Raw genomic sequence first — 144,179 nt, 5'->3', positions numbered from 1 at the left:
ACAAAAGGATTTCCAAGAAATAAAAATATATATAAAAAAATCATCACAAAATCCAAACATGCTACAAGAAAGTAGAAATAATGCCATCTAAAAATCACCAAAAACCAAGCAAGCCTAAAACCAAGAAATTAAAAAGAAAAACTCCCATTTGCCCGTAATAGCTCCTAATCTTATTTGCATTAGACTTGAGCTTTAAATCTTTGGGGTTGACTTTAATAACGGTACCATTGACATCAAAATTAAGCCCTACCCTGATCTTATCCCTCTTAGTTTTGAACATAAGAATCTTGTACCTCACTGAAGTAGCCAAATCCACCCTGAAAGACGTCGTCGTCGACCCATTTCCTGCAGGAATCGCCTGGACAACCACTTTCCGGTCAATATTTGGAATGGTAAAATTCTTTGTAGCCTTCTTTTTATGCCCCTGATAAAACTTTGGTATAGTAAAATTCCCAATAAAGTGGGACCTATTTGGACTGTCGAAAAATGTAACGTTTATAGGATCATAGTACACACCCTTGTCTTTGTTGGTGTTTTTAAACCTAAGTTCAAACTCAAGGGTTGTAAGGTTTGAGGTTTGGTTAAGAGGAATATAAAATTTTCTAAGTAGACAATCAGGTGATGAAGTACGTAAGCTGAGCCACATAAAAAGCGATGTCAGCCCTAAAGTGAATATGAAGCTACAACAGCACCTACAACAGCCACCTCCACCGGTATCCGGCATGACGAGGTGGTTTTCCGGTGAGGCTGAAAAGGGTTTAAAGGAACGATGGAGGAGATCAAGAAGAAGGAGAGATTGTTTAGTTTGCGTAAAGAGAATAATTAAAGCTGTGGTCTCTGGTTTTTTCTCCTTTATAAAGGAGAAGCAGGGGTTGATGGGACACAGTGCACGTTGTAGCTTTCTGTTGGTTTAGAGATGTGATAAAGGTACATGCAGGTCGTTTTGGTTTTATATCTTGGCCAATGCGATCTTAGGTTAGTGAGAGAAATGAAGAAGCTTGACTATATTGGCCAATGAGGTTGTAGGGCAGTGAGAGGAGTACATGAATGGCAGGTGTGTCGATCATTGCTCTTTGCCAGTATAAAATCACAGGTACCTTTTGATTGGTCATCACCTCAGGCCCTACCTGGCGTCTTACATCAAGTAGCCAATAGTATTAATTGACTATTAATATTTTTCACATCGGAATACAAGGTCTTCTGATTAGTCAGAATTAAATATTTATTAACTCATAAAATATATTAGATAATTACACCTAACATCCTGTTTTCGAAAGAAAATATAGTTTTTTTTATAAAGTTAAAAGTGATCATCTAAATTAGAAGAAACTTCACCATTGCATATATTAAATATAAATATACATAGTTTTCTCATGATTCTCTTTCTCTCTGTCACTCTTTTGAAATACGCGTCATTTATTAAAAAATATTAATTACGGTATAGAAATACAGTCCAACCTGTATTTTTAAAAAAATTTATTTTTTTATTTAAAATTTATTTTTTTATTATTTTTAAATCATTTTAATATATTAATATAAAAAATAATATTTTAAAAAAATATATATAAAAATGTATTTTTTTATAGCATTGGATTCTAATTAACTTGATAACCAAGAAATTGAATCTTTCCACAAATATTTTAGATATATGTCAATGGATGTTGTTATGGAAATAATAAGAACTTCCAGTTTAATAAGTTGGGGTTACTGTTCCAAAGCTATAAACACGAACGAGGAGGATGAAGACCGTCCAGGCTTGCGACCGAGGAAGCAGCTCATAAAAATGTCTTCTGCGCACCAGCTAGCGAGCCCTGCATGCTAAGAGGATGCCAAGACTAGAGGGTCAATTAATTCTTGGCTTGAATCCCTTCTTTGTCGACTGGGAACCACACATTTGGCAATGATTGCCAGGCGGCAAATCACTCTTGGCTTTTTTCTTCATCTTGCTTGTGGCTTGAACGCAGGGGGAAGAGATGGCGACTTAATCCGTGGTTGGCTTCTGTCTGCCAAAGCTTTGCTTGCATTATTGCTCTCCTTCTCTCACTTTTTTTTTCTTTTTCCTGGAGAAGCAGTTTGTGGATATATTTTAGTCTTATTAGCTCTGTAGTGTGTAGCATAGAAACTGTCTTGTTTGACGATTTCCGTTCTCTTGCAATTCAACATGGCATTGTTTATTTCATTTGCTCGAGGTTTTCCGGCCACAGTCCCTGTCTGCACCCATTCCCGTGCCGTGGAGGAGTACTCAGTTGGCGCGTGTTTATACTTGAGGAACACACGGTCTTCTTCTCTTTTCTTTTCTTATTTTTAGTTATCAATGACACTTCAGCCATTTAAATTATATAATAATAAACATGTAAGTAAAGATTAACTTTTATTTTGACATCGAAAGATGTGATATAAAATGTAATGAACTTACTTAAGATTTTTTTTTATTTAATTTATCCCTATTTAAAATGGATCAACATGTTTTGATTTACATAATAAAGTAATGAAAATCATGTGCCATTTCAAAATATAGACACCTGAGGTGGAACTTATGTTATTTTTTGTTGTTAAATATTATTGTTAAATATGACTTGATTTAATAGATTGACTCGAGATTTAAAATCAAACTTCAACTATTTTTTAATTGAATTTGATAAATTTTTTTAAAAAATATTAAAAATTATTAATTTTTTAGTTTGAATCAAGACACATTTCACTGTAAATTAGAACCGTGAAATAATGCTTTGGTATTTTTACCTTTAAAAAAATCCATAAACTTTGTTAACAAGGGCAAAATAGTCTTTATCATATATGATTTATTGGTTATTTCTAAAATTATTTGGAAAATTCATGGTGGTGTTTAGAGAAATTTTTATCTTTTTATTATGGTTTTGTTTTTGTTATATTTATGTTCATTCAGGAGCTATGTAAATCATCAGGTTTAAATAGTGTAATCTTTGATTAAAAAAATAATTAGAAAGAAAATTATTATGATTAGGGGCGAAAGTCCTTTATAAATTAGATTAAAAAATTTAGACAAAATAAAATAATAAATCATTAAGCAGAAAAGTACAAATGATCGGATAGGGGACAAAAAATAACATCTGAGACAATTAATGATGGCATTGTTGTAAATAAGTAAAAAAAACTTCACCTTCTCTTTGTAATGAGGCTGACAACCATGAATGACGAGGAAGAGTTCAAAATTTCTCTCATTTCTTTAGTTTCTCTCGATATTACGGGTTTGGGGTGTGATTTCAAATAAATTCTACAAAGGGAACCAATCTAAATTAGAAAACCTTAGAGAGATGAAATAGTGTAGATTAAATAATGTAATCCTCAATAATAAAAATAAAAATAAATAGGAAAATTATTATAATTAGAGATGAAAGTTGCTAGTAAATAAGTTTTATGTGTTTGGCATTGGTTTTTAAAATTATTTTTGAAAAAATTTAAATTTTTATCTTTAAATTAATACGTTTTTGATATTTTTAAATCATTTTAATGTGCTGATCTCAAGAATAATTTTTTAAAAATAAAAAAATATTATTAATATATATTTCTAAGTAAAAAATACTTTAAAAAATTTCCATACTATTAATTTGAAGAATAATATTTAGTTTTTTAAAAAATATATTTTTACACTTCCAACACGCTCTAAAATTTTCATACTATTAATTTGGAGAATAATATTTGGTTTTAAAAGAAAAATATCCAAATTAAACATTCGACAAGGCCATAAATAAAAATATAATAGGTAATGGGTCTTCATCTCCAGAAGGAATGGGCTAAACGTAGCCCATTTCAATTGGAGGAAGTCCTACAGCTGGGCTATTATACTCTATACTTACACTGTAGCTTAGATTGTTCCCTCGAGCCCATGTTGTTTTATTCCTGGACTGTCCCCCTTGGTGTTCTTTTTTTTTTTTTGGTTTTTTCCTTGTGTCAATTGTCCACTTTCGTTGTCCAGGACTTACACCAGCACTAAAGCCCAGGATTTCAGTTCAGTTATCTTGAAAAATATTAAGTACCGTCTATTTATTTATTGGAAATTTTGATAAAGTAAATTTCAGGAAAATGAATTATTTTCTGATGTTTGGTAGTGCAATGAAAAATAAATTGAAAAACATTTTTCAGTGTTTGGTTATGTCATGGAAAATGAGCTGGAAAATAACTTATTAATGTTTTATTTTTCTCAAGTTTATTAAAATAACGAGGAAGAAATCTTACAAATTAAAAAGTTGAATAAGAATGAAATTGAAAAAAAATATTTCATAAATTATCTCAAAAAATAAATAATAATAAAAATAATAGAGATCAAATCTAAAAAATAAAAAAAGATGAAGAAATTAATATAATAATAATTAACATTTCATAAATTATTTCAAATAAAATAAGTAACAATCAAAAGAATAAGGATCAAATTTGATAGATAAAAAATTTCAATAAAAAATTGATAAAGAAAAAGCAAATAACAATTATAAAAATGAGGACCAAAGTTAATATAAAAATTAAATTTTAAGAGATGAAATTGAAAAATACATATTCAAAACAAAATATATATAGCAATCAAAAGTTTTTATGATCAAATTTGATATAATCAACAAATAATATGACATTTCTAAATTTTTCACAACTTCTGGAAAGTGTTTTCCGCCTAAATTTTCTAGGAAAATACTTTTCTGGAAACTAGGCCAAATTTTTCTTTGACTGGAAAGTGTTTTCCGTTGACCAACGTTTTTAATGGCAAACAAACACAGGAAAGTTTGGAAAGTAGTTTTCTAGAAATTATTTTTCGAGAAACAAACATGGCCTAAAACTAGTTGAGTTTATGTATGAATAATATTTTTTATTTATAATTCTTAGTCCTTAGTAATTTCATGCTTAACGTTTAGTTATTATTTTAAAATAAAAAAAGATAAATTAAGAGGGATGTGTACCTTATTTTGAAATGATAAAACCATTTTAAAAATAAATTTATTTCATATACTAGCTAGATTGCCTGCATTATATTACTGCTATTCATAAAAAAAATTATCAATGAACTGTAGTAAGAAAACAATATCTTTTAACATTGAAGCAAGTAATAAGTTTTGTTGATTCTAAATAAAATTTATCCTTTTCACTTAATGATATAAAGTTTGACATAATTAGAACATAAAATACAAAGATCAAACCCAACAATAAAAATATTAACACAAAAGTCCTATGATTCTACAAATGAAAATGAATAAACGCTTCTAATTTTGTTTTTATTTTAAAAAAAATGAGGGAAAAAATGTAGCTCTTCTAGCTACTGCATTAACATGTATTTTATTATAAATCTAGCAATCATTGCAGATCCATCGGTTTTTTTTTAATTTAATCATTTTATTTTTAATTTTTTTTTAAATTTTTCTTTTTAAATTTTTATAGTTTTTAATTTTATTTTTCAAATTCAATTTATACTTTTTTTTTCCCATAAGTGAACTTCGAATGATTTGTAAATTGCCTCCCGGTGTCACATAATACTAAAATGTACAAGACAACACCATATTATCGTTGCATAGGACATGAAGCAGGTAATCAAAACATCTGCTCAGAAAATAAAAGGGATTATTTTCAGTTTAGTTTGGTTTTTATTAAAAAAAATAACTAAATTAAAATTTTTTAATTAACTCTTTAGTTTTTTTACTTATCTCTACCAAAAGCTATTGGAAGGTTGTCATGAAGGCTAAATCCCCTATATAAGTCTATTTTTAGGTTTGGGTCAAATATACCTTCCGATTTCAATTTTTGTTACAAATAGGCCGAAAATCATGTGAGACACCACCTCGGGCCCCACAAATATGCCAAGGCTATCAATTTCAAGTTGAGAGTGGGTTCCGGCCTTGGCGCACAACTTCTTGTCATTTTGTTAATCCTACCACAAGGATTCAATTGAGAATTTTAAATTGTTTAGGGACAAAATAGATTATTTGGAGGCATTGATACTACCTCAATAATTGAGGATATATTTGAAGTTTTATCTTTTGGTTTTGAATGACTCTTAATTAGTGTCATAACTCATTTCTAGGTTATTTTTTAAATTCTTTTTATTTTTAAAAATAAAAATAAATAAATAAAATAAAAGCTGACAACATGGAGAAAGCAAGTCAATGAGAATTCCAAAAGATATATGAAAGTCAAGTTGTAATTTTAAAGAAAATTTATAGCCTAATTATACCACATTATACTTAAAATTAAAAAAACATTGCAGAATTTAATCGGTTAAATGGTTAAATTAAATGGTTATTGGACGAATCAACATAAAAAATTAATTTAGGGTTTTTTTATTAGTTTAAAACTCTTTTATTAATTTGCATCTTTGTTTAGGATATTTTTCATTTTATATAAGCAACCTTGAAGAGTTGTAATATTTAGTTTTGATTAGAGAAAATATTGAATAATAAAAATTCAAATTAGCATTCTTATGGTTGAGATCCTTTTAACCAGAATTCTTTTTCTTTGTGTTTACCATGTTTCTTATGTTTTTTTTTTTTTGTATTAATTGGTATCAAAATTTAATGATTTCTAGTAATTAAATAATTTGTGTTATTGATTAATCATGATTAAAAAAGATTAAAAAATATAATATGCTCTTGTACGAGGAGATGAGGAGGTAACTTTTTAATTGATACGAGTATAATGAAGATTTAGAATTTCAGATAAAACTCTCAAAGCTCTCAAGGAAAACTTGCAGTTAGAGGAGTTTATTAGAGTCTTTTTGCAAAAATTCTTTTTCTTTGTGATTCCTATTTTTCTAGTATTGTTTCGGTTTGTGTCGCTTACCCTTACTTTTACTCTCAAACAAAGATAACAGAAACCATCAGCAAGTAGATTGCCAGTGGTGATACAGTGGTAGTGCTTTCTTTACGGGGCCTTAAGAGTTAAGCTGACGACGACATTAGTCTATACTAAGTCAGCAATAGAAAACTTTCCCACAAGACAAATGCAAGTAAGTCCAATATAGCTTTTTTTTATAAAAGCAGAATTTATTTCTAAAGCACAAACAGAGCAGGGATCGAGACCCTTCTTAACCATTTTCATTCAGAAATTAGCCACCGAGCCTCCAGCGAGGTTGACGTTTCAGAAGCCTGGTTCTTTGGGCTTAGGCAATGCACTGATCTCTCCACCTAACGTCAAAACCACAGAAGCCATGCTCGGCTTATCCTCAGGATGCTGTTGCATGCATGCATTAAGAGGCTAATTTGGATACATCTCATGACTTCTGATAGATTCCATGATTTTTCTGGCAATTCATCAACTAATTCTAATTCTTATCGCACTCAAATTACTAAATACCTCCGTTACTTATGTTCAAATGGATCAAACTCAGAAGTAAGGGGAAGAATTGTTGAGTGCAGTTGTGAGGTAAATATTCAACAATGAAAAGAAATGGAAAAAAGAAATGTTTATATATCTATATGATCTAATAGTTAGAGATAGTGTCATCTTAACACTTAAACCCTCGTATGCGTAGGCCCAATACGTACATGGAGGTTCCATGCTTCTCCCTAAACACAGGAATTAAGCTCTCTAACAAAAAAGTTACTTCAAATGCAAAATTCAATTTAGTCGGTTAAACATAAAAGAACATGAAAAGGCAACCTAATTGAAGAATGCCGAACTCTTTTCTCGGGCCAGTATCAGTTGAAATTAATGATAATTATCCAAGAAGTACAAAAGCTTGCAGTAGATTTCACCTAAAGCCCTTTTCACATCTCAAAAGTATTGCAATCTTATCCAAGTTCGTTAATTCGTTCGGGACAAATCAAATGGAAGGATAACACAAACCAAGTAGATAGATAGTGTCGACAGACAAGTTTCAAATTGCAGCTCCGGTCGTGTTTGTGGATTGTTGATTGTGGACTTCATTATGTTAAATAACGGTACTTACGATTATCATCATCCATGAGTTTATCGATGATTCTTCACAAGCTTTAATACATGTGTTGTAATAGTTTTGCTAAATATGTACTGTGATAGCATCTCCAACATGTAAAATTCATGTAAACAACATTTTAACAGCAACTACAAGAGAATGATGTTTCAACTGTAGCTTGAGTTATTAGAACACCCAGAACATGATATTTTACATTTTTTTAGCACAAAACGATGTTGTTTTCTCAAAAAATTTAAGTGGTTTTTTCAAAACCTGTTTTCTCTTTAGTCCTTGGAGTTAGAGGTTGTGCAAAATGGTCCCTGAACTTCATTTGTGTTAGGATAGGTTCCAAAATGTGAAGGGCGGATAGGGAACGCAGGAGATAGAGAGGAGGGTTCCAACATTATATTTAATATTAAATATCAACAAATATGGACCTGAATATATTCATTAAACATGTTCTACCAAATTTCCCCATAAAAGACGTGTTACACATGCAATCTCAAAGATAAATCTGTCTCGACAAGGACGGTAATGGCCATACAACCTATTTTCGGCAGCGTCACACCTGGAGCGATTGCAGTGCAGACTTGGGAAACATGAATTTTGAATTGGAAAACGAGACACAGAAAGGTCATTGTTCGATGTTGATAGATAGCAACAGATTACCTTCATTTCTTCCTAGTGGCCCACCATCTATTAGAATCTCAGGATTTAAGGATGTCGTAAAGAAATGAAGTTGATGATTTTTTTTATAGATGAAGAAGACCGACAGTTAACAAGGATTCATTGCTGTCCCAAGGCAGCGAAATTTTCTTTGCATTCGTAAAGGCTGGTGAAATTAGATTCTCTGAAACTTGGACAATCGTTTTTGAACTTCTTCGCTTACAAGTGACAGCTGAAAGGTAAATGTTATATTAGGCTATAGCAAGGAAGCGTTTTTTCATTTTATTTTATTTAAAATTAATATTTTTTTAAAATATATTATTTTAATATATTTTCAAATAAAAAATATTTTAAAAAATAATTATAACTACAGCCGCTGAACCAGCCGGATTACAAGGGCGTTGGAGTCAAGGGTAGTGAGTCTAGTCTTGAATGCGTCAAAGTGGTTGTTACATGTCTGCTCACCACTGTTGCCTCAATGCTTCCGTACAGGAGAGCTGCAGTAGCCTTGTCATCCTTAAAAAAAAAAGAAAAAAAAAGGGACAGTTCTCTCACATTAGGTTGTGTTGGGCTATTTATTTAAAATAAAAAAGATAAAAATAGTTAAGATAAAGAGGAAGTGTTCTGTATGATTTTTGCTTTAAAGTATTATAAATTTATTTCAAAACTGTTTTAAAAATATTTTTGCTTTATATTTCTATTTTTATTCATCTAATCAAACATGTTTGGTCTTTTCTATAATTATCCTTTATATATTAAAACACTAATCAAATATAACTAAGTTTCTCGTGATTCCTCGTCGTGATCCAAATATTTATGAAATTGTTATAATATAGAATATGCATGATGTGAGAAAGTTTATAAATTTTGTTTAATATTTTGAACCACTAATTGTATTTCTGATGTTCTGATTCCTGCTATCATAAGAGAAGAGAAAAGAAATAAAGATCATAGCGATTTGCTCACGCAAACAAATACGACTTGTCCACTTCTATGTTATTTTCACCCTTGTAGATTGGAAAACATACCTGTATTCCATCTGTTACAGAAAGCAAAATAGTTCAAAGTTTTCCCAGTTGCTAATGGACACTCTTTCTTCAATGCTAATTATTATTGCGAATCTACTCCTTCTATTCTCTAGATTCTGTAATACAGCTAATACCCTTACTTTGTCTCAATCTATTCGTGATGGAGGGACAAGAACCTTAGTTTCGAAAGATGGAAGTTTTGAGCTCGGTTTCTTCAGTCCTGGAAGTTCCAGGAACCGTTATGTCGGAATATGGTACAAGAACATCCCGGTTAGAACTGTTGTTTGGGTTGCAAACAGAAACAACCCAATCAATGATTCCTCTGGCTTCTTGATGTTAGACAACACAGGAAATCTTGTACTTGTCAGCAACAACAATAGTACTGTTGTTTGGTCATCAAACTCAAAGAAAGCAGCGCAGAGTGCAATGGGAGAACTCCTGGATTCTGGGAATCTGGTCTTAAGAGATGAGAAAGACGACAATTCTGGAATCTATTTGTGGCAGAGTTTTGATTATCCATCTGATACGTTGCTTCCAGGAATGAAGCTTGGATGGGACTTACGGATTGGACTTGATCGGCGGCTATCAGCATGGAAGAGCCCTGATGATCCATCTTCTGGAGATTTTACTTGGGGAACACAACTACAGAGTAATCCTGAGTTAGTTATGTGGAAGGGGTCCAAGAAGTACTATAGAAGTGGTCCATGGAATGGTATCGGGTTCAGTGGTGGGCTGGCGTTAAGGATTAATCCAGTTTTTTATTTTGATTTTGTCGACGACGGGGAGGAGGTTTATTACACATACAACCTCAAAAATAAATCTTTAATCACGAGGATAGTTATGAACCAAACTACCTATTTTCGGCAGCGTTACACCTGGAATGAAATCAATCAGACATGGGTACTCTATGCAACTGTGCCGAGAGATTACTGTGACACTTACAATCTTTGTGGTGCCTATGGAAATTGCATCATGAGCCAGTCGCCAGTTTGTCAATGTTTAGAAAAATTCACGCCTAGATCACCTGAGAGTTGGAATTCAATGGACTGGTCTAAAGGGTGTGTACGAAATAAGCCACTAGATTGCCAGAAGGGAGATGAATTCGTTAAATATGTTGGTTTGAAATTGCCAGATGCTACAAATTCTTGGGTAAACAAAACTATGAATCTCAAGGAATGCAGGTCAAAATGCTTACAAAACTGTTCTTGTATGGCATATACAGCTACAAATATTAAGGAACGCAGTGGCTGTGCTATTTGGTTTGGCGATCTGATAGATATTAGACAGTTTTCAGCTGCAGGGCAGGAAATATACATTCGCATGAATGCTTCAGAATCAAGTGAGTGCTTATCCTTAGTCTTAGTTAATCCATGAGTATATAGATTATTATTTAATCATCATTTTGTAGCTTCTCTAATTTTTTAGCTGTATTGTAACTGTATTTCTTTCTTTCTTTCCTCTTTCTTATCGACCATGAAGAGGCAAAAGCTGCATCTAAGATACAGATGGCAGTGGGAATTGCACTATCTATTTCCGTGGTCTGTGGGATGCTTTTGGTCGCCTATTACATCTTCAAAAGAAAGGCAAAACTCATAGGTAAAGTTACACTGATTGCTTTCAGTAAATGAGCTTTTGGTCTGCGGGATGCTTTTGGTCGCCTATCTTGTTTTTTGCGAGTTTAATAGAAAGGAACAGCTTTTTAGCTGGCTTTGAGCTTATCGTTGGTTAGAATTTGGAGAAGCCGAGAAGGTTCAATGGATTTACAATTAGAACAACTGAAATAACTACATGATTTAGCCTTGATTAGATAGTAGCATTCAGGAAAATTACAGAGTGAAGTTCAGTATTGCCTCCGTTTTGTAATCATTGTCTCTACTGCGATATATCTTTGATCTGAACATTCAAAATCTTAGCTCATTATTCATTTCTCCTCGTTTATCATGTATGTGATTCCCATTTTCTACTGTCTGAGAAAACAGGAGGCAACAGAGTAGAAAATGATCAGATAGATAGTGGACCAAAGGAAGACTTGGAGCTACCCCTATTCCAGTTCACTACAATAGCCAAAGCCACCAACGGCTTTTCATTCCACAACAAGCTAGGAGAAGGTGGTTTTGGACCTGTGTACAAGGTAAATTTCTCAATTTCGAGTGAAATAGCTAAAAGAAAAACGAAGCACCTCATTTTATGTAGAAGATAGGTCGGTCCAACATTCTCAAATTGAAGCAAATGACTATTTTAACTTCGCCCCGTTTTATTGAGATAAGCGTTAGTATTTTGGGATGCATTTTCTAGGGTACTCTAGAAGATGGCCAAGAAATAGCAGCAAAAACGCTATCAAGGAGTTCTGGACAAGGATTAAATGAGTTCAAAAATGAAGTTATACTGATTACAAAGCTTCAGCACCGAAATCTTGTAAAACTTCTTGGCTGTTGCATTCAAGGAGAAGAGAAAATTCTGGTTTATGAATACATGCCCAACAAAAGCCTCGATTCCTTCATTTTCGGTACTTTTCTCAACCAGACAAGCCTTGTTATCCTATCGTTACGTATGTCTTTGATTTGTTATACAATCAAGCTTGTTTCTAAGTGTTTAAGTGGCATGTTGCACTCACAAACACTTACAGATCAAACAAGAGGCAAACTGTTAGACTGGTCCAAGCGTTTCAGCATTATATGTGGTATTGCTAGGGGGCTTCTATATCTTCATCAGGATTCCAGAATGAGGATTGTACACAGGGATCTTAAAGCAAGCAACGTTTTACTTGATAAGGATATGAACCCAAAAATCTCTGATTTTGGTTTGGCCAGAATGTTTGGTGGAGACCAGACGGAAGGAAACACAACCAGAGTTGTTGGGACTTAGTAAGCACTTACCTGCCATACTTTATTATTTTTATTTTATATTTTGTTAACAAAGCACATAATTTGTTTGCTGTAGAGTCAAACATAAGAAATCTGTTTTTGAGCCAGATGCAATACTAGTATACTTACATTTATGTGTTTGTGTTTAAATGACATTCGGCAGTGGTTATATGGCTCCTGAATATGCTACTGATGGGCTCTTCTCAGTGAAGTCTGATGTTTTTAGCTTTGGAATCTTAATGCTTGAGATAATAAGTGGAAAGAAGAGTAGAGGATTTTGTCATCCAGACCATAGCCTAAGCCTTATTGGACATGTAAGTGTCAAGGTTTCAATTTCTTACTAGCGTGTACTGAACTAGTGGATGACGGAAAGTTCCTTTTCATTTCTAGGCATGGAGATTGTGGAAAGATGGAAAACCTTTGGGCTTAATTGAGGCGTTTCCAGGAGAGTCATGCAATTTATCAGAAGTGATCATGAGATGCATAAACATTAGTCTCTTGTGTGTGCAGCAGCATCCTGATGATAGGCCAAGCATGGCCACTGTGGTTTGGATGCTAGGAGGTGAGAATACACTGCCTCAGCCAAAGGAACCAGGCTTTTTTAAGGGTAGCAGTCCGTTCGTACCATCTTCTTCCTCAAAAAATATTGAATTATTTTCGAACAATGAAATTACTACCTCACTCTTGTATCCTCGGTAGTTGATTGTGCTGGATGAAATATTCACAATTTTTGACTTGTTCCTCCACTCGCAAAAGTCATTAAACCTATTAAAAGGTATATTGAGTTTTCAGATGTATAAGTTGTTCCATTAATTAAATTGCTTAAAGGAGAGAGATAAGAGAAGAAAAATTACAAATTTAATTTTTAACGTGGTTCGATAAGTTTATATCCACACTTCAAGTACCAACCGTACTTGAATATTATATTATTTTACTATTCCAAGTGAAAGATATAATGTTCTTGATGAATCCACACCAAACAATTACACCATTTGAAGATATTTCATCTTCAAGATTTTTTTCTTGGTGACAATACCTCATCAATGCCAAGAGTTTATCCAAACTCTCAAGTGTTTACAATTATGATTTGTTTACAACAAAATTCATTCTCTAAAATAGTAGATTGTACAATTGAAAACTATAATCTATATAGCTCACTCAATAGCACTTAGGATGATTAAAGGTGTATAAGTGTAATGAGTGTGAGATTTTATACTCTTATGCTAGAATATAAAAAGTTAATTTAACACAACTTAAAGTATGTTAGGATTGATGATTTCTAGTTGGTTGTTATTTTAGAATAACTTCTATATCATGTATGTTCAGAAATCTCACGAGAGTTACACACACACACACACACATGTTTCCAAAAAAAACTAGTCGTTTATAGTCATTGGAATGTCTCTGATAGCTATAACAGTCGATCAGTTAAATGAACATATCATTCAGTCAAAATGACCATATCATTCAGTCGACCGGTTCCTGCAAAATTCTCAAGAGTTCATCACAGATGAATAGCGGTCGACTAGTTCAGCTTAAAAACCAGTTTTAGCACTTTCAAACCTGGTAAAACTTGAATATATTAAATGTATATCAATCCTATTTATGTATGCAATGTGAAGTGTGTGAGTTCATGTTAGTTTGTTATTGTGTAAGATATAAAGATTTAACAATAAGCTCTAAAATGAATCTTTAATACCTAAGTCTTCACTTGTTTTGCATCTTGGACTTGTTAATAGATATAGTTTAAAGGTTTTGATGGGTTTCTAATTGGTAGTTTGTTTGATTTACTCTTATAAATAAATTTGACATTTTAAATTTAGTACGGGCTTGTATGCCCAGATAAATTCTTAAAGGAAGGGTCCATGAAGATGCCTTGACAAGGTTCACTTATCCTGGAAGGCGAAAGGATTCTCCACAACTCGTATATTATGATGAAAAATACTCCCGATTAAAATTGATGAATATATAAAATAATTCTTAAATTTTTCTAGTTAACTCCTGGTATTTAAATATCATCTTACTTATAGCTCCAACACTTATATTAGGATGTTGACCATTAACTTTCATGAATTAAAATTTTTAGAGTTATTGAAATATTGACCAAAATCTTTTAGAATTTTACAAACCTGATGTAAAATCCATGCAATATCTTTTTAAAAATATGCCAAAGTATTTTCAATTTTTTAAATTAAAAAAGGCTCAAATAATTTTAAGGATTTTTTGCCATTTGCAAGAAAAAAAGGTATTATTTTATAGTTTTGCTTACAATTTTTATCGTGTTTTATTTGACAAAAACCCATTATTTGAAATAAAACACCCTAAAACAAGCCTAAGGGGTGTTTGCCAAATACAACTTAAAAAAAAAAAAACTTTAGCAAAAACATTGCTAGCCAAACAAAGCCTTAGCCATGGAATCAATTTTGACCCAACCAGGATAACCAAAAATCTTTGGTTTGACCATAAACCAAACTAAAACACATGGGTTTAACCTGAAAATAAGAAGAAATAAAAAACAAACCAAACCTAAAAAAGATTAAACTTGTTAAAAACTCAAAAAATTTAGGAAAAATGGATCAAAACCCAGAAAAAACAAAGAATACAAATGAACATTCGAAGTGATTCTAGCAGCACAAACTCTAAACCAGACCATATTTCATGAAATAAAAGGAAACATAAAGGTTGTAAATCTTACAAGGATAAATAATCAAGCAACAATTATCACTCAATAATCCCAATTTGACCAAAAATGTTTATATACCAAAAACAAAATCCTTGGATTAAAACTCATAAAAACAGTTATTGATGCATTAAGACCCTAGATTATTCTCTAATGATGTTATGCGAAAGTGAAGATGCAAAGAAATAAAATAAAATAGGTAAAAAAACTTCTAGCTAAAGCAATATTCTTGGGAAGAACATGAAGAACATCAACCTAGATTTTGCCTAGAAATGCATTAGCCTACTGCCAAACCCAGAAATGCATACCAAGCCTCCAAACTGAATATTTTTTGTTCACACAAACCACATTGTCATATTCATATGCATTTGAATCAAAATAAATAACAAAAAATAACAAATCATGAAAAACATGCATGAAATCCCATTTTTCAAAACTTGCAAATAAAAACAGCAAGCTGATCCATGCAATTTGGATTCAAATTTGATTTTCAAAACATTACCAAAGCCTTATAAACCCAGGATTAATTAATAGCATGACTTATCAATGCATTAACTAAACTAACAAAACTAAGAAAACAAGCATTGTTGCATCAAAAACTAACTTAACTAAAAGGCTTTTATTACATCAAAAAAATCAAACCCATCCTAAAATGCTTAAAAGAATAACATCAAACCATAAAATAAAAAATTACAAAAAAGAAGAAGAAAAGAAACAAGCATATCCCTACTTTTCAAGCATTCCAAGCATATTTCCATACTTGTAAATATAAATACAAACCAAATGACAATCAGAATCAACTTACACAGGCCACATGGACTCCATTTTTAGGTTAAGAAATATACCTTCAAACCATTAGAATAGTTATCGCCCTTCTTTTTTTTCCTTTATAAGGTTTTGTTTCCACAAACTAGCTTCCCTTTGAAAAATGAAAAAACCCTATGCTAGGCTTGTCAACCTTTATAACTTGGGTACTTTCTCAGTATTTCTCACCTTTTTTCCTCCTCTCTTCAGCTCGAGTTTTTAAAGGTATTTATAGGTTTTTTCTAGAGTTTTTGATGGATTTCATCAAAGATTGATTAAAATTGAGCCCTTTGATCAAAATGAGAGAGTTCTAAATAAAATTTCACAGCTGGAACCTCTATCATTCAATGTTTTTTACAATGGTGATTTATGCTTATATGGTTTTCCTTCATTTGAAGACAAAAGCATGCATTATTTACCTTCTGATCTTAAAGGAATGATTTATAGCCTTTAATAAAAACCCTTAAAGAGCTTTAAAGTGTGAACACACAAAAAGATTAGGTGGTTTTGCACTAATAGATATCTCAGTTAGGGCTGATCGTGTTGGCTATTTTTATGCTTCGTTGGAGCAATTCTAACGTCCTTATCATTGAAGACCACTTGAAGTTGGTAAAAGGGGTGACATCTTTTATTTGGATCCAACCTTGCTCAATTTAGAGATCTATAGCTCCATATTCACTTGCTTGAAAGTGCCAACTTAATCATCCTGTAATTTGAAAATTAAGTTATGGTTGATCAGTGACAAAATGTTGGGCTTTTCTATGGAAGAATTTGGATGTAAACGTCCAATTTCATATAAATGGGATTGCAGAGGGGATGTTCCTCTTTCATTTGCAAAAAATCACATGCCATGTAGAGGTTAAGAACTTCACAACGAGCTCTTGAAATGTGCTAACCTAATCATTGTGAACTGTGAAAGAAAAAGATGAGCAAATGCTAAATGACACGTCGTCTAGGTTAAACTCTAAAATTTAGGGTTTTTAATTTAGGATTTGACAAAGTTTCAATTTAATCTCTATTCTTCTAATTGAGGCACATGCACCCTTAATTGACCTAAAAATTTTAATTACATGCAATTTAACCCCCACCAGACTCAAATATCAGCCTCAAAGTTTAACGTCATTTTCATTTTCATTCTTGGTTTATGATTTGTTCAATTGGACTACTAATTAATCATCAAACTTTTAATTTCTTCAATTTTCCCCTTGATTTGGTCAATTTTAACCTTTAAAATCTTGTGCCTTTTACGATTTCATCCTTGGTTTTGAAGTTTTTCAATCAAACCTTTAATTAGCTATCAAACTTTAATTTTTCATAATTAAACCCCTGATTTGACTAATTAAACTTTACAAAGTCTAATTTTAGTCCCCAAACTTCAATTTCTTCCAATTAACACCCGAATTGACTCTAAAAATTTGCTTTTCCTTGCAATTAAGTCCTTAATAAAATTTATTAAGCCTTCTAAAATTCTCATTAAGTCTTTTCTCATCCAAATTTGTATATCTTTACCCCAAATACAAATCTTTTTGCCCAATAGCAGTTGTGATCATCCAGGGCTTTGACTTATGATGTATCAAGGAAACATAATTTTCTGATGAATACAACTTTAATGTAGACTATTAATAATTTTCTAGTTTATGAAAAGGTTTCTGGTTGGAACACGCACGACAAACTAGCATATCTATACTGTGTAGAAAATAACAAAACATTCATGCTAACAAACAATAGGAAAGCATCTTTTTTCGACTGTCAACTATGGTTCTTGCTAACATATTACAGGTTAAAAAAAAACATAAAGGACTTATTTGTTGGCAAAGTTAAAATGGATGTTGCACCACCACTTCTTTTTGGTAAAGAATTGTATAACATGGTGTCGGAATATAGTGACATTGTGTTTGGTTTTCAATCCAATAAGCATAAGTTTCTTGGTTATGGTTTGACCCATAATTGGATAAAACAAAGTATTTTTTAAGAGTTTCTTTATTGAAAGGCCAATCTCTTCCACCATAACCCTAATGTCATGCACATAGAAAATAATGTGTTTGAGAATATTTTCAACATGGTTATAGACATAAAAGGGATGACAAAGGACAACATCAGGGTTAGAATGAATATAGCTTTGTTTTGTCACTGTAAAAATATAAAGTTAGCTTATATTGGGTCACAGATCACAAAGCCCAAAACCAACTTCGCCTTAGATAAGAATACACAGTTACTTGTCTACTAATGGCTTAAAAATCTGTGTTTTCCTGATGGACATGCTTCAAACATATCAAGGTTAATGAATTTTGAGGATTGCAAATTGTATGGAATGAAGAGTTATAACTGCCACATGTTTATGCAAATACTCATTCCATTAGCGTACCGAGATTTATTGTTAAAGGGGATATGAGATGCACTCACAGAAATCATTCACTTCTTTAGAGATATATGCTCCAACAAATTGTAGAAACAACACATGAAGAGGCTTGAAACGAATATTGTCCAGATAATATGCAATCTTGAGATGATATTCCCTCCATCTTTTTTTTACTCAATAAAACATCTACCCATGCCTTTACTATTTGAGGCAAAAGTTGGAGGCCCGGTCCAATATATATGAATATATGCATTTGAGAGATTAGGATTTACACATACATCATAATTAAAATTTTATTGTCTTTCTTTGTATATTTCAAAACATTCATTTAATTATGTGATGGGAAGATATTTGTCAAAAATAGAATTCAGACAATCATATAATTATATGTTATTTAATTGTAATGAACGGGGATCTTTTATTTACTAAGTATACTATTTAACATGTTGTTATTTTTTAACAATTTATCTATTATAATATCATAAACTAATACATTATTGAATTTCTCGCAGGCAACATCATTAATATTTACTATTGCAAAACTCTCAGCTGACTGAATCCTAGATCTTTTGATTATAAGATGGAAAAACTTTCACTTGGTTTAAAACACATGTAAGTACTATTTAATTATTTTTATCTCTCGAGATACTTAATTTCCTTTCACATTTCATGTTAACTATTCATGGTTATACTTCATGTACCAGGTTTATCAATCGGGAGGGAATGTTAATGTTACTTTGTCTTTACTAAGTCTTAGTCATAAAAATAAGATGAAGTGCTACAAAAGGTATTTTGTCAATGAACATGTGCTTTATACTGAAGAATATAGGTAGGGTAGAAAGACATATAACAATGGGGTTTATGTTAAAGGATCGACTTTTAATGAGTTTGAAGTTGACTACTATAAGAAGTTAGAAGAGGTTATTAAATTGCAATATCATAACAAGCAGACTAGAGTATTTTTATTCAAATGCTATTTATATGACACCACTGACAAAGAAATCAAAGTAGATCCCCATCATAGGTTGGTCGAAATTAATTTAAAGGCTAAACTCCGTAATGTCAATGATGTTTTTGTTTTCTTTAATCAATTCCAACAAGTTTCTTACACATACAATCCTTCCTTTAGAAAGGATCGTTCAAAAACTAATTAGTTATCCATAGTGAAAACCAAACTCATGGGTCGTGTTAAGGTTATTCAAGATGACAATAATGAATTAATTGTGGGAGATGATGTCTTTCAACTTAATGAGTTAGTTGATCCATATTAAGTTGCTTTGTCTAATGACTTAGAAAAAATATAAATTTTCACATTACTGAGAATATTTTTATTGATTTTGACATCAAAGAGTTGAATCTTGAGCTCTTACAAACATAAACAAGTCAATGAAGATGATAGCGATGAAATCAACATGCAAGATTGCAATGGAGATGAGGATAAGTCAACTAACGAAGAAAATTATAATTCTGATTAATTTGCACAGCACGAATGTGTAATGCCATAACCTATAATGTAATATTTATGGATGAAATTCACTTCAATGTAAAGAAAATGATGTTAATTTATTATTGAATGACAAAGAAATATTTATTTTATTATTATGATGTGAACTCGTGTTATTGTGTTGTGTGTGTGTGTGTGTTTTTTTTTTTTATGAATTTAAGTATTTGTAGGATGGATAAATAGGGAATACATATACAATTTGTCATCAAACACTATTTTGTTATCAAACACATTACATACAAGTATACCGATGGAATGTGTTCGTCTCTATATTCTAGAGACCATGAAAATTGTTCCTCTTCGCCAATTTGAATTTACAAACGGAATCACCAATGACAATATTAAAAATAATAATATTAAATATTTTGTCGGTAATCCTGTCAGTAAAAACTAAAATAAAAGACTTGAACCATGAGAGATCAGGGCTTTATCTTCTTCTCTTTTATTCTCTCACACACCCGTTTATCTCTCTTTCTCTTCTCTCCTCTCTCTCCTTCAAACCCAAGATCAAGCATTCTCTTTTCTTCTCATTCTAAGGTATGTTGTCTTTCTTCTTTCTTCTTTTTTTTAGGTTTATAACAATGCCTTTTCTTTTTCTTTTCTTTTCTTTTCTTTTCTTTTTTCATTTTTTTAATTAAGAGTCGAAATCAAGCACGCCTTAAGGTAAGATTTTTTCATTTCTTTTTCTTTTTTGTGTTTTTTTTGCATTATTTATTTATTTTTTTGCATTATTTTTGTTCAATTTTGTGTTCTTAATAATTTTATGAATTAATAAATGACATGAATTTTAGTTGTTATTGGTATAATTTTTTCATTATTTTTTGAATTTTAGTTATTTTTTTCAAATTTATTGTTCAATTTCAATTAAATGTGTAGGAATAATTTTAGAATATTTTTTTAAATTTAGGATTAAAAATATTATCACTTAGAAATAATTGTGTTGAATTTTAGTTGCTATTGTGATAATTTTTGCATTATTTTGATGAATTTTAGCTGTTTTAGTTTTCAATTATGTTGTTCAATTTCAATTAAATGTGTAGGATTGGTTTTAATTAATATTTTTAATTTTTGTAAATTTATAATAATTTGTTGTAAATTTATAATTAAAAATATTATCATGTAGAAAATGAAAATTTTCTATGAAATTAAATTATGGTAAATTGTTAGAAGAAATTGAATAAAGTCAACTGATTTGTGGCATATATGTTGTGTATTTGCAAGTTTTATAATTTTGGGTAGTTTCCTGTATAGGGGAGATGCTGGCGATTTTTTTATAAATAGAAATTGTTTAATTTCTTTATCCTTTAATTTGTGTAGATGCTCAGGAGAAAGTTTATTGCGCATTACGAGGGCAGGATCGCTGCTAGTTTTTCTAGTAGCAATGCCGACAACCATGAGTCATTAGGTGCCAACCAAGAACATGCACTTGAAACATGGACATTTACTTATGATGCTGGCTCGTCGAGTGCAATGTTGCAACATTAAAGTGGGGTCGCTTTGCAATGGGATTCATTTACCTGCAAGTACGAGGTCTAATGGAAGGATGACCTTTCAATGTAAGTTTGTTTTATTTTCATTTAACGAATGCAATTTCATTTAACAAATACAAACATTAAGTTTCTAAAACAGTAACATCGGTCTTTAAATCGTCGATGAAAATTTCATTGTTTCAATGGAGCTAGGTTTCCAAAATCTTGAATGGAAACTGCAGGTCGATACATGGTTTTCAAGGTTTAAGGTTATTATTAACTTAAATATTTTTATGTTAATTTGGATTGTTTATTGAAATTATTGAAATTTTTCTTTTATAAATTTTTATTTCAAGAGAAAATTTGAATGGGAGAGAGCTAATGATAATGCTATGAGGATAGTTTGAGAGAATCACGCTACAAATAGGTGAGATCAAATTCAAGATTTTTTTTTATTCCAATTATTGAAATTTTATTTTTCATTTACTAATAGATAATAGGTTGTGTGATTTTTAGTATGAGGCACAAACCCCACCTCAAAAATAAAATATACAAAAGAAATAGAGCTTCTAAACTAGAATGATATGGTGGTGTGGAAGTATTTCAGACCATCGTACATCTCAAAGGCTATATGGGTGAAATACATTCACCATGTGACGTCAGTGCGTTTCACTATACAGTCATAGTCTGGTACGAATTACTAGAACCAACATGTTCACGGTTCTGTTACCATGAACACCAACAACTTTGTTTTGTTCATTTCGGATGCGAAGCAGATTGCAGGATTTTTTTTATTGCATTTATTTTTTTATTAGTTGTTTTTTATAAATATATTTAGCTGACAATATTTTTTTTATTGCAGACTACGATTCTTATACGCGAGTCAGGCTTGATAGAGCTTTTTATTGAAACGCATATGTAAAGTGATTACTGCCAAAAAAGAGTGTAACAATTTGTTGATAGCCGAGCTCAACACTTTGTGGTATGTTGGTTTTCAATCATTTTTTTCTAAGTTATAATTTCATTGAATTTGATGAATTAATTTTTTTTCTTTCCAAGATATATATAACAATCGATTGAATGAGAGATACAGGGACGATCCTTCAACCCATTCGAATATCGATCCAGATTTATGGTTAGAGGCGGGATCATTCGATGGGCCCTATAGAAATTAAGTGTGTAGACTCTCTAACACTAGGACCGAGAACTTGTGGATGACCCATAGTACTTCAATAGTTGGATGCCCATACTCGATTCCAAGTGTTCAAACTTTGGAGTTCATAGCAATGTTAGACCAACGGGTACCAGATCGGATGACCAATCTTAATGATAAATATGATTGACTCACTGCTGATTATGAATAACTCCACTGATTGATAATAGAGATGAGATCACAGATGAGTGGTTCATGTGCACCTTTTAATTGGCCCTGCGATCCTGGCGAGGACCAGCCTCCTCCTCATCCTCCTCCAGCGCTGCCTCTATTTTAGATTTATTTTATTTGAACATATAAATATTTAAATTTGTAATAAATATTTGATTTTTATACTAATTTATTTAAAAATTATAAAAAATTTTATTTTAATTATTTTTCTACTTTTGTTCAATATATATTTTTTAAAAATATATTTTTAAAATATTACTGACAAGACTATCAATAGAATTAGATTGTCAGTATATTCCAAAGAGTTGAAAAATAATTACTGCAAATACCTCTATTACTGATGGGGTTACCGACAGAACTATTCCGTTGGTATATTCTATAGAGTTGGAAAAGAATTATTGCAAATTTCACTGACATTGTTAACACTCCGACATAATTACAAATGGTATTTTGTCGATGCTATGTTATATTTACCGATGAAATAAAACATGTATTTTTTTGACATCCTTTATCCGTCTGTAAATCTATCAGTATATTTATTACAGATGGATTTACTGATAGTCCATAAATTACCAATGAGAATTTTTCTAACAAACTATTTATGTTCGTGCATATTTTTTTTTGACATGTTTTATTTTTCTGTAAATCTATTGATATATTTATTACAAATAAATTTACCGATAGTCTATAAATAACCAACAATAATTTTTATTTGTCTGTAAATTTATTGGTATATTTATTACAGATAAATTTACCGATAATCTATAAATAACAAACAATAATTTTTTTGACAAACTATTATATTCATGATTTTGTCGGTAATATATATCTCGATGAACTACTAATATAAATACCAACAAAAAGTCATGCATGTTCCCTTGATGGACTTTTCTCAAACCAATAGTCATTGCTCTTGATCAAGTAGAATGTGTATTTTTCCTTTGGAAGGGTTGAGTGAGGTTGGTGTTTTTTCTTTTCAGGTTTCCTGGATGCTACAAGTTTCATTTTCCCTTCAATAGACGACGGGAGCTGTCTTGGCGGGTTGCAATCTGTAAGTTATGGACAAATGTCAACCACTTTTGGGGTCAAGGTTGTCTCTTCGGTACGGTGATAAGCAGACAAACATTGCAGATGTGGTGGCCACACCACCGTATGCCTACCCTAGCCTGGCCTGGCCTAGCCTAGCCTTGCAGTGGTACACCTCTATTTCTTGCAGGGCATCGAGTTCGACGAAGAAAATTTACTATTGTCCAACCAACATGATTGAGGACTGGATGTATACTGAGGTTACATGACCTTTTATGGTGAAAAGTTATTTAAAGTATTTTTTATTTATAAATATATTAAAAAAATATTTTTTATTAAAAAATTTATTTTTAATATTAATATATTAAAATGATTTAAAAATACAAAATAAAATAAATTTAAAATAAATTAATTATTTTTAAAAATATTTTTAAAATATAAAAAGACATAGTTTCTAATTATGATTCTCGCACCTGTTTCAAGACTCTATAAAACAAAAAACAATTATAAATAATGTCTCCAAAGTATATAGACTGTTTTTTTTCCAAAACAATTTCTTGCCAATTTTATTTTCAAACTTTTAGATTATTTTTAATTAAATACTTTCATCCAAATAGATTGTATTTCTTATTTTGAGGCAAAATGGTGTCATTTTTTAAGGAACTTAATGTATTTAATTTAATAAAATTAATTAAGAGAAGTTCTTGATTGAGAAGTAAAAATAAATTATAGTAAAATTGATATAAGAAATAATTTAGAGGAAAAATTGACACAATCCAATATTGTGAGGCTATATTTGAGGTTTGTCCAATAAAAAAATAAAAATAAAAGAAGCACATATATAGTTTGCAAACCCTGACACTAATTTTCTTTTGGTGTAAAAAAAATGAAAAGGTGCGTAGTTTAATTTTAATTGCATTGATATAGTCATATATTTTTAGCAAAATAATTAGTTAGTCTCTCTTGTTTAAGAATCTCAATACCGAGTCCCTATATTTTTATTTTCTTTGCTATTTTAGTTCCTTCATTAAGCGTTTATTAATAAACTCAGATAAAAAAACATAGAATAGACACAGCTGGAATCCTCTCTTTCCCTCTAAAAACCCACTAAACACCTGCATTAACCCTTAAAACAACAAAAAATCAAACTTACTAGAGGTCTATAAACATTATTAGATGTTTTTTTTTAAATCAACAATTCTCTTTAACGTCACTACCACCTCCACCCTAACTTTATTTCTAGTCCTACAAGTAAGATAAACATATTGTATTACTATAATTTTTTTAATTGAAATAAAATAATTGTTTAGGTTGAATTTAAAATTTATGATAAATTTAAAGTTTTTGAATTAATATGAAATTAGTTAAGAATATCATCAATTAATATTGAATTGATATAGTTGAACATGAAAATAAGTTAAATTAATTATAAAATGATAGTTTCAATTAATTAATTATGTGTTGCGTTTAATTGATATTAAGTTGTCATATTAGAGATTTTATGTGTATTGTTAGAATTAATTAATAATATAATTAATTATGCTTGATGATTTCATGGATGAGAACATACATATGGTAAAATTATAATGAATTAAATGTTTTATTAAATTATTAATAAGTTGATGAATTTGATATTTTTCTTAATCGTAATACTAATGACCAGTGGTTAAATATTTGGCACATTAAACTTGATACCCTTGAAAAAAGGTTACATAACATCCTTAAACTATTCTATTTCACCCAAACTTTTCATACTATGTTGTTAATTCACCGTTTATTTGTATTTTTTTTGTGGTAATTTCCCAATATATCCTATACATAATCTCCCATTCATATGTTTGATGTAAAATTATTTTGCTTGTAATTAATAGTAAATTGATTGACCTATTTTTATGAGGTCAAATGCAGGTGATCTACGAGATTTGTTTAGCCTGTCGGGCTAGATCCTAGTATATAACCTGTCGGGCTAGATCCTAGAAGGACTTGCGAGTTGTGAGTGAAAACATGTAACCACCAAACCCCAGGTACGAGACACCCTTGAAATCACGTTGCCTGATCTTGTGTTGGAGTTAGGCCAAAATGGTAGGGAAATTGTGCTCTTCTGTGCAAGGAAGAAATCAAACCATATGTGAAACATAAGACATATGCACAACTTGTGGACAAAATTCATCAGTAGTCATCTTTAATTGAATGACGTCTCGCTTTTGAAGCTGTCTTCAAGATAAGGAACTGTACTTGAATATGGGGATAAACGCAGTTGTCTGTTGGTGTCTTCCAAAGTATTCATTTCCTGGAAAATCATCATTTGCGGGATTAATTTATACAAAATCATAGTAAGAGGTTTGATGCATGATAAATTGCAGGTTTGTATCCTTTATAAATCTCTGGTTTCCTTACTTTTCTTTGAAGGTGCTTGGTAAATTGCCTCAACTTAAAAAATTATAAATAAATCAGTACTTTCCCTCATTTCTTAACCTTAGAAATTACTAATCTCTAATGTTTAAACAATAAAATCAATTTGTTTCAAAACTAATTATTCCGGTAAGTTTATTGGGATGAACTCGATCCAAGTATTTGGTGCGTTCAGATTTTACAAGTAGATTTGTTTTATAATTAATGCCACCAACGTGCCAAATATCATAGTTAAAATCTCATTATTCTCAAATCATTAGTCATTAAGTATCATGTTACCCCAAGCTTGAGCTTGATTGGTGTTCTGGAAATATTTAAGAGAGCATACAAGGCTAAGAACCCCATGTTTTTATACCAAAGTCTGACATATTTTATCATGGCTAACTCAAAGAGCGAAGGACTAGCTAGTCCAAAGCTTAGGGAAAATCCCACTTCCTACTTCAAGTAAAAAAGAAAGAAGACTTGCTGTGCCATGTTGACATGTTCTATAATTTCAAACAAAAGAAAGCAAAAACATTTGATCGATGTAATTTAGAAATGGAAATTACCAATTAAGTTGCAGTTCAAATAATCGAAACAGTACGAAGAGGGAACTTTGATTTAACTAGTTATTCTATCTTGAAATTTTCCAGCACACACAGGGGCTCATGTTCACAGAAGAAACCTTGAGACCCCAACTTTATCACCAGTAGCTTTAAGATCCCTTTGAATCTGCATCATAAACTCTCTGAATGTGAACTCCTTATACTTTGATGGCTTGATGCTACTCTCTATCACAGTCTCATAAGTGGGGCAATAGAAAAATGCCAAAGAAAACCTTTCAACTTGTTGGGGGGCAAGCACCCGATGCTTGATGCTTTTGTAAACATCATTGCTCAATACCTGAATTTTAATAAACACAAACATGAATTAAAAGGGAATACCAGAGGGTATAAAGGAAAAATTAATTACTTTAATACCCAAGGCTAACTATAGTATATTTTCTTGATATCTAGGATAGTAGGGTGATTATGGCCAAGTCTGCTCCATTCTTTTTGATTTACTAGGTTTAAATTTTAAAATTATAGTCAACAAGATCATCCACCCTTGATTTTTATTTTTTATTTCACTTGGGAATTATTGATTTCGCCTTCAAATTAATCTCAAGCTTATTTATATACAGCTAGCTCGTAGGTGCAAGTTTATACATACAGAACATACCTGGAATAAGTCACCAATATTAATCACTAGAGCTTCTGGATTAGGTTTAACGTTAATCCATCTTCCATTTTTCAATAGTTGCAATCCTCCAATCTGATCTTGATTTAGTACAGTGAGGAAACTACTATCGGTATGAGGTATCAAGCCAAAGACCTCAGAAGAGAATGGACATGGCGGATATCTGTTCATTCGAAGATAACTAGTTTCTTCTGGACAATTCTCTTCAAAGAAAGTGGATGAAACTCCCAGATTCTCAGCCAGAATTTCTGCCACGCCTTTAGCTAATGCGTTAGCTGTTGTTGTGAAAGCTTCAATGCTTGCACTGGAAAGATGGAGTGGTGTTAAAAAGATTAGATACGAGTTCATAATACATATGTATAACCAAATATATGTGCATAATCAAGTTAAAGGACGATATACACTAGGAGGCTCTGCCCTCCATATCAATGTACTTAAGTTTGCCTTGAAATGGAGAAATGAAAATTGAAACACCTTTTGGTCATCAATTATTGGGCTATGTTTGCAAGATGTGTGATGGTGATTTCTGTCTCAAAAACCGCAGTATAGCCAGAGAAGAAAGGTAAAAATTCTATATCTCGAGTGCTTTTCTTACAAAATATTATTTTCCAATATTCACATGGGACTCGTAATAACTAATGTGGAACCTCTAATAGATTCGATCATACGAGCTTACTAGCAAAAATAAATATAATTTTTAATTTGATAATTTTAGAGTATGTAAGTTTCTTTCTTTCAACTATACATTATAAAAAATTATTTTTAAAAAATAAGTTTCTATTTCAGTTAACATTATGTTTTTTTAACACACACACTCAACATACAGAATCTTAATTCAAGTTTAAAGATAAATTAACTTAAAAATATTAAATGATGAAACTAAAAAAAATATCAATTAAAAAAATAGACAAAAAAAACTTAGAATCAACTGCATTAATCATTCAAATCTACAACATGGATCATGTAACTGAAATAACCATAAAAAAAACAAAGCACAATAAATTATGGAGTCCAGTCTCCAATAAACCAGATGTTGAAATATAAAATTAGGAGAAAAAATATAGATTTTGGTTTTTTTTAAAAAAAAGATAGAAAAACACAATTCATATAACAAAACAAACAGAATAAAACTCAATCTTAACTGGAATTCGGTTGAAAAATCCATAATAAAGTAAGATTCAGAACAAGATAAAATTTATTTTTGATTATTTTGTTTTTTAAAATGATATAAAATATCAGTTATTCTCAGCATAACGTAATGGAATTAACATCCTTGTATACAACAAAATGATTAAGATTTGAGATTTCCATCCAAATATACTAGTTAAAGCCCAAAAGAAAGTGAGATATTGAGATTTAGAGATAAGATATATAGGACTACCCTCTTTTTTGTGGCAAAACTAGAGAGAAATAACTGAGAGGAGGGACAACGTGAAAAACCTGAAAGGTCAAAATGAAAATAAAGAAAGGAGATAAGTTCACAATTATAATAAGTGAACTTTTTATAGGGACTTAATTGGGAAAATAATAAACACAAGGATGAGATCAAATAAATAAAACAGCACGAAAACATATAAAGGGATACAGAGAAAAGAAGACAAACGTGTATAGAAGCTGCATTTAAGCTGAAAAATTAACACAGCAACAAAATAAAATTGAGGAAGAAAATTAACGCAGGCGAAGTAAAAAGCACAGCTTGTCCACAATAGAAAACAGCAGGAGCATAGAAGAAATGATTGAACAAATGGGGCAAGCAAATGTTTGGCAGTTAGGTGGTAAGGAAACATCGACCATGCATGGATAAAAACATACGAGCTTGACATGACCTAGATAAGCTTTGGAAAGGAAATCTATGGTTATTTATGTCTCTATTTGTCTTAATTATGTAGAATCTCCAACATATGAGACCCTTGTGGACAATCTCTTTTTGTAACATTCGAAGGCCTTGTAAGATTGACACCAAGCTGCCGGGACCCCTGATTTACTTATGTTAAACCAGTTCTTTCAGAACTATATAAGTACTAGATGCACATGGTCATTATAGTAGGCAATTGGATAGTTCATTTTTACTTAATCACACTAGCTGAGGTGATTAGCAAACTATTGGATGAACCTTGAATTTGTGACTGCATTCAAAGAACATCAAGATTGAAGAATTAATTGATTTTAATTAGGTCAGGCCTCCTTAATTAACTATATTTTAGCTGTATATGGTTTATTGTTCCCTTCCACACACACACAGAGACGCATATATTTTGATAAGTCAATAGACTAAAAAAACACCAATTTTGGAGACCAAATTGGAGGAAAGATAGAAACAAGAGTAAAGCTGCCACAAATTAATGGCAGCGAGTGAAAAAAGAGCAAACAACAAAACAGACTAACCGAAGAGATGTAACCTTGGAACAAAACATGAGGTTCATGACAGAGCTCATGAGGGGTGCGGAAGCAATGATTAATAAGAGCTCTATATATTTGTTTCTTTAATTTCATAAAGCAATATGCATGTACTTTGCAAATCTCTAGCTAGAACATTAACTTGTAGACACATGAGATTCATTTGATAAACTGAACTTCTTTAAATTGCATATAGGATTTCATAGTTGAGAATTTGATATAAAAAGAAAAGTGTTCTACTGTCCTATCCCAGAAGCATTTGATCATTGTTTATTTCACAGAATGTTCATAATTAGTTTTTAATTAGCCTACATATATCATTTAGCTACAATAGGAAATTTGACAGTTACCTGAGACTCTTGTATGCATCACCGATCCTTGAAATATCAGTGAGAGGTACGTGGAAGGCTTCTGACCATGCGAGCTGCCTCAAACAAGTGGCTCTAGGGTTTCCCCATCTGTAACTATTTGCAGACAAATTCAGAATGTTGTCTTCAGCCTTTTTTCTGAACGGATGTTGGAAAGCCTTCCTTTGCTCGTATTGAAGGCTCTTCAACATCTCTTGTGGAATCCCATGATTGACAACTTGAAGGAATCCCCATTCACTTGCAGCCTGCTTTATCTCCTTTACACATTGCTCTCTCTCCGAGTATTCAAGTTTCAAACGCTGAAGATCTATGAGAGGCAGCTCACACTCATCATTAGCATTCATTAGACTATCATCCTTGTCTTTTGATACTATGGTATAATCGTTGAAGAGGGATCTGTATTTCTCTTGAAATGGAGGATCCATTTTTATGAAGGGAGAGATGGGACGGATGAGGTAAAGGAAAGAATGTGATCCTTGTCAAAATTGAAGATATGAGATGTGTAATCCATCAGTATAAATAGAGCAAGAAAACTTGGGAGTGCAGTATAGTACAAACTTGGTAATGGCATGCAACCGCTTATGGCAACCTGCGGTGTTCGCACACATTGGCTGTACCCTGTTGTGCAACCAGACCTATTCATAGTCTAGAATCGATGCCCTTTGATATTTAGACCGATCAATTAAGAAATAATACATCTGTTTTTTGGGAAGAAATATAAATCATTTCGAAAAGAAAGGAAACTGTTTCGGATATGGAAGGTGCATTGTAGAAAATTCTTTTCATCCAGCAATATATATTTGTGAATATATACCACAATCCAATCTGGATTCAAGTCTCAGTATTTATTTTGAATTCAACTATGTAAATTAGATAAAAGAAAAAAAAATTAAGTGTTTATATCTTTGTGTTTTTCTCATGTGTTAAATAAAACAATCATTTCCATTTATTTTGAATTTTATAGTTTAATTTTAATAAATATAACAAAAAATATTATGAGAGAATCTCAATCATATCTCTTTGAATGTTCTTCACCCCTCTTTCCTTGTTACTTATTGATGAGAATTATACATATGGGTCATGGATCAGATTCACTTTTCTATACCCACTACATACCTGTATATGTACAAGACAGCAAGATCATTCATCTGTGCATCTATTTAAAAAGAAAGAAAATCCATCTAAAAGGAGAAATTAATACAATTTATTTTGTCATCCAATTCTGAAATTTACTCCACCCTTATCTCGAAATAGGGAGAGACCTGATCTTGGTCAATTGTTATTAAATTCATATTAAATATTTTGATTTAATTAGAAATCTAGTGTTAACCTGACGATCTGATTTATCCGAATTAATATCAAAAACCGGATTTTCAAGAGATTTAATTAAAAAAATTAAAAAACACTTAGTCAAATTTAATTGGTTGAATCACTAAAATCTTATTTGTTTATGAAATGCATCCCATGAAATACCTTTTAAACAAATATACTCTTGATTATATTTTAAAAAAAAATAAAAAAAAATATAGCTTATAGAGTTTCAACTTGTTACCCTCCTCCATCTACCTAAAACTATGCACCTAGCTAGTACACTATCATACAAGAAGTTTTTCCATTTGAGTTAACCTTTTTTTTTTTTATTTGAACTAAAAAAAAAGTTAAAGGAGAGACCAAATTTACTTAACATATCAAGGGATGCACACTATTAACTAGTTGTACGCCCTCACTTGTGCAAGTCGTTTATTTAGTTTTTATTATGATTTTTATTTTTTATAACATGGTTAATACTTAGTTAAGATTGAGAAATAGTTTTTTTTATATAATTATTATTTCATTTAAAAGTTTAAATTGTTTAAATTATTAGATTAAGATAATTTTTTGATATATTTAAATATAATTAAATTATTTCATATTATATTTTCGCATTAATTAGCCATCTAGTTGTTACTGGTAAACCTTTTTGAGAATTTTAGCAGTGAAATACTATCTTTTTTTATCTCCCTTGGTTTAATTTGCTATAGCTCTTCATTTCGTGACTGTTGTTATAATTTGGTATGGATTTCTTTTTCTTCTTTTTTTGTTTTTGTTTTTTGGCAGTAATGTGGAAGACTATTTTCAATATATATTATTTTATACAGTGTCATAGAAATTAACAGACAGTTAAAATAATGTGAGAGATTTTGTATACTAATCTTTTTTTGTTGGCATCCACTATTTTGTGCCTTTTAGATTTTTTTATGAATGTGATTAAATTTATAAAATGTAGAATGTTTCATTTATTATTGATATAGAAAATATATATTGTTTTAAGTTTATCACATTTTTTTTTCATAATCCAATTTTTTCTTTTTTCCCTCGCTAACAATTTTTTTAATTATCAAATTTCTTTATTGCGCTACCAGGATTTTTAGATTTATCAACAAAATTTTTTATTAGTATTTATACTCACGGTCTATTGGCAAGAAACTTGCCGACGTGATCATGGACGAAAATAATCCATCGGAAAAACTTTGTCGATGATTTGTGGTCTATTGATGAGTCCGGTAGTAATAATTTTACAGATGGATACATTGACGGACAAAGCGCACAAAAAAAAACTTTACCCGCTTCATTATGTCGATACTTCCATCGCTGAATATAACATATCACCAACAGAAAAATTATATTTCATTCCATCAGTGACTTTTTTTGTCCTTCGATATGTCCAACGGTGAATTTGAAATGTAATTGTGAAATAAAACGTCTGTTATTTCATCGGTGAGTAAACAGTGGTAGTGATATTTGCAATAATTATTTTCTAACTCTTAGAATATATCGACGGACTATCTTCATTGGTAACACCATCAGTAATAATTTAAAAATCTATTAAACATAAACATAAACATAAAATAAATTAAAAAATAAATTAATACAAAATTTAAACATTTATTACAAATTTAAACATTTGAAAGTTTAAATACAATTAATCTAGAATATAGGCGCTGAAGGCGGAGGAGGAGGAGGAGGAGAAGGGTCTTTGCCTGGACCGTGGAGAGAATATGAGGGAGCACAACACTACTCATTTGTAATCTCATCTTCAATACCAATTGACGGAGTTTGGCCGTCTCAACACTAAGTCATTCATAATCAGCAACAAGACGAGTCGTCCGATCTTTAACTCACTGGTCTAAAATAACATTGAACTTTGGAGTTTCAGTACTTGGAATTGATTGCAAGCATCCAATTATAAAAGCAATATCAGTTGTTTGTAAGTTCTCGATCGTAGTGTTAGGGAGTTCGTACACCCGATTTTTATTAGGCCCAATTGAACGATCCTGCTTTCAACCACAACTCTGGATCGATATCTAGATGGGTTGAAGGATAATTCTCATATCTCTCCTTCAACTGACTATTATATGTATCTTAAAAAGAAAAAAAATAATAACTTAAGAAAAAAATAATTGAAAACCAATATATCACAAAGTGCTGAGTTTGACTATCAATGAACTGCTACACCCTTTTTTGGTGGTTATCAATCCACACATGCAATTTAAAAAAAAAAAGATCCATTGGACTTGGTTCGCATTCAAGAACTATATCCTGCAAGAGAAAATTGTTGTTAGTTAAATATATCTATAAAAAAACAAAAATAAAAAAATGGATGTAATTAAAAGTGAATCTTATCATCCATTTTGTATGTGAAACGAAAGGAATAGAGTCATCGATGAGAGTGGTAACAAAACTAACAACATACCAATTTTGGTTCTCCACACTAGAGTGTGATCGTTGCACAAAACTATCAGATGTCACGTGCTAAATATATTTCATCAATATAGCCTCTAAGACGTACTGAGGTCTAAAATCCTTCCTAACCACCACCTTCTTTTAGCTTGGAAGCTCTCTTTCTTTCACATATTTTTTGTTTGCGCCTCATACCAAAAATCATGCAACCTATATTGTACAAATAAATTATCTGTTAGTAAATGCATAATAAAATTGAATAAAAGGATTAAATTTTTTTATCTTGATTTCAATCTTACATAGTGGCAGCGTGATTCTCTCAAACCCTTATTGCAATAGCGTTGTCAGTTCTATCTCATTCAAATTTTTCCTTTTAGTTAAGATTTGTACAAGAAAATTTTCATTAATAAGTTAATAAACTAAATAAATTAACATAATAAAAAATATTTAAGTTAATACTAACCTTAAACCTTTTGAACCATGCATCAATCATAGGTTTCCATTCAAGATGTTTAGAAACCTAACTCCATTAAAACAATGAAAATTACATCGACGATTTCATCACCAACGTTATGGTTCTTGCAGCCTCAATGTTTGTAAATCTAAAATTGCATTTGTTAATTGAACTTAATTTTTCAAAAATTAGTAACATGTTAATGTGAATGGAAAATAAATTTACATTGAAATATCTTTCTTCTACTAAGATTGGTACTTCCGGGTAAATGGATCATGTTGTAAAAGGGCGCCCATTGACATAGCGGTATCGCACTAGACAAGTTTGCATCGTGAGTGGATACATGTGTCTCATGTGCCTGTTTTTGGTCAGTACCTAATGACTCATGGTCGTCAGAAGCGTTGCTAAATGAACTAGCAATGATCATGTCTGTATGACGTGCTATTGACTTTTTTCTAAGCGTCTACATAAATTAAAGAATTATGGTACTGTGAACCATTCATGTTTAAAATAAAATAAAAAATCAACAGCACCTCCCCTAAATGGAAGACTACCCATAATTTTAAAACCTGTAAATACACAACAATTTAAATTGGATTTACACAAACTAGTTTATTTTATTTCAATCTATGTCAATTGAATAATTTTAATTATATTAATTTAATCAAATTTTCAATTTACGTTTCTATGGCTATTTGCATAATGATAATAGCAAGCTAATATAAACACATTAAAGGATTTTTAGTATCAATATTTCACGCTAAAAACTATTTATTTATCCTAACTATTATCTTAGCTATTTTCACATTAAAAATTAAAAAAAATTCAACAATCTATATACAATCATTAAATAACAAAAGATTAAAAAAATCAGAAAATTCCACCAATCAATATAAAATCATCAAAGAATAGAAGAATTTTTTAAAAAATTAAACAAATTCCATCAATTTATGTACAATCATTAACAAACATAAAAACAAATTAAAAATAAAAATTTCCCATAACATTTATGCAATTATTTATAAAATAAAAATTAAAAAAAAAATGACATCAACATTCATATAATTATTTATAACATAAAAATAAAAAATAAAAAATTTTCGTTAACATTTATACAATTATTAATAACAAAAAATAACAAATTCTCAATAACATTTATACAATTATTAATAACAAAAAAATATATAAAAAAACCATAAAAAAAATATCTTACCTTAATGTTGAGTTTTCCTAAGCCTGGGAAAAGGAAAGAAATTTGAACACCTCATTAAATAAATAGAGAAGAAAAGGAAAAAAGAGAGAGAGAAGAAGATATTCTTGTGTGTGAAGAAGAAGCGAAAAGAAGATAATGAGTTAGGGATAGAAGGGGAGAGAGAAGAGAAAGAAAGATGAAGATTTAGAAGGAGGAGAGAAGAAGCTGTAGAGGAAGAGAGATGAAGAGAATTGTGCATGTCTGTTTTGATTTTAGTGATTATGGTATTTTAATTTGGGATTTTTTTACCGATGATTTTACCAACATACAATTAAATATTAATATTGTTTTCATCGGTATATTTGTCTGTAAAGTCTAATTTAAACTTTCAATTTAATCAAAATTTTTCAAAAACCCGCCAACTATCACTATCTACCTTTTTCATTCTTCGATGATTTTGTATATACTGATAAGTAATAAATAGTGCAAGTGAGATGTTAGCAGTACCTTAGCTCATGAGAAAATACCAACGTACATTAACCGTTGGTGATTCCATATGTATTGAACAGTAATAAACAGTGCAAATAAGAAATGAACAATACTTTAGCGCTCTCGGGAAAATACTGGCGTACGTTAATCATTGGTGATTCCATATATATTGAACAATAATAAACAATGCAAGTGAAAAGTGAACAACACCTTAGTTTTCATAAAAATATCGACGGACCATTAATTGTTGTATGTATTAAACACAATGAACAGCGTCAGTAAGAAAGGAATAATTCCAATACTCTTTGAAATATATCGATGGACTTAATCCATCAGTGTATTTGTTTGTATTTTACAGCTTTATTGGTATTTTCATCGGTGCAAAACAATTTCTATTGTCAGATTGTATTTGTATTTTTTATGTATCCATCCTATAAATACTTAAAATCATAGCAACATACACAGCATAATAACATCAGTTTTGTTTGTAATAATAAAATCACATAAAATAAATGTTTCATTGTGATTTAATAATAAATAAATGTCTTTTTCATTACATTAAAGTTTATTTCATCTAGAAATATTACATTACAGTATATGGCATTACACATTCAAGTTGTGCAAATTAATCAAAATTGTTTTCTTCTTTAATTTCATCATTATCATATCCATCGCAATCTTTTACGTTGATTTTGTCACTATTATCATCTTCATCGACTTGTGTATGCCCGCTAGTTCTCAAAACATCACTTAAGTCTTCAATGTCAATATCAACAAAATTACTCTCAGTGTCGTGAAAATTTGAATTTTTTTTCTAAGTCATTAGACAAAACAACTCGATAAGGATCAACTAATTCATCAAATTGAAAGACATCATCTCCCACGGTTAATTCAGTGTTGTTATCCTGAAAAACCTAGACATGACCTTTTGGTTTGGTTTTCACTATGGATAACCAATCAACTCTTGAGCGATCCTTTCTAAAGAAAGTATTGTATATGTAATAAACTTGCTGGCATTGCTTGGTGAAAACAAAGACATCATTGACTTTGCGGAGTTTAGCCTTTATATTAATTTTGACCAAACCATGATGGAGATCTACTTTGATTCCTCTGTCAGTGGTATCATATCAATAACATTTAAATAAAAAAAATTATATTCTGCTCGCTATGATATTGCAATTCAATAACCTCTTTTAACTTCTCATAGTAGTTAACTTCAAAATTATTAAAAGTCAATCTCTTAATACAAACCTCACTATTGTATCTCTTTCTACCCTAACCATACTCTTCAGTACAAAACACATGTTCATTGATAAAATACTTGTTATAGTACTTCACCTTTTTTTCAAGACCCAGTTTTAGTAAATTCAATGTAAAACTAGCATTCCTACTCAATTGATAAACCTGGTATATGAATTACATCTCTATTATAGTTAATGAGAAATGTATAATGAAATTAAGTATGCTGAGAGATAAGAATAATTAAAGAATCTTTACATGTGTTCTAAATCATGTGGAAAATTGTTCAACATGTAATCGACAGATTTGAGATTCAGTCAGTTGTGAGTTTTGGGACAATAAAAATTAACAATGTTGCCTACGAAGAATTCAGCAATCTATCAATTTATGATAGTATAAGAGATAAATTGTTAGAAAGTAACAACATATAGAGTATAATACTTACTGAATAAAAGGTCTCAGTTCATTGCAGTTAAATAACATATAATTATATGCTTATCTGAATTCTATTTCTTTCAAATATCTTCTCCTCACAATATTTGTTGGTACGGGTCGTTGGAATGGGAGAATATTGATAAGTTCTCACTCGAAGGCACTTCTTCACCTTTGTCATGCCCTTTCACGTCCATAATTATTTTTAAAATATTTTTAAACACGTTCTTTTCAATATGCATGACATAAAGATTATAGCAGAGGATATTGGTCTTCCAACAAGAAAGCTCCTAGAAAATACTTTATTTTACCCAATTGTGGGTCAAACCAAAACCAAAAAACTTCTACTTACCAGATTAAAAATAAAACACAATGTCATCATACTTTAACACCACGTCCTATAATTTTTCACCCGATAATAATAGTTATACAACATTCCTTTTAAATCTGCCAACAAAAAGATCATTTCTATTCTTATTGTACTTGTGATCTATTGACAAGAACTATATATAAAAATAAATAAATAAAAAAGAATAAGGAATGTCATTTGTTAATGTGAAGGCCTTGTTATTTTCTATACAATATGGACATGCTAGTTTTTCATGCGTGCTCCAACCAGAAACCATTTCATACGTAGGATAATCATTGATTGTCCACATCAAAGTTGTCTTCATTTAGAAATTTTGTTTCCTTAATACATCATATGTCAAAGTCTCGGATGACCACAACTGCTTCAACTTATCAATCAACGGACGAAGACAAACATCTATATTTTGACTAGGACTATTAGGATCGAGTATAACTATAGAAAAAAAATATGAACTTCAACCTTATACATATCTATGGTGGCAAGTTGTAAACCGTGAGTATCACCGGCCAATAAGAATAAGAAGCAGCAAATGGCTCAAATGAATTGAATTTGTTTGAACATAACCTAAGATGCATGCTCCTTGATTCTACTGAAAACTGAGGATGTACCATATTAAAATATTTTTCCCTTTAGGTAAAATTTTTTCACTAATTCAATAATTTTGTGGTAACTGGCCTTACTTAACCCATGATTCGACTTAAAGGTGAACACATGTGCAACGGTTGATAATTTACTGTGATTTATGTACTCATCCTATAATGATTCGTCGAAATCTTTCAATATATATATATATATATATATATATATATATATATATATATATATATATAAACATGGTCGTGTCTGCATTAGGTTCTTCATCTACTATTGGACATTGATTGACATAACCCTAATTCATTATCATCGCATCCATAACAATATTCTTATTGTCATCTACAACTTCATGCATATTGCTAGAACTAGAAGTTGACTCAACCATCATTTCTGTTATAGTCTCGTAAGGGACATGTGGTTTTTCATGTGCAAACCAACACAAATATCTCTATATAAACCTTTTTTTTTATAGAAGATGCATCGTTACAACATCCAGATCGAGAAACTTTTTATTTTTACACCTCTTACATGGACATCTAATATTATCTCCATTAAGATTTCTCGGATTAGATAGTGCATAATTAATAAAACCCTAAATCCCATTATAATAATCCATCTTATGCAACGTTTTGGGTGAATCTCAATACATTCATAAACAATCATCCATTACTTATGTCAAACCTATATAGAATATTAATGACAACATGTATTAATTAATTACGTAAACTAAAAAAATAACAGAATATTGGTTTAACTCAAACTTATTCAAATTATTTTAATAGTGCAACTAATTCATTATCAATTATCTACATGAATTCAAATTTCTATACATTTACCGAAAATTTCAACTCAATAATAAAATTGCCAAAATATAAAACGGACTCATTAAATAAGTCATTATTTATTTAATCATAAAACACTTAAGTCACAAATTCAAATTGAATTGTATCAATTTACAAACAAATACATTTTACAAAATATCAAACAAACCCTAACATGTACAAATCATATATTCATTCAATAAATTTTTATGGGAAAAAAAACTATAAAACAAGTAAACACCTAAATTAACAAAATACATATAGTATAAAAATATGCAAGAAAAAAATAACATTTTAAAATTAATTTCAAATAAAAAAAAGGATATGTAGTTATGCTTACTGAAAGTGGAAAATTCTCAATAAAATTTGAATCAGAATAGAAATGCTGACAAACTTAGTGTTGGGGGTGGCTGGATTTGTGATGGGAAGTTGATTTGTGATAAAATTGAAGGGGATGTTTTGTTTGTTTCAAACAAAATAGAGGAAGAATAATAAATGGGGAAGGGAAAGAGAAAAGTCATTCATCACATCATAAATTAAATATTAAAGATAGATTTACCGATGGATTTAATTGACAGATTTAAATCTATTAATAAATTTATTTATAAAAATAACATATCATCATACTTCTTAAAAAAAAAATTTCACTCTTTCTATTTTCATTGTAATTGGTTAAATGACATAAAAGATCCATCTCACATTGTACCTTTTGTTTTATTTGAGACTTAATATGATCAGTTAATATTCAAGTTCGCTACAAACAAGGCTATTTTAACATGTCATAATTAACCGTATCTCTTTTTTTTTTTTTTGAAATGCAACAATTTTACTATTGCATATTAATTGATTGATTTGTCATTGTGTGAAATGCAAGAATTTTGTTATTGTGAATTGATTGATAAATTAATAAGAACAGGTTCAAATTAGCTCCACACACCTAGCCTACTGGGGAGCTATTAATGTATCTAAAGTTTTGTTCTCATCGAATCCATTATATATATATATATATATAGACAGACACACACACAGAGATAGAGAGATACACACCTAGAAAAACTATAAACAATTTCGCACATGCTTTTGTACGGTATTAACCATTACTTCTATAATAATAATTTATCTTTGTCTTTATAAATCGTATATCAATATTGTTACAATTTTTTAGCATTTGGTAAGATTAATTAACCGGGTAAAGAAAGAAAAAGGTAAATAAAATGTAATGAATCTAATTGTTTTTTTTATTAACATGGATGTTCGGATCAGCTTATGCGTACCTCGATTAATCTTACAGGTCCTAAAGTTAACGACTATGTAAACCTCCAGTGACCTTGAGGTTTGTAAGATTTAAATTGATAACTTTTAGGGAGCAAATATAGAGTTTGACCAGTTGAATTGCATCCCTCAGTGTTATAATAAATCTAATTTTAGTTACACTAGTAATAACTTCATTTATAGTGCAGATGATATTCAAATATAAATAAATACACATCACTAATTTGAATGCTTTGTTCTATCATGTTTCTTTATGTTTCCTTTTCTTTCATTTATAAAATAATTATTTTATTTTAAACAATCATTTAATTTTTAACTTTTCAGGATCATTTTCTAAATAATTATCTTTTGATTAATACACTTGATTATTATAATACACACACACTATGTGTTTTCCGAATGAATTTTCCCAGGCTAATGAACTTATAAGTTAACAAGAGTGTTTCGGTCAGCCAGTGTCAATCCTATGGTACAAGCTAGATAGATCTTAATTTGTAGAGTTCGGTTATCTTTACACTTAATATGGTTAGCTAGTTTCTTGTCATTGCGCTTCGTATATGTATTATTAAATTATATATTTAATATTAAAAATATAAAAATCATGTATGTTTCTTATGATAATTTTTAAAAAATAATCTTTGAAAAGATTTATATAATTTTAAAACAATATCCTTATATCATGTTGTTATCAGAAGTTTTTAATGTCATTTTCTTTTAAAAAGTAATATATATATATATATATATATATATAAAAGAGCGATCTTCAACTTTTCTTGCAACTCACTTAAATAATTGTTTCAATTGGAAAAAAAAATCTATCGTGTCCTTTTTATTTAAAAGTGAAGTTAGTTTGATTTTATCATCATAAAATCAAATATAAAAGTTAAAATATGGTAAATCATAACCTAAAATCTTTATTTTTTATATTTTTATTTTGATTTCTCTTATATTATGTAATGTTTATAATTAAAAACTCTCAAAGAATCGAAAGAAAATATAAAATCTTTTATTTAAAATCCAATAACTTTTAACACTACAATGTTAGCATTATAGTCTTTACATATCCTTTTATTTTTTTTTAAAAAAAAACAATTGATTTTTTATTACCTCTGTCATCTCATACGCATTGAAAGTCTATTCATGTCTCCTGGGACTCTGGAAGACTACAGATGGTTCCAGGATAGGTGTCAAGAAATTAATTGTTGATGTATTTAGGAGGGTATATGTCAAATTATGGCATTGAGTTCATGATGTTCGTTAATTTTAAGTGACGATAGATTTCAATTTCGTACGATTGTTTTCTGTTGCTCTTTTGGCTGCAGCAACGACTAGAGTAGGTGCATTATCCTTGTCAAGCCTAATCCTCGATTGGTAGGAGGTAGAGACGTCGGAGTACCATACACATGTTTGCCCACCTGACATTCAAGTGGGGTTGTCTGCCGCCGGCATGGCTAGCAGCTTGTGGCTATGGAGGACAAAAATATGAACCAACTTCAAGGGTCACCACTGTCTCTAGGTCATCACCTAAACGTGTACCTCCTCCTATCCTAAACAAGCTTTTGATTTGATACCACGTAGGAAAATGATACCATGAGTTACGTAGAGTAGTCTCCCTCTGATTCTTCCACACCTGGTTTAATTGATCCCTTTCAAATCCAATCGTATAGTACTGGCTGGTCCTGGCTGTATGCACGCATTTGGTTTTCATTGTGTTTTTGAAATTTTGTTAGAGATTATTTTTTAAAGTATTTTTAAAAAATATATATATATTAAATTAATATTTATTTTATTTATTAATATTTATTTTTAATATCAGTATATTAAAATTAACCAAAAATATAAAAAAATATTGATTTAAAGCTAAAGTAAATTTAAAAATTCTCAAAAAAAGCATTCTAATTTCTAAAATACCACGAAACAATAAACACTTCCTTAGTTCCAAACTCCTACAGTTTCAAGGGTCATGGTGTCCACGCACTACTATTTGTTAATTTCTTACTGATTTAAAGTATTTTCCTTTCAATTATTTTTATTAGGGGAGATGGATAAGGGGAAGAATAAATTGAGTAAAGTAAAAAAAGGATGTGAAGTGAAGTGGTGGATATATTGATTTATCATCCATTTAGGGAAAAAGATTGAAGATTAAAAAGATGGAAGGATAAGAGTCCATCTAAGTATACACACACACACGTATAGCCGTAAGAAAAAAAAATTATTGTGAGTTAAAAAACAAATTCGTGAGTAAAAAACATTATAAAGGGATGGAAAAAAAACACAGCTAATGTGATAAAAAAAAATTAATGTTATAAAATTTCTTAAAAAAATATCAAAAAGTATTTAATTAAACAACGGGAAGAAAAACATAGGGATCCAATAAAATCTAAAAACAATAATCATGAAAGGTTGTATAAAAAAAACATTCACTAATATATAAAAAAAAGCTAAGATTTCATAAGAAAAAAAATTGGTATTTAATAAAAAAAAATTCAAATCATTTTGCCATCAATCTATTTGAATGGACCAAAGTGTTAATTAAAAAAAACAAAATAAGTAAGAAAATAAAACAGGTCAAACGCATATTTGGGCTTGTGTGTCTAGCTAACACGTGTCTCTTTATTTTTTATATATTAAAGGGTGGACAACGTGTTATTTACCATTTATAAAAAATAAAATTGAAAATACGCTATCTATTGATGACTGGAGGGTCGTCAAAAAATTATGAAAGGTGTATCTTATGCTTAAAATTTTATTTTTCAATTTATTTTTATCTAAAACATTTAAAAATATTCTAGAGATCTTGATAAATCTATTTATAGTCTCAAGTAACCCTAAAATCTATTCAAAAATAAAAAACCAACTTAAATAAAAAACAACTTTTTGAGGCTTGATATGTCATATTAAGCGATGAAAATACTAAAAAATACTACAGTAGAATTTCTATAATCAAATAAAACTCTTTAACACCATATTAATCTATATTACAAGGAAGACTCTCTCTCTCTCTCTTCAATCCAATGACTGTCTCTCCCCTCTCTCAACTAGAAAAAAAATTGAACCAAAGTTAACTTTATAAAAGATGGAAGAGTAGAAATTTTATCATTTAAAAAGTAGTAGAAACAAAGTAAACTTTGCACAACAGTTTTGAAACTATCATTTATTTTTATTTTTGTCTTTTTTCACCGTAGTCTTCGGTATTTAAATCTTGACTTTCTTAATAAAATTACTTAAATTACCATCAATTTAGTACTACAAGGATGAAATTAAAAAGGTTTAGAAAAAAAATAAAAAAGAAGCATAGCATTGTTGCAATCCACAACTCTCTATACCTGGTATTACAAAGCGTTATACTATACTAAAAAAGCACCGCATCCCTTTTAATTTTTGTTAACTGGGACGTCTGCTGAGGCTCTGAATTACATAAAAATCCAAGCCATTTATGGGGACCAAGTGAGAGCGATATTGTACTCGTGTGTATTTATATAAAACAAAACCACACACGAACAGAAGTAGGTGCACCTTCTAGCGACGTTGCCACCGGGATGAATACACCACATGTGGATGAACAGCAACATGTTCCCTTTTTAACCTGAGGAGACCACCAATATTAACCTGTCTTCAAGATACCTGTACTTGAAATGTTTTAATCCTGGACTTAATAACCAGCATGGAAACATGGTTGTACATTTTTCACAAGAGAAACCTGGACAGCCCAATTTTGTCTCCAGTAGCTCGAACATCCTTCTGGATTTGCTGCCTATACTCTCTGAAACTGAACTTTCTATACCTACCTGGCTTGATTCTGCTCTCTATTACAGCATCATAAGAGGGACAGTAGAAATATGCAATGAAAATCTTTCGACCTCTTGCGGAGCCGCCGCTCTGTGTTCAATGCTTCTGGAAATATCATTGCTAAATGCATGCATTTCATTGTCTCATGAACATGAGAATTAACAATATATATTTTGATTTTTCTTAGATATTTAATTTCCATTTACACTATTTAGATTAAGCATCATCGTCTGGAATAAGTCACCAATGCTGATTGGATAGCTTTATGTATACTGGTATATATGGATTTAATGCGAAGTTCGAATGAGATAAAAAAATTCGGTCTAATCCTTTATGTGTTAGGCCTGCTGGCAGCTGGGTGAAGCCTTGGACAGGTTCTCTAAAATTGAATGTCGACGGCTCCTCTTTGGGGAAACCTGGTCGGGCAGTTATTGGAGGGGTTTTGAGAGATTCCAACGAGCTCTTCAAGTGTGTTTTCTCTAACCCAATTGGTATTAAGGAAGGAAAGCTTTGGAATTAAGTGCCTCCTCTCCGGCGACTCAGGTGGGTCGGATTACGTGACTGAACCTAATTTGCGCTATTTCATTAAACTGCCCCCGCATTCTTCATGGCTTAGCAATGTCCAAACCCATCCAATGAACTACATTTTCTTAACTCGGGTGCGCTCATATTACAAGGGAAGGCAATGTCGTTACTGATTCATTAGCAAAAGACAGCCTGAACAGATCAGATGACATAGTTGCTTAGTTCTGATGCAAGTTAGGTTTAATCTTAGTTGTTTTTAGGCTTTCTTTGTCCTGACTTTTGTGTAATTTACCACTCTTTTGATGGCTTTCTTGTTTCCATAATGCATTGTTATCGATTTTTATCAAGATATATATATATATATAATTCATGAAGCAAACATCATAACATCAGTAGGGTTTTGATGTAGGGCTGCATTGACAAGACAGAAATTGATGGTGCTATTAAATCATCAGGATAACGCCAAAGATCTCTAATTATGTTCATTGCAATGACTTTAAAGTTCATGGTTCAAGGCTAGCAGCTAGAGATTTCAAAGATATATAGGAAGTACCTGAGATTCTTGTATTATCTCATCTTAGAAACATCAGTTAGAGATATGTGAAAGGCTTCTGACCAGCACAACTGACTCAAACAAGTAAGCTTTAGGGTTCCTCCACCGGTAACTATTGTTGGAAATTTTTTTTTTTAAAAAAATGGTTAATAGGTATAATTGAGTTTAATTTAAAAGTAGAGTAATTTAAGATTTTGTTGAAAATTATTCTCTAATAAAAATATTATAACATAAAAAATTAACTTGTTTAAAATAAATTGTAAATAAATAAAAAATTAATTTCAAAAAACTTTTAGCTGAAATATTTTGCAAACCTAAAAAACCTCAATTGCATGTTAAAAGATTATAAAAAATTTATTATAATTTATATAGGTAAAAGTTGAAGAGTTAAAATTAAGCATGCAGAGCACCAAAGTTTTTATTAAAAATAAGACCCTAGGTTAAGTGTATTTTGAACTTAAACCATATGGGCACCAAAGTTTTTATTAAAAAAAACCCCTAGGTTAAGTGTATTTTGAACTTAAACCATATGGGCACGCATACTCAACCCGACACAATATCTTTTCTTTTGCTTTTTTGGTTTTTTTTTTTAGTTTCCTTTACCTCTTGTTTTGCTTAGTTTTTGCTCTATTGTTTTTTATGTTCTAGAGGTTAGGTTATAGTACTTTGTAGAGAGATATTAAATATAATTTGTTTTAAGCTTATTGATATTAATTAAGAGTGTAACTAATTAAGGTGATATTATTGGAATTCTAGAAGGTTATTACATTCGTTCTATTTGCACCAAGAGATGAATAATAAATTTACAAAAATAAATGATATAATTATTTACAACAACATGATCTACATCTTTTATACAATTTAAGTGCTTCAACAAATATACTTAACATTTTGTTTAAGAAATTTTATATGCACTCCCTTGTCAATGCTTTATCTATAATGCTCTAGTTTTAATTTTTAAATTTATAAAGTTATTATGTCCCTTTATGTTTATGCTAAAACATATTTAGGTAACTTGGTCAAATCACTTTATATTGAACTAATCTTTATAAACTTAAATCAACTATTAGTAATTTATCTATAATGTGTTGGGTATTATGCTAAGTTTACCTAACTAATTAATACAATCAAAGTTATTTAATTTTTATATTCATGCAAAATTACATCTAGTTAAACTAAACATTAATATACAAAAACAACAACTTTTTTCCAATACATTCAAGAAATTGCGGTCACCCGTCTTGTTAATGGGCTTATAAAACACCTCCATTTGCTCAAATTTCAAGCTCTCCAAAACCTCACTTGAAACCCCATGATTCAACAACTTGAAAGAAACCCCATTGGGATGCAACTTCAGCCATATATTTTATGAAATTATCTCTCTCAAAATATCCAAAATTTAAGTCACTACCAGAAATTCGCTAAATACCAACGGATTTACCGACGGAATATTTATGTCAGTATTTTGAGGTTGAAATTACCGACGGAAACTTTTCGTCTGTAATTGTAATTATCAACGGAAACTTTTTCGTCCGTAATTCAGTCGGTAACTACCGACAGAAATTTTCCGTCGGTAGTTACTGACTGAATTACGGACGGAAAAGTTTTCGAATTTAAAAAAAAGGCGGGTCGCTAACGTGGAGGTTTTGGCGGGTTATTTGTTGCCGACGGCATCACCGACGGATTCAAAATGACAGCCCGTACAGTGATGCGACCGGTTCGCCGTTTAAATTTCCGACGGACTCACCGAGGGATTTGAAATGGCAGATCCGTACGGTGACGTGTCTATGTTTCCGTCAGAATCACCGACGGAGTTTCCGTCGGTGAAACCGTCGGAAAAAGTTAATATATGACAGCTCTGCCGACCCTCTCATCCCCTATTTCTCCTTTTTCTTCCTCATCCCAACTCTCCCCATCTGCAAACAACCAGCCCCCCCTCCCCCTTCAAAAAAAAATCTTCCTCATATCAGCACAACAAGTTATATTTCTTGAAGTTTTGTGGTCACAACATCCGTGTTCTGATTTACCGACGGATTTTATCAATTTTTGTAAGTAATTATATCTTTTTAAATTTTAAGATTTAATTAAATGTCAATTTTATTGTTTTTTTAGTATATGTATTTTGTTAGTAGATGTACATGTTTTATTGTTATTTCTCAAACAAACTTGTAGTATATGAATGTATAATTTTGTACCTGTTATGGTTTGTTTTAGATTTTGTAAGATTGTATTTGTTTGTAATTTGTTATTTCTTTATGGAATTACCGAATTACATGTGCTATTTTAAAATAATTAATAGCTTGCTTAATGGGCCCGTTTAAAGTTTTATCAATGGTATTGCGAAGTGGTAATTTCTGTAAATTTATATATTTTAATTCGTATGGACGTTGATAAATGATAATGAATATTTAATATTTATGAGAAGTTGTGAATGGTTTGTTGGATAATCTCGAGGTAAAGTAATATTTTTACAAGTTTATTTACCTAACTTAGTTAATTAATACATGATGTCATCATAATTTTATAGAGGTTCGATATAAGTCATGGATGATCGTTCATGGATGTATCGAGATTCACCCCAAGGATTGTGGAGGATGGATTATTGTAATGGGGTTCAGGGTTTTATTAATTTCGCAACATCTATTCCCAGAAATTTTACCGGAGGCGGTATTAGGTGTCCATGCAGGAAGTGTGAAAATAAAAAGTATATGCATCCAGATGTTATAATGATGCATCTTCTACACAAAGAGTTTATGGAGAATTACCAATATTGGTATGCGCATGGAGAAGTATTTGTTAGCGAGAGTGAGAGGAGAATGGAAGAAACGGTGGTTGGGTCTACTTCTAGTGCTAGCAACGTGCATGAAACGGCAAATGACAACACTAATCCTTACAGAAATATGGTTATGGATGCAATGAGAATGAATCAAGGTAATGACAGTCAATGTCCAATCGTAGAAGAAGAACCTAATGTAGATGCAGCTAGGTTTTTTGATTTGTTGAAAGATTCTGACTAACCATTATGGGATGGCTACACGAACCACAATAAATTATCGGCCGTAGCACAGGTGTTCACCATCAAGTCAAATCACGGGTTGAGTGAGGTCGGGTATGACAAGATTATTGAATGGGCAAGAAGCATTTTACTTGAAGGGAACAGGCTGAAAGAGAACTTCTATGCTGCGAAGTCCATGATGAAACCCCTCGGTTTAGGATACAAGAAAATTGACATGTGCCCTAACTTCTGCATGTTATATTACCTTGAAAATGCTGAGATGACCGAGTGCATGACATGCGGGCATTCCCGTTACAAACCTAGAACTGGTAGGGGAAAGACTCTAGTGGCATATAAAAAACTTAGATATTTCCCGATCACACCTAGACTGCAGAGGTTATTCATGTCACCAAGGACTGCTGAGCACATGACATGGCACCAAGCACACCATACGGTTGATGGAGTGATGGTTCATCCTTCTGACGGCGAAGCGTGGAAACGCTTTAACAGTGTTCATCCTCACTTTTCAGCTGAATCAAGGAATGTGTGTCTTGGGTTGTGTACAGACGGATTCAACCCATTTGGGTCTTTTGCTGCTCCTTATTCTTGTTGGCCGGTCATACTCACAGTTTATAACTTGCCACCGGGAATGTGTATGAGGTCGGAGTTCATGTTTTTATCTACTGTCATACCCGGTCCAAGAAGCCCGGGGCGGAATATAGATGTTTGTCTTCGACCGTTGATTGATGAGTTGGCGCAGTTGTGGTCCTCCGGAGCTCTGACTTATGATATATCGAGGAAACAAAATTTCCTTATGAGGGTCGGCATTGATGTGGACTATCAATGATTTTCCAGCTTATGAAATGCTTTCTGGTTGGAGCACGCATGGGAAACTCGCATGTCCATACTGCATGGAAAACAACAAGGTATTCACGCTAGCAAATGGAGGTAAAGCTTCTTTTTTTTACTGTCACCGTCGCTTCTTGCCACTTCATCACAGGTACAGAAAGAACAGAAAAGATTTCTTTGTTGGCAGAGTTGAAAAAGATGTTGCATCCCCGCGTCTTTCTAGTGAAGAATTGCATGATGTTGTCTCAGAGTACGGTGACATTGTGTTTGGCCTTCAATCAGGTAAGCAAAAGTTTCCTGGTTTTGGTTTGACCCATAATTGGGTAAAGCGAAGTATCTTTTTTGAGCTTCCTTATTGGAAGACCAATATGCTCCGCCATAACCTTGACGTCATGCACATCGAAAAGAACATGTTTGAGAACATTTTCAACACCGTCATAGATGTGAAGGGGAAGACAAAGGACAACATCAAGGCTAGATTGGATATAGCTTTATACTGTAACCGTAAAAATATGAAGTTGGTTTATAATGAGTCACGGGTCGCAAAACCAAGAGCAAGCTTCGTGTTAGAGAAAAACGCACAACTGCTAGTCTACAAATGGCTTAAGAGTCTGCTTTTTCCGGATGGACATGCATCGAACATATCAAAGCTGGTTAATATAGAGGACTGCAGATTGTATGGAATGAAGAGTCATGACTGCCACGTGTTTATGCAAACACTCATCCCATTAGCTTTTCGTGATTTGTTGCCAAAGGGAATATGGGATGCACTTACGGAGATCAGTCATTTCTTCAGAGATATATGCTCCAGCAAGTTGAATGTTGATCACATTGAGAGGCTTCAAACGAATATCGTTGAGACACTATGCAAACTTGAGATGATATTCCCTCTATCATTTTTTGACTCAATGGAGCATCTCCCTATACATCTACCGTTTGAGGCAAAAGCTGGAGGACCGGTCCATTATAGATGGATGCACCCATTCGAACGGTTAGATATTACAGTTGCAATGTAATTCATATATAAAAGTATTTTATATGTTTTTCTTAATTGAAAATACTTTATTAATATTTCAATGCAGGTACTTGTTTAATCTCAAGAAAAAGGTTAAGAACAAGGCGCATGTTGAGGCTTCGATATGTGAGGCCTATATTGTTGAGGAGATCTCAACATTTATCTCGTACTATTTCGAACCTCATCTAAGAACGAGAATCAATCGCGTTCCACGGCATGATGATGGCGGTGAAGTGCCTTCCAGTGGGAACTTGTCAATATTCTCCAATACTAGACGACCCACACCTAAAAATGTCGTAAGAGGAAGATATTTGTCGGAAATAGAGTTCAAACAAGCACACAACTATGTTCTATTTAACTGTGATGAGCTGAGACCTTTTATTTAGTAAGTTTATACTAATTAAACTTTGTTAGTAATATACTGTTAATTATATATTGTAATATCATACACTCATTATCACTTGCAGGCAACATCGTCAATATTTGCTCTCCAATAACTCACAGCTGACCGAATCCCAAATCTTTCAATTACAAGATGAGCAGTTTGCCACGTGATTCAGAACACATGTAAGCACTATCACAAACTCATTCTAACTTGCAAAATTACTGTACGTATGCATGTCATTACGAGATTCTCGTTCATTTACTGTTTATTGATGTCATTACATACAAGGTTTATCAAATGGGAAAGAGTGCACCTAAGTCATTGTCTTCACTAAGCCTGGGGCCTGAAAGAAAATGTAAGTGCTACAACGGGTATTTTGTCAATGGATATGTTTTCCATACTGAAGAATACGGGCAAGGAAGAAAGACATACAACAGCGGTGTTTGTGTTAAGGGATCCACTAGTAGTGAGTTAGAAGTTGACTACTATGGTAGATTAGAAGAGGTCGTCGAACTGCAATATCATAAAGAGCAGAATATAGTGTTTTTATTCAAATGCTATTGGTATGACACGACTGACAGAGGAATCAGAGTTGATCCGCACTATGGTCTGGTCGAAATCAACTCAAAAGCTAGACTCCGCAACATAAACGATGTCTTTGTTTTCGCAAAGCAATGTCAACAAGTTTATTACACATACACCCTTTCATTTAGAAAGGATCGATCAAGAGTGGATTGGTTGTCCGTTTTAAAAACGAAACCCTGGGGTCGTGTCGAGGTTGTTCAGGATGAGAACGAAGACACAAGTGTGTGAGATGAAGTCTTTCAAGTTAGTGAGGTGGTTGAACCATATCAAGTTGCTCCTTCGATTGAATTCGAAAAAAATTCAAATTTTCGTGTTTTTGATGATAGTCTTGTTGATGTTGACGCAGAGGAGTTAAATTTTGTTTTGAGCTCTACCGGACAACCAAATATCGATGAAGAAGATGATATTCATATTGAAGATTGCGATGAAGGTGATGACAATTCAATTGATGACGAAGAAGAAGAAAATTCTGACTAACTACCAAAATGAAGCCCTGTGTAAAACCCTTTTGTTCATGTAATTTAGATTATGAATGATATATATATTTTGAAACACAAAATATTTATTACTTGAAATAATTAGTTCAAATGCCACAATTATGAGATAATTACTTGAAATAATTATTGATCATGGATGATATATTTTATGACATGAAATAATTACTTGAAATGCCACCGGATCACCGACGGCGACACCGACGGCCTTAAGTCCGTCGGCATTTCACAGAGAGTTCGAAAATAATTACTTGAAATGCCACCCGATCACTGACGGCCACACCGACGACCTTAAGTCCGTCGGCATTTCACAGAGAGTTCGGAAATAATTACTTGAAATGCCACCCGATCACCGACGGTAAATACCGACGTATTTAAATCCGTCGGTACATTGTCGGCGGGTTAATTTTACCGACAAAATTACCGACGGACCGCACGAATTTCAAAGGGTTGCGCATTAAATGCGCCTCTGACCGCGTAATCTTGCCGACGGAATTACCGACGGACCACAGAGGGGCATTAAAAATTTTGGTGCGAAATTCAAAATTTACTGACGGAGTTATAACACATCACCGACGGAATAAATTAAAATAATAATTAATTTTATATCCGTCGGTGAATCCGTCGGTAAAACTGGCTTCTAACCTACCCCGACCGCCTCTTCAGTTCATTTTCTCTTCTCCTTAGTTTTTCACCATTTTTTTCCTCTCCGTTCTTCACTCCGATCTCAAGCTTTTTTTATCGTGAATCTCCATCAGATTAAAAGGTTAGTGTTTCCTTTATTTCATTTTACTTTCATGGTTTTTTTTTGCTAGTTTTTTTGTTATTTTTTTTGTTTTGGTGTATTTTTTGTAATGTAGATAAAATCTATAGTTTTTTTTGCATAATTCATTGCTAAAGTCTATAGTTTTTTTTTGAATTTATTGAATATTTTTTATTGTTTTTTTGGCATAATTATTATTAGTTAATTTGTTGAATATTTATTGTTAATGTTGAATTTACCATAGAATTAGTAATTGAATATGTTGGAATAATTATTAATTTTACTTTATTATTGCATGATTTGTGTTTAATTTTTTCCATTTATTTTGATTGTTATTCTAGAGTTTTTTTTAATTTATTGTTTTGTTGTATTGGCATATTTATTGAATAATTACTTGAATTGTAATTGTTAATGTTGAATTTACCTTAGGATTAGTAATTGAATATGTTGGAATAATTAGTATAGATTGGGTAAATTAGTTGTGGCTATTGTTAATATGTGCAGGTTTGTGGATTTGGGTAGTATCCGGTATAGGGGAGGTGCTGTCGAATTTTTTTTTAACATTTGAATTTAATTATATAATTATTTGTATAAAATTGTGTAGATGCGTAGAATGAAAAGCAGAGCTGGTCGCTCACGTACGGTCGCAGCTAGTTTGTCTAGCAGCGATGATGATATTTTCTTAGGTGCCTCTCAAGAAGAGGCACCTACACCACCTGCGCCGTCAACCGATGCTGCCTCTTCCAGCGGTACTTCACAGCGCAGAGGCGGCGTGCCTTCGCAGCGGAATCAATTTACCCGCAAGTACGAGGCACAGTGGAAGGACGACCTTTCAATGTAAGTTTGTTAAGGTTTTAGTTTTTTTAAAAAAAAATTACAACATAATGTATGAAGTAATCACTATTGAATTTATTTCATTTATTTTCAGGTTCACAAACATTGAAGCCGCCCGAGTAATATCATCGGCGTTTAAATCGTCGATGGAGATTCCATTGTTTCAGTGGAGTCAGATATCCAAGCATCCTAAATGGATGCCTCAAATCAATGCATGGTTTAACAAGTTTGAGGTTGGTATTAATTTATAAGTTTCAGCTTATTAATATAATTGTAAATAAATTATTATTTTTATTTATACTTGTTTATTTATACAAAGTACAAATTCTGCTGGGACATTGAGCATAACACTGTTGTGAGGAGGGTGTGAGAAAATCACGCGGCAACTAGGTAAGATCGAAAACAATACAAGATTTTTTTTAGACAAAAATTTATGTTTCGAAATGTAATTTTTGGTTGCGTGAAGCAGGTTGCGTGATTTTTGGTATGAAGCACAGAAAAAGGCAAAAAAAACCGCGAGGGATAGGGGTTTTCAAGGCTGGAACGATGTTGCAGTTTGGAGGGATTTCAAACCGATATACATCCCGGAAGATATATGGCCGCACTATCTTGAGCACGTGACGTCTGAGTGGTTCACACGACGCTCACAGTCCGGTGCTGGCAACCGAAATCAGCCAATTCATGGTGACAACTCACACTGGCGGCTCCGTTCCGTTTGCTGCACATGCGAAACAGATGGTAAGATTAATTTAAATGAAATATATCGTTAAATTCAGTTGTTGTTAATATATCTTTTTTCATTATAGGCTGCGTTTCTTAGACGTGAGCCGAGCCCGATGGAGCTGTTTGTGGAGACCCACGTGCGGAGTCAAGACCGTCAGAAGGCGGCGCAATAGTTCGTTGATAACCGTGCTCAGCATTTCGTGGTATGTTTGTTCAACCATTTTATTTTGTAAGTTATTATGTTTATTGTATTGAATATGATGATTACTTTTTTTTTATTTTCAGGAGACCTATAATAATCGGTTGAGGGAGAGATACGGGGACGATACTTTGACCCATCCGGAATTCGATCCGGATTTGTGGATGGAGGTTGGCTCGTCAGGTGGACCCGATAAAAATCAGGTTTACGGGCTCCCAACACTACGGCCGACAACTTGCGGTCGACCCGTAGTGTTTCAACCGTTGGGAGCTCCCAATCTAAGAAGTTCGTGGCTTTGCAGCAACTCACCGAGAAATACGATAACCTACAAGCGGAGTACGCACAACTCAAAGCGTCTCATGCACAACAAAGAGCGGAACAAAGAGCGGAGTCTGAGCACTTCAAAGCGTCTCAAGCACAACCAAAAGCGGAGTATGAAGCGGCTCATGAACAGCAAAAAGCGGCTTATGACCAGTTTTACGAAATGATTATGAAATTATCAAATAGCGGAACATGTGCACCTAATCCTTTTTGGTCGTATAACCACCAGCCTCCGCCAGGATCTCCTCCTCCTCCTCAAGCTCCATCATCTTTATATTAATTTGTAATCAACATTATTTACCTTTAAAACTTCATTTATTATTTTTCTTGAAACATATTCAGTTTGTAATGAATATTATTTAACTTTGTTTTTTTTTTTATGTTTAATATAAATTTTATTTGCATAATTGGTTTGTATTACAATTAATTTATATAGTTTTATATTATATATCCTAAATAATTTTTTAAAAACAAATTAAGAAAAAAACTATTACCAAGGATTTTACCGACGGATTAATTCGGTCGGTATTTTAAACACTCACCGACAGAATTACCGACGGAATTAAACCGTCGGCATTTAACAGTAGCTTCCACAATCACCGACGAAGTTACAGACGAACATATTCTTTCGGTATTTCATACATTCACCGACAGATTTACCGACGGATAGTTTCCGTCGGTTAATCACAATATACCGACGGACTAAAAATCCGTCGGTATATTTCAAGCGGGAATCTTTTTTTTTTGGCGTGCAAATTCCTTCTGTAAAACCATCGGCAAATGTTTTTTTGTTTTTCCGACCGATATAGCGACGGAATGGGGAATCACCAACGAAGGGAAAGCCGACGGAAGTAATCCGTCGGTGAGTACGTCGGTAAAAAAATCACCGACGAACTTCTAATCACACACCGACGGAATTTTTCCGTCGGTAAAACTGTGAAATCTTGTAGTGAGTGATTGATATTGATAAGAGACAACTCATATTTTTTCTTCATATTGAAAAGTTGCTTCTAATCTTTTCTACTCAAGTGTGTTTAAAAACGGTTTTGTAAGTCTTTTGAAATGGTGTTGGGAAATTTGTTTAAAATATGGTTAATGGACACATTTAAGGTCAAATTAAAAATAAAACCCATCTATTTTTTGGGTTAAAAATTTATTAGAATTTAATATCTAACATAAATATTTTAACATGGAACATTAACATGATTTAAACAAATAATGGGTTAATAAGAAATTGATCTCAAAAAAACCTTGGTTATTATGTTTTGAACAAACCCTTAACCCTTTAAAAAGCTTAATCCCACAAAGAAAATAAACAATCTTTTCTATGTGGTTTATTTAGTGGAAATGTGAAAAGTTAAAATTAGATCCAAAGAGAACCCAAGTTTTTAGAAGGGAAAGGACCTAAGCAAAGTAAATTTTAGGCTTAAACCCCCGTGCACGGCCTGGCCCCACTCATGCTCGAGCTTCGGGTCGGGCTTAGACCTGGGTTTACTATAAAATATTTTTTTAGGTTACAAAAGATTAGTTTTTGCCAATTTAACTTTGGGCTTGGGTCTGGTGCAAGAGAAATTATTTTCTTCAACTCATTATCTTATCTAACCCATGGATTAAGTTTGATCAGCTTTTTTAGTTTTTTTCAAAATTGACTATTCATAACCTAGACATTTTTTACAACTTTTTAAAATAAAAAACTAATAGGTTTAATTATAATTTTATAGAGGGTAATGAAAGTTGATAATGGAGGGATTTATATTAGGTTTGGTTATTAAACTTTTTTATAAAAAGGGTGGAAGAAGAGTATTTCTGGTTCATTTTCTACACAAATTATACATACTATTTTACACTCTCTTTCACTTAAGTTTTCATTTAGCTTCTTTCTTTTTAACCTATAACTTTTCTTTTTATTTACCTCTTAATCTAAAGAATAGATTCAATTCTTGTAAAGTGATTTCTAAGTTTTATTTTCTTGGTTTGTTAAACCTTGTTTAAGTGTGCAGCTAAATAAGAAGTTATTGGCATTTTGTGATATTTATTGAAGTTAGTTCTTTTACACTTAGTAAAAAGCAATAAAACTTTAAGGATAAATGATTGATCCTTAACAACAAAAAGACTTTAGCTTGATCAAATTCTAAAAGCTTCATCAAGTGCCTTACATGCCTTTAAGTATATGTTTTAGTATGCATGCTAGGAATTGGTTTCAATCTTTTATGCATGATTTAATATTTTACTAGTCTTATGTGATAATTTCAAGTTACAATAATTCTATATTTTATCATGCTTATAAACTAACAATTTTATACTCGTTTATTAGTCTTCTAATAATTTTGGATAATAAATGGAACACAATTATGTTCATTATTAATTAGTCAAACTGATTCACATTATAGCTACATTGAGGCGCAAGAAAACCGACTATGATCTACACTTAACCAATATTAATTTGTGACCCCAGACTCACAAGTAAGTACTCAAATATAGTTCGTGCTTAGAACCTACAACTTTTATTGGAGTTTTTTAATTTCTTTATGCACTGAAATCTCCTTCATGGTCAGGTAATCTTCCAATCACAACTGATCTCTTTCTAATTAATTGATATAAAACTAATGAAATTAGTCTTCAACTAGTTTACTTCTCGTGATATGCTATAAAAAAATTTTGAATGTAAAAAAAAAAAGAATATTCAATCATTTTCTCTTTTTCATCATGTTTTAGCAACTTTATCTTTCCTCTCTGAACTAAAAAATGAACTTTTTGACTAAAATAAAAATTGTCACAAATTTAGAATGAGTCATGTATTTTTTTTCGTTATTTAACTTTTTCTCTTTAAATCTCAAGTATCTATCTTTTAACCTTTCTTCTTTCTGGGACCCAAAATCCATATGCACAAACATAAAAGTGGATCCTTTGCAGTTTGGTTTATTTCCTTAACTAGGAGTCTAGTTGAAGTTAAAACACATTAAATTAAGGCTAGAGTTTAAGAAATTAGTAAATTTATTTAGCATTTTTTCATTTCAATTTAAATTATCATATTTTAACTTAAGAGAGACTTCAAGAATTTATTATACAGAGTTGAAAAGGTAACCATGAAAATTTAGAGTCATATTGCAAAAGGTTTAAAAATGGTGTTGAGGAAATGAAAGAGTTGATGGAGTCCAATAAATTAGAATGAGTTACTATCCACTATGTCCTAGACTAGATAAGACTATTTGGCTCCACTAATATAAAATTAGAAAAAGCAATGAAAACACTGACACAAAATATTATGTCGCAGTTTACTGATGGAAAATTTCCAAAGGGGATTTTAAGAGGAATTAAAACTCAACAGTTTTCTCTTTTCTCCATTTCATCTTTTTTTTTCAATTTAAATTACAGCAACCCCATCTCTCCCTTAAAAATTCTAATAGCCCCCTTTCTACAAATTCAGCCACCACATACAACCTATTAGCGCCAACACAACATCTCTTTAAAAGCCTAAGTTTCCCTCTCTTAGTTCTATTTTTTGTCAAGTTTCACTTTACTAAGTAAGAAAACCCACTTATTTATGTTTTAAGTTTATTTATTAAAAATTTTTTGTAGTATATGTGAGTTACTTGTATATTTAAGTGTTTTACTTATTTTATAATGATAGTTTTATAGTATTAATGTATGATTTGTATTTTAAGGTTTGTTTGGGATTTGAGGGAAAATTATTTGATTTGCCACTTGATGAAACTGAGTATGATTTTGTAATTTAGATGTGTTAAAATTGAAGAAATGATGGGTGATTTAATGGGTATTAATTATTTTGTGTCAATTTTATGGTTTAGTTAAAAATTTAGAAAAAAATGAATTTGTGTGGAATTGATATCAATTAGGGTTGAAGTATGTTTCAACTTAAGAGGTATATGATAGTTATTGGATTATGAATTATATTTTTCTAAATAGAAGGAATTGAGTTAATTTGAAATTAAATAAATAATGGGTTATTAAGTTATTAGTTGGTTAATTGTGTAGCTTAATTGTGATTCAAATTTAATAAATAATTGAATTTGTGTTTAATTGTATGTTTAAATTTTAAAATTGTGTTTATTGTTTGATAATATGTTTCAATTTGAAGCAAATGGATAGCAAAATGAAAGAAAAGGAAGCTTCTTATTTTGCAAAGTCGTGTATAATAAGAAAGAGTGCAAGGTATTTTAAATCTTTATAAATTTATGTTTTCTTTAAATGTGTACTCTGGTTGTAATAAGAGAAATCATACATGTGTGTAATTTAGTTTTTACATCTTTCAAGATTAGACGAGATATCTACTCTAAAATCTTGATCGATCTTATTTGCCTTGATTATGTTAGTTGCTTCATTTAAAATCTTCTCATATGAAGTTCTGTTAAGGATGTTTTATTTATCAGGTTAAGCAAATATGATCATTATTGTAAATAAGACACTTTGATTAATTAGAATGAGTTTCTTTAATAACTTGTGAGTTATTGTTAGATTATTACTTTTGTTAACCATTATAATCATATTTCATATGCTAAGTTTTATTATTACAAAACATTTTTTGCTGAGCATAATATATATGAAGTTTAATTGGAGAATTGTTGTAGGAACAATAGTAGGATTATATTGGATGTCCAACGAATATTAGTGAAAATAAAATTAAATGTACGGAGAATTTTTATTAGGTTTTTAATTTTTAGAGATTTTTTTTTTGTTATCGTGGTTAGGAGTTTAATGAATAATTATTGGCCTGGGGATCATAATAAATAAAACAATAAAAAAATTGAAAACACTAACGGAAATGTCAGCAGAATATTCTTTTCAATACAAATAAAATATTTCATTAATAATTCTATCGGTATTAAAATTATAGGCGGAATAAAAACTTCAATGAGCAAGTTTTCAACTACAATATTCCGTAGTAATTTCTAATTCCAACATAATTTTCCCCAAATACTGACAGCATATTCCGTCATCAATATTGAATTTTCTAGTGTAAAGTCCCATTATGATGCTAATGCCTTGACAAATCTCTTATAGCCCAATGATACTGAAGGATTAGAAACTATAAAAGAAGGTAAATGGATTCATTGCAAAGGAACTTTACTTTCTTTTTCTTTCTTTTCTCAGTATAGTAAAGTCTACAAGATTTTTAATAAAGGCTTTCTAACTTCTACACCTGCAATCTTTATTCTTATATAAAAAAAAATCATTTTTCATTTTTTATGTATAATGAAAACAGAATTTTAATAAAAACTCATAAGGATGTATACAACATTTTTGAAAGTGATGAATGCATACCTTAAAATTCAATTAAGAGCCAAGCAAAATATTTCCATGAGTGACTATGGCTGTCCTTCCATCATATTCTTCTGCCTCGGCAATTCACATCAGTCTCAAAATATTTCAAGGTTATTTGGAGCGACCAGCCCACTGTTATATATAAACTGAAGGTGATAACTGAAGCTATGGTTCCATCAAGGCTGGTTGTCTGATACACACACACTCACTTCCAAAACATAAACAAAATCAACCAAACACAACAACCAATCCAGTATTCCGGTGGTTATGTCTAATTATACTCGCTAAAAGAATACAAATACTAAAATAAGTGCATTTAACGTTCATGTAAATAAGCATTAGTAGAAGACAATATGTTGAAAAATCTATGTTCTTCATAAGATAAAGACGAGAAATAAAGAGCATAAACTGTATAAAGAGCACACCAAAAGCCCAATTATGTTACTCATCATCCTTGTATGGGTACTCCTCTGGAACTTGCTTTAGAAGTTTCACCTGCAACTCGAATGCATCATCACCTCGAAGCATATCACGAACCCATGTCACTTCAGTCTTCATTGACACCTGAAATTAAAGATGAGACAGATCAGTTCAACGACAAATAAGAAAACCTTGATCCAGGCTCAGCTTTCATGCCCTCAAAATACAGGCTTGATGTTTAAAGAAATTTCAGAGCAACAGGCACATTATCTAGCATTTCTTTTCACGCTGATAAGATCACTAAAACATACAGTCTGCGGAATATAAAAGGCGGCAAGGAAGCTCATGACAATCATTTATATGAAGACCGGTGATGATGCTCAAAGGTAAAAAATTGAGGGAAACTACCGTCATCTCTGCCATACCACTGGGGAAATTATGTTTTTTAATGATTGAACTTCCTAAGAGCTGGTCCTCTCAGCCTTAAGTGTTGCTATCAAAACTTTAAATGGGAAGTGATTACTGTACTAACTAAATGTCACCTTCATAATTTACTCGGCAAAAAATCAACGAATGCAAGGGAGCACAAAACCAAGTTTCCACTATTCTATAGCCATTTTTTTGTAACAAGGACAAAAACCAAAATTAGGAAAAACCCACATGCATTTGAGTAAAAGGACAATGATAATTATGTGTAATAGAAGAGGACAGCACTCACCATCTCTAGTGCCCCTCTAACGACTCCACTTAAGATGTTGCAATAGTATAGACCTTGACATGTGTCTGGAAGTTCAACAAAGTCTACCAGGGGATTGTCCTCCAAAACAATGCTGCAACATGTCCCATCAGCATCCCAGTTGGTAACAGAGGCACCTACCCCTAGGAACATTTTGAATCCAACCTGTATAAGAGCTCTGTTAGTCTATTAATATGATCTATTATTTACTTGCTTATGACAAAATTGAGATGTTATTTGGAATTGCAGCTGCGCGAACATGTCATGAAAAATGATATACCAAAGAGTGACACAACTTAAAGAAAGCCAAAAAATATGAGTGCATTCCAGAACAATCTCAGCTTAAACTAAGACTGCCAAATAGCCAACGAAAACTGAAACAATCACCACTTCACCAGGCAGTGGGGAATAGTTTGAAAGCTCCTTTCCCAACCAAAGACATTGTACATGCTTTTGGAAGCGAATTCAACTACAGATATTAGATTGGATTAGTCAAGATAGGTTGGACAGATTGCCTTTTCTTCAAGGCTATGACTAAGCACACAGTAACAGTGTATCATACATGCTGGAAACAAGGTTTAATTAATGATCAAATTCAACGTTGATCATTTTTTGGCTCAATGCTAGAGACGAGATCAACTTAACTATCTTCATCCACAGATTCAACTCTTTATTATCATTCACATTATCAACTTGCTCAATATACACAAGAAAACAGTGGAAAGATAACAGAGACAGTAGCACATTGACTGGCTGGAGAAATAAGCAATAGCTTATTTTGGTTCACACTTCATGCATCATAAACAAGAAGCCAAAATAACCGTGTCTAACAACTCGCCTCAAAACAATCATGAGGGAAAATTTGGGCCAACTAATTTTTTGTGTGATGAATCAAATAATGTAAGCAGACCTTTGCGATTACATCAGCTGTCTCCTTGAAGTCCACACATCTGGAAACATTGGATTTTGCTAGAAACTCATCAATCAGTCGAACTCCAATATTATAACCCCTGCAACAATAATCAACTAATCATATGATCGATTCAGAGTTTGACACAGACGATCATATCACCAAGTTAAATCAACAAACAAGATGTAAAGATGCTTCTCAAATTCCAAACATTTTTCTTTTATTGGTAAATATCTAATTTTAGTACCATCGTTATTTCACTAGTTTTCCACATTGAATCCATATATCTTCATACTTAAAGGTAAAAAAAAGCCACACACACAAAATAAAAATCAATACTTTAATTTTTAAATCATAATTAAGCAATTAAAATGACTACTACAGCATAATTAAAATTTGAACAGAGAGGTTATACATAACACATACATCTGATCAAGCTGTTTATTAACTTCCTCAACTTCTTCAAGATCCGTAAGCAACTGACGCACAATTGCTCCATAAGTCAACGTAAATAACTCCGCATTCTACATCAAAATTCACTAAAAAACATAAATTACGCATCTAAAAACCACTATCATCACAAGAATTTCCTGATTTTCTAGTAAAATTGGAGGAAACTAAAATTAAATCGGATTGAATTCTAGGTTTTCACGAGTTCGTGTTTGGTTAATGAGAAAATGAAGAGAAAGTTTAGGGCATACCACGTGCTCAACGCTAGCGAAGATTGCATCGCCGGATCGAGGAGCAACAGGAGCCATTGTGTTAACAGATAGGGGAAAGAGATCTGATGCGTGTGATTTTTATGGTGATGTCTTTCTTTGCTGCTTTCAGTAGGAAGAACTCATTCACTGCGCTATTTTTATTTTATTTTTTTTTGTTGTTGTCGCATTGAGAAGGGCATGGGCTGGGATGTGGAGCTTTGGGTTTTTTTTATTGCAATTGCTATTGGGCTTCAAATTAAGGCCCTAAATTTGAGCTTTTTTATTTTATTTTATTTTTGTAATGAGAAACTTAAAAATATAAATACTCTTGCCGTATCCATTCTCTGAAGTCATGAATTTTTTTTATTTTTTTATTTTTTAAATTATATGTGAGATGGATATTCAAGTATATGTTTACATTATTTAGCTAAAATCTTCATTTAATCATTTATTTATCTTATAATATTCAACCAAAAGTAGAAGCATGCTTATTATATCTATTAATATTATTCTCTCTTCTTCTTATTGTTTAGCCAATAAAAGTTATTCTTGTATAATAATAATCATGTCTCATCTTTTCATGTTTTTTCTTCCTCTAAATTATATGATTTTTCAAAAAAAAAATCTATCTTCTTACATTTCATTTTCATTTAATGTTCTTTAAAATCCTATAAAATTAATTCAACATGAAAACTTATGCTAGCTTTGTCTTTTTAATTTTTTTTTTAGTTATTTTTTTACCTATTGGTTTCTTTATATTGCTATTGTCGCTAAATACAACATTATCTTTTGAACCTTGAATAAGATGAGATAAGTGGCAGGAGTTGCATTTCTAATATTTTTAGAGTTGTTCTTTGAATTTTCAATCATTCATTTAAGTTAGCTATTCAATTTCTCCAAGCAATGTTGAAATAAGAAGGTTATCTTCAATTTCTTGAATACAATTATCATTTCATTGATCTAATAGTAAAGCACATTGGAATGTATTAATTAAAAAATTGATAAGTTAAATGAATTTAAATATATGAATTTTATATAAATAATACCTTATTTTTAAAGGTGAAACCACTTTGGTTCTATTTTTGTTTTGAGCATGGTACAAACAAAACTTATTAACTACTAGTTTAATAGTCAACTAATGATATATTGGAGAACTTGATGTACGCTCAGAAATAAACTTCTTGTTCTCATTGTAATCTTTGTAAATTTTTTTTCAATACACCTTACTTTTTTATTTTATTTTTTGGATTCATGCTAGTGTTAATCCATACCTTTATAAAGAATATGTCTTCTTCATCCCTATAATTGCTTGATTGCTTTATCTTTTTAGTCGTAGGTAGATTTTCATATGGATCTTGATTTTCTTATAAATCTTGAGATGGTGCAATGGATTGAATAAATTGATGAAAGTCATCTAAAATTTCTTAAAGAAACAAATCTAAATATTACAAAAAAAAACTAAAAAAACATAATTATGAGAATCTAAGTTTTTTATAAGCAAATAAGAAAACCCTAAAATCATATTAAATTATCAATTTATGAACTTATCTTTTTAAAAAAAAATGTGAAAGATAAAATATGAGAGGACATAAGGTGAGTTGAAGAGAGAAAAGAAAAGGATGTTCTAAACCATTATATGATATATTTTTATTAATTGATGCTTTATTAATGTTTAATGGAAGTTTATGTGCATGCTTTGAACTTTTATATGATATATTTCTCGTCGTGTTTTACTAACTTAAGCATTAGAAGGTCCCTCATACATAAATGACCTATTTTGTAAGAAAGTGTGCATCAAGTCTAAGGCCTAAATTATATTTTCAAGCCTACTTATCACTTAGAAAAAGCCCAAATCTAACTGAGGTTTTTTCCTAACCTTTCAGTGGTGTTGTCTGTAAGAACTTGAATAAAAAGCTTGTTCATTTTCAATTTTATTCTTATCAAAATACTTTTTATAATTGATAAAACTTTAAAATAGAAAAGAGTAATTAATATCTCTACCATAAGAACTCTTGCCCCTTTAAATCTTCAACAACTCACTCACCATATGCAAGTGTTCAATAATGTTATTCTAGCCTTATAGGAAAAGCTTTGCACTCTTTTATTTCCTTAATACAACATCCACCTTCATTACATGCACCAAATGTATATAGATGACCTTGATTCCATAAAGGAATTAGATAAAACAACAAGCAAAGTCAGTATGACTAGACAAGGTCTCCTCATTTTCATATAGCAAAATATTTGTAACGCCATCAATCTCATACTAGAGTAACTAAAAGGAACACTAAATGGCACATTCATGATCATTTGATATTTCACGAGCTCTTAACCATACCTCTCATCACCACATGTGTTGAGGTATTGGCTATCATAAATTTTAAAGGCACCATAATGGAATGGAAGCAAAGAATGCTTATTGCTTCAAATTAAGGCCTTAAATTTTAGCTACTTGAATTGTTTAAATTTTTTTTTTGGTAATGAGAAACATAAAAATACAAATACTCTTACCATGTCCATACTCTCTTATACAAGAAGTCAAGATTTTTTTTATTATTATTTAAATTATATGTGAGATGAATATTCAAATATATGTTTATATTGTTTAGCTAATATCTCCATTGATGTATTTTATAATATTCAACCAAATGTCGAGGCATGTTTATTATATCTATTAACATTATTCTTTCTTATTTTTATTGTTGTTTCAATTAAAGTTATTCTTGTATAATAATAATAATCATGTCTCATTTTATATTTGTCTTTTCATAATTTGCCTTTGCTTTTTCTTTCTCTAAAGCATATGATTTTTTTTAAAAATCCATTTTCTTATATTTCATTTTCATTTTATGTTCTTTGTAATCCTCTAAGATTGATTCAACATGAGAACTTGTGCTAGCTTTGTCTTTTCAGCTTGTTTTTTTGTTACCTTTTTACTCATCGGTCTCTTTATATTGTTGTTGTCGCCAATTACAACATTATCTTCTTCTAAGTTGATTGAACTTTGAATAAGAGGAGAATAAGTTATGGGAGTTGCATTTCTAATATTCTTAGAGTTGTTCTTTGAATTTACAATCATTCGTTTAAGTTAGCTCTTTAATTTCTTCGAGCAATGTTGAAATAAGAAGGTTATCTTAAAAATTTCTTGATATGTGATATTCGCTTCTTTGACTTAATAATAAAGCAATTTGGAATGCATTAATTAAAATGTTGATGAGTTAAATGAATTTAAATATATGAGTTTTATATAATATAAACAATATCTTATCTTTGTAAAACCACTCTCGTTCTATTTTTATTTTGAGTATGGTACAAACAAAACTTAGTAACTAGTAGTTTAATGGTTAACTAATGATGCATTAGAGAACTTGATATGCGCTCAAATATAAACCTTTTGTTTCATTGTAATTTTTGTGATTTTTTTCCAATATGCCTTACTTTTTTTCATTTTTCGGATTCATGCTAGTGTTAATCCATGCCTCTACAAGGAAAATATCTTCTTCATCCCTAAAGTTGCTTGTTCATTTTATCTTTTTAGTCGTAGGTGGGTTTTCATATAGATCTTGACTTTCACATAGATCTTGAGATGGCACAATGAATTGATTAGATGATGAAAGATAAAATTACATTAGAACTTTATCAAAAGTTATAAGAATATTTTTACCTAAGCTCATGAATATTTTTTTAGAGTAATCTAAAATTTCTTAAAGAAATAAATCTACAGATTAAAAAAAAACTATAAAAAAAAACATAGTTATGAGAATCTAAGTTTTTTATAAACAAATAAAAAAACCCTAAAATCACATGAAATTATCAATTTATAAACTTATCTTTTTAATACAAAAAATGTAAAAGATGAAATAAAAGAGGACAATAGATGGGTTAAAGAGAGATAGAGAAAAGAAAATAATTTTGGTTAAATTGAGGGAAAAAAAGAATTGTTTCTCTCTCTCTCTCTCTCTCTCTATATATATATATATATATGCTTAGTGCTTCATTAATGCTTCAAGAAATCTTCCTTAATTTATGCTTTATCAATGTTTAATGGAAGTTTATGTGCACACTTTGAACCCTTATATATGATATATTTCTCGTCATATTTTACTAACTTAAGCATAAAAGGAACCCTTATACACAAGGGGACTTATTTTGTAGGATAGTGTGCATCAAATCCAAGGCCTAAATTATATTTTCAAGCTCACTCATCACTTACAGAAAGCCCAAATCTAACTAAGGTTTTTTCCTTAACCTTTCAGTGGTGTTGTCTGTAGGAACCTGAATAAAAAATTGGTTCATTTTCAATTTTGTTCTTATCAAAATACTTTTCATGACTGATGAAACTCTAAGATAGGAGAGAGTGATCAATATTCCTACCACAATAACTATTGCCCTTCTAAATCTCCAACAACTCACTCATCATATGTAAGTGTTTGATAATGTTGTTTTAGCCTTATATAAAAAGCTTTGCACTCTTCTGTTTTCTCAATACAATATCTAGCTTCATTACATGTACCATATATATATAGATAACCTCAATTCCATGAAGGAATTAGACAAAACAAGCAAAGTTAGTGTGACTAGATAAGGTCTCTCTTGTTTTCATATAACAAAATATTCACGACATCATCAATCTCCTACTAGAGTAACTAAAAGGAACACTAAAGGGCATATTCATGATCATTTGATATTTCCCGAGCTCCTAACCATATATCTCACCACCATAATAAAAGAATAATAAAAGAGAATTTCTGAAATGTTTTGCTTAGTTCTTTCACTAAGAGAATTACAATATATATACATCAAGAATGATCAAATTCTTTAATTCTAGGGTCTAATATAGTAAACATAATCAAATCCCTTAATCCTAGTCCTATTATAGGAAGGATTACAACAAGAATATATAGAACAATATGAAAATCTTAGAGATATAATCAAGGGATATACAGTTATGAAAGAAACTAAATAAGGAAAGAAGAATATATCGACATCCCCCCTTAAATTGATGTGGGTAAGTCTAGCAACATCAATTTACTATTGAGAAACTTGTGTCGTTGGTGTGTCAAAGCTTTCATAAAGACATTAGCTATTTAAAGATCAGTAGTAAGATGAGGAAGAGTGATAACACCTCGAGTAAAAGCCTTTTTAATGTAGTGACAGTCCTCCTCTATGTGCTTTGTGCATTCATGATATACCAAATTCGTAGCTATTTAAATGACACTAGTATTATCATCATGAAGTGGAGTAGGATCAGTTGGAGGAAATCCAAGTTTAGAAATAAGACCACGTAACCACACAATTTTAGAACAAGTTGCAGGCATAGCTTTATACTTAGTCTCCGTAGAAAATTTAGAGACACAATCCTACTCCTTACACTTTCAAGAAATCAACCTATACAAAGAACGTCTCAACCTGTAAACTTCATCAGAAGTCATTGTGGACATACTACGTAGAGGTTTCATGTAAATCTCTTCCTTAATATCCCCATTCAAAAAGGTATTTTTTTACATCTATCTGATGTAAAGGCCAAGCTTTAGAGACTGCAATAACAAGAATTGTTCTCATCGTGGTCATCTTAGCAACTAGTACAAATGTTTCTTCATAATCGAGGCCATATTCTTGTTTATTGCCAAGAGCAACCAATCAAACTTTGTATCTATCTAAAGAGCCATCTAGAGTTTCACAGTATAGACCCATTTACTATCAATGAACTTAACATGTGGAGGACAAGAAACAATGTGTCAAGTATGATTTACCTCAAGTGCTTGAAGTTTTGCTTCCATTGCTTGTTGTCAACACTTATGTTCTATAGCCTGATTATAACAAGTAGGAATAGAAATAGAAGACAAAGTAGTAAACATAGCCACAAGGGTTGAAAGACCATACCTTTCAGGAGGTTTGTGAGGTCTAGAGCTTCTATAAAGAGGAGATGGATCATAGGAAATAGGAAGAACAAGATCATATATCGCAGGAAGATGTGAAGGAACCTCAGTGAGACCCGTAGAAGGATCAGATACAGGAAGAGTGTGTCTACAATAACATGACCAGGTGTAAACCTTTGTACTGGTGTTGGCAACTTAGGAAAATATGGTAAAACAAATAGAGAAGGAAATTTTAAAGTCTATTGTGTGTGAAAGAATGATTGATTTAAAAAAAATAAAATTCTTAGAGACACGAGTTCGACGGGCATATAGATCATAATAAAGAAATCCTTTTTGGGTTCCAGCATATCCTAAAAAAGCACACTTGATAGATTGGGCAGTAAGTTTATTTCTCTCATGTGCATGAAGGTGAACAAAACAAATGCATCTAAAAATATGAAGATTGGAATAATTTGGTGCTTGTTCAAACAAATAAAAGTAGAGATAATCATTATTCAAGTTGGGAGATGGCAATCTATTAATCAAATAAACAGCAGTAGACAAAGCTTCACACCAAAAATAAGAAAGAACACATAACTTAATTAAAAGATTTCAAACAACATCAAGAAGACGATGATTCTTTCTTTCAACCATACCATTTTGTTGTGGGGTGAAAGGACAAGAACGTTGTGATATAATCCCATAACTTTGAAGAAAAAATTGAAATTCATTTGACATATATTCACCACCTGAATCAGAATGCAAATTTTTTATTTTGGTAGAAAATTGTGTTTCAACTAAGTTAAGAAGGGATTTAAACACAGAGAAGACCTTACTTTTAGACCGAAGAAAATATACCCAAGTAAAGCAAGTGAAATTATTGATAAATATAACAAAGTGTTTGTAATGTTCATGAGAAATTACAGGTGCAATACCCCACACATCAGTATGGATGACTTCAAAAGGTTTGGTGGTGCGAGTTTTATGCAATGAAAGAGGAAGTGTTTTGCTTTTACCAAGTTTGTAAAATGCACAATCAATAATATCATTATTAGAAGAAGTCGAATTTTTATTTCCAAGTAAACCAGATTTAAACAATACTCGAAGTGCATGAGAATTAGGGTGTCCTAAACGTCTTTGCCAGACCTGATTATCACATTGAACAACATTACAAGCAACATAATTTAATATAGGAGAGGGAGATAAAAGCAAAGGAAATAGACATCCCACTTTAGGTCCCTTCACGATCATCTTCCAGAACACTTGATCCTGTACATGACAACCAAAATTTGAAAAATGAACATCATAATTATTGTTAAGCCAACAGATAAAAGATCAGTGGATAGCTTAGGAGACACAAAAACAGTATTCAAAAAGGCTGAAATATCACCAATAGTTGTGATAGGCAAGGGATTACCATCGACAGTATGAATATGAAAATCTCTTTTATATTTTTTAACATTATTTAAAGGTAAGGCAGTGTTGGTCATATGATTAGAAGCAGCAGAATCAAAATACCAAGGCTTAGGAATAGAATTTCTGTTACTTGAAAGGCCTAAAGTAGAAAGGGCAAAAACTATCATTTGTTGGACCATTTTAGGAGTAATAGAAGACTGATAAGGATTAGAAGCATTCGAGGGACCAACCGAGACATTATAGGCAGTTTTAGATTTCTTTGGAGGCCAGGTGGAATAATCTTTGATAATATGCCCTGTTTTCTTACAATAATTGCATAATTGTTTTAGTACAATTAGTGGTAATATGCCCAAATCTTTTGCAACTATAGCACTGAACATTAGTCATATCTTTGCCTCATTTAAACCTCCTTTGAGCAGCGTAAGCAACAGGTATTGAAGTAGAATTTTGAGCTTTCTGCTCCAAGACAACCTATGTAACGATCTGTTGTTCTTCCCTGAGAAGCTCTTTTACACAACTATCCAATAAAGGACCTGGTTCTCTATTCATCAGGTTAGACCTGATTGCTTCAAAATCCCCTCTTAACTTCATTAAAAATTGGTCATGCTTGCTAGTCTTATGCACACTTTGGATATCAATAAGTCCTTCATGAGGTACACTTGTAAACACAATATCGGTGTATTCAACCTAAATATTTATAAAAGAAGAATAAAACTCTTGTATTGACATGTTGTTTTGACTGAGTTGACCCAACTCGAGTTCCAATTGGAACCTTCATATTGTATTGCTTTGGTTGTAAATGTTCTTTAAGTAATCCCACATTTCTCTAGAGGAATTATAAGGTTTGAGATTGAGAAGCATAAAGGGTTCTATACTTTCAAGGATCCAAGATATAATATGAGCATCCTTCACCTCTCTTTTCACATATTTCTCCTTCTCTTTCTCACTGTTAGGTGCAGGATCTGTTCTAATAATATGACCCCATAATTCCTTTCCCTTAATAAAAATTTGAAATTGAAATACTTAGGCAGAATAGTTTTTGCCATTAAATCGAATAAGAAAATGTTCAGATTGTTTCAGAGACATGATTTAACCAGAAACAAGAACTAAGAGATCATGTCCCAGAAAAATGAATAGAAGAACACGAGAAAAGAAAAGGAACAAAACATTAAGATCTTGAAGCTAGATAAAGAATCAGAAACAAGATGAAATGATTTCAAAGTTTTGGCTCAATACCATGACAGAATAATAAAAGATAATTTTTGAAATGTTTTGCTGAGTTCTTTCACTAAAATCCCTTAATTCTAGGGTCTAATATAGTAAACATAATCAGATCCCTTAATCCTAGGCTTATTATAGCAAAGATTACAGCAAGAATATATAAAACAATAATGAAAATTTTAGAGAGTTAATCAAGGGATATATAGTTATGAAAGAAACTAAATAAGGATAGAAGAATATATTGACACACACGTGTTGAGGTATTGGCTATCATAAAAAAAAACTACGTGTAATACTCACCTCCAATAAAAAATGGTTCAAACACAAAGAACCCTAATAAGTTATGTTTATTTCACTATAATCATAAGCATGACACCAAAAAATGACATGCCCTATAAAATGTGATAGAATCATTGATTACCAAAGGGTACCTCCAATAATTTATAAAGAAGAAGAATGTGCAACCTAAAAAAAAAAGGAACAATCCCTATAATGCACAGCTTGAGATTAGATAATATTTATGAATTGTATCTCCATCTCTTGAACTTTTCAATAAAGTAGTGTTTTTATGACCATTTTTTTTTCAAAAGGATCACAAATCCTTCACCAGGTCTCTGGTATTGTTTATTTACAAATGAATCATAAATCCTTCAATAGGTTTTTATGATCACACATCTTTAGCAGTATCCGAAACACTTATCCATCAAAATACATTCTTAAATGCATACACATACCATATTACTTTCCTTTACATTTATCTTATTTTACTATTCTTTGACTAAATCTCCATGTTAAATAAACAACAAAATAATTTTGTTAAACAAGTCATAACGAATACTTTGATTGCCCTAACCAAGGGGACATTAACATCCTAAAGAGGACATTAACAACATTTTTAATATTCATCCCTAGATCTCTAGTGGTCCTTTCTCAACTTGGTAAGAAAATATATTTTTTAAAAAACAGAATGCAATTTTAAAAACCAGTGGCAAATGATGAAACAAAAAAAAACATAATTAAGTGCATTTAGTGCTCTATTAAAGCTTGATGAAAGATCCATTAATGCTTGATGAAAGCTCCATCAATTAATGCTCCATTTGTTTAATAGAAGTTTGTGTGCATATTGCTTATAAATAGGTAAAGCGTAGAGCAACAAAGGAAAATAAAAGACATATTAGAGCATTTATTCTCTTCATTTACTCTTACCTTTACCTTTATTTAACGTCCTTATAATATTTTATACAACTTTTTTTCATATATATATATAACAATTTTATCTTTTTACGCACACATTAATAGATGATGACACTTGTCCTCTTCATTCACTTTTTTTTTTGCTTTTTTCTAGCATCTTTGTGATATTTTTACAAGCTACATATCACATACACATGTAATACCTAAGCATCAGAGGGCCTCCTATAACAAGGGGACTTGTTTTGCAGGAGAGCATAATAAAGTCCAAAGCCAAAATTATATTTCTAAGCCCACTTGTCAGTCAAGAAAAGCCCAAATTCAAATGAGGTTTTTTCCTGACCTTATCGTTGTTCTAGGATTAAGGCAATTATAATATTTAAAGGGGGTGAATTAAGTGTTTCAATAATATTAATAAACAATACAGATTAATTCAAATAAACACAATAACTAACAATATAAATAAAGTACTTAAAATATATAGATAAAGAAGGGAATTTGCAAACTCATTTTAATATGGTTCGACAAGTCTACATCTACACCTTAAGTACCAAACTATACTTGAATATTGTATTCATTCACTAGTCCAAGTTTATGAGTACAATAGCCACTTGATGAATCCACACCAAAATTTTTACACCAATTAAAGATATTTCATCTTTAAGATTTTTCACCAATTGATAAATCCACATTAAGATTTTTCCTACTTGAAGATATGTCATCTTCAAGATTTTTCCTTGATGAAGTTACATCATTAATACCAAGAGTTTATACCTGACTTTTAGTGATTGTTGTTATCACAAATGTGAAAACTTGATAAATTATAATCTGAATAAAATAAATAAAATACCGAATAGATTAAATAAAAGGATTTCAGGTATTGTAAATAAATACAATAGAATAAAAGATAAGGTGTTATGGTGCAAATTAAATAAAAAGAAGAATTGAGTGACAAAATAGAAATAAGAAGTAATGAGGGCCAATGTGTAAATATGTAAAAACTAGACTATAAATGCTCAATCTTTTTCTCTCTTAGCCGAGAGTTTGAAACAAAGAGAAGGGGAGAAATTGTGTGATTTTTCTACTTAAGTTCTTATTGATTTCACCAATTAAAGTGAGTAACTAAAGTAATTAACTTAGTTTAACCTCAAGAGAAGGTATTTTAAGGTGGTGAGTGCTTTGGAAGAAGAAGTTCAAGCTAGGGTTTGAAGAGGGAGGAGAAGAAAACTTGATTTTTCTTGCATTCTTTCCTTAAATCCTTATCAAAGTGAGGTAAATAACATGCTTCAAATTATTAGTTCCTCTAATTTTATGTTTGATGGAGGATTATGTAAAATTATGATTATATGAAATTGTGGGTTTATGTTATAAAGTATAAGAATAATGCAAATTATGATTGAACCATGTTAGAAAGCATGAATTATGATTGGGTAAGTAAGTGTTTAATTTTAAATAAAATAAACAAAATTATTTTCCCTCTTTTTTATTGAACTTCCGACTAAAAGAAAAAAAATTAAGGGATTTAAGGTTTTAATACAATTTTTTAGAAAATGTGGGAAGATATAGGTTAATAAGTTTTATTATTTGAAAGGAGTAAAAATTTTTCAAAGAGAAAAGAAAAATCTTCACTTTCTTTCTTAGGTTAATTTCAGCTAAAAGAAGAAGAAAATTGAGTTTTGATAATATTATTGAGAAATCTTGCCAAATTGAAGATAATTGATGTTGATAGGTTAAATTGAATAATGACTTTTGTAAAAAAAAAAATTCAAAAAGAGGGTTTTATCCTGCTCGAATTAAAAGTTTAATTAAGCTTAATTAAGGGTGTTGGATTTATCAATAAATAAGTATTTAGTATTAGAATTTTACCGGCTCAAATGAATGAACAATGCTGTAGTAAATTGTGTTAGTACAAAGGAAGCTGCAGGACTTAATCAGCAACAAGGGACCTCTTCACGCACACATACACCAGGTAGGTGACCTTGAAGTAATTAAATAGTTTATTTTAAATGATTGTAGAAGAAATTTTTGTAGATTATAATTTTAGTATAAAGTTAAAAAAAAACAGAGACAAAATAATGCCCTATTGAATGAGCGAGTCGAGAAGATTATTTCCTAGTTACTGGAAATAATGCCATGTTGAATAGGCAAGTCAAGATGATTATTTCTTGGTTATTAGAAATAATGCCTTATTGAATGGACAAGTAGAGATTATTATTTCCTGGTTACTAGAAATAATGTTCCGATGAATTGACATATTAAAAGAATTAATTTTTTAGGTTAATGGGATAATTATTCAATGTAATAGATAAATTGTAAAATTTAATCGATTTATATTGAAGATAAATATATGGGTTTGTTGGAGATACTCTTGGTATTTTTTTTTTTTGTAAACTTTATCTTTTTATATGAAAAAGAATTTATGAAATTATTAAATTACTAAGGATAAAATAATTCATTCAATGATGTGAGAATTACTTCAATGTACATGAATAGTTATTCATTAAGCAATTATTTATCAAAATATGCAATTTTAATCATGTTTTTAGGTACTTCGCACCCTCAAACCGGAAAGTAGATGCATGGATAAATAATTTTGTTAAGTGATTGATGTAATTGAAAGAACTAATATTTTGTTTTAATACACTTATATGTTTAAGAATTGTAATGTTTAACTTATTAACTTATGTATGATGTAATTTATGATGTTGTTATTATTAGGTTGAATTATGGTTGGTTGTTTATATATTTTAAGCACAATTATTTAAAAAAAAACAAATGATGCATGCTAAGAATTAATTAGCTTTAAATAATTGTTCTATAGAAAATAGAAATGAGATATTGATATACGCTTGAGCTTTTAAAGTCTAAATGATGGGATGAAAATTATGATTGATATTAGAGGTTGAAAAATAATGAGTCGATAACTTGGTATCGAAAAAATACAGAGAAAACTCTGTCGAAATTTCAATAATATATATATATATATATATATAACTACGAATGTATATCATATATTTTGAGTTTTTATAATTGGGGTTGTTACAACAAATAACTCTCTTCATATAGTGGATAGTACAATTGAAAGTTTTAATATTTTTATATCTTTTAAGATAATACTTAAAGGATTTGAAATTATTTAAGTGTAATGGAAATGAAATTAAATATTTTTGTACTAGAATTTGAAGGTTTAATAGCACCGCTAATTAGAGTAAAATCAAGTATTGATGAATCTGTAGTGTTTTTGCATTATAATAGCTTGTATATCATATAAGTTTGGACTCTCTTTTTAATTTTACAATTAGGCAAACTATATCTATGATTTTAGCAAAAATTAGTTGTTTATAGTCATTATAGCCATGTTAACTGATGAAGCGGTCAACCACTTCAAATTGGTCAAGTTGATCAATCGACTAATTCCTGTAGAATTCTCAGATGTTCATAACAAATAAACAAATGGTGAATTCTTAGAATCGTCTATCAAGTTTTTATCAATCTTTTAAATGTATGCTTAGTGTGCATTCATTTTAATTTATGCTATCAAGATGACATATACATACTTACATAAAACACCAAAATGAACACTTAGTTCTAAGTCTTCAATATGCTTCATTCTTGGATCTGTTGTAACCCATTTTTGGGTCCCCACAAAAAAAAAAAAATAAAAAAGCCCAAAGGAGGTTAGAAAAATAACAGGAGGTAGGAGCGCTCAGAAAAAGGTCGGAAAATTGGTCAAGGAGGTTAAAAATACAAAGATTTGATTTTTGACAGTATATTCTTGAAGGATGAGAGCCCTGTTGAGAAGGAAAATTTGAATTTTGAGGGGAAAAACCCAAATTTGGATGTTTATGGACTTAATTGGATTTTCATTTTTGAATCTATAGAGGATTTGATTGCAAGAAAAATTGATTTTTAAGTCAATTTGGGCTTTAATTAGAAGAAATTAAAGTTCTGGGGCCAAATTATAATTTTTAGGATTTTATTAGGTCCAATCAGGGGCTTAATTGCATAAATATTGAAGTTTAATGGCCAATTAGGGACTTAATTGAGAAAATCCGAAACCAGGGACCAATTTGGAAAAGGCGAGTAAATCAGAGGGGCTGTATTGGATTTGATCCGGGGCCAAATTGAAGAAATTAAAAACTGGAGGACTGATTTGAAAACAGCGCAGGGAAAACCAGGTGACAGGTTGCCTGTTACTGTTCACTTTCTTCCTCAAAAAGCTGCCTGAGTGGCTGCTTTCCACGCGCATTTGCCGGCTCGTCTGGCCTTCAAATCAGACAAAACATGCACCAACATGTCCACATGAAACCCCTTTATCCCGGAGAATGGTCCGGTCGGGTCGAAAAATTTAGAAACGGCTCCGTTGAGTGGCTCAAAGTGTCCACCTCGGGCAGTTCACAGCCTTGAGCTGCCAAATTTGGCAGCTCGAGGTGCACACTTTGAACCAACGGTTTGGATTCCTCGAGTCGAATCAAGGGCTGAAAATTTTCCTCAACATAGACAATATGGCCCTCTTACACCGCCTATAAATAGAATCTCTGTTGAAGACCTGAGGACGAAAAAAATCGGGTCCAAAGTCAGCCAAAAAACCAGCATTTTCACCCAATTTCTGCAGATTTCTTCCTTTACTTCCAACGTTGGCCGCCAACTCCAACCCCCTCCCCCTGGGCTTTTGATTTTTTTTCTTCCCCTCAGCAGCCAGCAACGAGGGACAGCCCCCCTCTCCTGCAAAGCCAAACCAGAGCAGCCATTTTGCTCCCACTCCATTTTCCTCCCAAAACCGACAGCCCCCCCTCTCCTGCAAAAGCCAAACCAAAGCAGCCATTTTGCTCCCACTCCATTTTCCTCTCAAAACCGACACAGCCTTCCTTATCTCCCTCTCAGCAGCGTCTCCTCCTCCTCCAGACCATCAACGCCGTCCTCCAACAGCAGTCCTCCTTCCTCCAGCGACGCCCAGCAGCAACCGAAGCAACATCAGTCCTCCATCCCCGCAGCAGCAGCAACACCAGGAGAAGAGCAGTAGCAGCAACCCCAGGAGGAAGATTCCAGCAGCCATACCAAGAACCACGGAGAGGGGAATACAGAAAAGGAGAACGTAAGGACAGAAAAGGAGAACGTAAGGAAGCAGAAGAGGAGCTGACCGAACAGAAGCAGAGGACACGGTGAAGAGATATCACAGCACCACCATCTTCGCCGTCTTCGCAAAAACCAGGTATGCCTGCTGCTTTCTTCGTATAATGTTGTGTTAATATGCAGAAATGAAAAGAAAATCATAAGAAAACCATCACTATTGCAACACTCTGTTATCCCGTTTTTTTTTTTTGTCATGCACTGTAATGCAAAGGAAGGTGATGAACAGTGCGAAGGTGATTTAATTACCTTCACACTGTTCATGCACGCGTAAAATATTACACGTGCAGGTGTGGACTGGAGGGACTGGTCATTGGCATGGGCCAGTGACCAGGCTTGGCTTGCTAGGCCCAGCCCAGCTATGCAGGTTGGCTAGGTCCAGCCCAGTCACATGGGCCGGGCGGGGCCCAACCCGAAAAAATAAAAAAATAAAAAATGAAATCTTCTTCGAAATTTATTTCAAAAAAATATGTGATGTTCTGAAATTATGTTTATTGTATTTTGGATCAATATGGTTTGTATTTTTATATTGTAAAAAATACAAATTCAGTATGAAAAATACCCGGTTTTCGTCAAGATATCAAAAAAATAAAATGTTTTGTTTTCATGCATACGGCCAATACCCTAACATTGTTTTTACGTCTTTTATCTAAAAAACAAATATTTGAAGTTTCAAAAATGTGTTTTCGCATGGATTTCTTAAACACAACAAAAATCATTTTTTTTTTCATTTCTGGATTTTACAACATGTTTGTAAAACTCCAAAGGGTATTGGCCAATATTCCAAAAAATATAAAAATCTTATTTTTGGGGAATTCATTTATTATTCACCACTAATGTTTGGATAAAGAAATCCCTAAAGGACGAATATCCAAAATATTATTGGGGATAATTTGTTATTATTCACCACTAATGTTTGGATAAAGAAATCATTAAAGGACGAATATCCAAAATATTATTGGGGATAATTTGTTATTATTCACTGTTAATATTTGGATAAAGAAACCCGTAGTGGTAAATATCCAAAATAATTTTCTAGGAATAATAAATCCGCACAAATCCTTGAAAGAAGCCTTGATTATAATCGAGGACATTTCAATTTTTTTTCTTCACAGTTTACGAGACAAAAAATAGGTTTTTAAAGCACCCTAAATTTCGTTCATCAGAGCAGACTTATCATAGGAAACTGATGGGATTAGAGAACATCAACACCATAACATTTATAAGGCAAATCAAACACCAAGCAGCTTACCTTAGGTAGGGCGTACTAGGGGTGCTAAAACCTTCCCTTTACGCAACCAGTCCCTTGCCTTAGAATCTCTGAAAGACCAGTTTAGGTTTCCTAGTGACCATAATACTAGGTGGCGACTCCCTTTTTCACAACAGAAAGACCCCAACATTCAATCCCTCGCTACGAAGGATGGGTCGCCGCGACGTCGAGCGCTCGGGAGGGTGCGACAGGATCTCTTCTTGATTTTTTCATGAAATTCTTTATGCTTATTTATATAATGTTTGTATAAACCTATTTAAAACTTATTCTCAACCAATTATATTATTAGTTCAAATTTCATTTTACTTTTATCATCAAAATACATATAAAAACATAAATGTGTGATCTAAAGTCAACACTTGTTACTAGCTAATTTTTATCTTTTCATCAAAATTCAAAGTCAATTTTAACTCAGCATGTAAATATAATTTTTTAATGTTGAAGAGGAAGTGTTGCCGCAATAAAAATATAAAAGATTTTAAATAATTTTCCAGCAGCAAGAAGGTGATAGTTTCATGGAATTTGGGCATCGGGTAGATTAGTCTAAATGGCCTTGTAATGAGCATTTAATGCATAGTTGAAATGAATATGGACACTTTACTAGCAGGAGCAATGTGCATGCATATGCAGTTTTTTCAATGTAATCGTTGTGGGCATATGGTAGGGATACAATTAAATTTATCAGAAAGAATAAGGACGAGCTTAAAACTTGGTATTGCGTCACCGCATTATCTTCTTACAATTATTTTATTTGTTTTTTTAGCTTTTTATCAACAAGTCCACCACACCCTAACACCGTTTGCAACTTGTGATCTATTCTATTGGCGAAAGCAACGGCTACCTACCGTTTACTCATTCCAACACGGCAAGACGCCGGAAAAGAAAGATCTAGACTAATAATCGTTCATACTGCGTGCACGACACTCCCCCAATTATTTTTAAAAAAGTTCATTACTTGTGATTCTCCACTTAACATATGTGATTGTAGCGCGTAAGCACGCGTACTGGAAGAGCGTGGTACTTTCACCTCGGTTTCCTTAACAATATCCGGCTCCACTAGAACCACCTAGAAATGAGAATTGATGAAAAAAAGGAAAAACATAAACCTGAGTCTTCGGCAAAAATTATCCAAATACGTGGCGTGTTTCAATTGGGTATTCTGATAGGGCATTCTGGTAATTGCATCACCGAATTTCTACTATATATGAAGACGGTCTGCTAGCCCTCTTCTCCTCACATTTGTGATATTATCTTTCTTCCCTAACAAAGCATTCAACTCTTTCAAGGTATGCCTCCTCGTCTCCATTTCTTGTTTTTCATATGTTTGTGTGTGTGTGTGTGTGTGTGTGTAATATATTAATTTATCGATGCTTAATTCTTAAGATCTGTTAGTTTTTTATGGATCAATCCCTTTCTGAAAAGTTGATTGATTAATAACTAGGGATCTGTTTGATGTTTTGAAGTTTTATTGATTTTGTTGTTCGGATCTTGATTGGTCCTCGTTTGCTAGGGCCTTGTAAGATTTGATTAATTAATATAAATCATGGTTTTTTTGGTATAATTTTGATGTTAATTTGTTTAAAGGAAAGGAATTTTCTTATGATTTTTCAACTTTGATCCATTGACTTTTAATTTCTTAGCTTAGTTTTAGATGATTTGTAGATATAATATTGTAAAATCTTTTTTTTATATACTACCGATCAGGCAAAAGTTTTTTTTTTCATATTGAATTGGTTGGTTGAAACTTTTTTCATATATTTTGTTGAATTTCTGTCTGATTTGTGGGTTACAAACATAAATAATACTATGTATTTGATCTGGGTTTTTTTTTGTGTTCAGATGCAAATCTTCGTCAAGACTCTCACTGGCAAGACCATCACCCTTGAGGTGGAAAGCTCTGACACTATTGATAATGTAAAGGCCAAGATCCAGGATAAGGAGGGGATCCCACCAGACCAGCAGAGGCTCATTTTTGCTGGCAAGCAACTGGAGGATGGCCGTACCCTTGCCGACTACAACATTCAGAAGGAGTCAACCCTTCATTTGGTGCTCCGATTGAGAGGTGGCATGCAGATCTTTGTTAAGACCCTTACTGGCAAGACAATCACCTTGGAGGTGGAGAGTTCTGACACCATCGACAATGTGAAGGCCAAGATCCAGGACAAGGAGGGCATTCCCCCAGACCAGCAGAGGCTGATATTTGCCGGCAAGCAGCTTGAGGATGGTCGCACCCTTGCTGACTACAACATCCAGAAGGAATCCACACTCCACTTGGTGCTCCGTTTGAGGGGAGGCATGCAGATCTTTGTGAAGACCCTCACTGGCAAGACCATTACCCTTGAGGTTGAGAGTTCTGACACCATTGATAATGTGAAAGCGAAGATCCAAGACAAGGAGGGTATCCCACCAGACCAGCAGAGACTCATCTTTGCCGGCAAGCAGCTTGAGGATGGCCGTACCCTTGCTGATTACAACATCCAGAAGGAGTCCACCCTCCATTTGGTCCTTCGTCTTCGTGGTGGTATGCAGATCTTTGTGAAGACCCTCACAGGAAAGACCATCACCTTGGAGGTGGAGAGCTCTGATACCATTGACAATGTGAAAGCCAAGATCCAGGACAAGGAAGGCATCCCCCCAGACCAGCAGAGGTTGATTTTTGCTGGGAAGCAGCTTGAAGATGGGAGGACTCTTGCTGACTACAACATTCAGAAGGAGTCAACCCTTCACTTGGTGCTGCGTCTCCGTGGAGGAATGCAGATTTTTGTCAAGACTTTGACCGGAAAGACCATCACTCTGGAGGTCGAGAGCTCAGACACCATTGACAACGTGAAGGCCAAGATCCAGGACAAGGAAGGTATTCCCCCAGACCAACAAAGGTTGATCTTTGCTGGAAAGCAGTTGGAAGATGGGCGCACCCTGGCAGACTACAATATCCAGAAGGAGTCCACACTTCACCTTGTCCTTCGTCTCCGTGGTGGTTTTTAAGATGTGCTGTTCATGTTGTCCAAGATAATGTCTTGGTTTATATGCTATTACTCTGGATTATGGTTATTGTGTGTGTTCAGTAGCAATCTTAGAATGGTTGCTTTTAATAATTTGTTGAACTCGTTTAAATTATCTGTTCTTGTTCACCCATGTACTGTTTGGAGTGGCTGTTAAGGGCCATTCCATTGGAAGCTTTAATATCTATGCAAATAAGATTTTTTATGCAATATATGCTCCTTTTGTTGTGCATGATTTCTGTAGTTTCAACAGGGGATTTTTTGCTGTGTTGTGTTTTGACATGGGTTTGGTGACCTGGTAGATACTTGCACGCGATATTAGCGTATGCATATTCTGCCAAGAAATATGCTTCGTCGTTTGGTTTTGGACTTTGCTCATGATCCAGAGGGCTGCTCGTTTGTAACCTCGGATGTCTAGCCGCAGCGTTTGTGCTTCCCCATAAAAAAGCAGATGCGTCCACGGTTGGTTGTGCCTTGATGTGTATTACATTGGAAATCTTTTCCTCTCTTGTTTAGAGAATCGAGAATTGTTTCTGTTCTGCCAAGTGTCTACAAGATTGAGAGGCTAGATCACTTGGAGTCATTTATTCAGAGATTATGATCCAAAATTTATGGTGTGGTTGATGAATAAAAAGGTTCCCGTTCTTGGTCTTGTCTGCTTATTAGCTCTTTGAAGATTCTAAATTTTGTTTGGTTGCCAAGAGATGTAATTAAACTAATATTTTTTTTTGATTAAATTATCAAAAACTATATACATGATTAAGATTAAAGCTTACCTAATAATTTCTTTAGAGAAATACAGAAGCAGAGGATGTGTTCAGGAACTTTTAAGTGTTGCTTTCTGGATTTTCTTTGCAAGCTTATTGCCACTCTACACTGGAGTTTCTTGGCTGCAAGTTATGTGCATTTGGGGTGAGACAATAAGTGCCATTCTCAAATATATAGAAATCCTGAATCTGTAACGATCCTGATATATGCTTGCTCATGTAGTGGCTAAAGATTTGCGGTCTTAATTTCACAGTTTCTACTGCTTCCTTGCAAGCAGCATGTAATGGTTGGAGGATTAGTTTGGAATGATTTGTCTGCAGACTATACAACAAGAACATGTTAACTACATGTGATGTGTGTTTTGTTTGGTGATGGGATACTCTTCGACTGTGATTAAATTGTTTCACACTCGAGAATCATGTAATTGCTCACTTGTTAGATGTTCTGTCTTCTTTAAAGGCATGCATCTACGGATCTTAATTTTCAGACCAAGAAATTCAACACTTCTACCTTTGTGATGATTAAAATATTGGAAAATTTGGATAAGAATATGATTAATGGGGGGTGTTTGAGAGGCTCCATTATTTTCAGGGGGGAGACTTTGCTGGAGTTTAATATTTGAGATAAGCTTTTTAGCATAGAATATTAACGTGTTTTAAAAATACAGGTGAATAAAAAATTGATTTCAAAGAATTCTCGATTTGTATATTTTGATGGAACACAAAACTCTCTAAAAAAACTCTATCTTACATAAAAAATAAACAAGATTTTTTTTATATTTATAAAGTGTAAAGTTGAGAAGTTAAAATTGTACACAAAAGAGACCCAAGTTTTTAAAGGATAGAGGTTTTTAAACAGAGTGAATTGTGGGCTTAAACCAAAGCTCTAGGATATGTGATGGATTAGTATTGAAAAAATACTCGATAAAATTTTTAAAGGTGACAATAAAAAATGAGGGAAAAAACCAATTGAAATATTCTCGGATAATTGAGAGCTTCATGTATATTATAACTTATTTGATTAGCAAACTGAATAGATTTACCAATAGTTCATGGGTGGATAATTGAAAAGCAATACAAATAAGTAATCAAATATTTGAGGTACATCATAGACTACACTATACTGATTACCTAACAATACTTGAAGAGTATAATGATGTCAATTGAATATTTGATACTAAGGAATTGAAAACCACTAGTGAATATATCTTCACACTTGGTGGAGCCACTATGCCATGAAAATTCTTTAAATAAACATGTGTTGCAAGATCCATGATAGAATCAAAGCTTATTGCTCTTCGTAAAGCTTAAGGGAAAGCTAAATGACTTTAGAATTTATTAGAGGACATTCATTGTTAGCCAACTCAATGCTAAATATTTATGTCTATTGTGATAGTTTGTTAAAAATAAAAAAGACACAAGATAATATGTATAATGGTAAATTTAGATATATACATCATAGATATAATATCATTAAACACTTTGATTTCGAATGAAAATATTTTCATTGACTGTAAAATCAAAAAGAAAATATTGCAGATCTACTACCAAAGTTTTATCGAGAGAACTCGTGTATAATTCCTTGAGGGAAATGAATTTAAAATCTTTAAAAATAAAATAATATAATGATAATAACTATACCTAATTGGTTGGAGATACCGAGGTTCAAATAAAAAACTAAATCATATAATTTTCTTGAAATGACTATCATTTTCTTAACAATGTTTTTTTTTTTAATATAATCATATTGATGGAAGGGCAACTTAGTAATTTTAAAAATATAATATTATTTAAAAATAAAGTTGTTGACGCATATTATACACATGTTAGTGTGTCGGTTACTCTTGCGCCTTTGAGGTAGCTCATGAAGAGCTTTTATGAGGCTAAACAGTGGCTTCCATGGCCATGTTGGAGTCATCTTGGCACCCTCCATCCCTAGTCGACATGTGAGGAAGACGGAGCCTGGTTTGAAGTTGATTAACTTTTTTTTATTTTTTTTTCTCTTTGATTTTCATGTTTGTCTTTATAAATTTTCAAAATAGTTTTTTAATTTTTTTTCTAGATTTGGTCCATGTTCTTTTGATTACTATTTATTTTAATTGAAGTAGTTTATAAAATTGAATTTTTTTCAATTACATCCTCCAACTTTTTTGTATATTAGATTTGGATCATATTTTTTTTTTTGAATTAATTTTTATAGTTGGGTTGTTTTTATGATTTCATTCTATTTTGATTTTTTGCTATCAAATTTGATTTTTATTATTTTTATTATTTTAATAATTTTTTAAAATTAATATTTTTTAATTTTATTATTTAATATTAAATGAGCTTCTCCATCAAATAATGAATTGTTTAATTATGGGCTTTCCACGATTTGCAGGAGACTAGGCTTGTGCTAGGAATCCAAAAACATGTGACTTTTAATAATGGGATGATGAATGATTTGCAAGAAATTTGATTTCATTTGCCTTTGACTGATTTATGGATGGAAATAGAATAACTGTACAACTTGCTACTTTTGGGACATGTTTTTTTTATTATTGAAATAATTTTTATTTTTAAAAAAACCTTGATTTTAGTAAAAAAAGAAATGTTTTTGTGAAATATATGAATATAAAAAGAATTTTTTTACTGAAAAATACATTTTTCATTTGAGATATAAATTAATAAAATTATTATGAATATTTTTCTTGGTTATTATAAAATTAAATAGAAATAGTTTTCAAACATGTTGACACTTAAAAAAAATAAAATAATGTGCGTTTAGTAATGCAATAAAAAATGTTTTTATAAAATTATTAAAATAATAATTTTTTATTTTTAAGGTATTAAAACTTTAAAATAATACTTAAAAAATTAATTTAATACTTTTAATAGTAAAAGCCCAAAGAAACAAACAAGCGGTCCTAAACTCTTAATTCATCAACGGTGTCGTTCGGTAAGAACAAACGCTTTTCTATCAAATTTCTTCACTCACGCCCTCGAACTACCAAATCTTCTTTACTCGCATGATCCACCCGCCATGTGTTCATTCTATTAAAATCATACGCTAGACAATACCAATCACAACGCGTGTCCAGGCACTCACCACTCTTGAGAGTAGAACTTATATTAACCGACCCAACCCTAAAAATGTAAATTCGAAAACCAACACCCTCTCGCTTGTTCTCGCTATATAGTTTCTAGAGCTCTGCTTTCTTTGCAACCAAACAGCCTGTTATCTTGACATAGCTTCGCTTCGCTTCGCTTCAAATCAATCAACCAATCTCTCACATTGAAACCCTAGTCACCGGATCAAGTAATTTCTCTTTGTTCTAATTAGTTGATTTCATCTTCTTTTTATGCTAATTTTTAGCTTACTTATTAATTGTCCGCGTTAATTCTGTGAATCTTGTTTAAAAAGATCAGATCTTTGTGAGTTGATTGCAAGCTATAATCTTTGTCTTGATAGATCGCCTTTTTGTTGTTGTCTTAATTGATGGGTTCTTCTTTTCTTCATTTTTTGAAGTTAGGTTTTTTGTGTCTGTTGTCTGATTAGCTTATTGGCATGTGGGAGTGATCATATCTATATGTTCAATTAGGCAGTTAAGATCTGTATTTTTGTTGAATAAAGCAAGCTCTGTTTTACATCAAATGGGTATTTGTGTTTTTGTTTGTTTGTTGATGATTTTGTGTTTAGAATATGGATGCGATTAGTAATACGTTATGACATGTTCTAGTTAGAGTTTTGTAGCTTGTATTGTTCTGTTCGGTGACAAGCAACTTATTAATCTAGGATCTTATTTTTTGATGTGGTTGACAACTTTGTTATGTGAGTTTTCTCTATCATGATTGATTAGTTCATAAACGGCCTTACCTGCTTGCCCCAGTGTGAGCAGGAAGTAATTTATTGTTTCCATTTATTTCTTGTTTATTTAGGTGATTTCCTTTTTTTATGGTGAAAATAGAGCGACTTGTTTTTGTCTCCTAAGAAATATGCTGTGATTTTGGAAAGGATAAAAAAAATATATATTTTCCTAGCAAAGTTAATCTTATCCTTTTGAGTTTTTAATAGTGTTTCAGTCCCTGTTAATATGGAGTTATTTCTATTCAGGTTTTGAGCTTTTAGGTTGTTGGGCTTCCTTGAACAGTTAAGGTTTTATGTCTGATCTCGACGTCCAAACTCCCACCGCTTTTGGTAAGCTACCTTTTTTACTCATCTTAAATTTTGTTGCTAGTATGCCTACGAATTGTATTGTACTGATACATTTATTGTTCTGAGATGTGACAAAACCTTCTACCTAATCTACACCTAGATGCCTGACAATTATGTGGTTTGCCATGGTAGATCCTTTTGCTGATGCAAATGCTGAGGACTCCGGTGCTGGGGCAAAAGAGTACGTGCACATTCGTACACAGCAACGCAATGGTAGAAAAAGCTTGACAACTGTGCAAGGTTTGAAAAAAGAATTCAGCTATAACAAGATACTCAAGGACCTCAAGAAAGAATTCTGCTGTAATGGTACAGTGGTGCAGGACCTTGAATTAGGCCAGGTATGTGTGTTTCAGCTTAGCATTTAAAATAGCCTTTGAATGTTTAGTCTCTTGTTGCTTATGTGATTGTTCAATACAGGTTATTCAACTTCAAGGTGACCAGCGCAAGAATGTCTCTACCTTTCTTGTTCAGGTAATTTTCATTCCTTGTGCGAGCTGATGAGTTTAACAATCAGTTTTTCTCTTTTGGGTTGTCTCCAAATACTGATATTTAGGTGGATCCAAATTTTTATTTTTGTTTTGTTTGGTCAGGCTGGCATTGTGAAGAAGGAGAACATTAAAATTCATGGTTTCTAAGCTGTTCCAGTAAATTTAAAACTCCACACCGTGCTCTCCCTGCTCTTATCAAGAACTTTAGAGATATCAAAGCTATTATTATTATTATCTTTCCTATGTTTGGTTGTATGACATATGCATCATTTGTTTCTGGTGTTGTCCAGATATCTGGTCTCTATATTGTGGGATGATAATGGAATACTTCACAGTTTGTATTTGTGTATTAAATAGCTATTGCTCTCTCGAGTCGAACAATAAATTATCGATAAAGTGTTGGGGTGTTCCTGGTTAATGCTCTTTTAACTGCTGTTGGCGCCATATGTTTTTTTAAAATATATTTTTATTAAAAAAAACATCAAATTTTTTTTCAGATATTTTTTCTAGTATTAGCACAGAAAAAAAAAATTCGAGGCAAATCGATTTTTGAATCTCACCCAGTTTGAAACTCACCCAAACTGGCACAAAATGACAGGAAATTCAGCGGGTGCCCTATAGCCATCCTTACAACAGAGAACAGAGACAATGGGTCTGCTGCCGCGTTTCTTTAGCAGGTAAAAGCTATGTTTTTTTTTCCTGAACAGTGTCTTCAGCGAACAAGCTCTCTATAGCGATCCCAAGCACGCCATGAAATAAGGATCGTTTTCATTTTTAACGGGTGCTCTTCAATTGTTTTTCCTATATTTAGTTAAAGCACTCTTGAAGTTTGCTTAACGAACAAAGGCTGAACAGGCTTCCATTGTGCTGTTGCAAGGAGCTGAGAGCCTTGTTATGCCTAATGAATTCGTCTCTGTATGATCTAACTTCGGGGATTCTTCTCAAATGTTGAACAGTTTGTCTGGATCCCAGCGTTGTTGGTAGCATGTAGTGTTCCCTGTTCTTTATACAACATAAAACCTGATGATTTCGTTTTTTCAGAAACTCCATCGATCTTAGTTAAAACTGTGATTTAAACAACCTCAAACCAAAACGCCATTGATGCTGCTCTTATCAAAACGTTACTGTGTATTATAAAAATTTATAACTTGCAGCTTTTTTTTTATTAAATGTCACTATATATACATTTTGAAACCACACTTTATAGATATTGCTACCTGTTGGAGAATCAACCCAAAAAAAAGAGGTTGACAAATAGCCGCCTAAGATATGGCTTCGTTCAATTAAAATCTTGAACCAGATCCTAAGAAATCCAAATAACAAAAGCTCCTTTTAAAGAATTCCAAAAAATCACTATGATCGATGATAATATTCCAAAAGCATAATGGAAAAACTACCTTCTTCTATAAGCCTTTCAAAGTCACAGTGAGCTCGTCACACGAAACATCACAAAAAGATACCAGAATATGGTCCATAATGAGTAAAAAATAACATGTAACGAATTTGTTTTTTACATATATATATTTAGAGGGAGGTATCTTATGAAATCATAACAAAAAATGAGATAGAAAATGAGCTTTTTATGATTGTGTTCTAGTGACTAGGTTTGTTCGCAAGCCCATGAGTTTACCTGCAAAACAAGTTATATGCATGCTTAAATTAGCAAGTATAAGAGGAGTATAGTATATGTGGAGTTAAATGACCATAAAAGAGTTTATGTGTTTAGGATTTGTATGGCCTTGAATTTGCATGAGCTTGACTTGACTATGTATAGCTCTGGCTTTTTAAGGGCAATGATAGACTTGAATTTTTTTACTTAGTAATTAAGTTTATTTATACATCTAAGTCCCTGAGCTTACTTTATAGAGAGGGAAAACTAGCATATCAAAGTCCCTTGACTTACTTTATAGAGAAGGATAACTAGCATATCATTGATACTCGCCATTGATCGTAGAGCTAGTAATCAATTGGAGGAGAAAATGATGCTTGTTGGTGCTCCATACTGCTTTTTTGAATAGAAAAATATCTTTGGCTAGCTCATGCCGGTGCCATGTGTGTCATAAAATAATATAGAAAGCAATATGAGACATTAATGACAATATTTTTCTAAAAAATTAAGTGATGATTAGCATGTTATTGATAGAGATGCTAGCAATGTTATTTTTCTACTTTGCATAGAAAAGTTGTATATGCACATAACAAATTATATGCATGAAAAATTTATAGATATGATTCCTATAAATAAAAAATATAAAAAGAGACGTGCTAAGATAAAATTAGATAAATCAAGATAAATCACAATCAAACATCATTCAAAATACCATGCTTTTAGCTATCCAAGCCATGCTCAAAATGACTAGAAATTTTAACCACTTGGGCTAGGCCAAAATGGCAAACATGGAAATGCATCCCTTTCTTGTGAAAAATGCATGGGATACATTTTAGTTAACACCTCCTGGATGATTAGGAGGAATTTTTTTTTTAAATGTACCATTATTAAAAGAAGTTAAGGGGGCTTGGTAATGTATCGTGAATCAAGATTTATTGTCCTATGAATTGCTATAGTGTATTATTGATATTTTTGCCCTTTACAATACAATACAAGCCAAGGGAATGTGGGGGTCTTTTAATGTAGTTCAATTAGCATTAACAAATTGAATGAGGGTAACAAATAAAAATATTATAAAACAACAAAAAGTTCATAGCATATGCGTTGCATGCGCTAGAGAGTGAACATTGTCTGCACCATTTGGATGATCCATCTAGCTACCAAAAATGACCACATATTATTTTGCCTAAAACATCTTGTGATGGCTCAACTAATAAGGTGATGAGTGTGCTGCTAGTCGCAATGGTTTGATGGTGGTAGAATTGTTTTTTACTCCCTTTTTTTTTTTTTTCTGTCTTAACATTAAGATTCACGTTTACCCTTTCAAAATTCAATAGTGTCCATCAATTTATGTTTATTTTAATTTTGGTTCTCATTAATTTGACTGTTATTTGTGTTGATTTTAATGTCTTATGGATTTTTTTTTCAATTTCATCTATGAATATTTATTTCATTTAATTTTTGTATCCAATTTGATCCTCATTCTTTTTATTATTGTTTTTTTTATATCATTTTATTGATTTTTTTCTTCCAATTTGTCCCTCAATATTTTATTTCATTTAATTTTTAAATCTAATTTTGGCCCTCATTGTTTTGATTATTCTTTTTTTCCCCTTAATTTATTTTGTTTTTCAATTTAGTCCATAATTATTTTGTATCCAATTTTGACCCCCATTCTTTTTATTACTCTTTCATTAGTTTTATACCAAATTTGGTCCTTGTTGTTATGATTGCTATTTTTTTTGTTTTAATTTTTTATTATTAGGAAATTTGATTTGTTATTTTTTTTTGTATTTGCCTTCCATGAGGTAATCTTAGTCTCATAATCTAAGTCATTGCTTTCAGATATTAGCCCGATTTAAGTTTGATTTATTTTAGGTTTTTTTTTTATAAATTATTATTGTTTTTTAATTTTATCATTCAACATTAAGTTTTTGGCCTTTGAGATTCATGATTTGTTCCATTTTTATTTTTATAGGGTTATCCCGATCTCATATTCTAAGGTAATGAGTTTTTCAAGTTAACCTAAGTTAACTTAGTTTTTTTACTCTCAATATTTTATGTATAAAATTGATTTTTTTTATTTTTATCATTTGGTATTAAATTATTAGCCCCTGAGCTTTGTTATTTTTCCACTTCTTTTCCATGAGGTTATCCTGTTGCAGTTTAGTCAAGTTAACTTGGATTAACTAGGGTTTTTTTAGCATTCTTCTATAGATTTAATTTCGATCTTTTTTTCCGTGTTCTTTTTTTTTTCAAAAAATTATTTATTTTATCTCGTATCTTAGAAGATCAACCAAGTAATTCTTAACCTATTTAATTGTTTTATGTTAGAAAATTTTGACCTAATCTACCACGCAGCGTGCGCTATCTAAAAAGTCACTATTTATATGAGGTTATGTTTTTTGGATTTTCAAAATTAATCAACCACGATTTGAATTGGTTGTGTCAAGTTTTTTGATTTTGAGTTGATAGTTAAAAATTTTCTTATAATTAAAAAGCACATTAATAATAATTATATATTTTATGTTTTAAAATTTTCTCTGGTGTCAAGGGAAGTGACAAGAAGGTACATGATATGTCTGCTTGAGATTGTGGTAACGGTTTAAAATACTTTCTGTTTAGAAGTGTATTAAAATAATATTTTTTTTAAAATTATTTTTGAGATTAGCACATCAAAACAATCTAAAAATATATATAAAAAATTAATTTTTAACAAAAATATAAAATAAAATAAAATTTAAAAAAACACGATTTCAACCGCGTTTCCAAACAAAACCATAAGTCATGCAGATACACTGATGTTGTTATTGTTGGTGCTGGCTCTGCTGGGTTATCCTGTGCTTATGAGCTTAGCAAGAACCCTTCTGTCCACATTGCCATTGTTGAACAATTGTTAGGCCTGGCGGTGGTGCTTGGCTTGGTGGTCAGCTGTCTTCTCTGCCATGGTAATCAAAATTCTTCCCTTTTGCATGCAATTAATGTTATTTACTGTTTTATTAATTAGTGTATGATAAGAAAAAGCTGATAATACTTATGTTGTCTTGTTAGTTTTTTCCTGGTTTTATTTTATTTTGGGCATGGTTGATGGTTGCAACATGATGATTAGGATTGATGGGGCTTTCTGGTTGAATAATAGCCACTAATTTCTATTTAGACTCTTTTACATTGTGGCCAAGATTTGTAATTTATAATGTTGTGGGCTTGTGATCATTTATTCAAAATTTGAGTAGAAAGTTAAGTTACTTCTATGCTTCATTTGTAGAAGTACTAATCAAAAAGAGAAAGAAGGGGCTTGGTTCCTAATCAATGAAAATAATTTTCATTTAATTTCTCTCGAAGGAACTGGCTTGTACAAGGTTCTTGATTTTCTAGATATACTTGCATTTTTTTTATAAAAAAATATAGCTATCTTTACAATCTACATTTTATGAATTAAATTTTGAAATTGATTGTACATCTATATCTTGACCAGGTTGTACGCAAACCTGCTCATCTCTTCCTTGATGAGCTAAGCATCGAGTATGATGAGCAAGAAGACTATGTAGTAATCAAGCATGCTGCTCTCTTCACCTCTACAATCATGAGCGAACTCCTTGCCCGTTCAAATGTCAAGCTTTTCAATGCTGTGGCTGCATAGTGTCAAAGAACCATCTCACCTAAAAGCTTAAGCTTTTAGGTGAGGTTCTACGATATGATTTATATTATTTTCTAACATATCCCCTCAAGTAAAAGCTCTTTGGGCTTGAAACTTGCACATACTTGTTTTACCTTGTGCTTAATTTTTATCAAATAAATAAGGATGGTGAAATTCGAACTCGTGACCGCTTGGTTATCAAGACTCTGATACCAAAGAACCATCTCATCTAAAAGCTTAAGCTTTTAGGTGAGGTTCTAGAATATGATTTATATTATTTTCTAACATAGAGGACTTGATAGTGAAGGAAGGAAGAGTAGGTGGAGTGGTCATTAATTAGGCTCTTGTGTCAATGAATCATGACACACAATCTTGTATGGACCCTAATGTGATGGAGGCCAAGGTGGTTGTGAGTTCCTGTGGCCATGATGGACCATTTGGTGCTACTGGGATCAAGAGGGTTAAGAGCATTGGCATGATCGATAGTGTGCCAGGAATGAAGGCCCTTGACATAAATGCAGCTGAAGATGCCATCGAGAGGCTTCCTAGGGAGACTCTGCCTGGAATGATTGTCACTGGCATGGAAGTTGCTGAGATTGACGGCTCTCCAAGAATATTGGTAACCTTTAATTTCCCTTTATTTCAAATGTTGTCGGGATTTTAATGATCAATTGAGATTTCCCTCGTTTGCTCTTTAACTTATGAGCTACATAATCAATATCTGAAACTAAAATTGTTAACAGACTTGCATCATGCTGTGAAGGTAGTGTTCTCAATTCATCTTTATTGTTTATTGCCAAAAAAGCTCAATTTCTGTCTCTATGAATTATTGTTTATTTTACTTAAAGCTGGTTGAACCATCACTTTCTGAAGCTGTGTAACTGAGGTGACCTTCACTGATGTCGGTTGTGCAGCCATATCTGTATTTTGCACTTTCTTTATACTGTAGTAATCAGGACTTCTTTGTCACGGGCCACATTTCCAGTCCATTCTATGATCTTGAAGTGTGGCCTTCGATTATATACATCCATTAGTGGATAGATAGATTGGACTTTTCATTATGGTCCCCTCAAATCATAGAAGATGGGTACTAAAATATCTTATCTTGAGGGACCACCATGTCATTTTCCTGATATAATTTCTAGGACCATGAAATGAGAAAGTGAAAAAGGTCATGGCTTCAAGTTTTCGCTAGAGCATTTGACAAAATAGCAATGTTTTGAGCTGCTTGTGATGAGAACTTAGTGCCCAAAAATGAAACCCAGGTTTATGAAACTGATGCATTTGTTGTAGTTACTGGTAATGCAGGGACCAACATTTGGTGCAATGATGATATCAGGGCAGAAGGCAGCTCACCTTGCCTTGAAGTCACTGGGGTTGCCTATTGCACTGGATGGAACATTTGGGGGAGGCGTTCATCCAGAGCTGAATCTGCTGATATTGCAGAGGCTTAAATGGTAGCAATAGTGTCAAATATTTCAGATGGAGGGTTTGAGATATTTACGGTTGATGTGGTGTGCATGCATGGAGGGTTTTGCTAATAATCTTGGTGTCTTGGTGCTGTTGTTCAAGCCTGGATGGAATTGACACAATAGGTCAATCACGATGGAAAAAATTGATCCAGGATTTGATTTCAAGAACGAAAACTTCTCTGGCAGTTGTTGCTAGTCTTTCAGCCTCTGATACTGATATTGTTCAGCCATTAAAGAGGTTTCCCATCATGGATCTTTTGCAGGGACCGGAAACAATTGGAAAGTTCAGTAGGCAATGTTGAGGCCAAAGTGGTCGAGGTATAGATGGAAGTGGGACTATACCACAGTTCAAGAAGCTGTGAACTCGGCTCCAGAAAAAAGTAAAAGACGGTTTGTGATGTATGTGAAAAGCTGGAATTATGAGGAGAAAGTGGAAGTTGCAAAGAACAAAAATGTTATGATTGCTGGTGAAGGTATGGATTTCACCATCGTAACTGGTAGCCTCGGTGTCTTGGATGGATCTCCAACCTTTAGATCAGCTAGCTTGGTAACAACCCTCTGTTTTCCTACTATTTTTGTTGTTGTTTAAGCATTTGTTTATGCGGCAGTATTGTTAGGCATTACAAAGATTCCAAAATTAACTCTTTAATTAAGCATTTATTTTGGTCTAAGCTAGACAATATTTGAAAATTTTGTTCCAAAATATAGGACCAGAAAAGCACCAAGCTGTGGCTCCCATTGCAAGGAAGCCTACGGCAAACCTAAAGAACACGGTCACTGCACAAGGTAGGATTGATCCAAATCAAAATACTGGGATCTCAATCCAGAACTGTATCATTATTCCAAAACCTGATCTTGAATTGGGGCAGAAAAGGTTCCTACGTACTGTAGTTATGCAATCTTATATTGGGGGACATATTAATCGTACTGTTTGGGCAGAATAGAGCAAGGATTTTGCATTGAAAACATTGTATTATGGCGAGTCTTCAAATAGAGAGCCAGGTGCAGGTGTTAGCAAGAGAGTGAATCGGCCTGGATATCATGTCATTACTGATCCAAATGAGGCCAAGCAATTCACTGTGGCAGAGCTGATACAAGGAGAAGCCTGGCTAGAATCCACTGGAGTTTCTTTTACTCAAGGACTGTAATATAGGAAAAGCATGCACCCCCTCATGGATTTCCTTCTGAATAATTTAAGTAGCACGTGTAGTTGTGTCATGCCCTGCATTCTAGAGTTAGAAGTTTGAGACATCATTTGCTTATGTTTCAACCTTTCCGTAAATAAAAGTTGAATAGATAAAACTGGTGGATCAATTAATCTGTGCTCAGACCCTATGGAATTGGTATCTGAAAGCTAGTTCTGGTTTGCTCCTAAAACTTTTACCTCCACGAGCTCCTTCAACAGCTTTTTGAAATCATCATCCCCGTTGTCTCTACAAGGAATGATTTGCAATTCTGAGCAGAGTGCCATAGCTTTATAAGGACTCAAATGCCTGAGAATTTCAGGGTCTCTATCATAATCCTGGTAATTCAATGGAGAAAAATAATAAATACACACAAAGTAATGAGCTGTTTTCTTAAAATTCCTATTTAAATAATTTACATCTTCAATGGCCCAGGATTTTGCAGTCAATTCAGTTTTAATATGGTCTAAAATTTGCACAAGCATTCTCATCAGGAAAGAAAACTAGGTATGCTTATTTCCATTTAAAGGGAAGGTGTCTTGCCAGTGAAAGTAAATAAACTGCAAATTACATGTACCATAAATCGGACATGCATGTAAAATGAAGTCAAGTAGCATATGTCCCTTTAGTCTTCCTAAATAAGCTAGGGACAAAAAGATATAGCAGTGTTGTAATCAAGCACAACTAGCGTGGAACCACCAACCAAGAACAATAAATACCTACTCACCTTCTCTGTTATGACAACAACTGGCATGGAGCCAAACTTATCCTCCAGCTCTTTGAGTTTCATTTTGATTATCTCAATATCCTAAATTAAGTGACAAAAGGACAATAAGATTGACATACAGAATTGGTACCACAAGCAACAACAGGCGAGTAGGGATGAGATAATATGCTGGTATATATCACGTGCTATTTCATTTTTAATTCATTCTCGCTATTATTCCCCTTCTTTTCGAACAATTACTTAGCAGTTTGGGATGAGTTGTACTGATAATATGGATACTGCCAGTAGAGGCAATCTAAATCATGATATATCTCACAAATGAATTTGCCTCCCACAAAAGTTCAATTGTGCATATGCAATCAAAGAGTCTAAAAACTAAAAGACAGATTCAGGAGATTAAATGGTCACTAAGGTTAAGTTCAAGATTAAATTTGAACTTATAAAGAACAGTCATAAGCATCTTTGAGTTATAAAATGTTGAAGTGCGTGTATAAAGCAGTGTAAAATTTAGACGGGAGAGTATGGGAATTGTACCGTGTCTTGGAGTGAGTGATGATCACTGAAATCAAGTCGATCAACATACAATGTTCCCATCTGCCAAGGAAACACCTCTCATTTGTAGATAAAAATACATAACAGTAGGGGGGGACAAGGGGCAAGGATTTGAGAATAATATATCACCTGTAATCTGCCTCCCAGTATTTTTTATTGGACTTCCATTAACATGTGTGAAGATTCTCCAGATAAAATAATTAAGCAAATAATATTTAAGATCAAATGGCTAAAGGGGCAAAATACCTTCTTTATCCCCTGCACAAAAGCATTTGCAGAACCAATTGCAGAAACACATAGCACAACACCATTGCATAAGATATCCAATGGTATTCTGGTGTTGATATTTCCTACTTCAAAGAAGTGTGAGGGAGACATTCTAGTGAAAAAAATACGAAGAGAGTTTTCAACTTCTCGGATCATTAACTTGATGTCTCTGAGATTATGCTCCGAAACCTGTGCAAAACTTTTATTTCAACATATTTGAATCAATTTCCTGCTCATACATATATATATATATATATATATATATATATATATATTCATCTTAAACATGAGTGGTAAGAGAATTATGTTCTTTAGAGCATCAAGAAAAGCAGAATTTTAAATGAAACATAATTTAAAAAACACCGACAAACTACGAAAAAATCAGTGGTAGGTACCAGGTTTGCATGATGAATTACAACAACATCTGCTCTTCCGAGGGCTTTCAAAGGTTCCCTTAAAGGTCCAAGAGGAAGTATTTGATGATTTCCCCATGGTGTTAGTCCATTAACCATGACAATCTCTATGTCACGCTGCAGGCTCCAGTGCTATCTTCCATGTAAATAAACACTATCATTACCAGCATATGTATAAGCCACGTATTTCTTTCTTCAAGATTAGAGGACTATTAACAATCAATTGGCTGAATATGACATGAATTCAATTCACAATATAAGAATCACACTATATTTGGGCCAGCTTATCAAGAAAATAAATTAAAGACAGAAGGCACATAGACAGGCATTTCACATAGACAGATAAAGAACAATACTTGGGTGAGAAAAATCAAAGCATGGGTTAAAAAATAAGCAAGTACAGCCTGATGCTGCACAGAGTTATGTAATACAAACACATGCACACGAATTACTGAGCATAAGCATGTATATGCAAGCAAACACGGAGAGAGTGAAGGCAAAATGACACAAATAATAGGAAAAACATAAAGGAAACAATACCTGCATTCCATCATCCAAAACCACAACACCAACTTTTCTTGAGTTAATCCGACTTCCCTCTTTCTGTTCATGCCATTTGCCCTCAACTAAATAATCACGAGGATCTACATAACCATGTCGCTTAAAGAAGCAAGCAGCAGTAGCAGCTCGATTTGCACCAACACCAATCTTTACTGCTTTCCCACGAAGATGCCTAGTAAGCATCCTAGCTTCATCTCCACCAGCATAACCCTGCCAACAAGAGAAGAAAACATTAATCTCTCAACTAAGCCAATGGCTCCATACAACTACACAAACAATAAGCAAATCTGCACTTGTCATTACTATGCAATCTGGTTCGTGCATGCCAATGTGCGAACCCACACGCTGAGATTAGATTGCATAGTCGCGCTAGCAATCATCATATCATTAACCAGTAGGAAATGTAATCATTCACTAGGTAAAATGAAACCAAAAAAGAGAAAAAGGTTAAAATACCCTAGTAAGAATGAGAGGTGAAATTCCAGAATCAGCTAACCATGAAGAAATGAACTCAACCATTGGAGTCTTCCCATTTCCTCCCCATGTTAAGTTGCCAACACTTATCACCGGCACTGGCAACCTTCAAAAATAAACAGATTACAGCAAAAACCAATAGAAAAATATACTTTCCTAGCCTAAGCTACGCTCTTGTTAGTCACGCACAATGGCAAAGGCAAACAAAAATTCAAAAAAAGATAGGAACTTACTAGAAACCACGAAAAACCCACATGCCAAAATAATAAAAAATCAAAGCTTTCTTTCATTTTCTCTTCTTTCTTTGTACTTTATCAGAGACCAAACAGTAAGTAGGGTCATGCATACCTGTGCTTAGAGAAGAAGCCAAAGTGGTAGAGATAGTGGCGGATAGAGAGAACAACTCTGTAAAGTGAGGAAGCTAATGAGAGGATGGGAATTAAAGATTGGTGCAGTGTAGAGAGCTTAGTGTAGTCTTGCACGTAGGCTATCTCCTTCACTACTCTCCTCAGTTTCTCCATTGAAGAAGAGAAGCAGCCTCGAAAAAAAGAGTACCGGTGGAACCAGCAAGAAATAAAAAATAATGAAGCCGGAACGGGACTACACGTCATCCAATACATTAAAATACTCTATGTACATGTCGTTCTTTTTACTTTGTCATGAAATTGACACGTCGTCTGAGCAGTAACAGTTCCTTTTAATCTCTCTTCCCTCAGTTTTTTTCTAAAAACAATAATTCTCGCGTTAGAATTAAAATTTTGAAAAGGTCTGTTTGGTTGTAGAGAAAAATTTTAATCTTGAGAAAAAAAAATTTGAATCGTAATTTGATAAAAGAATGGAAGAATTATTTGTTTTGATTCTCTCAATGCTTCTTGTCGTCGGTTTAATACCGTTATATCTATGGAAACGCCGTCAAGATCGATCGCAAGACGAACCGCAACAACAAGAAGAACGGCAGGTCAGTCAGTGGTTACAATTTGTTAGGAATTTTTAAAGGTTAAGAAATTTCTAGGTATTTATGGTTTAAAGAATCGAGTAATGAATTTTTTGGGGTTTTTCAGGTTCCGAGAGGAGAGACAGTGGTGCGTGCAACTGGTACGCGTAGAATGCGTAGAAGACCAGCAGCTGGAGCGAGTTCATCAAGAAATGTTGAAGCAACTGTTGAAGGTTTGGTGTTTATTTTTTTGTGAAGATTCTGCACTTCTAGTTGAATGTAAATTTGTTGGAGTCCAGGCGTGTGTTTGTTTGTGTGCGTTTTTTTTAATTGGTTTGAATTGGCATGCCCTATCCTGTCCTGTGTGTTTGTTCTTAGTTACAAAGAGATGTAAAAGGGTATTATGATGTGTGAATACGTTAGTTTTTTTGTGCTTGCCATGTTGAATGACTGGCTGCGGGATTTGGAAATTGGTGTTTGTGTTGAGTGTATGGAATTGTGGAGTGTGCAGATGCTGGTGCTGAAAGTGATGATGAAGTTGTTGGTGGTGCTTATCATGAGGATAAGGCATCGAAGAAGGAGAAGAAACGGCAGGAGAGGGAAGCACAAAGACAGGTGCGCTTTTACTTTCCTTAAGATTTTTTCAAGAAAAGTAGCAGTTTTTTTCCTTGTCTGAATTTTAGTGAAGTTGCCTACAAGTTGTAAGAATCTAGAGTAGCTTTAAGAGCAGGTGAGGCATAGAGGAAAAGTGTGACAAAGGAAACCGAAAGTCATTTTTCTTAGTTGTTGTGGCTCTTTTGTTGGTCCTGATTTTTCGTGTTTTTCTTTTTTTCCCCTCTCTATTGGAGTGTCGGTATTTGACTTGATAAAGCTACTTATTGTTGTGAAGGCTGAGGAAGCGGCACGTGATTCAAGGCTGACCAAACAAGACCGTTATGCAGAAATAAGGAGGAGGAAGGAAGAAGAACGTGAGGCAAAAGAGCGCATGCTAGTGGGTTGCTTAGCTTTCCTTTTGTGGTATTTAGGGATATCAATTGTTGGATTCCTAGTAAGGAAATTTGTCATGATTCTTTTAGGAAGAAGAAGCCAAGGCTCGACAGGCTAAGGAGGAGGAAACTGCTGCGTTGGAGTTTGATAAATGGAAAGGAGAGTTTTCAGTGGATGCTGAAGGATCAACAGGAAATGATTTGCAAGATGGAAATCAGGATTTGTTGTCTGATTTTGTGGAATACATAAAGGTACTCTAAGTCCTACACCTAGTGAGCTCTCTCTTTAAGTTATTTGTCCTTTAATTCATAGTGAGCTCTCTCTTTAAGTTATTTGTCCTTTAATTCATGATAAATATGCGATTTTTTCTTGCTGGTAAGTTTAGTTGTTAATTTCTCCCTGTAATGTGAGCAAATGAATTTCTCCATCAAATGTGAAGTATTGGAAGTTCAGCAAACATTTAAAAATTATCTTACTTTTATCTGCTATCATGCACTGATCCGCTGTTGGTAAAAAGGAAACTTCATTGGTGATTATAAGGTTTCAAAAAGCAAAGTCAAAGTTGTCATGTTACTCATTCTTTTGCTTTGTTTTCTTTAATCTGATCTTGCAGAAACATAAATGTCTTCCTTTGGAAGATCTTGCTGCAGAATTTAAGCTTCGGACTCAGGTACTCTCTCTAAATCACTCCCCATTATTCCCATTTCATCCTTCTGGACACAGCAGTATATAAGGATCTAATTTGACAGTAGCAATGCATATACTAAATTATGATAGTTCTTGAACAATGATGGATCTGAGCTTAATTTGTTCACAATCCTCATTCACTGGTTGTTTCATTATATGCATCTGGTTGTCCAAGTAAGTAGGAGTTAAATCATGTAAATATGACATCATTGCCTCTTCTTATGCTAATATGGGTGCCTAATACCTTTGGTTAATTCAGGAATGTATCAACCGGATCACCTCCTTGGAAAGTATGGGTATGTGCTCTTGCATCTCTTTTATTCATTGTATATATGTTTTAAGTAATCTTTAGTGCCCTGTGCAACCTTTCATAGTTTAATTTGCTTTAATTACTTCTCTGCTCTTTTATTTTCCTTCCACTTTGGGTTCTGGAACTTTATTATCAAATTTTCAAACTCAACCTTCTTCATGCAATACCCTCACAAGTATAAACATCTTTATCGAATTTGTCCTTTTTCTCTGTCTAGTTTTATCCACTCCTTATCTTCTCTAATGTAAGGTTGGTTCTGTAATTTTTGCTCGTATACTGTAGAATCTTCTCTGAAGGTTGACTGTGGCATGTTGGTCTATATCCTTTAACATTCCACCATCTAACTATAATTTATAATGAAAAACAACTCTTAAATCATCTTTTCCGATTAAAAGAAAAAGAAATGCCAAAAAGAAGATGTAATTACCCATTGCCACTGGAATGCTAGTGTTTTCTGTTGTGGTTTAGCTTGCAACAAAATATGAAATTGATATGCCTAGTCATTGATTGATGCAAAGTAAATATATTCTTTCTTCAGTAAATAGTTTCTGATGCAGAGTTGAGTTTCTCTAAGATGGTTCGGTACCCTTGATTAGAAACTTAATGTTAGATTTATTTTTGTATCAGGGCGACTTTCTGGTGTCATGGATGATAGAGGAAAATACATATACATCTCACAAGAAGAGATGAGAGCTGTTGCTGACTATATTAAGCGTCAAGGGAGGGTTAGCATCTCGCATCTGGCAAGCAAGTCCAACCAATTCATTGATTTGGAGCCAAAAGCACAGTTTGTTGAGGAAATCAGCAATGCGGAAGAACTCACTGTTGCTTGAGTTGGTGTTTTTCCTGACTTAGCGTCATATAGATAGAAGAAAATCATGCAGCAGAAAATATTAGAACTTTTTCATTTTTTTGTGATGTATAAAAGCGAAAAGAAAATGACCATGAAGCAGTCAATGTGCAGGCAGAATGCTGTAGATTTTACGTGGGAAAAACTCAGGAAATGTTTCGGAGCTTAATTTGATCTGCCTAATCCTAATCGTTTTGTTTAAACCCTTTATAGAGAATCAGATATGAGGAATCGTTCTTGAAGAATGCATTGATTGCTGATGGTTGAGCTGTGTTTTTTCGAGTCCTGTTCCGTTTCTCGGACCGAAACTTGTTTTGGTTCTACAGAAACCGAATCTCCTGATACTGTAACACAGGTTTCAGGTATCCTGGTTGACCAAAATTTGCCAGTTATATTTCTCTGGCAGGGGTTCATGCCGATAAGAAAAGAGGTTTGATGGAAACTCCATCAAATCGAAAAACATGTTTGCTTTACAAAAGAAAACCATCCAAGTCGGCTGTTTATCATCTGCTGTTATCCATCAAATCTAGTTCTATCCATCTCTTGTTAATCAAGAAAGCAATGGTTGATAGAAACATGGAGCTTTAGAATAGAAAGAGGGAGGGAGATGACGAATAATCGATCTCCCTCGCAACTGATATCGCGCTGGCTGTTGCTGCATTTTGGTCAGTTAATAGAGACTTAGAGCCAACTGGACACAAGCCACACAAGCCTGCTTGACCATGAAAGCAGAAGACCGTAAACTCAAAAATCACTTGGCAGAAGGGTAACAGAATCCATTCTTTGTGAGCTGGTTCAGGTTAGTTTTTGGTCCCTTGGAATCATTTTGACAATGCAATTTTTGTTTATATATATATATATATATATATATATATATAAAGTAAAGAAATATTTATATTGCAGTTAAATTCAGTAATTACCCTCTAAAAATAGTAAGAACCCTGCTGACATCCTCCACCTCCGAACCAACCGTGAAAACTAGAGGAAGAGAATTGGTATAAGACTCGGTCTTGGCTATCTCTATTCCAATTTATAAGCTTCTCATCTCACTCTAACTTGGGTTTCCCTTCTCAGTGACTCCCCATTTCTCATTCATAGCCGCGTTCTCGAACGCGGCAAATTCACCACCAGCTAACCCATAACCACACTTTCTGTTTTTTCCCTCTCCATATTTTTTTATTGAAAAAGTAATTTCATTCTTGCCCTGCAAGAAACTAGAAAATGAAAGCAAATTTAGGAGTGGAGGTTCCATGGCAACTGGTAATGCTAATTCTCATTGCCTTACCATCTGTGCTTTTTCATGTTTGCCATGGCCAAACCGATGATTATGAAAATCCTGCAGCCCCACCACCTGGCCTGGATGAATGCAATGGATTATTTCTCACCTATTCTTTCATATCCCGCGAAAAAGAATATCCAAGGGTAAAGAATGCATCCGCACAGGCATGGGCGTTCAAGTCATTGGCAACGATAACCAATACAGGCCAATATGAACTAAAGGGTTGGCAGATGTTTGTAGGCTTTCAGCACAAAGAAATTTTAGTGTCTGCTTCCGGGGCAATCGTCGTCGATGGTGATGATTTCCCTCTGGAAGTTGGCAATGGGACAACCTTCGCAGGAAATCCGATGACTGACCTGAAGACTGCAATTGACACAGCAGGAGATTTCACCCAGATTTCAGCACAGATTGAGATTACAGGCTCGGTGTTTGGAATTAAGCCACCAGGAGTGCCTATGCCAAAGAATATAAAGCTTGTTAATGCTGGGTACAAATGCCCTAAAGCTACTTTGAAAGGTAACAATCCTCACGTCTTGATGGACATGTTTTTTCGTTCAAATTAAGCATTGCACTTGGTTTATCTTTATGCTATTTAGATAGATTCTGTTCATACAGAGAGCTTGTTTCTTTTTCTTCTCTTGTTTCCCGACCAGGCCAAAAGGCAGGGACTTGAATCTGAGTTCTTGCCCTCTTCTCGCCACATGCCAACGATCACACTGAAGCAAAATTATTTCAGATAAATTTTATATGTTTTTCCATATCATGCTTCATAAATGTCATCAAAAGTCTACAATCAACATTGCTACAATTTTCAGCTGTCATATATATATATATATATATAAACCCATCTTTGATATCATGTCACAAATTGCAACAGAAGTTTCCTTAAAATCAATATTCATAATTTATTTTCTTTTCCTTCTAGGAAAAACCTATATGCAAGTTTGTTGTAAGAAGGATCCCAAAGCCAAGAAGGTTGACAAGAAAGTGCTCAAATTCTTGCCTCGTCGAAACGGGGATCTCTCTCTCACTTACGATGTACTTCAAGCCTACGGTAGCAACTACCAGGCCCAAGTTACTATTGATAATATCAATCCATTAGGCCGGCTTGATCACTGGAACCTAACCTGGGAATGGATGAATGGAGAGTTCATTTCCAAGATGAGAGGAGCCTACACTCACAAAAGAGACTTTTCCGAATGCGTTTACGGTCCTGCTGGAAAATATTACAAAGATCTCGACTTCTCCACTGTTATGAACTGTGAAAAAAAGCCAGTCATCGCAGATCTTCCTCCGGAAAGAAAAAATGATTCACAAGTTGGGAAGTTGCCATACTGTTGTAGAAATGGTACCCTTTTGCCAGCTATAATGGATGAGAGCAAGGCAAGGTCCATATTCCAATTGGAAGTCTTCAAAATGCCTCCTTTCTTGAACAGAACTGCTCTTGTACCACCCGAGAAATGGAAGATTGATGGAGTTGTCAATCCTCAATACAAGTGTGGCCCTCCAATCAGAGTAGATCCAACAGAATTTCCTGATTCAAGTGGACTTGATTCTAAAACTTATGCTATTGCAAGTTGGCAAGTGACTTGCAACATAACGCGTCCGAAGGAGAAGCTTTCACGATGCTGTGTTTCTTTCTCTGCTTATTACAACAGATCTGCCATTCCCTGCAATACTTGTGCCTGTGGTTGTGACAATAATATAGGTTGCAGCAAGACTGCAAGAGCAATGCTTCTCCCAGCAGAGAGTCTTCTTGTGCCTTTTGATAACAGGACAAACAAGGCATTAGCATGGGCTGATCTCAATAAATTCAAAGTTCCAAACCCAAGACCTTGTCCTGATAATTGTCCAGTTAGCATCAATTGGCATATTGACTCTGATTACAAGACTGGATGGACTGCTAGTGTCACTCTTTTCAACTGGGGTGATTCTCCTTTCGAGGATTGGTTTTCTGCAATCCAAATAAACAAAGCCTATAAGGGCCTTGAAGGTGTGTATTCCTTCAACGGAACCACGTTTGACAACCTCAACAAAACTATCTTCCTTCAAGGCCTACCAGGTTTGAATTTCTTGGTGGGAGAGGTAAATGGAACTAAACCAGGAGATCCAAGGATTCCTGGAAAGCAACAAACTAAGATATCATTTACCAAAAAACATACCCCGGGCATAAATATAGCACGGGGTGATGGGTTTCCTACAAGAATACTCTTCAATGGAGAAGAGTGTGCTCTGCCTAAGCAAATCCCCCTGTCGAGTGCAGAGCAAAAATCTCCTTTTAAGTTCCTCACAGTCATAATCATGGCAATCATGACTTTCATTACGATGACAGATCACCTTCATTGATCGTCTTTCAAGGTTAAAATTCTGTTTTTTTTTTTTTGTATGGAATTCGCTTGGGTGAGCATTTGTCTTGCCTGTATCTATTTCAATGAAAGCTTTTTAGCACTTTTGTAAAGACTAGACAGTAACCACTTTCTTGCTCATGACACAACTTTTCTGCCTCAGCAGCGGAGCAGGATCTGTGACAAGAAATGGAGCATGATGCAACAATGAGTCCAGGGCCTGTATCTTCTGAAGTTGAATATCAAACGGAAGATGAGAAAGGTTGTAACCAAGTTCAAAACTGAAAAAAATATCATAATTTTTAAAAAACTCCAACTACTACCAGCAGTTAATTATATGCAAAACAGTGATGAATTGCCCTCTGTATACCGATTCCATACCTGTCTTTTTGTTTATCTAGCATGCCTTGATGAGGTTTTAATGGTAATAGAATAACTTTCAGTCCATTTGATCCGTAGGGTTCTTGATTTTCGCATCAAATGATGAGACCATACAGTTTAATTTTGCAATTCTATCCTGAAATAAGATTTATGCAGCCTGCAAGGTTTGTCTTAGCTTTTTGAATCTCAACAACTCATGTTTCCTAAAACTAGGAAATATTTCTGCTTATTCAGTTCAGACAATGTTGTTTCACAGAAACTAAGAATGCCATATTCTTGTCCTAAGATAGGAACATAGTGAAGGGCTTTCGCTAGTTTATTCCATCAAAAGGAAAATAATTAAAGTTGCAGTGACTAAGAAATGGAGAAAATGTTTTCAATTGTTATTTAACGTGGCAAACCTTTTAAGACCACCTGCTGGGGGCTCCAATTTGAACCTGTCTAATATCAACTGAAACAGATTATACTCAACAAGATCAGCTTATTATCTGGGGCTTTTTTCTAAAAAAAAACTTGATATTCCATTGCAAGTGTTGATGTTTTGCCAAGTTAGGTAATATATGCTGATCTGCTTTTTTTCATGCAGCTGAGTTAATGAAACCACAGTTTTTCCCTTTCACCCAGTGTCCTAGAAGTCAACTTGGACTTGATCCAGGATGAGCTTAAAAAAAATGATTTGGAAGTTTACTTGGCAACTCGGTTAAAAATCCTGGTTCACCTGCATTTTAGTTGACCCAATCAAAATTTATTAATTTTTTTTATATAATTTTTTTTTCAAAACAACATCATTTTCATCTTTATTTAAATTTTCTCCATTGATCTTTGCTAACCCGTACGACCCATAATGAACTTGCACCAAGTCAACCCCGAGTTGGATTTAATAATTTTGATTGTGCTTCGTCATCAACACATGAATTCTGAAGTTCAGTGAGGAAATAGATTTTGACTAGGTTACTTTTCACAGTATGATGTGGATCGAAACATAATCTTTTTGAATCGTGAAAAAGAATCTCCAAACCATGGATCAAATTTAAAAACTCCCGACAAATCAAAATTTCTGGAGTTAGTTATATTTAATTGATTTGATAGATTTAAAGGTAAAATAATAATAATAATAATAATAAATTAAAAAAAGTAAAAATCAAATGACCTATAAAAAAAATATAGGTAAGTAACTAAAATAACCAATAAAAATATAATTTTATTTTTTAAAAGAAATTCAAGATGATATTTTTTTTAACATTAATATAACAACATATTAGATCAACTCAGGTCAATTTATAAAAACCATGAGCTGAGTCTACTAAGTTTAATAATTTTTTTTAATTAATCAAATATTAAAAGATAAATTAAAAAAATAATAAAAAACTATTTAATTTTAAAAAATAGAATAAAAAATTTTCAAAAAGACAAAAAAAAAAACCATAACACGCTGTCTTGAGTGGCTTAGCAGTGTGAGAGCTTAGAGGAGGCACACATGCATTAATCTTTTTTTTTAAAAAAAAAAAAACAATTTTCACCTATTTAGGTACAATTATGATGGCTGAAGAGTCGAATGATGGGAGACCTAATAATCCTAAAACACCATAAAAGAACTAAAAAAAAACTTGAATTTCTTTCTCCTTGTTGTCTTCATATTACTTTTTTTGTTTTTATCTAAAATCTGATAACTAAACAAAATAAATATTTGTATGAAAATAAAATTATAATTTGAGGTTTTTTTTTTTGAAAAACACCAAACTTAGAGCTTTCAAATAAAAGAAAGATTGCATGAAATCATCGAACTTCACTCTTATATGTGTTTTATTATTGGATAATAATAGTCTATTCGTAGAAGATTTAAAATTTTTAAAGTCCACAAACTTAGTTCGAAAACACTAGTAGTGATCATACATCAAATATACAAATTCCATCCATTCATGATCAATCATGTTGCCTTGAAAGATTCTATAATTGGATTTGATTCCATTATCATATATACAATAATTTAAAAAGGTTATAATTATAGTTTTCAGATTAATCAAGAACTCAGAGTTATGTATTTTCTCCTCATCTTATTTATTAATTTGATTTTTTTTTCAATGTCAAGACTAATTTTCACTAATTAGTCTATAAAAAGATTAAGTTGAAAGGAAAAAAAGTTTGAAAATAAAAAAAAGGCAGTAACTCCACTGTTAAAATTAGGTGAGTTCCCCGATTGTAATCCTCCACCATGGCCCAATTTGTTTTGTCAAGCTATGTGATATCAGCATCTTCCGGCCTTCTGGGTTCTAGCACTTTTTAAGAGTCCATCGTGGAGAAAATTCAAGCAGGTTCAAGAATTTAGTTGTGATTATTCTTTAGCTATGCCGGGATATATGTGCTTAATTTTAATTTTCACATTATCATTTCAGATTTGAAATTAAAAGACGATTGTGAGAAAGACAATTATCAATGAAGACATTAGTCATACTTGGATGATTTTACAAGGTATGGATAACTCATCCCTGTCCCAGAGGGATTTTGCATGGGAGACTACAAGAAACTTTCCAATCTGAGGAACTTATGCCTTGCAATCTTCATCCGCTAGTCCATTTTTGACAAGGAAAAACATTAAAACAAGAACATTAACGGAGAATTAGAGATCAAGTCCCATACACGCAAATGATTTTCTTTGTATTTCATTGATGATTAAGTTAAAATGTATATGTTAACACAAAATGGATGGATACATGGTTGTATTTGTACATGGATTCTTATGTTGAAGAGGCTGGTTTACAGATAACAATTTACTTTCTGCAAGACCATTTTGCAGGTTGGAGCAATAATAAAGTTTTGGTATCTCCAAGCCAAAATTTGTGTGGTAGTATACCGCATCGATTGAAAGTTTAAAATACAAAATGAAAGCTTCCCAATATTTATCAGCTGGGGAAAAAATCATGTGTTTCATTGTAGGCTATGGCTTCTTCGCCTGCAAGAGCATGAATGACTGTAAGTTCAAGAAATAACCAAAAGAACTTAGCTAATAAACAAGCAGCTGAGAATCCCCAGGAAAAACATGTATATAAACTGCCTAGGCAATAAAAAAGAAATCATCAGCAAGCAATTGGAATCAGGACATTGTGCTGTTATAACCCTTTGGATGTAGCTAGGTTTTCGTTTTTCTTTTTCTCAATTTCCTTCAGAATAAAAAAACTCTCAACATAAGTGTAATGAAAAAGGTATTACTCCCTGCCCTCTGAATATTTATTTGATATAGAAACAAAATGCTAAGAAAAACTAAAGATAAAAAAGGCTTGATACAACACTCTTCTGGATTTTTTTTTCCAACTGTTTGCTCTCTCTAATTCTAATTGAACATTTCAAACGCAACATCAGGAATTATAGTAGCACTCCAAGGTAAGAAAAGCACCTTTTTTAAATATTTCTTGTGAAGTTTCATAGCACTGCTGCATGCTTTCTTGGCATCTAAATTTCCAGTCATGTCATTCAATATCTGAAAGGCATTGCAAAAGAAAATGAATGAGAAAATAATCAGGTTAAAATCATATTTCACAGCACATGAGCTAGCTCGTGGAATATTATCTAGGTAGTACATGCACTACTATTTACCAAAAAATAAAAAAATAAAAACGTTTTGCAAGTTTTATGTAGTCTTTCTTGCTACAAATCTACACTAGATGCAAGCATAAATGAACGTTAGAAACCTACAAGCACGGTCAGTGTTGATCTGTTGGTTAAGTGGATGTGTTGAATAACTTGGGGAGGACTCATTCAACTATCCCCATGTTACCAGACAAACTTTTGCCACATTTTCAGTTTCTGACTCCACCTAACAGTGTCATGCTTGGGATTCGAGACTGATCCTCAACAGACAACTATAGCAACTAGAGCGAGAAATGGGGGCTGCTTTGAATCTTTCTTGAGACACATGCTTGCAGAAAGGGTGATGCTCAAGCTGCAGCGACCACCCGTCACCCCCTGCATGCAAACTTATAGGGTTCGTGGACCATCTTCACTACTAAACACTTCCACTTTTATTTACTTTCTCCTACATGCTTCTGCTTGGTGGTACATTGCCCTTCCTAAACTAAATGGTATTTTATAGGTGTCTAAAGGATAGGGCACAAATCAACTCATCAAGCTTACCTTGACAACGTCATCCAGGCCCCGAGCCTCCTGCAAAAGCGTAGAGCTCTTATCTTTTAATACACTGGCAACAAGGAAAATAGAGATGGGAAGGGGGCTTTCAGAATTCACTGCCCCATTTTTCATATTTTCCCTTTCAAACTTCCCATAGTGCCGTATTGACTTTGTTCTTCCCTTAGACCCCTCAGCTTTCTCACCATTCAATTCCGGCTCTTCATATACAGAGAACAAATCAGGGTCGTATTCAAGGGCCCACATCATCTGTAGAGATTAAAGAAAAGAATGCGCATATAAGAAGGTGCGGATTTTATGTTCTGCAAGCAGAGAGGTAAGTAACTAAGATAACGTAGTTTACGAAGAAAAAAAAACCTTTATGCCTACATCTCTATTCAAAGATGCATATACATGACAGAAAACAAACAAAAGATAAAAGAAAAGAAAATGACATAGTGCTCACATATATAGGCTCAGGATTAAAGAAACTAGAAGAAAAACACCATTTAGGTACCAGTGACTTGTTACAACATTCTGTAGCTACAGAGTGGAGGCTTATCGGATTTTTTTTTTTTTATCTACAATCCTTTTCTACCCACCCAAGAAAATAAATGTATGTCTAACCACATACATACAATAAAGGTAAAAGGATTTTTTTGTTTTGGTGATTGAGTAGCAATTGTTCTCACATATGGGAATGTACAATCTAGGAATCAAGCTGGGGAAATTGGGTTGGGCTTGTCTATTGATAGGTCTGGAGTCCTCTGAGCTGGCTCAGCAGATTTTTTGAAGGATCTAAGATTTGTCCTTGACTGTCATTTGTTCTGAAATTGTAAATAAACTCCACAGCTTGGCGATGAACTACAGGATAGGGTGAAGAAATGATCACTGGAATATGCATACACATTATCAGTTTAGAATGAGTTTTCCGAACTTTTGACAAGACCAATTCTGTAGATAAACAGTTCTACCCATAGCTTTAAATTAAAAGGAAAAAAATTAGAATTTTACATTGCCTTCATTACAGGCAATCTGAAAATCACTTGAATATACATAATCTTTTCAATAAACCAAACTAAAATAATATAGCGAACTTGAACCATACCTCCCAAAGGTAGAGTGAATCACAAAATGAAAATTCTCGGCGGAACAAAACCATGAGCATACGGAAAGCAAATAAATAGTCGCCTCCACCAAGTGCATCTGTGTTCAAAGACCAAAACACATCTTTAATTTCTTTTTTCAGCATAAATGAAGAAAGTTGGGAAAAGTTAAAAACTATCACAAGAATCACGGCATAACATTGTTATTATTGCTAAAGAATCACAGCTGAAAACTGCAATCTGAAAGGCATATCATAACATAAGTTGGTTTCCATATCATGGCTGATACCACACTAAGGCAAACACTCATGTACACATAGGATCAGGCTTTCTTAATCCTGTACCCTTGTTCCCATGCAGCATCTAGATATTAAAAAAGGGTATTTAAAGGGGTTATAAAGCAAATACTTATTTTGTTTTTTCCTGAAGAACTTGTTCCAATTTTATAGGAACTCAAGTTCAAGGGGACCAAAGCTACTATGAAATGAACGGTATGAATGAATGCTAACTAAAATGTAAGGGATATAGTTGATTATAGTTTTCTTTTTCTTCTATGGTTGGGACAGGGACATCAATCATGATACTTCCATCCTATATTGACAAAACTTTGGGGGTTCCACATTCCTCCAAAGGTATGTGTAGGTCCACTGATGCAAACAAGCCACCTTACAGGAGCAAAAACATAGAGAAACACTTTCATCACAGACAAGTCAATTAAAAAATTCTCCAGGTGCTGTCCCTTTTCTTTATGCAACAAGGCAACAAACAGTGACATTAAGGCATTCGTCCATTGGTTATACTCAAGATTCCAAAGTAAAAAAAATTTCTTTATCTATTTCTTTCTCAATAACCTGTATCTTCTTTTGGTAAGTGCTAATAAAAAGAAAAAAGAAAAAGTAAAGAGTAATAAACTATTAAACTGAATGGGATTTATGAATTAACAATCAGTATATTGAATAACATAGAGGCTGGCTTAAAACACATAATGGGGAAAGCATAAATTTAAGACAATACCTAAATGCTGATGAAGTTTTGGATCGACAACCTGAGTAATTTCGGCCAAATTACTAAGTTGTGTCTCCACTCCAACAGAGCTCTCAGTGCATCTGAAATTTCCTCGCTACAAAATTTCAAATAATATAAATTCATGAAAATGTGGAAATCAAAAGGAAAAAAATACTGAAGCTAGAGCTGTGGAAACCTCCAAAAGCATTTTGATTGATCATAAAAGTTATTTCAACTCAGAGAAAAATAAATCCCAAATAACTAACAAAAGAAGAAAAACAAGTGATCAGTGCAATGAAGGTCAGGAACCAATTTATGAAGGTAAGCAACATAATAAATGCTCGAAAATTCACGAGGACATGAAGAAGTAGTTAACTCATGAGATATGAAAGTCGAAACCATCAAGTGATTCATCAAGTATAAAAATTCAAATAACCTAAAGAAAATTAACCTTATCATCCACTTCTATGCAATAAGAATCCAGTACAACAATAGTAAGAAAAACCTATGTGCTTTATCCAAGAGCACCATCACACTGTAAAGTATCTTGTGCACAAAATTGAGAGACAAAGAAAATGAAGAGAAAGTACCAATCTGCGCATCAATCGTTCAAAACACCAAAACGCATCAGCTTCATCTTCAAGCAGCATTATCATGGGTGAGCAAAGATCACTCATTCCTGTCCGCCATTCATGCATTTGAGATTTTAGAATTTACACTTCATTACGTCAATGTAGACATAGGTAGACACATCATTATAAAGGTAGCATAATCATTATGACCTTCAGCAACCAAACATAGTTATTCAAAAGAGACAAAGAAGACATTTGTGGAGTTACTTCTTAACAGCTCAATCTATTATAACCCAATACATCATTTCCAGATCATTTCAAATCTCATGTAATATTAAGGTAATATTGTGTAGATGACTGTGTACATGCATATCAATATTAATTTTCAGGTCAACAGAATTTCAAACATATAGGATCTTGGCATGTGCACTGTTGTCATTTCATTGACCTGATCTACATAACAGGCACATATGATTCAAACACAGTTTCAAAACCTAATTATAGACAAGTGCTAATGCTTGAAATATATATGTGCCTGACATTTTGAGATCGTTCTGTAAACTGGTAGAATAAAAGACCATTCTCTTTATTATTATCCCCATTCCCCCTGTAACCTGGATAGCCAGATACCTCTTCTCATTCAATAAATAACCATCAATTCTGGCACTTAATTTATAATAGACTAATCAATGATAGTTAAAGTGACTTGAGACTCTCTCTCTCTCTCTCTCTCTCTCTCTATATATATATATATATATATATATATATATATATTAAATTCACAAATATGACAATCATTTTATCATCTACCTTGACAATAGCCGACATCTGTATCAATCCTGGCATAAACAGCTAGAATGTCCCAAAGTTTTGACAAGTTCTCTTGCTTCTCATAAAACACCAACGTCCTGTCAGTGCGATGCACATCGAGACCTACCACCCATAATAGTTCAATCAGAAAGAATCATTTGATAGAAAAAAAATATTAAAAAAAATCCAGGATTACAATAATGCAGTTATGACTAATTAAATCTTGAGGTTCAAATTAACAGAGTTCAACATGCATATCTTTTCTATATGCAGGGGCAGAACTAATTGGAGGGTTGGAGGGGCAATGGCACCCTAGACTTTTTGAAATATTTTGCACATTTCATTCTTAAAATTCTTAATTATACCCTTCAATTTAAGGTCATAGGACTTGAAAATTTTGCACCCCCAAATATTATTAACTGTGTCTTTCCCTATGTTGTTTCATTTTCAATGTTACCTAATTCCCTATCCCCACCTTCCTTCTCATAAAATTGCCGCTCCGCCCCATCTCTAAGGAACGACTTCAATACCCATAAAAGAAAACATAAACAAGAACCAGAGCATTAGAGGAACAGTTTAACTCAAACTCTGCAATCCTGCATGAGAGAGAGATTTATGGTAAAACAGTGATTATAAATATTAAAGCCAGAGTCTAAAAGTAACATTTGTGCATTAATGAGAGAACATCAATTAATCATTAACTATTGCATAACAAGAAAATTGGCTTTGCAAAAGCTTTAAATTTCCATTAATACCTAGCAAAGCATTGACAGGAGAACAAGAACTTATTTTGCACCAATGAAGAGAGAAATCTGCGCGTTAATATATGAACATCACCAACCTATTTGATGCAAGGTGAGCAGCCATTGGATCACTTTCTGGTCCAAAGGACCATGGCTAGTAAGATCTCTCACCATTTCTGAACAGGAAGCATTTATTCTTGATTGATTTGTGCCATTGCCATCTGCATTGCCAGTTTCAGCAGAGGGGCCTCTGTCTTGATTTGTTTCTAATATTACTAACGGTTCTTGAATGGGCTGACCATCTTCGGTGATTACAGGCGCTGTAATAAATCTGCCACTTCCAACAACAGGAAATATTTGGCGGCACTCTTCTTTCCACCTAATATATTGTATCCTGAAGGTGCAACATAAGAACAACTTATACATGTCTTCTAAAGTAGGAATAAAGCATCACCAAACTTCAAAGGTTTATGCACAAAAAGTAAGGGTAATTACAGTACTTAACTCAAAATTAATATACCTACATTTCTAAAGGGGAGATTCTGACTCAACTAGATTATATTTATATCCATGCAAGGAGATGAAGTCCCCATTATAGTATTATGTAAGAGATCTCCAGAGTCAGATTAAAAAACCTAATGAGAGCAGAATCTTTTGTTGAGTACGTTCATCTACATGGTCCATAAATTATCAAACTTGCCTAGCCCAAAGAGAAAGCCTGGTTCTAGATGGTGACAAGAACCAAATATTGAAATTATCAAGTTGTCTCACATTACTGTAATTCCTATTGTCACAATAAAAGAAAAGCAATTAATAAGTCAATGTCTGGTCATTAACTTTGATTGAACTAAATAAGTAGATCCTGATCCTCTTCTGTGGTTTGTTGCCAATATGTTACACTTGTGAAGAGCAGAAAACAGACTACCTTCTGCGCTGCCGTATCTCATCTCGTTCATCAAATGTACTCTTAGGGTCATAACAGCCGAGTAAAAATTCCCAAACTTCTCCTCTAATTGATGGATGGATCCCCTACAAAAAAGGAAAAGAAAAATTATGAGCATTAAATCTCACAGTTGATTGTAAGATCTCTTAAAAGAACACTTGCCCCACGGTAGATTCGACTAAGGGTCTTGCTTATATCCAGGTATCCTTCTGGTGTAAATGCAGCCTGCCATTTCCTTGGACTTAGAGTTTTACCAGCCTGCAAAAGTGGATCCAAAGGAAGCTGCAGTTATTTCCATTACAAGTAATGTGTTTTAAGTTCAGCTGGCAACACCAATCAATATGAACTATTGGAGCTGAACAGTTTGACCTTATTGTTTATCTATTTCACGACAAGCTAGCTTAAGTGTCCATATAGACTTGCCAGTTTAACAAGCTAGCTTATGTTACATTGGTGATTATTGCTGGAAAAATCCTTTCTCACTAAACAATTGAAATTAGATTAAACAAATCAAGTAAACAATCCAATTGACTATTCAACCCGGCTTTAAAATAAACCAGAAAAAAGGAGCCTTTCTTAATGCATTAATCACGCAACCATTTCATCTCTGGTCCAAAGTCAACATCTTTTCTCGAACTCAACCATATGTAATGATCATAATAGCATTATTTTCATATTGTAAGCTATATTTTCCGTTTTCTGCGAGACATTGATCCATATCATCATAACAAATACCATTTCACTCCAAACTAACCAAACGATGAGAACCCGACAAATATCAACATAAAGCCACAATGAACCGAATTCCAAAGCATTGATCCATATTATTCAAATGGATATCCGGAAAATATAAAAGAAAGCTACAAAGAACCAAATCTCAAAACTATGAACCAAATCAACCAAATGGGCACGTCACAAACATCAAAACAAAGCCAAAAGAGACCAAGATTGAAAAACTTTGATCTAAATGAATCAAATGGGCATTTCACGAATATCAAAAAGCAGTCCAGAAAGGAAAAGAAAAAGAAAAAGAAAAAACCAAATCTTTAACGCAAACCTTGATTTTGAATCTGGTTTTTGGAACATCCGTGCATTCAGGCCGGACCTGATAATATGAATCAGCAGGCTGTCCGGGATCTCTCCACATTTATAATAGCCAAGAAAAAGAACTCACAAAGCAGAAATCAGGAGCTTGACCCCCTTAAAATTATGAGATTTACAAGAAGATGAAGGGTTCAAAGAGGGGGAAAGCTCCTTAACAATAACAACAACAAAGACAAGTTCAAAACAATAAAATATGAGAAGCAAAAACAAAAGTGTTTTTTTTTTTTAATGTTTCTGTTTTTAGTTGTTGATTTGTTTTTGTGTTTTTAATAATAAATTAAAGAGTAATAATTATAATTAGAGGTTAGGGTGTTGTGGGGTTATTTTCATGGTCATGCTCATGCTGTTTTACTCTGTCAAAGTTCTATTTCCATCTCGCATCACCAAAATTCCTTTTTTCTTTTTCTTTGTCTGTTTTTTTTCTTTTTTAAGAAAATTATTTTCTTCTTAACCTTTTTTAGAGTAAAATATACCTATTCTTATTTTATTTAATTATTTACTAATGTAACTAAATTATTTTTAAAATAACATTATAATTTCTATTGGGGGATTACCTTTTTATGATCAACATATACCTATTTCTTTTTCTTTGGCTGTACTGTTTCCCTTGCACTCTTTCCCGCTTTCCTTTTGGGTTTAGGTAGTTTACTTGATTTCTATTGGGTGATCAGAGAAGCTTAGAAGGAGCGAGAAAAGCGCGTGATCATACGACTTGGTCAGTTGGTCTTCCCAAAGTCCACTTGCCATTTTTGGCGGGTAATGAGAGGACATTACTCCCCGGATTTTGTAGAGTTAGGAGTTGTCCCACGGGAACCTGTTGGTGGGTGAAGCAAACGCGCCGTGCTTGTTGGAGGAGGCGTGGTGGTGCCCATGTTGATTGACGTGTGTTGTAAGTGGGCCCAAGAGAAAATGCGAGGGAAAAAAACGGTTACTAGTTTACTTTGAGCTGTTGAGTGACCGATGTTTCGATTACTATCACCGATTTTATGAGTGTGATTGAAGTTATTTTTAAAATAATTTTTTATTTAAAAATTTATTAAAATAATATATTTTTATTTTTTAAAAATTAATTTTTATATTAGTATATAAAAATGATTTTAAAATATTAAAAAAATTAATTTAAAATAAAAAAATTTATTGGATTGATTTAAAAAAAAAATCTTGTATATTTACATTCAGTTTCAGTATCATTCATGAAAATCCTCTAAACTTTAGTTTATTTGGATTGATTCGAATCGTTTTTCTTGGGTTTTTTTTAAATTGATTTTATTTTATCTTTTTCATTCAGTAGTAGATTGATTGAGAATTAAATTTTATAATTTATTTTGATTTATTTTTTATTGGATTATTATAATATCATCATCTAAGTCTAGAATTTTACATGTTAACCAGGATTGGTTTGAATCTATACAATATATCATCGTTTTAATATTATTTTTAAAAAATATATCATCTAATATATCACTACCTTAGTATCTAAAGAATATAGTGTCTAATATGAATTCATGTTTTTACTGCTAAAAATAACATCAATAACACCTTTTTATTTTTTTATATTAAGGCTGTGTTTGTTTCTTGTCAAAAACCATTTTCCAAACTTTCCTGTGTTTGTTTGCTATTAGAAAAGTTGGTCAACAGAAAACACTTTCCAGTCAAAGAAAAATTTGGCTTGATTTCCAGGAAAGTGTTTTCCTTTTATTTTGGGTGGAAAACACTTTCTGGAAATTGTGAAAAATTTAAAAATGTCATATTATTTGCTGATTATATCAAATTTGGTCCTTAAACTTTTAATTGCTATATATATTTTGTTTTGAATATTTATTTTTTAATTTCATCCCTTAGAATTTAATTTTTATATTAATTTTGGTCATTATTTTTATAATTGTTATTTGCTTTTCTCTTATTATTTTTTAATTAAAATTTTTTATCTATGAAATTAGTCATCATTCTTTAGATTGTTACTCATTTTATTTGAAATTATTTATGAAATGTTAATTATTATTATTTGAATTTCTTCATCTTTTAATTTTTTTATTTTTTAAATTTGATCTCTATTATTTTGACTATTATTTATTTTATTTGAGATAATTTATGAATTTTTTTTTAATTTCATTCTCATTCAACTTTGTAATTTGTAAAATTTATTAATTATTATTTTAATAAACTTGAAAAAAAATAAAATATTAATAAGTTATTTTCCAACTAATTTTCCATGATATAACCAAATACTGGAAAGTATTTTCTAATTTATTTTTCATGACACTGTCAAACATTAAAAAATAATTTATTTTTTTAAAATTTATTTTTTCAAAATTTACTTTTTAAAAAAATATATTTTCCAGCAAATAAATGCATCTAAGAAAAAATTAATCTTTACCACTGCACAGCGCTAACACAGTTTTTCTCTTATAGATGTGGAAGCGGCCTATCTACCACCCATTTTGTCTTAAGAAAAAACCCCCCATAACGTACTTGTTTACATTCAAGAAAATACCAAGAAACTTCACGGAAATTACCTATAGCTTGGCAGTTGGCACTATCCCACCAACGTCGATTTCTGCAAATCTCTGTCATTCTTATTATAATTACTGTGTTCATAGCTTCTAACCAAATCTTCCCGATTTCTATTTCCCGTGGACTATTTTTGCATGTTCTATTTGGCTACTACATTAACAAACTAGCTCGATCCCTTTCATACTAATTTTTTTGCCTTGAAGAGCTCTGTACAAGGCAGATTCTTCTGTTCCAGCAACAGGCCAGAAGATCAAGCATGTGATTCGAACATGATGAAGTGCTCTTTTAAACTAATGTTCTTCTGTTTTGAGCTTGTTTCCTAATGCTGGAGGTGCCAAAGAGGAAGATCTTCGTTTCAGTAATGGCACCTCAGCTTATTGGCTGTTGTATAAATTGAAGTTATAATAAACGAAAACAAACTAAAACCTGAGGCATGTGTAAATATTATCTTTAAGGATATTTTTTCAACACAAAGTTATATTCCAGGATCCAATATATTTCTCCTCTAAAGAGTTACAGAAAAAACAAGTACAATAAAAAAAAAATATCAGTAAGTCTTGCAAATATAGAAAAATAATATTATAATTTTTTCACTTTTTTTTTTATTTTAAGAGTGCATGATATATATATATATATATATACTGCTATAATATAATAGCTACGCAGAAAATAAATTAAAAATTAAAAATTTATTACAACAATTCAAAAATAAAAGAATTATTGAAGAATTAAAAATTATAACTATTTAAAAAAAAGTTAGTAGAATTTTGTGGTTGTTGAAAAATTAATTTCAAGAAAAGTGTTTTGGGCTTGGTATCATTTCCAAATCCATGTTAGATCCAAACTCAAGCTTGCTTGATTCATGTTTTTTTAGGTTAGATAAATTATCAAATTCAAGTATTTTAAATCTAACATATTTATCTAACTCATGTTTTTTTTGGTCTGAAAAATCTTGTATTTACCAAGATTGCTATACCTATATTAAAGCTCATTTATATAAATACTAGATAAAAATCTGTTAAAATAATCAAACCAGTCATATTTTGAGTCTGGACACTGTAAAACCCCAGGCTTTTGACCAAAGAAAAGTTCATACCTCGAAATTGTCAACCAGAACCATTAATGGCCCCCTTTTTCCTGTAGTCCATCCTGATAAACATGTGAAAGCATGCATGTTTAAATTCATCAGGAGTTTTATCTATCATTTGAAAAAGACACTAGTTACTAACATCATCTATCATGTTAATATTCGAAAGAAAAAATTGGCAGACAACTGCATGACATTGCTTTGGTTGTCTTCCATTGATGAAGGAGATAAGTAGAAACTTCTAACTCAGCTCAAATGCAACCTGTATGACATTCCATTTCTGAAACATAAACAGAGAGAACTTTATATTTCCAAGTGGAATCAAGCCATCCAGAGCTCTTCTGTGCCTGAGAAGAAGAAAAGAAACTAGCATATCAGAGTAGCTTAATCAAGCAAGTTAATGGTTCAAGATGAACTCATGAAAGTATTATATCTTATAGTGGTAACAGACATGTTAATAGTGTATTAGATGTCATTAGCTTTACCCAATGCAGAAGTCATGAATATTCTTGATAACAGTCAAAGTAAAGTATTATGCTAAACACTGCTTAAAAGAGTGAAATATATGCTTTGCACTGGCATCGAAGAAATCCCAAGAAATGAGAATATGAAAAAGTAGAAAAAAGCTTCTCTGCCACAGCTTGTAAAGTTCATGCAACTTGGCCTACAAAAACGCTGAACATAACACCATCCTTGTCACAGCTCAACTTCATCTAAGACTGAGATTTTAGATTTTGGGTGAAAGACACTTCACTTGCTCTACATCTCATTTATTGTTTTTCAATGGCCAACATCAGTTCCCAAAACAAAGTCTTTCATGTTTTGGGGCTCTTGTGTTTCTTGCTCTTGATACAGAAGAACAATGCATTTCAATATCAAGTCGGAGGCGGTTCGAAAGGTTGGACCGTGCCCGATAATACCAGTTCCAGTTCGAAGAGCTACTACAACGATTGGGCTGAACGTACCCGATTTCGGATCGGAGACTCCCTCTGTAAGTTGACCTTTTGTCCCAAGATTTCATCTTCCGACAGAACATGTACAAAATCTTAGTATTTTGTTAACATATCTCTAACGATAACTGAAGTTGTTTCTTCTCGGTTGTTGCAGTGTTTGCTTATGATCCTAGCCAAGACTCGGTGCTTCAAGTAAGCAAGGGGGACTATGAAAATTGCACCACAAAGAATCCTATTGCAGCATTCAGTGACCCTAAGACTGTCTTCACATTCAACCATTCCGGACATCACTACTTCATCAGTGGAAACAAAGATAACTGTCTCAAGAATGAGAAGTTGGAGGTGGTCGTTTTAGCAGACAGATCAAGCAATCATTCTGCTAACACAAACCAAACCACTGCAGCTCCTTCTCCGTCTCTGGGTTACTCCGACATTGTCCCAGCTCCTACACCTAGCGGCGTTGAGACTCCTCCCGCTCCCACAGGAATAGCCGACATAAACCCAACTCCAGCTCCCATCGGTGTGCCACCAAACTCAGCTTCTTCATTGTTCGCGAGTTTCATTGGTTCCATGGGAGCATTCTTTGCTTCATCTCTTATCTTATCGTTTTAGGAGGAAAATTATCCAAACAAGTATTTGATTTCCATTTTTTTTTTGACCCTGTTCCATTTTTTTTCCCCCTTTTTACCCCCCTGGCTTTCTCTATGATTTTCTTGCCTTGAGCTCAGTGATTTCAACTGGGTATTTCAAAGGTGTATTGGTGTTTGAACATTCATTTGTTCCGGATGATAAAGTTTATGGTGTGCTCATTACTTCATGTCACATTATTGTATAGAACGAAATAAATAAAATTTTCACTGTGTGGATGCAAGAAATTTGGAAAATTTTGTTCTTTTCTCCCATCACATACCAGTGGTAAACAGAGCACTTCCAGCCTGGAGCAATAGCAATATCCCAGTTCCCGCACTGGAAAACAAAACTTCTTCCTTGTAAAAGCTGCATGATTCCCATTTTCGACGAGGCGGTGAGGAAAGAGGGGGAGGGCTGCAGGGCCAATATCCATTGTGCTTGATCATGGACACATGCAATTGAAACAGACTCTTGTTTCAAGGGGCATCTATTCCTCAACTAGAAGGGGAAAAAAAATGAACAAGCAGTCAAACAGCCTAGGTTGGAGTTGCAGAGAGCCATGGAAAATTTCTTGTATTAGCAATTAGAATAGCTTATAACAATTCAAAACCAGGTAAATACAGTAATTGTTCTAATCAAATCCTTGCTAAATAAAAAGGAGTATGAGAACAGAATTTATACATCAAATTTCATCTTCCTATCAAAAATTTTTGCCGAGTTCTACTTTTTTCATCATTCTAAATGTGTTGTGCAAAATTGAATCCAGTATACCAGCCACCTGAAATGGAAAGAGAAAAACTATCAGAAACTGCATCTGCTTGTGGCTGGAGATAAAAGACTAAAGAAACACAAATTTAAATACGAACCGTGAAGACACCTCCAATTATGGCACAGACATTGGTGATAAAATGTGAAAAAGACTTGGGATTTTCAGTGATCAAAACCTGATATCAGAAGTACAACAAAAAAGTGTCAGAAACAAATGAGAGATCAAAAGCAGAGAAAACACAACGAATAATCTTCCAGTCCAATAATAATAAAAGAGAAAGACGAATCAATTTTTTTTAATTTATTACTGAACCTGCATGGGAGAGAGCTCAAAATGGAATTTTGCAGTTGGCATGTAGACAGTCTGTGCCAAACTGCTATGAGCTGTATATTCATACTCCTCAATTAATTTGTGCTCAGCTGAAGATCTTCTTGTAACCACCTCAGTTTTAACAACTTGGAGATAATGCTCTATCTGCAATTACCATGTTATAGAAATTGAATGTTAAGATATCCTTAAATTGCAAGGTTATCACATTGTCTAGAATTATATCCATTCATCAGCCCACAGGACATGGGTGGTTCAAGATTTTATGATCAGGAACAAGAATGAATTTATCTCAAACATAAAGAATCAATGTCCTATTTTAAACATATATTGATAGCAACAACCCTGATTAACATTACAAAGAACAAGCATGTTTAATCCATCAACCATCAATGGCTCACCCTAACAAAACTCCTGCTCAAGACCTGCATTCTCTTCACCATTTGTACATTTAAAATGGTTGTGGTCCAAGACGATATCCTAAATGAATAATTTCATATTGTGGGTCCATGGTATATTCATGCACATTCATGCATCCATATGAAGAAAAATTAGGAATCCACATTCTATGCCCATCCTGTCCCCATGCATGTAAATGTTGTTGGTGTAGTTGAGGTGTCAAACTACGGCACATTGAAATGCTGATTGGTTATGGCCAAGCATGCAGTAAGCATTACAGAAATAAATAAAATAATGAATCTAGAGGATCGCTTGCAAGAGACAACTTACAGTGACATTAGCCCCTACATCATGATGATTAATAAATGATCGGCCATTCAACTTGTCATGACTTCGACCAATGTGAGGTATCAAACGCTTCACATCACTCATTACCCTGGGCAAAACCTTCATACCAAATGAGAAATGGGATATGACATGTGACAGGTTCATTTGAGTAGAATCAAAGGAATGGGCTCCTGAGCGAGCTGAGATCACAAGGTTGCCTGGAACCTGCAGAGCACATTACAGCTCAACTTTAAAACCCAAGAACTTACCAAAAGTAATGCTGAATATTTCCTTTTAGGATCAATTTAGAGACCCACAAAATGACCACAATATTGTGAGAATCTGAGGATGGCTGAATGATTATTGATCTGTCATTTTGTTTACTAATTTTGATCATGTCCATCATCAACTAACATGCAGCATATCTACAAGCAACCATAGGGTCTATCCCATTGATTTCCATGCAGAATGGGAGGTTTACCTTCTTTACACGCACATATCCTTCAATTCTACATCCTCCGGCTGAAGGAGCTGGTCTTTTAACATGCTCTGTTGCATTTTCAGGTTTATGCTCCAAAGCATGCCTTTGAGATTCCATTGCAATAGGTGCAACCAAACCTTCCATTGTCTGCAAGGGACAATAGAAAGTATGCCAGGTTTGCATCAATTATCTTGAACAACCCAAGTTTGCACATTAAAATAGGAAAAAGAGAAGTGTTCATACCTTAACCAGGCTGTCTGTATCTCGATCTCCATAATAAGATTCATGGTCATGGTGTCCATGGTCATCCCTGTGACAGTTGAAGATGCCCGATACCAAAGTTGGCCAACGAAGCAGTAATACAAAGCCAGATATTAAAGAAAGGAAAAGGATAGGAAACAAAAATGTTGTATTCAGCAATAAATCAAAGCAGAAGTTGACATCTATTGCTGCAAGCAGCCTTTTCTTAGGTGTTAAAAAATGCTGTGAAGATTGAGAATGTTAGGGGGACCTGAAACTACAAAAAGGAGTATATTCCTTCCACCCTCCATTTTTGTTCTGATATTTTGTTTCTTAGCTTATATATGACAATCTTTATAGTGTTGCATTTTGGACGTAGCAGAACTTGATTAGGAAATTTCAACTTGACTGATTTAAAGAAGGAGGTTAAATTTTACGAAGGAATTGGTGTTGGCCACCAAGTATATGAAATTGAGGGAAGACTTCAAAACAGGGTACCAAAAACTATGTCAAGGATAGTAGATAATTAAATTTACATGTACGGATGTTGTACCCAACAAAACAAAAAAAGTTAATTCGAATGCAAGACACACCACTTCGAGGCTCAGTCTACCAAATTATTTCCGCCTCACATTCACTTTTGAAAACCAAGGAAGACCAAACAAATTAGACAATCTTCAAATGATTACAAGTCAATCTCATATCTAAGACTGTATCAAAGCATCTCAAAATCTCAAGATATCTGTATGCTTGCTAAAGAGATAGGTCATCGTCATTTCTTGTCTTGTGCGCCTTTTGATTTTTTATTCATATTTCTTTCCAGGGTTTTGTCAATTTTAATGATTTTAGTTTGTTTAGCTTCTTGCATGTACTCATGTCCATAAAGAAGCCAGCCCTTGTTTCCACATTTTAAATCCAATTTTCCTTACAAAAAAGAAAGAAAGAAAGAAAGTCTCCTAAATAAACAGAAGAGAATACGGAAGTTTACAAAAATAGATTTACCTCAAATGGTAAATTTAAAGAGCAAATATGCATTCCAATTGCCTTAAAAATAAAAATGCACCAAGAAAACATCCAACATAAGTTAAAGATAATCATCAACAGCATACAAAGAGTATAGATGAAAATATATTACCGAAGATCACTTCCTTTACGGAAAATACGAATTGATGGATACCCTTGTATGTGATTCCTGAAAATTCATGGAAAAATACTTACATTAAGAAACAATCAACTCAGGAAACTAAACCCTACAACAAGGGTAAAAGAGAATGGAGAAACAACCCCATGAACTACAATGAAGCTAAGCAGACAGGAATTAATATTGAGTTGGAAGAAATCTTTCAACACATTACAGCAATGCAGTGTTTTTCGTACACACTAAACTAGAAGTGCATCATGAATTTCAAAATCTATTAGCTACATTATCAGAATAGAAATGCTACCCCCAAATGCTAAACCCATTACCACTTTGTCTCACCAACAGAAATCAAATTACAAGTCAGGAAACATTGATCTAAAAAATACCTCCTACACAGATCACCTTCTTCAGTGCAGTCAACCTTAGCCAACAGAATCCGCCCATCTATTTCTGGATCATACCTGATAAAATGTATGTACATTGTGGGAATTAAATAACATAATGCCAAATCAAGGAACAATTTACTTCAAATGAAGGCTCTGTCTATATTTTCAGCGAGAAAAAAAATGTAAAAGTAGAAAAGAAAAACACCTTTCTCTTATTATTTTAGCTGCCTTTTCCCATGAAGGTTTCTGAAACAAGAGAAAATAGTCAGCAAAGAAGAAAGCAAAACACTGAGTCCACCAGTCATCATTGTATTTATGCAGGATGGGTTCAATTTGATTTTGCCAAGTATAACTGAGTAGTTATTCAACAACAAACAATAAGACAAAAAATTTGAAATCCTTAGATGATTTTATCAAGACATTTAAAGTCACAAAACGCCCAGAGTATGAGCTTATTATCATGAATCTATAAGTTCCTATCTCTCAGTAACATCAAAGAGCAGTCTCCTGACACTAAGATCACATGACATTACTCATTGGACAATTTCAAATACACCTAGACCTAAATATGCAGTGTATTGCTTGAAAAATTAGGTTCAGAAGCTGTATCATTGCAAAGATCATAAAAGATGTGCAATCTATTAATCTGACACCCCAAATGGTCTTCTATCCCAATATTCAAACTAAACTCTAAGCAATAAATGGACATTGTAAAATTACCAGGCGATTACTCCAGTAGCACCAAGGAGCATAAAAATTGACAACTAGAATTGGATACCTGAGAAGAAAGTACTCCATATGAGTCAAACAAAGGTATCGCTAAAATCACTACAAGAAAATCTTCCAAATTCAGAACCTAACAAACATCTGTAAATTGAAATTCAGCAACTTACTGATGCGTGTATTGATCAAAATTATGAGCTTTGAGTGATACAGAACCTTCACTGCCTTCTTCATGAACTTCATCTCCATGATTGATGTGATGCAAAACTGGTCCAGAGTGAAACTCAGATCCAGTGGGCTTCAAATCATGATCAATTGAGAATTTGCGGATTGTTTTTGTTATATTCAACCTGTTCTGGAAAAATGAATGTAAACTTTTAGGCCAGTCAAGAATAATGTGTTCAGAAAATAAATTGGCAGTAAGGATTGTGAACCACAAGGGCGCACACCAAGCTCAATAATTTCAAGGATATTTCACCATATTGTACAATGCAAGCATGCAGTGAACATCAAACTTAAAAAAATATGGGAAAATTGTCGAGAAGAAAATTGCACCTGCACTCTAAATAGAAGAAAAAAAAGATAAGGCAAAGCAAAAATGGCATTCTAATTTATCTTGGAGTACAAGAGGAATAACAATTATTATCTCTAGAAATTTCCATGATTCCACTCACATGTGAGGATAGCTTTGTGGACATCTTGGTCAATTTATTTTACTTTTCAATGAAATCCTACTAAACCAAAGGCACCTACTTCTGTATTTTTTTCTTTTTTCTTTTTTTATTTCCAGCTTATCACCAATCTAAAAACTTAGAGAACCATAATTTCTCAAGTCTTGGGCAGCTATCTCACCTGTCAACACCCAAGTCACTTTCACAAAATGAAAAATAATTTATAAAAAAGCCTTTTAAAAAACATAAATAATCATTTTCATAAAACTAAATTGAAGAAACACAACAATAGATAGAAAAAACTTACAGTTCCTAACACGTCACTCACGTCAACCGATGCAAATTCACATGAGAGTGAAGGAAAGCTACAATTAAAAAGAAAATTTATCTGTCAGCTAGTTTAATACAAGATTAACAGTTACTTATGTAAAGCCAAGAAATTTAAATAGGAAAAGCATTACAGCATCATTAGAGGTTTGAAGCTTTGAAGAGGAAACAAAAGCATTACAGCATTACATCGAAAAAAATCAGCCACAAACCTAAAAGCTTTGAAGAGGAAACAAAAACAGATTGACAGTCGAAACTAGGTTCACACCTATAGATCAAGTTCAAAGTTAAGCACATGAGGGGCAATATAAAACCAGACCTCTTTGATGAAACTGAGACAAAAGAAGTTGAAAAAACAGTTGCCACTTGAACAACAACTGCAGCCTAACATCATAAATCCTGACAAAATCCCAAAAGCTAAACACTACATTAACAAGAGACCAAGGCCTAGGTATCACCATGTCCGGACACTGTAATCAGCTATGTACATAATACCAACTCCCCTCTACTTATCGAAAAACAAAAAACATCTTCAAGGAAATGACACTCATCCTGCTTATCTACTGTGCACCAAATGCAGCAACGCAACTCCTGGTATGCATTTGTACGAGGGATAAATCCCAAAATAATAATACTCTTCTAGACCTCAGCTTAAAATGAAACAATCATATGCTCAATCCAAACAACCTTAATTCAATGGAAAGAATTCCTATGCAGAGAGTGAAACATGGCATAGGCAAGATTTAAATAATGAAAAATAAAAAACATAAAATTACCTAAGATTGAAATCAATACGTAAGAACTCTCCATCAGAACTATTGTCCACAATCACAGATGTAGAGGTGTTGACAGTTAAATAATTATTAAGTTCCTGCAAATCAAAATAATCATTAAAACGCAGCAGCAATCTGCGTATTTAGCACTGAAAAAGTGGCAGAGAAGAAGCTACATACCATTCCAAACAAAAACACCATAGCTAGGGCAGCTACTATCGATAATCCTGCACCTGATAACGATGCCTCTGTCAAATCTCTAGGAATTTTCCTGAAAAATCAACACATACACATACTTTATTTACTACATTAACAAACCTCATTCATGAGCTAAATAAAAAATAGATATAGATATCTAACGCTTCCAGATTCATAATACAAAGCGAAATCTTTGAAGAAATGGAGATCGATCGGACCTGTAAAAATCGACGGATTTGAGCTTGTTCGTTGAAACCATGACTGCTGATTTCAATCACTCGCAGACAAATCCAGAAGATCAGGGAAAATATAATATAAGCACTCAAATCACAAGAAATGAGCGCTAAGATCTGTTTTTTTTTTTTTTAAGAAAAAACAAATTAGTTTAGGTGTGTTTTTCGTTTTTTTGAGAGGGGTTACTGTTACAGACTTACAGTGTTACCGTAACTAGGTATACTCTGTAGGGCTGAGTACGCGTGAAGTCCTCCAAGTTTAAGTGGTTAGTTAGATTACTCCCTATACTAAAAACATGTACAAACAAACCCTACTTTTGGTGGCTTTTCGGGGTTAGGGATGGGTTTAGGTCATTCTCCTTCTCTTTATATCTTTTTAATTGAAAATAAGAGGCTTTGTGTTTTATATTTCATAGGTTTGAAATCTTTTTAATAACAAAAATTCAATATTAATTATATAATTAATACTTTTCACACGTTCATGAACAACAAAATTTCATAAAATTATAGTTTACAATATATGCCCATATATTTGAAAAACAACAAACAGTGCTATGAAAACATTCATTGTTTAGGGAAAGAAACATTACAAAATCAATTTCTTGTACTGAAAAGTTATAATTTTTATCTAGTTAGATGACTCGTGCGATGCCGCGGATCAATCTCTTTTTGCATAAAAAATATCAAAAAAAGTTAAGATTTAAAAGTGTTGGGTTTTTCTACAAAACTATACCCAAGAGTTTTGGGTTTGGCTGCAACGTCTGACCCAAGAGTAATATTTATAATATTAATAATAACATTAAACTTGCATGACCCAAGTTTAAGTAGGTTTGACTGCAATACCAGACCCAATAACCTTGGATGTGGGTCTGGCTACAAGGTCGTATCATAAAAATGTGATAATTAAATAAATTAAGTAAAAAGAAAAAAATATTAAAAAAAAACCAACATAAAGAAAATAACTAATGAAAAAAAAGAAAAAAATCTGAATTAACTGGGTTAACTCTTCAAACCAGGTTAACCCGTCAAACATTGGATTTGTGTTGTGAAAGTTTGATAACTAAATAGAAAAAAAAAACTGACGGGTTACCCCAGAATTAACTAGGCTAACCCGTCAAACCCGGGATCCGTGTCATAAAAGTCTGATAATTAAATAGAAAAAATTTAATATTAAGAAACTAAATTAAAAAAAATAATTAAAAAACAAAACAAAAAGGAAAAAAGCCAGAAGAAAACTAAAGACATCAGTTTTTTCACTGTGGACTGCACTGTGCAGTCCGCAATAAAAGGCTTAAAAAGGAAAAGAAAAGGGAAAAAAACAAAGGCATACCCACAGATTAATTTTTTTTTCTTGCATAAAAAATATAAAAAAGGCTAAGATCTAAGAGTTTTAGGTCTTTCTACAAAGATATACCCAAAAGTCTTATGTCTAACTACAACGCTTGACCCAAGAGTAATATTTATAATATTAATAATAATATTAAAGTTACATGACTCAAGTTTAAGTGAGTCTAACTGCAACACCAAATCCAAGAGCCTTGGATGTGAGTCTAGCTGCAAGATCGTGTAATAAAAGTATGATAATTAAATAGATTAATTAGAAAGAAAAAAACAAAAAAAAAACCAACATGAAAAAAAAATTAATAAAGAAAAAGAAAAAAAAAATCTGAATTAACTGGGTTAACCCTGCAAATCAGGTTAACCCATCAAACTTGGGATTCATGTCATGAAAATTTGATAACTAAATATAAAAAAAAAAGTTGATGGGTTAACCAGGAATTAACTCAGTTAACCCGTGAAACCAGGTTAACCAGTCAAACCCGGGATAATTAAATAGAAAGAAATTTAACATTAACAAACTAAATTAAACAAAAAAAATAATTAAGAAGAAAAAAAAACTTCGGGTTACCTTGTCGAACCAAGTTAACCCGTTAAACCCGGGATCCATGTCATAAAAGTCTGATAACTAAATAAAAAAATTTAACATTAATAAAAGAAAAAAACAAATAAAAATGGACGGGTTAACCCAGAATTAACTGGGTTAACCTGTAAAATTAGGTTAACCCGTCAGACCTGGGATATGTATCATAAAAGTCTGATGACTAAATAGAAAGAAATTTAACATTAACAAACTAAATTAAACAAACAAAATTAATTAAGAAGAAAAAAAAACTTCGGATTACCTTGTCGAACCAAGTTAACCTGTTAAACCCGGGATCCATGTCATAAAAGTCTGATAACTAAATAAAAAAAATTAACATTAACAAAAGAAAAAAAACAAATAAAAATGGACGGGTTAACCCAGAATTAACTAGGTTAACCCGTAAAACCACCCATCAGACCTGAGATATGTGTCATGAAAGTCTGATAAATAAATAGAAAGAAATTTAACATTAACAAACTAAAGTAAACGAAAAAAATTAATTAAAAAGAAAAAAACAAAAAAAAAACTATGGGTTAACTCGTCAAACCATATTAACCTATTAAACCTGGGATCCTTGTCATGAAAATCTAATAACTAAATAAAAAAAATTAACATTAACAAAATAAAAAAACAAAAAAAAATGGACAGGTTAATCCAGAATTAACTAGGTTAACCCGTGAAACCTGAGATATGTGTCATGAAAGTCTGATAACTAAATAGAAATAAATTTAATATTAACAAACTAAAGTAAACGAAAAAAATTAATTAAAAAGAAAAAAAATCCGGGTTAATTCGTGAAATCAAGTTAACCTGTTAAACCCGAGATCAATGTCATAAAAGTCTGATAACTAAATTAAAAAAAATATTAACATTAACAAACTAAATTAAAAAAAATAAAATTTATTAAAAGAAAAAAAACAAAGAAAAAAAAGCTAAAGACATCAAAAAAGAAAAAATAAAAAAATGAAGAAAAATAGCTTAAAAAAATCTTAAAAAATGAAAACAAAAACTCAGCTTTTCACTGTGGATTACTATAGTGAAAGGCTGAGCAATTTTAATATATTTCTAATAAAAAATAATTTATTAAAAAAAAATAATGGATTTTTATTTCTCCTCTAATATATTTATTTACCCATTCTATTAGGTTTATAATCTTACAACTTGTCAAGAAAGAGAAAATTATATAAAAAAGAAAGAAATAATTGTTTTTCTCTATTTTGAAGGTAAGAGAAAAATACATAAAATAAAAAGAAGGCAAAAAGGTTTTTCTTTTAAGGCCGGTATGTTTCATAGAAAATAATTTATTTTTAAAATTTTTTCATGTTTGTTTATCATTAGAAAAGTTACTCGATAAAAAATAATTTTAAATAAAAAAAATTAGATTGGTTTTTGGAAAATGTTTTTCTTTCATTCTAGAGGAATATACTTTCTAAAAGTTGTAAAAAACTCAAAAGCATAGTTTTTAAACCCGGTCCGGTCCAAGGCCCGGGTTCCGGGTCCCCGGGTTTTGGCCGGGTCAATCCCCATGTAAAAAAAAAATTAAAATGGCGTCGTTTTAGTTAAAAAAAAACTCAATGGGTTGCAACCGGGTTTTTGACCGGGTTTTGCGGGGTCAACCGGGTCATCGGGTCATGACTTTTTCTATTTTTTTATCAACCCGGCCTGGTTCCAGCCCCGGGATGGCCAGGTCCCGAGTCGACCCGCCGGGCCGGATCGAGTTTCAAAACTATGCTCAAAAGTGTTTTATTATTTGTTGATTATATCAAATTTGATCCTCAATCTTTTTATTTCCATAGTTTTTTTTAATTTGTTCTTGAATTTTTTTAATTTTATCTCTTAGAATTTAATTTAATTTGTTTTCTATATTAACTTGGATCTTTATATTTTTAATAGTTATTTTTTTTCTCTTATTTTTTTCTTAATTAAAATTTTTTTATCTATTAGATTTGGTTTCCATTCTTTTTATTGTTATTCATGTTATTTGAAATAATTTATGAGATTAGATTTTTTTTTAATTTTATTATCTTTTAATTGTTTCATCTGTCAGATTTAATTTAATTTTTTTAATAAACTTGAAAAAAATTAAAACATCAAAGTTAATTTTCAGCTCATTTTTCATGACATGCATACCTATTATTGAAAAAAAATTTCTAACCTATTTTTTATGACACTATCAAATATAAAGAAAAATTAATCTAATTTTTAGAATTATACCAGAATAATCCAATTTAAAAAATTATTTTAACATATTTTAAATAAAAAAATATTTTTAAAAAATACTTTGCATCGCAATATCAAACAAATACCTATTTATAATCATACAGGACCATGTTACAACAATGAGCATCCTAAACCTCGGGTTTGGGCGTGATTGATGATCTAGCATGGAATGCAGCCAGTAGTTGTGGACTGTGGACTAAAATAGATGCGGGATCTGTTCCGAATGATCTTCAGCTAATGTTTTCAGATCTGCACTATCTTTTGCCTGTTCTTGGGATCCCACATGTGCTTGACCTTGAAAGGAAGAGCTTTAGCTCTGTTTTTTTTCCTCTTAAAACAAAGCTTGCCACTTCAAAAGCAAGACACCGACACTGAATTTAAAAATTTATTTTGCATAGATTTCTTGCAGAATGATTTTGTTTGATACTTGTGTTCTTTTGTTTTATTTATTAAAAATAAAATATTTTTTAATTTTTTTCAGTTTAATTTATATATAATATATTTTACTTAAATTATTGTGGTAATTTCATGCATATCAATAAAATTCTATTACTTTTTTTTATTTTTTTTAAATTATTTAATATAATATTAAAATAAAATTTTATAAAATAAAATTTAATCTTAAACATAGCTTTCACGGAAGCGGATTTGAGTATTTGAGAATGTGATTGCAATTGTTTTTCAAAGTAGTTTTGCTAAAAATATATAAAAATAAAATTTTTTATTTTTTAAAAATTATTTTTGATATCAGTACATCAAAATAATTTAAAAATATATTAATTTAAAATAAAAAAATATATATTAATTTTTTTTTAAAATATTTTTAAAACATAAAACCAAAATAGATCCTTAAACAATGGGGAGTGGGGACAGACATTCATGTACATGTCCATTAAAATGCCCAGAGTGAAAAAACTGCAGAGCTGTATTTGGGCCTAAGCCTTCTTTCTTTATTGTTTTGTTTAAATCTAAATTGCCGTATTTGACCCTCTTGATTTTTGGGCCTTACATTTTTTATGTTTTTATTTTGCACGTAAATATCATGATGCCTGGTTCAGGAAAAAGAAGCTGTCATTAACATGATAATTATGGGTTTAAGAAGTTCCGAGCTAGGATTACCTCTTTGAGACAAGCAAGTAGCCAATCTGATGACCTTTAATCTCAATGTTTATTTAATGTGTATTAAAAATTATATAGAATCTATTTACTTTACATAGATTTGATTTTGATGTAGAATCTATTTCTATAAATATAAAATTAGGTATAAAGTATGTTTTAAAAGTTATTTTTAATGAAAAATACATCAAAATAATATATATATATATATATATATATATATATATATATATATATTTTGACATAAGTAGATCAAAATTATAAAAAAAACTTTAAAAAAATCTGAATTAGATATTTTTTTAAATAAAAATTATTTTGAAAAACAAAACTGTCACAATCTTAAAATTATAATTAAGAAATTATTTTTTTGTGTTAATTAAAAGTATAGTTTTACTCCTACAAAGTTGGGTTTTTCTTTTCAAAAAAACTAGTAAGGTATAATTGGATGAGATTCTAATAGAGTTATTTTTTAAAGTATTTTTTATTTAAAAATATATTAAAATATATTTTTTATTTTTTAAAATTTATTTTTAATATCAGCATATTAAACTAATTTAAAATTAAAAAATAATTTAAAAAAATCAAAAATAAAAAATAAATCAAAAACAAATAAACACACTCATATAGGTGTGCAAAAGGCGAATCCATTTTTTTATTTAAAGTCTATTTATTTTTTATATTTTAAAAGTATTTTTTAAAAAAATTAATTTTTTTTAAATTAATTTTTTTTGATATTTTTAAATATTTTTATAAATTAATATTAATAATATATATATTTTAAAAATATTATTAAAAAAAAACACATTTTAAAAAGCATTATCTACCGCACCATCAAACACCCAACAACCAACCAGAAAACAAAAGGTTGCATTCTTGCATACCATGAATGGTCAGCAGTCTTGTCGCCCCTGCCATTAAAGGACAACACCAACGCCCTGACCCACGTTGTTTGTTTTGTTTTGTTTTCATTCCATGATGCGAAGGAAAGAAGATCAGAATGGTTTTCTGTGGTGGGGTAAAATCAAAGAGCAAAATTCACGTGCCAACTCTTTTCTCGTGCATGTTTTAACAGCCGAAAGCACCCTAGTCAAAGCTCTTGTCTTCCACCTTGAAAATTTATATATTTCTGTAATAATTTTCAATATGGTGTCGTCGTGGTATCATAGGACACCCTCCCACGACGCCGACGACGAGATAAAAATATCTTCACATTATATCATATTTAGTGTTGCTATTTTTGCATTTTTTTAAGATATGTTTTGTTATGTTTTTTTTATGGTTTGATATCTTTGATTTATTATATCTTTAAATAAAAAAAATATTTTAGACCACCTTGTATAATACATGCTAAATCTATTATTTAGATTCATTCCTAGTTGCCAAGAAAGATGCAAACAAGAACAAAGGTAGAAAGGGTATAAATGCAAGGACGAGTAAGATATTAATTAGTATATGAAGCAATGCTAGGGTATATTTATTTTTATATTTTAAAAATATATATTTTTTATTTTTTATTTGTTTTAAATTAATAAATTTTTAATATTTTTATATTATTTTAATATACTGATATTAAAAATAATTTTTTTTTATTTTTTTAAAAATTATTATTTTAAATAAAAAATATTTAAAAAAACAACAATTATCTTTATCACGGGCACCTCCTTTAAATGAAGTGGGGGCTAATGTCATTTGGTACCTTCATCCGGAGGGATAATGGGAATGACTTTGATTGTACTATTTTTGTTCTGCTAGCCACCCGAGCATTGCAGAATATATATATATATATATATATGTTTTATTAATGAATGGAAGCATAGTGGAGTGGAAGATCACGTGCGTCCCATACCATCACCAAGTGCTTTCATGTCTCGTAGAAATATTGCCTTTTGAAACTTAATAATAAAGGTAAGGATAAGTATTTGTTTGATGATCAGAAGGCATATGGGGAGTTGGAGATTTGAGGGAGATTTTTCTGATTACGGAATTAAGGCTCCTGCTATATGTTCAAAAGAAGACCCTGTGGTTTTGTTTGCTGCCTCCAAGTTTCCACACATGAATATGAAGTGTTCTTTACTCTTCTTTTTTTGTTTCTTTGTGTGGGATTCATTGAATAGCATATTGGAATTTGGGAATTGAGTTAGGCAATAAAGAGTAGCCGGCGGATATACGAAGGAGGAGAAAATGAACAGGGCTCAATTGGGCCCAAACAAAAATAAATAAAAGAAAAAGAAGAGGAAAAGATGAAGAGAAGAAAAAAAATAAATAAATTAGTCTCAACTAGACTAATAGGCCCAACACCGTAGGCCCAACTAGGTCTAATAGCAACTCCAACGCAGGAGCCAATGGGATAGTTAAAATTAAAAATATATTTTTACCTATTATTTTTAGTTTTAACAATTCCAACGGGATATCTATATGACTAGCTAAAATGTTTTTTCTTACTCTAAAATGTCATTTTTATACTTCTCTATAGAACAACCAAAAGAAAGAGAAAGTACATATATCCATTGGCCAATAGGAATCAGTTTTGTCCCTGCTCTGTTAATTAGCTGAAACCAAAAGGAATGCTTGCTTAAAGACTTTTTTTTTTATCTCTTAATTCTTAAGACCCTTTGGTGTTAATCTATTATTTGTGATGATTACTTTCTTTTTTTCTTTGTTATTTTATGATTTTGATATGGGTTAAGGAAGACAATTTTCATATATGTTGTTGTCTATGAAAAAATTAAGAGGAAGTAATGGTGGTAACTGGTATTGATAAAAGCATAGAGTGACATATCTTAAATTTATTATTGATTGCCTATTTTAATTCAGGGTCAATTATATTTTGTTTTATTGTAATTGCAATCAAACCAGTATATCAATCCTCTTTTAGTTCCCAAAGATGGCCAAATTCTAATGATTGTATGATCAAATTAATGTTAGAATAAGTAGGAGGCAATACGTATTATTAATTCACATGTATGGAAACTACAAAATTGCTAGACATCGAATGTGAGCTTCCCTTACACTCTCTTATGAGGTTCTAACTTGAGTTTTTTTTTTTTTTTATATGTAGATGGATTCAAATTTTCCAAACTCCTTTACCAACCTTCTTTTAAACGAGTTAGAAGATATTCTCTCTCAACCAAGTGATTTTAATAAATTAATTAATGACTTAACATACTCGAATTTAAATGTCCATATAATAAAAAAAACACAGAAGTAAAAAATTTTCACCGGAGGAAGATTGTTTACTTGTGTCTGCATGGTTAAATACAAGCAAAGATCCAATTACATGAGTTGAACAACAAACAAAACAATTTTGGGCTCAAGTACATGCTTACTCTGTAGAGAATGGAGGAAACTTGGATAATCATTTTCAAATAAGCATCTCAAGTAGATGGCAAGAAATAAATAGAGAAATTGATAAATTTATTAGATTTGTTACTCAAATTAAAAATTGTAAGCAAAGTGGAATGACCAAAGAATCAAAGGTAATTTTAATATTCATTTTCATGTTAAATTGTTTAACACATATTTTAAGATTGTTGAATTTCTCTAATTTTTAACCATATTAATGATGCTCGGCAAATGTATGCTTTTTGCGCTGGCAAACGATTTCAACTAGAATATTGTTGGGTTATCTTAAAAAAAGAACCCAAATAGCAATTTAAGTGTGCAAATCAACATTAAAGGTCAAACAAGAAATAAAAAAAGTCATGCCAATACAAGTCCGACATCATCAGCTTCATCTACCCCTGATTCTGTTAGTTTAGGAGAAGATAGTGGACCGTTGATCTATCAAGATAGACCAATTGATGAGAAGGATGCGATGAGATGACTTAAACATAGATAAGGAAAAGATAAAGTTGGAGGGATTTGAATTTTTAATTAACTTGATTGAATTATTATTTAATGTAATGTATTTTTAATTAAATATGTAGAAATTTCTTAGTTATTTTAAATATATTGTTATAAAATTGATATCAATTCATAATACTTTTTTCAAGTTCTTCTAACACTCAACAACAATAAGTAGGATTAATTAACTTAAAAGATAACACCCATAATGAAAAAAAAACATAAAATAGTTGAAAATTATGATAACATGAGAAGCTCAAATCTAATGATTCTACTCGTTGTCATATTGTTATCATAAATGTTCAAATCTTCTTGAAGTTGAGAGCTAGTTGCTCTATCCCTGATTCGATAATGAGCTTGAAGAAAATCATGTAGTTTTGGTATTTCACCATATAACACTGATATAAAGGAATTGACTTCACGAACGTCAAATCCAATGTTCATTGCTTCTTCATCCTTAATAATCATATTATGCAAGCTTTCATAATATTTGCAAGCGTTTCTTCATCCAGTATCGCACAAGTCCATATACAATTTTAAAACGAGATTGTTGCACCCCAAATGCCCGCTCCACATCTTTTCTTGCAGACTCTTACTTGCAAAATATTTTCTCTTTGCCTTTAATGGCCTTGGGATTGTCTTAACAAAGGTTAGCCAATTAGGATAAATGTCATCTGCTAAATAATATCCCATTGTATATTCATGCCTATTAATTGTATAATTGACAGGAGTAGTACGACCTTCAGCAAGTGCAATGAAGATGGATGATCGATCAAGAACATTAATATCATTTAGTGATCCAGGCATTCCAAAAAAGTCATGCCATATCCAAAGATTTTGTCAAGCCACTGCCTCTAGAGTTATAATTGGTTCACGACAATGACCAATATACATCCTATGATATGCAGTTGGACATTTCTTCCATTTACAATACATACACTCAATGCTCCCTAACATCTTCGGAGATCCACGCTGCTCTCTTGTTGATAATAATCGAGCAATATCGGTCTCGTTTGGTGCCCTTAGATACTAATCACCAAAAACTTCTACACTTGCTTTGATAAAAGCCAAATCTCTAAGACTTTTTATCGCAGTGCTTTTCCCAATTCAAAGATATTCATCAGTAAGATCTACATGAATACCATATACAAGTATCTTGTGAGTTGCAGTTACCTTTTGAAGGCAAGATAAACCAAAAACACTAAGAGCATTTGTCCTTTGTTTGAAATATGGATTGTGAGCTTCCACCGCATTTGTGATTCGAAAAAAAAACGACGACTCATCCTAAATCTCTTTCAAAATTGACTTTTAGTGAATTTCGTAAAATAATCATTATATAACCTTAACTCACATTCCTTTCTATTATGATAGACAATATTGTGACAAAGAATAGAGCCATGATACTCTGTTCTCCTCCCTTGATTATTCGATTCTTCTTCAGCAGCCATTGCGGTAACAACTTGAAAGGCGAACATGGGAATGTCATCATCAAAATCAAAAGCATCATAAAAATTAAAATTAGAATGATTCATGATGAATTTTAAAGAAATAAAATAAAGATTAGAGAGAAGAAAATGATGAGAAAAATGTTTAGGTATATGAGAATATTTATAGATGGATTTTTTTTTTAAATTTTGAAATCTTAGAATGTTGGCGGTTATTTTTTCAAAATTTAAAATCTTAAAATTTGAAATGTTGGAGGTCATTTTTTCAAAATTCAAAATCTTAAAATTTGAAATGTTGATGGTTATATTTTTCAAAATTTAAATATTGGTGGTTATTTTTTCAAAGTTTGATTTTTTTTAAAAAAATCTGAAAATAAAAATTTATAATGTTAGCGGTTTTTTTCAAAGTTTGAATTTTGAATTTACTTTCAAAAATCAAAATTTTAACAGTAATATATAAAACTAAAAATTAAAAATATTCATATAAATAAATTTTAAATTTAAAAGTTCTAAATTTGAACTTAAAATTATATCTTTTAACTTTCATATTACTTCATTAATTTTAAATTTAAATTTATAAATTATTCATATTAATTATATAATTAATAACATCATGTTTATATTATATATAATATAAAATTAGTTTAATATAAAATATATTAAAATATAATTGGCTCTTCTAAATGGTTTTTTACTATTGGAATGCACATAAACAAAAAAAACTATATTTACACTATTCAAAAGGCTATTTTATCAATTTGGCTCTTTACTAGGAGATGCTCTAATACTTCATGCCTAACCAAGTCAAACACCTCAATGGATATGGAAGAAAAGAAAAGAAGGAATGCAATGAGAAGCAAGCATGAATAGAAACAGAGGAGAAGAGAGATAAAAATAGAGGAAAAAGAAAAGAAAAGAAAAGAAGAACAAGTCATCACAACACCACCGAGCTTCATCAACAATATGAGCCACATTAGAACGAAGGCCCTACCGAAACAAATTCAACAACAACAAGGAAGGCCATCATCAAAGCCACAACACCACATTAAAGAGCAGTCTTGTTCATATGCTAGCACATGTAATACACGCACTCGGAAAAATCTCTCTCATTTCTCTATTTCAATAATTGATTCTTCAATAACTCTCTAATTCAGTCCGTGTTTTGGCCAAACCAAGCTCAATAAGAGAAAGGAAAAGAAAATGAAAGGAAAGAAAGAGAAAAAAAAATGGCCTAAGGCCCACACACTTGACAAACCCCCACCTAAATGACTCGCTTGGTAATTTATTAGTGTGAGCACCTACCTCTATATATTGCTTTACAAAATAGACAATGTGGCACATATATAAATAGTTAATTTTATAGATTACCTATGCAGTAAAGGTAATTATTTTCTATGATTACTCTCGCTTGGTATGTTTGCTGCTTTAATTTAGCACTAAGGATGAATCATGTTAGAATCAACCACACATGACACCTATGCCTAATGCTAAATATACAATAAATATAATCATATCACTTTATCATGTTCTATTTTGCTTTGTAGGTGTTGGTTTTTTGTTTCATATAGGAAACTCTTCAACCTCTTTAATTCTAGATCCTTCACCTTCGACCAATGCTACTTTGGCTAGTCACTCATTTTCAAATCATAGCCAATCATAACATCTTAATGCCGAGGCAACATATCATGTCACACCAAATACCACATGACTCATTTATATGGAATCCTACACTGACTTCAAATAATTTAAAGTAAGAAATTGTAAGAAACTTAATATCTTGTATTTTGGTTATACTTTAATTCATACACCTTAGTGTTTCCTAAAACTATCTACCATTTTACATGTTCTTGATATCATAAAATCATTGTTTTCTATATGACAATTTGCTTTAGATAATGATTTTAAAAAAAATTAACAATCATTTTTGTCTTGTTAAGGATTGAGTTTTCAAAGTCATTTTTTTTTTATCCAGTATAGTTAAAGATAGTTTAAACTAGCTTTAGTACCAATCCTCTGCATCGAGTCCTCTAAATAACATTTGGTTACTATCCCAGGACAAAAGAGACAAAGACAATAAAAACAAGGGAGACAAGATAGAAAATGAGACAAATACAGAATTGTGTTTAGTAATGATGTACAAGATAAAATAACTGTTTTTATATTATGTTTGGTTATAGTGGACAAGACATAATAAAATATGAAAAAGTCTATTTTTATTCTTATTTTGTATTATTGTCAAACTTATATATTTAAAAAATAATTAGATATTTTTTATTTTAGTTTATAATGAATGTTGAAATTAATAATATTATAATAACCTTAGTTATAAAACTAAAACTGATTAGAGTGTTGAAATTAATATTATTATAATAACCTTAGTTATAAAACTAGGACTGATTAAATGGGTTAACCTAAAGCTTAGACTGGTCTGATTTAAGATAAAAATAGAGAAAAGATTAAATTGACCTGATCTAGTTAAAAACCCAAATCAACCCGGGATAAAATATGGGTCAAAAACCTATTGATTGTTTTTTGAAATTTTATGGTTAAAATAAGGTTGCTTTGATTTTTTTTTTTTAAAAATAGGCCTCCCTACTCGTGACCTGAACCTTGCCTCGGGTCAACTCATGAGTTAAGTTTTAAAATTATGATGATAATCACTTTTACCCATACGTTGACTCAGGTCAACCCATGGTGACCCTCTCGACTTATGACCTAGGCCTTGCCCTGATCGACCCCCAAGTCGAGTATTAAAATTATGATAATAACAACTTTTATCTTTATATTGACTCGGGTCAGCTCAGGTTAATCTTCTTAATCCGTGACCCGGAACTTGCTCCTGGTTCACCCCAAAATAAAATTTTAAAATTATGATAATAATACTTTTATTTTATGTTGACCTGGGTCAACCTGAGTTGACCCTCCTAACACGTGACCTAGGCTTCACACCAAGTCGATCCCCCAAGTTGGATTTTAAAACTATGATAATAATCATTTTTATCCTTACATTGACTTAGGTTAACAATCAACCCCACTCGTGACTCGAGCTTTGCCCAGGTCGACTCTTGAACTAAGGTTTAAACTATAATAATAACCATTTGTATTTTTACACTGACCTAAGTCAACCCTACCCATGCCCAGACCTCAATTAGTGACTCTGGCTTTGACCCGGATCAACCCTCGAGCTTGGTTTTATAAATACAATAATTAATATTTTTATCCACATGTGTCTTAATTAAATAATTTTGAAATTAATAATTTTTTACAAGAATATTTTAGAAATAAAAAATAAAAATATCATCTCTAGAGACATGTTCCCTCTATACCTTCTATTTTGGAAGTACAAAAATTCACTCTAAAATATCTTAGAGACAAAAACCAAACACTACCCTAGTGTTTTATCACAAAAATTATTTGTCTTTGTCTCTTCAACCAAACATATTTTTGTTTCCACTGTCTTCGTCCCTTCTATTTCAAGATAATAATCAAACACTACCTTAGTGTTTTATCACAAAAAACTACATTTGAAGTTGGAATCAGCATCTTGGTCATTCACTTTCTCGCTTCTTGCATGAAATTCATCTTGATCATTCACACTCTTGCTTGTTGCATCAAATTCTCTTTAATAAAGTTATTCTAGTTTCATCCTTAACCAATTATCATTTTAATTGTATAACTTACCATTAAAGGTAATTTCAGTTGATTTCATTAGATTCATCAAAGCATTTTAGTTTGGCTCCCTTAGACTTAGTTTTTCCTTATCAATTTTTGTAGTGAATGAATTTTTTGTTGATTATTTTTCTAAATATACTTGATTTTTTTCTTTTAAAAAATAAATCCAAGATTTATGATGCTTTTTTTTTTTCAATTTTAAAAGTTAATTGAAAATCAATTTGGAATCATATAAAACAATTTTACAGTAATTAGGAAAGTGACTTTTGAAAACTAAATTCCTATTGTAACAGTATAGGTATTGATCATTCTACCTTCTAAACTGCTATTCTTATCATCAACTGAATATACACACCACCTCTTCAACATCAATATTTTTTACTACAACTTTTTAAATGATAACCTAACTATGTATTTTTAAATATTTTTGGTTACTCATGCCTTTATGTTTCTACGTCTATATAACAAACATAATCTTGATTTTTACTCTACCTCATCTTTCTTTCTTGGTTATAGTCTAGTCATCGAAGATATCGTTGTATAGATATCTTTACTTGACATATTTATATTGTTTATCATTAAACATTCCATGAGTCCTCATATTTTATGCCAAGTCTACTTTATTAGTTTCCTCTATGTCATCATAATACTTGTGTTCCTGTTTTTTTTTTAACTGTCAATCCTTTATGGATTAGCATTCCTATATCTATATTGTTACCTCATCTTTTTGTTTCATCCTCTACCTTACCTCCTTTCGCTTTGTCTTGTAGTTATGGGACTCCTTATGATGCTTCATTATTAGTCCCCTTTTCAATCTTTTTATCTAGTTTCCATTCCTTAACTCTTATCATTCATCTATCTATAAGACTCTACCTATTACTTTTAATCTCAACATTGTCAAGGACAATAGTTCCTCTAGTTACTTTTCTTCTTTAAATCTCCCATCATATATTCATATCCATATTCACTCTATAACCCTTTGTCCACCTTAACATAAACACTATCCTATCTCTCATTTTTCCTTAAACAAGGTTACTTCATACTTTTATTAAAACCTACTTGTTTACATTAAAGCCAAACAAAATTCTAAATAGATTCTAATAATGACTACAAAAATTGATACATTGGTTCATAATCACACATGGTCTTTTATTCATCTTAATCCCTCTATAAGCATTGTTGGCCGCAAGTAAGTATACAAGATTAAATAGAAAATTGATGGGTCCATTAAACTCTATAAGGCTCGACTAATATCCAAATGGTATCATCAACAATAAGGTATTGAATTTGATAAGACCTTTAGTCTAATTGATAAGCTAGCTATAGTTCACATTATTTTTGTTATTGTTATTTCTCAAGGTTGGTATGTTTGTTAGTTAGATGTTCATAGTGTCTTTTTTAATGTTTTTCTTGACACTGATGTTTACATGCAACAACCTCT

At 32.2% G+C, this 144,179-nt stretch overlaps 13 protein-coding genes and 2 pseudogenes across 18 annotated transcripts in view; 8 read left to right on the top strand and 7 right to left on the bottom strand.

Annotated features, from left to right (window-relative positions):
* Positions 1-899, bottom strand: part of LOC133696757 (protein NDR1-like) — a 980-nt gene extending 81 nt beyond the window's left edge. Inside the window, exon 1 of the mRNA XM_062119035.1 lies at positions 1-899. This exon is cut by the window's left edge and continues 81 nt beyond it. Within this exon, the coding sequence (XP_061975019.1) occupies positions 95-724 (630 nt within the window). The 5' untranslated portion in view covers positions 725-899 and the 3' untranslated portion in view covers positions 1-94.
* Positions 900-9,551: 8,652 nt separating this feature from the next.
* Positions 9,552-13,220, top strand: LOC133697897 (G-type lectin S-receptor-like serine/threonine-protein kinase At4g27290). Its single transcript, XM_062120725.1, has 7 exons — positions 9,552-10,921; positions 11,062-11,178; positions 11,562-11,713; positions 11,878-12,088; positions 12,209-12,446; positions 12,610-12,760; positions 12,837-13,220. The coding sequence occupies exons 1-7, from the start codon at positions 9,637-9,639 to the stop codon at positions 13,143-13,145; spliced, it is 2,463 nt and encodes an 820-aa protein (XP_061976709.1). The 5' UTR covers positions 9,552-9,636; the 3' UTR covers positions 13,146-13,220.
* Positions 13,221-26,735: 13,515 nt separating this feature from the next.
* Positions 26,736-30,710, bottom strand: LOC133677926 (gibberellin 2-beta-dioxygenase 8-like). The gene is made up of 4 exons (XM_062100069.1): positions 30,626-30,710; positions 30,050-30,542; positions 27,285-27,606; positions 26,736-26,966 (listed from the first exon to the last, which is right to left on the bottom strand). The coding sequence occupies exons 1-4, from the start codon at positions 30,708-30,710 to the stop codon at positions 26,736-26,738; spliced, it is 1,131 nt and encodes a 376-aa protein (XP_061956053.1).
* A 29,543-nt stretch (positions 30,711-60,253) lies between these two features.
* Positions 60,254-62,923, bottom strand: LOC133692882 (uncharacterized). The gene is made up of 5 exons (XM_062114052.1): positions 62,731-62,923; positions 62,456-62,553; positions 62,030-62,129; positions 61,102-61,284; positions 60,254-60,527 (listed from the first exon to the last, which is right to left on the bottom strand). Exons 1-5 carry the CDS (start codon positions 62,785-62,787, stop codon positions 60,405-60,407), a joined length of 561 nt encoding a protein of 186 aa, XP_061970036.1. The 5' UTR covers positions 62,788-62,923; the 3' UTR covers positions 60,254-60,404.
* Positions 62,924-79,942: 17,019 nt separating this feature from the next.
* LOC133685925 (polyubiquitin) lies at positions 79,943-82,028 on the top strand. The gene is made up of 2 exons (XM_062106938.1): positions 79,943-80,102; positions 80,656-82,028. Exon 2 carries the CDS (start codon positions 80,656-80,658, stop codon positions 81,799-81,801), a length of 1,146 nt encoding a protein of 381 aa, XP_061962922.1. The 5' UTR covers positions 79,943-80,102; the 3' UTR covers positions 81,802-82,028.
* A 3,692-nt stretch (positions 82,029-85,720) lies between these two features.
* On the top strand, positions 85,721-87,686 carry LOC133691527 (protein translation factor SUI1 homolog 2). The gene is made up of 5 exons (XM_062112070.1): positions 85,721-85,883; positions 86,679-86,762; positions 86,913-87,118; positions 87,198-87,251; positions 87,371-87,686. The coding sequence occupies exons 2-5, from the start codon at positions 86,726-86,728 to the stop codon at positions 87,413-87,415; spliced, it is 342 nt and encodes a 113-aa protein (XP_061968054.1). The 5' UTR covers positions 85,721-85,883; positions 86,679-86,725; the 3' UTR covers positions 87,416-87,686.
* A 3,707-nt stretch (positions 87,687-91,393) lies between these two features.
* Positions 91,394-94,032, top strand: LOC133675925 (thiamine thiazole synthase 1, chloroplastic-like; annotated as a pseudogene).
* Positions 94,025-94,657, top strand: LOC133677868 (pectinesterase 1-like; annotated as a pseudogene).
* A 121-nt stretch (positions 94,658-94,778) lies between these two features.
* LOC133675896 (probable tetraacyldisaccharide 4'-kinase, mitochondrial) lies at positions 94,779-98,757 on the bottom strand. 4 transcript variants are annotated; one of them, XM_062097451.1, is made up of 9 exons: positions 98,513-98,757; positions 98,147-98,270; positions 97,670-97,900; positions 97,112-97,261; positions 96,696-96,905; positions 96,432-96,491; positions 95,898-95,978; positions 95,371-95,508; positions 94,779-95,215 (listed from the first exon to the last, which is right to left on the bottom strand). In XM_062097451.1, the coding sequence occupies exons 1-9, from the start codon at positions 98,683-98,685 to the stop codon at positions 95,180-95,182; spliced, it is 1,203 nt and encodes a 400-aa protein (XP_061953435.1). In that variant the 5' UTR covers positions 98,686-98,757; the 3' UTR covers positions 94,779-95,179. The 4 variants fall into 4 exon arrangements, with proteins under 4 accessions (XP_061953435.1, XP_061953425.1, XP_061953443.1 ...); XM_062097441.1 differs by having other exon boundaries at positions 94,779-95,208; XM_062097459.1 differs by lacking the exon at positions 95,898-95,978 and having other exon boundaries at positions 94,779-95,208.
* A 97-nt stretch (positions 98,758-98,854) lies between these two features.
* LOC133675917 (DDRGK domain-containing protein 1) lies at positions 98,855-102,177 on the top strand. The gene is made up of 8 exons (XM_062097478.1): positions 98,855-99,122; positions 99,226-99,331; positions 99,610-99,713; positions 99,988-100,089; positions 100,175-100,336; positions 100,699-100,755; positions 101,032-101,068; positions 101,710-102,177. Exons 1-8 carry the CDS (start codon positions 99,000-99,002, stop codon positions 101,913-101,915), a joined length of 897 nt encoding a protein of 298 aa, XP_061953462.1. The 5' UTR covers positions 98,855-98,999; the 3' UTR covers positions 101,916-102,177.
* A 632-nt stretch (positions 102,178-102,809) lies between these two features.
* Positions 102,810-105,923, top strand: LOC133675888 (COBRA-like protein 10). Its single transcript, XM_062097428.1, has 3 exons — positions 102,810-103,727; positions 104,137-105,569; positions 105,720-105,923. Exons 1-2 carry the CDS (start codon positions 103,154-103,156, stop codon positions 105,555-105,557), a joined length of 1,995 nt encoding a protein of 664 aa, XP_061953412.1. The 5' UTR covers positions 102,810-103,153; the 3' UTR covers positions 105,558-105,569; positions 105,720-105,923.
* A 2,648-nt stretch (positions 105,924-108,571) lies between these two features.
* Positions 108,572-116,793, bottom strand: LOC133693802 (uncharacterized). The gene is made up of 11 exons (XM_062115126.1): positions 116,293-116,793; positions 115,398-115,493; positions 115,218-115,321; positions 114,391-114,686; positions 113,550-113,672; positions 112,758-112,846; positions 112,177-112,282; positions 111,165-111,262; positions 110,066-110,326; positions 109,329-109,412; positions 108,572-108,887 (listed from the first exon to the last, which is right to left on the bottom strand). The coding sequence occupies exons 1-11, from the start codon at positions 116,380-116,382 to the stop codon at positions 108,873-108,875; spliced, it is 1,362 nt and encodes a 453-aa protein (XP_061971110.1). The 5' UTR covers positions 116,383-116,793; the 3' UTR covers positions 108,572-108,872.
* Positions 116,794-118,893: 2,100 nt separating this feature from the next.
* LOC133669434 (uncharacterized) lies at positions 118,894-121,969 on the bottom strand. Of its 2 annotated transcripts, XM_062089577.1 has the most exons (4): positions 121,804-121,969; positions 120,203-120,287; positions 119,950-120,051; positions 118,894-119,234 (listed from the first exon to the last, which is right to left on the bottom strand). In XM_062089577.1, the coding sequence occupies exons 1-4, from the start codon at positions 121,902-121,904 to the stop codon at positions 119,223-119,225; spliced, it is 300 nt and encodes a 99-aa protein (XP_061945561.1). In that variant the 5' UTR covers positions 121,905-121,969; the 3' UTR covers positions 118,894-119,222. The 2 variants fall into 2 exon arrangements, with proteins under 2 accessions (XP_061945561.1, XP_061945552.1); XM_062089568.1 differs by lacking the exon at positions 118,894-119,234 and having other exon boundaries at positions 119,565-120,051.
* On the top strand, positions 120,617-121,777 carry LOC133669425 (early nodulin-like protein 9). The gene is made up of 2 exons (XM_062089555.1): positions 120,617-120,931; positions 121,048-121,777. The coding sequence occupies exons 1-2, from the start codon at positions 120,724-120,726 to the stop codon at positions 121,503-121,505; spliced, it is 666 nt and encodes a 221-aa protein (XP_061945539.1). The 5' UTR covers positions 120,617-120,723; the 3' UTR covers positions 121,506-121,777.
* Positions 121,970-122,064: 95 nt separating the features above from the next.
* Positions 122,065-128,715, bottom strand: LOC133669411 (protein disulfide-isomerase 5-3-like). 2 transcript variants are annotated; one of them, XM_062089535.1, is made up of 15 exons: positions 128,504-128,715; positions 128,268-128,358; positions 128,091-128,185; positions 127,295-127,352; positions 126,487-126,671; positions 126,314-126,371; positions 125,799-125,839; positions 125,594-125,668; positions 125,202-125,258; positions 124,070-124,136; positions 123,827-123,973; positions 123,349-123,570; positions 122,605-122,766; positions 122,390-122,467; positions 122,065-122,301 (listed from the first exon to the last, which is right to left on the bottom strand). In XM_062089535.1, exons 1-15 carry the CDS (start codon positions 128,542-128,544, stop codon positions 122,224-122,226), a joined length of 1,455 nt encoding a protein of 484 aa, XP_061945519.1. In that variant the 5' UTR covers positions 128,545-128,715; the 3' UTR covers positions 122,065-122,223. The 2 variants fall into 2 exon arrangements, with proteins under 2 accessions (XP_061945519.1, XP_061945527.1); XM_062089543.1 differs by lacking the exon at positions 127,295-127,352 and having other exon boundaries at positions 126,487-126,666.
* Positions 128,716-144,179: the final 15,464 nt, after the last annotated feature.

This window comes from Populus nigra, chromosome 1, assembly GCF_951802175.1.
Source record: "Populus nigra chromosome 1, ddPopNigr1.1, whole genome shotgun sequence".
Classification (NCBI taxonomy): domain Eukaryota; kingdom Viridiplantae; phylum Streptophyta; class Magnoliopsida; order Malpighiales; family Salicaceae; genus Populus; species Populus nigra.
This window is presented reverse-complemented; position numbering and strand designations above follow the sequence as displayed.

Coding starts and splice junctions, on each gene's coding strand:
- LOC133697897 (XM_062120725.1), top strand. CDS start 9,637: ATGGACACTCTTTCTTCAATGCTAATTATTATTGCGAATCTACTCCTT. Junction 11,714..11,877: donor GTTTTGGACCTGTGTACAAG/GTAAATTTCTCA, acceptor TGCATTTTCTAG/GGTACTCTAGAAGATGGCCA. Junction 12,447..12,609: donor ACCAGAGTTGTTGGGACTTA/GTAAGCACTTAC, acceptor GACATTCGGCAG/TGGTTATATGGCTCCTGAAT.
- LOC133677926 (XM_062100069.1), bottom strand. CDS start 30,710: ATGAATAGGTCTGGTTGCACAACAGGGTACAGCCAATGTGTGCGAACA. Junction 30,543..30,625: donor CGGTTGCATGCCATTACCAA/GTTTGTACTATA, acceptor AATTTTGACAAG/GATCACATTCTTTCCTTTAC. Junction 27,607..30,049: donor GATGCATACAAGAGTCTCAG/GTAACTGTCAAA, acceptor CCATCTTTCCAG/TGCAAGCATTGAAGCTTTCA.
- LOC133692882 (XM_062114052.1), bottom strand. CDS start 62,787: ATGGCTCCTGTTGCTCCTCGATCCGGCGATGCAATCTTCGCTAGCGTT. Junction 62,130..62,455: donor AATAAACAGCTTGATCAGAT/GTATGTGTTATG, acceptor TTATTGTTGCAG/GGGTTATAATATTGGAGTTC. Junction 61,285..62,029: donor CAGCTGATGTAATCGCAAAG/GTCTGCTTACAT, acceptor GCTCTTATACAG/GTTGGATTCAAAATGTTCCT.
- LOC133685925 (XM_062106938.1), top strand. CDS start 80,656: ATGCAAATCTTCGTCAAGACTCTCACTGGCAAGACCATCACCCTTGAG.
- LOC133691527 (XM_062112070.1), top strand. CDS start 86,726: ATGTCTGATCTCGACGTCCAAACTCCCACCGCTTTTG. Junction 86,763..86,912: donor CCAAACTCCCACCGCTTTTG/GTAAGCTACCTT, acceptor TTGCCATGGTAG/ATCCTTTTGCTGATGCAAAT. Junction 87,252..87,370: donor TCTCTACCTTTCTTGTTCAG/GTAATTTTCATT, acceptor TTGTTTGGTCAG/GCTGGCATTGTGAAGAAGGA.
- LOC133675896 (XM_062097441.1), bottom strand. CDS start 98,685: ATGGAGAAACTGAGGAGAGTAGTGAAGGAGATAGCCTACGTGCAAGAC. Junction 97,901..98,146: donor CACCTCTCATTCTTACTAGG/GTATTTTAACCT, acceptor TCTTGTTGGCAG/GGTTATGCTGGTGGAGATGA. Junction 95,209..95,370: donor TGTTGAAGGAGCTCGTGGAG/GTAAAAGTTTTA, acceptor TCTAGAATGCAG/GGCATGACACAACTACACGT.
- LOC133675917 (XM_062097478.1), top strand. CDS start 99,000: ATGGAAGAATTATTTGTTTTGATTCTCTCAATGCTTCTTGTCGTCGGT. Junction 99,123..99,225: donor AACAACAAGAAGAACGGCAG/GTCAGTCAGTGG, acceptor GGGGTTTTTCAG/GTTCCGAGAGGAGAGACAGT. Junction 101,069..101,709: donor CACCTCCTTGGAAAGTATGG/GTATGTGCTCTT, acceptor TTTTTGTATCAG/GGCGACTTTCTGGTGTCATG.
- LOC133675888 (XM_062097428.1), top strand. CDS start 103,154: ATGAAAGCAAATTTAGGAGTGGAGGTTCCATGGCAACTGGTAATGCTA. Junction 103,728..104,136: donor CCCTAAAGCTACTTTGAAAG/GTAACAATCCTC, acceptor TTTTCCTTCTAG/GAAAAACCTATATGCAAGTT.
- LOC133693802 (XM_062115126.1), bottom strand. CDS start 116,382: ATGTGGAGAGATCCCGGACAGCCTGCTGATTCATATTATCAGGTCCGG. Junction 115,322..115,397: donor TTAGTCGAATCTACCGTGGG/GCAAGTGTTCTT, acceptor CCTTTTTTGTAG/GGGATCCATCCATCAATTAG. Junction 112,283..112,757: donor AACGATTGATGCGCAGATTG/GTACTTTCTCTT, acceptor GAAATTTTGTAG/CGAGGAAATTTCAGATGCAC.
- LOC133669425 (XM_062089555.1), top strand. CDS start 120,724: ATGGCCAACATCAGTTCCCAAAACAAAGTCTTTCATGTTTTGGGGCTC. Junction 120,932..121,047: donor TCGGATCGGAGACTCCCTCT/GTAAGTTGACCT, acceptor CGGTTGTTGCAG/TGTTTGCTTATGATCCTAGC.
- LOC133669434 (XM_062089568.1), bottom strand. CDS start 121,956: ATGGATATTGGCCCTGCAGCCCTCCCCCTCTTTCCTCACCGCCTCGTC. Junction 120,288..121,803: donor AAGTGCTCTGTTTACCACTG/GTATGTGATGGG, acceptor TCTTCTTCTCAG/GCACAGAAGAGCTCTGGATG. Junction 120,052..120,202: donor AGAAATGGAATGTCATACAG/GTTGCATTTGAG, acceptor TTCAAATGATAG/ATAAAACTCCTGATGAATTT.
- LOC133669411 (XM_062089535.1), bottom strand. CDS start 128,544: ATGGTTTCAACGAACAAGCTCAAATCCGTCGATTTTTACAG. Junction 127,353..128,090: donor CGTATTGATTTCAATCTTAG/GTAATTTTATGT, acceptor TTTTAATTGTAG/CTTTCCTTCACTCTCATGTG. Junction 125,840..126,313: donor GCTACTGGAGTAATCGCCTG/GTAATTTTACAA, acceptor CTCTTGTTTCAG/AAACCTTCATGGGAAAAGGC.